This window comes from Anolis carolinensis, chromosome 6 (assembly GCF_035594765.1).
Source record: "Anolis carolinensis isolate JA03-04 chromosome 6, rAnoCar3.1.pri, whole genome shotgun sequence".
NCBI classification, from domain to species: Eukaryota; Metazoa; Chordata; class Lepidosauria; order Squamata; family Dactyloidae; genus Anolis; species Anolis carolinensis.
In genome coordinates, this window is record NC_085846.1 from 13,685,524 (window position 1) to 13,807,627 (window position 122,104).

At 43.3% G+C, this 122,104-nt stretch overlaps 7 protein-coding genes across 22 annotated transcripts; 4 read left to right on the plus strand and 3 right to left on the minus strand.

Annotated features, from left to right (window-relative positions):
• Nucleotides 1-409: 409 nt before the first annotated feature.
• Nucleotides 410-10,617, plus strand: cdipt (CDP-diacylglycerol--inositol 3-phosphatidyltransferase). Its single transcript, XM_003224994.4, has 6 exons — nucleotides 410-729; nucleotides 3,766-3,900; nucleotides 5,901-6,054; nucleotides 6,295-6,376; nucleotides 7,345-7,426; nucleotides 8,504-10,617. Exons 1-6 carry the CDS (start codon nucleotides 687-689, stop codon nucleotides 8,653-8,655), a joined length of 648 nt encoding a protein of 215 aa, XP_003225042.1. The 5' UTR covers nucleotides 410-686; the 3' UTR covers nucleotides 8,656-10,617.
• Nucleotides 10,618-12,040: 1,423 nt separating this feature from the next.
• prrt2 (proline rich transmembrane protein 2) lies at nucleotides 12,041-41,472 on the minus strand. 4 transcript variants are annotated; one of them, XM_062957140.1, is made up of 4 exons: nucleotides 41,340-41,472; nucleotides 21,973-22,599; nucleotides 19,916-20,048; nucleotides 12,041-18,227 (listed from the first exon to the last, which is right to left on the minus strand). In XM_062957140.1, exons 2-4 carry the CDS (start codon nucleotides 22,582-22,584, stop codon nucleotides 18,217-18,219), a joined length of 756 nt encoding a protein of 251 aa, XP_062813210.1. In that variant the 5' UTR covers nucleotides 22,585-22,599; nucleotides 41,340-41,472; the 3' UTR covers nucleotides 12,041-18,216. The 4 variants fall into 4 exon arrangements, with proteins under 4 accessions (XP_062813210.1, XP_062813209.1, XP_062813208.1 ...); XM_062957139.1 differs by lacking the exon at nucleotides 41,340-41,472 and adding an exon at nucleotides 41,096-41,284 and having other exon boundaries at nucleotides 21,973-22,700; XM_062957138.1 differs by lacking the exon at nucleotides 41,340-41,472 and adding an exon at nucleotides 41,096-41,283.
• Nucleotides 41,473-42,392: 920 nt separating this feature from the next.
• maz (MYC associated zinc finger protein) lies at nucleotides 42,393-59,044 on the minus strand. Of its 4 annotated transcripts, none has more exons than XM_062957954.1 (7): nucleotides 58,728-59,044; nucleotides 55,537-55,623; nucleotides 50,860-51,650; nucleotides 47,416-47,479; nucleotides 47,017-47,188; nucleotides 44,892-45,099; nucleotides 43,575-43,712 (listed from the first exon to the last, which is right to left on the minus strand). In XM_062957954.1, the coding sequence occupies exons 1-6, from the start codon at nucleotides 58,761-58,763 to the stop codon at nucleotides 44,912-44,914; spliced, it is 1,338 nt and encodes a 445-aa protein (XP_062814024.1). In that variant the 5' UTR covers nucleotides 58,764-59,044; the 3' UTR covers nucleotides 43,575-43,712; nucleotides 44,892-44,911. The 4 variants fall into 4 exon arrangements, with proteins under 4 accessions (XP_062814026.1, XP_062814025.1, XP_062814024.1 ...); XM_062957953.1 differs by having other exon boundaries at nucleotides 55,537-55,626; XM_062957956.1 differs by lacking the exon at nucleotides 44,892-45,099 and having other exon boundaries at nucleotides 42,393-43,712; nucleotides 58,728-59,036.
• mvp (major vault protein) lies at nucleotides 57,363-91,238 on the plus strand. 5 transcript variants are annotated; one of them, XM_008117135.3, is made up of 17 exons: nucleotides 57,363-57,382; nucleotides 66,369-66,498; nucleotides 68,559-68,754; nucleotides 70,465-70,588; nucleotides 71,274-71,405; nucleotides 71,490-71,584; nucleotides 72,463-72,699; nucleotides 73,859-73,984; nucleotides 75,259-75,417; nucleotides 77,081-77,319; nucleotides 79,788-79,985; nucleotides 82,207-82,342; nucleotides 83,928-84,139; nucleotides 87,566-87,682; nucleotides 87,774-87,900; nucleotides 88,887-89,075; nucleotides 90,950-91,238. In XM_008117135.3, exons 2-17 carry the CDS (start codon nucleotides 66,377-66,379, stop codon nucleotides 91,070-91,072), a joined length of 2,532 nt encoding a protein of 843 aa, XP_008115342.2. In that variant the 5' UTR covers nucleotides 57,363-57,382; nucleotides 66,369-66,376; the 3' UTR covers nucleotides 91,073-91,238. The 5 variants fall into 5 exon arrangements, with proteins under 5 accessions (XP_008115342.2, XP_062814021.1, XP_003225045.2 ...); XM_062957951.1 differs by lacking the exon at nucleotides 57,363-57,382 and adding an exon at nucleotides 61,152-61,258; XM_003224997.4 differs by lacking the exon at nucleotides 57,363-57,382 and adding an exon at nucleotides 64,395-64,942.
• Nucleotides 91,239-91,709: 471 nt separating this feature from the next.
• Nucleotides 91,710-95,467, plus strand: c6h16orf92 (chromosome 6 C16orf92 homolog). The gene is made up of 3 exons (XM_062957957.1): nucleotides 91,710-92,531; nucleotides 93,465-93,552; nucleotides 94,263-95,467. Exons 1-3 carry the CDS (start codon nucleotides 92,420-92,422, stop codon nucleotides 94,288-94,290), a joined length of 228 nt encoding a protein of 75 aa, XP_062814027.1. The 5' UTR covers nucleotides 91,710-92,419; the 3' UTR covers nucleotides 94,291-95,467.
• tlcd3b (TLC domain containing 3B) lies at nucleotides 94,805-109,466 on the minus strand. 2 transcript variants are annotated; one of them, XM_008117140.2, is made up of 7 exons: nucleotides 109,320-109,466; nucleotides 105,647-105,753; nucleotides 103,406-103,533; nucleotides 100,713-100,796; nucleotides 97,245-97,470; nucleotides 96,969-97,064; nucleotides 94,805-96,064 (listed from the first exon to the last, which is right to left on the minus strand). In XM_008117140.2, exons 2-7 carry the CDS (start codon nucleotides 105,701-105,703, stop codon nucleotides 95,753-95,755), a joined length of 903 nt encoding a protein of 300 aa, XP_008115347.1. In that variant the 5' UTR covers nucleotides 105,704-105,753; nucleotides 109,320-109,466; the 3' UTR covers nucleotides 94,805-95,752. The 2 variants fall into 2 exon arrangements, with proteins under 2 accessions (XP_008115347.1, XP_003225046.1); XM_003224998.4 differs by lacking the exons at nucleotides 103,406-103,533; nucleotides 105,647-105,753; nucleotides 109,320-109,466 and adding an exon at nucleotides 101,904-102,614.
• A 1,035-nt stretch (nucleotides 109,467-110,501) lies between these two features.
• LOC134292578 (uncharacterized) lies at nucleotides 110,502-117,700 on the plus strand. 5 transcript variants are annotated; one of them, XM_062957962.1, is made up of 5 exons: nucleotides 110,502-110,856; nucleotides 113,054-113,123; nucleotides 114,427-114,564; nucleotides 115,162-115,308; nucleotides 117,333-117,700. In XM_062957962.1, exons 2-5 carry the CDS (start codon nucleotides 113,118-113,120, stop codon nucleotides 117,453-117,455), a joined length of 414 nt encoding a protein of 137 aa, XP_062814032.1. In that variant the 5' UTR covers nucleotides 110,502-110,856; nucleotides 113,054-113,117; the 3' UTR covers nucleotides 117,456-117,700. The 5 variants fall into 5 exon arrangements, with proteins under 5 accessions (XP_062814032.1, XP_062814036.1, XP_062814033.1 ...); XM_062957966.1 differs by lacking the exon at nucleotides 110,502-110,856 and adding an exon at nucleotides 110,879-110,953; XM_062957963.1 differs by lacking the exon at nucleotides 110,502-110,856 and adding an exon at nucleotides 110,965-111,139.
• Nucleotides 117,701-122,104: the final 4,404 nt, after the last annotated feature.

Consider the following 122,104-nt stretch of genomic DNA (forward strand, 5'->3'; position numbering starts at 1 on the left):
CTTTTCCTAGCCTGAGTCCTCCACAACTCAATGAGCCGGAGGAGGAAAAGGAAACGACTCTCTAGCCCTGACCATTGTCTTATGCAGTTGGTCGGGCTAAACCAAAACCAAAAGCAGGGTGGGGGCAGCTTTATTTCCACTGGGAGGGGGAGTAAGTAAAAGCAAAGGGACGGAAATATTAATTAAACCCAGCACAGAGGTGTGTAGAAAGATAATTTCTTTCCTTTAAATAAAACTACATTACTCGGCTTCTTCTTTTTTCTCCCGGTTTGCACCTTAAGTGCTTTTGCAATAATATATCACCCCCTTCTGCGATTTGGTTGAGTCCAACCCGGTAACACGCTGTAACGGAGCGTTCTACCGGGTTGGACTAAACCAAAAATTACAGAGGGGGAGATCTATCTTTGTCAAGGCTCTTAAAGGGACCGTGTGCTTTTTTTCGCTGTTCCTAACCTAGAAAGTCTAGCGCAGGTTGCAAAAATAAAAAGGGGGGCATTTCCTGGTTTTCCCAGGAGGAGGGTGTGGGGTTAGAAAAGGGAAAGAGTGTGTTCCAGACACCTGGTTTCCTTGGGAGAAGAGCGGAGGGTGTTGCCTGACCTCTACCTGCTTGCCTTGGTCTTTGGGTCGGGCAGGGCTTGCAAGGAAGACGCCGAGAAATACCGAAAACAGCAGGAAGTGACAGCAAGATGAAGCAAGAAAACATCTTCCTCTTCGTCCCCAACCTCATTGGTACGTTCATTGATTGATTGGTTGGTTGGGGGATTGATGAAGACCTACTTAAATCTTGAACTCAGGACCTAGGGAATTGACTTGGACCTGCATTTGGATGCTTTTGGAGGAATAGCTGCCCTGCCTGCAAAGGGTGCATCTACACTGTAGAATGAATGCAGTTTGACCCCACTTTGACTGCCATGGCTCAAGGCTGTGGGCTCCTGGGAGTTGTAGTTTGGTGTCACACCAGCACTCTTTGGCAGAGAAGGCTCAAGACCTTATCAAACAACCATAGTGTTGACCCATGGCAGCCAAAGTGATGTCAAACTGCATTGATTCTACAGTGTAGATGCACCCAAGGGCTAGACTAGGAGAGTGAAAGGGCCGGAGGCTCCACTGGTGTCTTAGTCTGCCCACATACCCATGGCTCCTGGGAGGGAACCAGGGCATTGAATAAATTTGGTCTCATCAAGCAGGGCTGCCCTTGATTGCTGTGAGTTTTCCAGGCTGTCTGGCCATGTTCCAGAAGCATTCTCTCCTGATGTTTCGCCCATATTGTGAGGTCTGCTGGGAACTAGACAAGAGGGGTTTATATATCTGTGGAATGTGCAGGGTGGGAGAAAGAAAGAACTCTTGTCTGTTTGAGGCAAGTGTGAATGTTGCAATTAATCAACTTGATTACCATTGAATAGCCTTGTAGCTTCAAGAACTGGCTGCTTACTGCCTAGGGGAATCCTTTGTTAGGAGGTGTTATCTGCCCCTGACTGTTTCATGTCTGGAATTCCTCTGTTTTCTGAATGTTGCTCTTTATTCACTGCCCTGATTTTAGAGTTGTTTTAATACCGGTAGCCAGATTTTGTTCATGTTTATGGTTTCCTCCTTTCTGTTGAAATAGTCCACATGCTTGTGGATTTCAGTGGCTTCTCTGTATAGTCCAACAAAGTGGTTGTTAGAGTGGTCCAGCATTTCTGTGTTCTCAAATAATATGCTGTGGTCCAGGTTGGTTCCTCAAGTGCTCTGCTATGGCTGACTTCTCTGGTTGAATTAGTCTGCAGTGCCTTTCACGCTCCTTGATTCGTGTTTGGGCAATGCTGCATTTGGTGGCCCCTGTGTAGACTTGTCCACAACTGCATGGTATAGGGTACACTCCTGCAGGAATCTTCCCCCGGGCAGGAAGCAGCCAAGCTTTGAAACTGTAAGGCTATTCAGTGCTAATCAAGGTGGCCAATTGCAACATTCGCACCTGCCTCCAACAGGCAAGAGTTCTTTCTCCCACCAGGACATTATTCTACAGATATATAAACCCCACTTGCCTAGTTTCCAACAGCCCTCACAACCTCTGAGGATGCCTGCCATAGATATGGGTGAAACGTCAGGAGAGAATGCTTTTGAAACATGGCCATATAGCCCGGAAAACTCACAGCAGCCCAGTGATTCCGTCCGTGAAAGCCTTGGACAACACACAACACACACAGGGCTGTTCTTTGTAGTTCCTGTGAGTAACTAGCATATCAGGTTCTGTCTCCTTTTGCATTTGCAGGGCTGCTTTTCCAACTTTCAGCACCAGGCAGCCATCTCTCTATGGGACCCAGGACATGGGGGCTGAAGACCCCCCAAAACTATTCCGGGGATCTGGAATAATCTGGCAATATTCGGCCACCAAGAGGCATAGGGTACATCTACATTGTAGAATTAATGCAGCTCGACACTATTTAGATCAGTGCTGAAGAATCCCAAGAGTCGTAGATTGGTGGTGCACCAATGCTCTTAGAAAACTACAACTTCCATGATTCTATAGCATTGAGCCGTGGCAGTCAAAGTGGTATCAAACTGCCTTAATTCTACAGTGTGGATGCACCCTTCGCTAGAAGTATTGAACCTAAGTTTGCTATGTGATCAAGCACAAAGAATTGCCTTTGTGGGCTTCCAGTAATGATGAATTGACTTGCAGGCTCTCTTTGGGAGTTTAGCTCCACTGGACTCAGGAAGGATACTTCTATACTGCCATATAATCCAGATGATCAAAGCAGATAATCCACATTATCTGCTTTGAACTTGGTTATATGATTCTACACTTGGCATGGGCAAACTTTGGCCCTCCAGATTTCAACTACTGGCTATTAGGAATTGGGCTCGGGCTGTGGCGCAGGCTGGAGAGCAGCTGCAATGAATCACCGCAATGAATCACTCTGACCAGGAGGTCATGAGTTCGAGGCCCGCTCGGAGCCTATGTTTGTCTTGTCTTTGTTCTAGGTTAAAAGGCATTGAATGTTTGCCTATATGTGTAATGTGATCCGCCCTGAGTCCCCTTCGGGGTGAGAAGGGCGGAATATAAATGCTGTAAGTAAGTAAATAAATAAATAATTGTGGGAGTTGAAGTCCAAAACACCCAAAGGTCCAAAGTTTTCCCATGCCTTGTCTACACTACCATATAATCCAGTTCAAAGCAGATAATTTGGATTCATATGGCAACATAGAAGGGGCTACAGTACAGCTGACTGGCTGTATTCTGCACTTATAGTTTCCGTCGTCCATTGTTTAAATAGATATTATTTTAAAATCCAAAAAAATATTGATTTTGTTATCTTATATAAGCAACACCATTCTACAAAGCCATGGTATACAATGGGACTTGATCATGCACAGATTTGAATATCCGCAGGAGGTCCTGGAACCAAACCCTAACAGATACCAAGAGCCATCACAAGTTCATATTGTGCTTGTAAGAATATTCTTATTGAAGGACGGTGGAAAGTAATGTGTACACACACCTTCCTTAGTAGGCAAAATTTAAGAACAGCCTGCCTAGTAACAATGGATACACACACAAGGTCCCTCCAGGTGTTTTGGACTCCAACTCCCACCATTCCTAACAGCCTCGGGCCCTTTCCTTTTCCCCCTCAGCCGCTTAAGCGGCTGAGGGGGAAAAGGAAAGGGTCCGAGGCTGTTAGGAATGGTGGGAGTTGGAGTCCAAAACACCTGGAGGGCCCAAGTTTGCCCATGCCTGAACTAGAGGAATATAAAAGTACATTACATTTACTGTTCCCTTCACAGGTTATGCCCGCATTGTCTTCGCTTTCATCGCTTTCTATTTCATGCCAACTTCTCACCTGACGGCATCCTTCTTCTATCTGCTGAGTGGTTTCCTAGATGCCTTTGATGGCCATGCAGCCCGGGTCCTTAACCAAGGTAGGCTTGATCAATACTCCTTTCAATTTGCACCAAAAAGCTGTAAGAAGCAACATGTATGCGTTGTCTTGATAATTCAATTACGCTATGTAACACAATTTTTTTGTTCCTGGGTTATAAATGCCATTTCCTAATCGATTCTGTCGTAAAAATGTGGGGAAAGTTTATTAAAATACAAAAACTTTGTTTTTGCACATTTTTCTGACGCTTTTCAATGAACATCTCAACCAATTCAACGTACTGTAGTTTGTGACAGCCACAAAAACAAAGTTTCTGGAGTATAAAGCTACAATGTTCCCTCACTTATAGCTGAGGTTAGGTTCCAGGACCACCCACAATAAGTGAAAATCCGCGAAGTAGGAACACTATATTTTAATATTTATACATTATTTTAGTAGTTATACACTACTTTAAGTCTTTGTCAACCAATCGTGTGTTGATAAATCACCTCCTTGTCCTCCCGTTGCCGCTTGGGCTCTTTTTCTCTCCCTTCGGCTTCTCCTCCCTCCCTTCCTTAGGCTGTAAATTGTAATTTTTATGATTTATAATAGTCTTTTAGAGTTTATTGAAATACTGTGAAACAGCGAATCCACGAAAAGTGAACTGCGAAGTAGTGAGGGAACACTGTATCTCATAGAGTTTCAACCAATTTGACATAGTTTGCGGCAGCCACAAAAAGTTTCTGGAATATAACAGCTACAGTAGAGTCTCACTTATCCAAGCTAAACGGGCCGTCAGAAGCTTGGATAAGTGAATATCTTGGATAATAAGGAGGGATTAAGAAAAAGCCTATTAAACATCAAATTAGGTTATGATTTTACAAATTAATCACCAAAACTTCATGTTATACAACAAATTTGACAGAAAAAGTAGTTCAATGCGCAGTAATGTTATGTTGTAATTACTGTATTTATGAATTTAGCACCAAAATATCATGATATATTGAAAACATTGACTACAAAAATGGCTTGGATTATCCAGAGGCTTGGATAAGCGAGGCTTGGATAAGTGAGACTCTACTGTACTTCTAAAGTAAGTACTGCACAGTTAAACAGGAAATAACACTTTCAAGCCAGGAATAATGTTCAAATGTTGTTACACAGTGTTCTATGTTAACTTTTGTAGGTTTTTTAATGCTGTGAATATTGATCGGTTATCTATTCTAATGTGTTGTCGAAGGCTTTCATGGCCGGAATCGTTGAGTTGCTGTGAGTTTTCTGGGCTGTATGGCCATGTTCCAGAAGCATTTTCTCCTGACGTTTCGCCCACATGTATGGCAGGCATCCTCAGAGGTTGTGAGGTCTGTTGGAAACTAGGCAAGTGGGGTTTATATATCTGTGGAAAGTCCAGGTTGGGAGAAATAACCCATCTGTTTGAGGCAAGTGTGAATGTTGCAATTGATCACCCTGATTAGCATTAAATGGGCTTGCAGAATCAAGGCCTGGTGGCTTCCTGCCTAAGGGGAATCCTTTATTGAGAAGTGTTAGCTGGCCCTGATTGTTTAATGTCTGGAATTCCCTTGTTTTCTGAGTGTTGTTCTTTATTTACTGTCCTGATTTTAGAGCTTTTTTAAATACTGGTAGCCAGATTTTGTTCATTTTCATGGTTTCCTCCTTTCTGTTGAAATTGTCCACATGTTTGTGGATTTCAGTGGCTTCTGTGTGTAGTCTGACATGGTGGTTGTTTGAGTGGTCCAGCATTTCTGTGTTCTCAAATAACATGCTATGCACAGCATTCTATTCTATTCTAACTTTTGTAAGCCTTCTTGAGTCTCGGGCTTGGGGGAAAAAAGTGGAAAATAAACATCAAATAATTAAATATAGACATATGGTGATCTCTCATTTTTAATAATGCTGGCCAGTGCAATCCAAAAACATCTGGAGAGTGTACAGCCTGCATCCTTGCTGAACTGTTTCCTTCCTCCTCCTCCTTGGTTGGTGCCCTCCTCTGCTTCCACTTCATGGGACCTTTTCGTTCCTAATCCGTGACCTTCGTTCCAGGCACCCGCTTTGGCGCCATGCTGGACATGCTGACGGACCGCTGTGCCACCATGTGCTTGTTGGTGAACCTGGCCATGCTCTACCCTGAATCCGCCCTCTGGTTCCAGCTCAGCATGAGCCTGGATATTGCCTCCCATTGGCTCCATCTTCACAGGTAAGTAGCCCAAGATGCCCCACTGCAATTGACAGCAGGATTCATGTAGATCAGGCATGGGCAAACTGATAGGCTGTTAAGAATTGTGTGAGTTGAAATCCAAAACACCTTGAGGGCCAAAGTTTGTCCATGCCTGTACTAGATGGTATTAGACAAGCCACTCTCTCTTAGTCAACCCATCTGCAATGGTTGAGTGCTCCAAAACACCATTTTAAAAGGTTCTTCTTCTCGTCCCTTTAGCACAGTGGTAAAAGGTGGAGAGAGCCACAAGAGCATCGACTTGTCAGGGAACTCGATCCTGCGAGTCTATTACAGCTCCCGGGTGAGTGAAGTTTGCACCGTTTTGGAACTGTTCCCATCACATCTGTCAATATTCCCTCCTCCCTACCATCGACATCCTTCCCTTTTTGCTATCTCCAAAACCAAATGCTGTCACACCTTTCTATTTTGTGATCTTCTAGTCATAGCTGTGAAATTTCCTTCTCTCTTGTCTCTTGGTTGCATTTCAACACTATATTTAGTATTTGGAAACTATCCTGGAAATATGAGATACTGAGAGTGAATGATTAGCATCAATTCCTGGCCAACACACATTTTTGGTGCTTCAGCTGTTTCTGGGTATGTTTGAACTGCTAATTCCAAAAATGGCACTAGTTTCCCCCTACCTGCTCTAGTTTTTGAGATACAGAACATGCCCTATACCATTCTTCATCTGCTCATCCATAGAAAATCATGACAACCGTATCTAAGAATCTAGAGACAATGCGGTTATCCAATGTGATTGGGCCCCAAATAACCCTTGTCTTAAATGGTCTAAGCCAGTGGTTCTCAACCTGTGGCTCCCCAGATGTTTCGGCCTTCAACTCCCAGAAATCCCAACAGTTGGTGAACTGGCTGGGATTTCTGGGAACTGAGGCCAAAACACCTGGAGACCCACAGGTTGAGAACCACTGGTCTAAGCCCAAGAAACTAAAAGGCCACATGCTCACTGAAGATCCTGCCTATCTTTTGAGAAGCTTTGTTCAAAATCTCTCGGATTGTTACCAAACCCATAGGGTTCCCTTCCTAAGGAATTTCTCTCATCCCTTTCTTTATCTCCTGCAATTTCACCCAAAACTGGGGCTGAGAGTGCCTTAAAACTTTAAAACAATTGCATATAAAATGCACAAAGAAAAACTTCAATAAAGACACGCATAACTTAACATGAAGTTTTTTCTCTTTGCTCTTTTTTCCTGGCTTGTTTTTTTTTCCCTGATGTACTTCTTCTTCTTGTTCTCTCTCCCTCTTCAGCCCGTCCTCTTCATTATGTGTGCTGGTAATGAACTCTTTTACTGCATGCTGTATTTGCTGTGTTTTGGTGAAGGACCAGAAAGTAAGTATGCAGAACGACTCAGTTATATAGCACTATAATGCCACTATGATGCCACGGCTGCATCCTGTGGAATCCTGGGATGTGTAGTTTGGTGAGGCACTAACTAGAGCTCTCTGGCTGGGAATGATAAATGATTCTTGCTAAGTTACAAATCCCAGTATTTCATAGGATGTTGTTGAAGAAGTTTAAGTGGAAACATTGCACTGCAGTTGTGGCATTGAAAGAGAATGATATTATTATTATTATTATTATTATTATTATTATTATTATTATTATTATTATTATTTATACCCTGCTTTATCTCTCCCGAAGGAATCTCAAAGCTTCCTAACATGAAAGCATTAACATACAATTTAAAATATACAAATATGCAAACATTAAAAGAGAATTAAATATACAGTAAACAGTATTTAAAAATTCACAGTTAAAATCCATTAAAACATCTTGGTCTGGGAATTGATGGGGAATGACTTTCCATGCTCAACCCTCATTTTTGGTGGTTTGAGTCTCCTTTGGGAGAGAAAATAAATACTAGTACTTCTACTACTACTTCTATTATATTAATGGTTATTATTGTTATTAATTATTAATATTGTTGTTGTTAATAGTTATTTATTATTGCTATTAATGGTTAATATAGTATTAATTGCTATCATGGGCTATTAAGTGTTATTAATATTATTTATGATTAATTGTTATTTACATGTATTATTATTAATATGAGGGAGCCGCGTATGGGGGACAATGGGTTAAACCCTAGTGCTGGCTGAACTGCCGACCTGAAGGCTGGGTCGCTGACCTGAAGGTTGCCAGTTTGTGTCCGTGAGACAGGGTGAGCTTCTGTCTGTCAGCTCTAGCTTGTGGGGACATGAAAGAAGCCTCCCAGCAACACATTCGAGTGCCCCCAAGCAATATCTCTGTAGACGGCCAATTCTCTCACACCAGAAGCGACTTGCAGTATGTTCTCAAGTTGCTTCTGACACGATAAAAATTATTAATGTTATTGATGATATTATTATTGATAATATTATTGTTATTCATATGCTTTTTGCTTTCCTTTCCTTTTTGGCCTTCCAGTCTTTCACACCCATGTTGGTCTCTACCGCCTGGTGCTGTGGGTCTCTTTCCCTATCGCCATCATCAAGAGCCTCATCAGCCTCATCCACTTGGTCTCTGCCTCCTGCAACATGGCTGCTTTGGACGTTGCTGAACGTGCAAAAAGGATATAGCCCTTCCAGGCTGCAGTGTAGGGCTGGGAGCCAAACGCCCCTCATCCTTCCAAAGCAGGCATGGGCAAACTTCGGCCCTCCAGGTGTTTTGGGCTTAAGCTCCCACAATTCCTAACAGCCAGTAAGCTGGCTGGGATTTCTGGGAATTGAAGTCCAAAACACCCGGAGAGCCGAAGTTTTCCCATGCCTGTTCCAAAGGGACCGGCTGCCAACCTTCGCCTCGACAGGATGAGACCTCTTTCCTCCGATTAACCACTCCAGCTGTGCAGTTCGTGCTTGCTGTCATGATCCCTGTCTTCCCAAATGCTTTGTGGTCTGTCTGGGATGACGGGTTAGGTCCAGCCTCCTCCCCCTGACTTCCTCCATAAGCCTCATAATATTTTACATTGTTTTGGGGGAAAGTAGCTGCTGGCGAAAGATTTGCCGCAAGTTCGGGTTAAAAGGGAGGAATTTGGCCCATCGTTTTAAAAGGCAGCTAAATAGACACTTTTTAGGGGGATTTTGAAAACCTTGTACTGCTGATGTTATCCTTTGAGGGGAGCCAGATTCAGCCATGAGAGAAGTCCTTTGTTTCCCTAAACTGAGCAAGATTATTTCCCCAAGAGGGGCATATCATCCCCATACCTTTCCAACTATATCTGATAATTCATTAGCAGTTTTTCCTAACTATACAAATATACGTATTTAAAACAACGTCCTTATATGTCCTTATAAAGTACTGCTGCCTCTTTGGGATTCTCTCTGGCTGTGCGTCTCCCTTTGAGCTGATCATTCAAGTTGTCTTGGCAAAAATGTGTCAAACCTCTGCATGGCCAGAAGGAAACTGTTACTTGAAACAGCTTTCTCCCAATAATGCTTTACTTTTGGAATGTATATTACTTGCTTAGTCACTGTCAGCTGTCTTTGTTACACGACGCTATGTGGCATGGTGAGCCTAGGAAAAGCCATACTTGCGGCCTGGACGTTGAAGGGTTATTCTCTTGCACATCATTTTAAGATGACCATAGTTGGAATCGGATGTTCCTCTTTTGTCAATCATGTATTTGTATTTTTGGAGAAGGGTAGTAGAGTCTGACAATTGATAAATAATGACCATCTTGCTTACCCGGACTCCATTATATTTACTTCCATGGGAATCATTTGGCCTTCCAAATATTGTTGCTTTGCAAGTCCAGTGTCACTAATGGTAAGAGATGCTGGGAATTGCAGTCCAACAACATCTGGAGGGTTGAAGTGGAGCTTTGCTTGCCACAAAACTCTTTTAAGGGGAGAACGACTTTCCCCATACAAGATATCCCAATATCTTGAGATAACAGGAGCCTCATCTTCTGTACTTGTTTACTTCCCTTTTGTGGTCCAACTTTGTACAACATAGTTCCATTTCCCATGTGGTTTTTATCAAAGATGACTAGGTTTACTACTGGTATGGTGGCCATCTTAGACCTAACCCATTCCTTAAGATTTCCCTCATTCCCCTTTCCACACAAGCCAGATTATTGTATTTTCAGTAGGATCTGTGGGCTGGAGCCATAGAAGAGACGGAAAAGGGGTGATGACTGATGAGAAACAGCAGGTTTAGGATCTGGGCTGGGATATCCTGGGATTTGGGGGCTGCACTGAAGGAGAGCTGAGTTGCCATTCATGTATTCATATAATAAGCCAAATTATGTATTATCTTGCTGCAGAACCTCTTATACCAAAGTAGGGGTGAAGCACCTATGTTGAGCCACTGATTTTCCTTGCGTACCTACAATGTCCCACACTGTCTCCTGCAGGTTTGGGGCCAGAGTTACTTGCCAGTCCTTCCCTCGTGATGTCACCACCAACACCCTCACAACCCCAAAGTATGTGTAATTTATACATTGGTTTTTACCAGTTTTTGGTGCAATAAGAGCTTTCTCTCTCTCTCTTCTCTCTCTTGCAGAGTGGGATTCGCTATAATAAAGACCATCTGTATCACCATCTGATTACATGTCTTAATTTAGTTGCCTCTGAGGTAATGGTTTATATAAGGACTTTGAAGTATAGATGAGATAAGTGTGGGTTTGTTGTGCTCTCGCTCAAAATTGAAATGCATTCTGGATATTGCCAAGATTAACAATATCTTCTGCAGGGAGAGTCTGGTGCTCTGAGAACAATATTCAGGCTGTTTGGATCTGGTGGTGTTTTTGTTTTGTACCAGACCCGCTTGTTATTAGCACCCGTTAGAAGCACACACTTCGGATATCTGCACTACACATTACACATGTTTCAGGCAACTTTAATTGTCATGGGCCCATCCTGGGATTTTCCGTTTGATGAAGTACTGGGAAGTCTCTAATAAGAGAGCTCTGGGCCAGCAGTTCTTAACCTTATCTTTTAGTTCTCCATATCTTTTGAACCCTTGTTCTCAGATTCTCTGATCACTGATCACACATTGGGAGTTGCAATCCCAAACATGTATGAGGCCAAAGGTTGGGAATCTTTAATCCCATCTCCTTCCCTGAAACATAATTCTTTGTGATCATTTCTGCATGGATGGCAACTTTGGAGACATCAGCTTCTTCATCCTGGGATAAGAAAGTATTCCTCGATTGTGCCACTACAAAACACAGGTATATGATGGTATGCTGGAATTGATGCTCATTATGGTCTCTCCTTGTATTTATTTACATTTTAAATGAAACGCCTTATTTAAAATGCTCTGAGATTACTAAAGAAGAGTTCTAATGAACTGAGTGTTCCTTGTTGTCTCTTCCAACTCCGTGATTCTAATGAAGCCTTCCTCCTATCGTATGTATTTTTGTAATTGCAAATAATTCTTCTATCAAATCATTTCTGTTCACATTGCCTGTAATGAGGCCTCTAATTGGCATCACCCAGATCCCATTTTACCATTTGGTGAGCCAATGGTATCCACAGTTAAGGCTGACAGTTCAGAGCTGTAAAATATGAAAACCCTTGAGAATCACCTTTTCTCTTTCACCTGTGACTTAACTAGCCTGCATTCTCTATTTTGGGGATTTGCAGATCTCATGGCTAAAACATCGAATCCAATTATTTTATCTTCCATGTTCCTTCTGGCCTGCCAATTCCCAAATGACCACCAAGCCTGAGGAAGAGTTCTGAAAAACACTTGCACATTTTTGTGAAATTGTACTTTTTTTCTTCTCACGATACTGTCTAACTTAATTTAATGTTATTCTGAGGATCAGTGTTGACTATCTAGTTGTCCCTGGACAGCAGCTCCCATTCGCCCCAGCCAGCATTACCAGTGTTGAAGAATGCTAGGAGCGGTGATCCAATAATATTTGAAGGACCATGTGATTCCCGTTCCTGGTTCAGATCAAGCAGTAATGACTTCTACCTTCTGAGACTGAGTTCACGTGTAAAAACAGACACTGACTTCATGCACCTGAGTTTATTTACTCAATTCATGCATTGATACAAAAGTCGGTAGCAGTTTATAATTTGATCACATCCCGTTTCCCATTGCCACCCCCTCCCTCCATTTCTTTATACAAACTGGTATTAGGATTTATAATGGTCCGTCACACTATCCCACCAAATAAAATAAAATAAAAATCACACAAAAGGGTTCAATTGGTCCCTGGCTCAAAAAGACCTTGCCCTTTCCTGTTTTGAATAAATACACTTTAATTGTCAGCAACAAGCAAGATGGAAAGAACCGAGCAAGAAAATGAGCAGGAACAAATAGGTTACAAAACAAATACAGCAAATAAAAATGTTGGCTGAATGTTGCCCAATACTGCATATGTCATGAGAACCATAATGGTTAATGGACTGTGCTTTGTTTTTAGGATGGCATGGTTGAAATTTGGCTCTAAAGGGGAAATTAAGAGGGGATGAGGCATGTTGTGGAAGGACAGGAAACACGAGGCATTGGTTGCTCCGCCACACTGTCACATACGAAGCAAAATGGGAGCTCCACAAAGTGATGAACTAAACGACACCTCAACAAATGGGGGGAAAGGAAATAAAAAATAAAATCTCCCTCCTGTTCTCCCCCCTAAAAACCTACTTTCCCCCCTAAAATTGTATATTAAATCAAACTTTATTCTTGAGCGTCCAAAACTTTCCCCGCCCCCAAATATGAAAACATTTATCAGGCATCATGTCAAAGATATAGGTTATGTGGTTTTCATTCAATAGCTGATATGTGTAAATGTAAAATCCCTCTTCCCCCAGTGAACCAACTTTTCTCCTCAAAACGATCTCCACCGTTGTATTCGTAGAGGATCATCCTAAAGGTGCCTCCCAAATTCTACTTTTCACTGCTTTTAATGCCCCCTCTGCTCCTGTTCCCCAAACTCTGGCTGTTGGTTAAAGCACATTATGAGGATAAAATCGAAGGCAACAGATTGTTTTGTAGAATCAGAGGTTGGGGAGCAGAGCCAAGGCAGCTTTGAGGCAACGGCAAACAAAGGTCCCCTTTCTCCTGGCCTCTGAATTGAATCATGCACCCACATCTGATCCGGAGCTTGGAAAAGTCACCTTATGGGTTCCCATCATATTTTGAGGGTATTGGAGGAGTCTGGGAATTTTAGTCCCAAACTGATTGTTAGTTTTACTCACAGATGGTTTCAAGTGTGGAACAGATCCACAACTCCATGTTGACATTGTTAGTTTTACTCAAAGATGGTTTCAAGTGTGGAACAGATCCACCTTCCATGTTGACCAATAGAGAGGTCTTCTTCCTCCATTCACTGATTCCCATACACTGATCTCTAATGTCACATTTGTTGTCATTTCAAGTCATTTCTGACTTCTAGTGACCAAAAGGCAGTGATTCTCAACCTGTGGGTCTCCAGATGTTTTGGTCTTCAAATCCCAGAAATCCTAACAGCTGGCAAACTGGGTGGGATTTCTGGGAGTTATAGGCCAAAACACCTGGGGACCCACAGATTGAGAACCACTGCCATAAGACAAAACTATGATAGTTTTCTTGGCAAGATTTGTTCAGAGAGATAGTTGCCTTGTGACAAAGACTCAACTATCATTGTTGCTTAACGTGAGACCCAAATATCTACCTCTGAACTTCAGTTCTCTGTGAGATTTGTGAGATTTCAGAATGGATCCAGACCTGTCCCATCTTCTCCTAAGCTCCCAATCTGCGTCTTTATGCTATTGATGCATCCATTCTATCCCAACAGACTGAACCTCATTCCCATCCCCAAGTGACCCTCAATTCTCCCGTGACACGTTCAAACATCTCTTCCCTCGACTCCCAAATATTCCACCCGTTTCTGACCCTCCGTGTTGAATCTTGCACCGTCACTCGCTGTCTCAACTCTCTCTCCCATTCCATGTTTCCGATTTCCCTCCCCCCTCCCCATATACCCCTTACCTTTCCCTGCCCACCCCCAAATATAAGCATATAAAAACATGCAGATTAGAATACTTGCATTTCAACATCAAAATACAACAGGCCACCCCCGGCCATCCCCCATCCACCTCCTAGAGATTAAGCCTCCCCAGGACAGGGGATGGTGGAAATATACAAAAATTGCCCTTCCTTTTATATTGGCTTTCTCCAACCGGGCACCTTCCAGGTGAGCAACAAAACTAGAAGTCCCACTTGGAAGGTGTCCTACTGTGGGAAGCCGTTTGTGACGCCATGCATCCATCAAAGGAAAGGCAATCTTGATTTTTCCATTTTGGAGGGACGGTCGAGGGATGGTCAGAGGTTATTAATAATCCGTGCAGATGAAGAGGGAGAGGAGTTTTATGGACACCCGTCTCCCGGCATAAAGCTCTGTGTCCTCTCCCAAGCACAGAGTTTAGAGGAGTACGCCGTGAGATCGCCCCACCCACCAACCCGAACCCCAGTTGTGTTAACAGTCTGCGAAGGAAAAAGAAATAAATTAAAAGTCACATTGTGCCGGGTGAAAATTCGTGTCTGACACACACACAATTCTTTGCTGGTGCCCTTCCCCTTCCCCGCCCCAATTGTTTCTGTCCATTAGTAGCATACGTGGTTGTTCGACTGGCCCTTTGGAAATATTTTTGTCGTCGTTTGGTATGGAGTGTATGCTTTCGGGTATATTCCTCCATCCGCGACACTTCTCTCCCAGTGCCCTTTCCCATCCTGTTATCCTGTTTACAAATAGACTGGTCCCTTTGTTGCTATTTTCCATTCTTCTCTCAAAAGGAGATGCTCTTAGCTCTATGACTTGGTCCAAATTGCATTCGGAAGACCAAAGGCATGCATGTCTGTCTGACTCCATCCACCTTCTTCATCTCCTCATCAGTTCCTCTCTTGTTCTCTCACTCCTGTGGGTGTTTGTAGCCTTTGATGCCTTTCTTTTGCTCCATTCTTGTGGCTTGGCATCCCATGCCTCATTCAAAATTGGCTTCTGAATTTCAGATCACATTCAGCAGCTTTGGTGGCCCTATGCTAAGTATGGTCTTTTGTTGTGTTCTGTCAGCCCAAGGAAATGTGGCCTTATGGATCCCTGTCTAGTCTTTCCTTACTCTTGTTGTTTCCAAGGCGTTGGTGGCAACAATGATTGCAGGATTCTGGGAACTATTATCCTACAAACCCCTAATATCTTCATACATATACATGGCAGTACTCTCTTTCTGTCACACTTTCACAATGCATATTACATACACACTGTGGATGGCTTTCTAGCTTTTATGTCTTCTAATTCAGACCTTCTTTGGTCTCTGCCTTATTTTCGATTTGCTAATTCAGGGATGAAAAGCTGCAGCCATTCAACATTTCTGTTGGACTACAATTCCCATCAGTCTGAGCTTAGTATAGTCAATAGTCAAGGACAAAAGGAGTTGAAGTTCAACAACACTTGGACTGCCACAGTTGTCCACTCCGGCTCTCATTCTTAGAGATTTGAGTCAAGAGTAGTTCTATTTAAATAGATGGATGTGAATCAGGAAAAGCAAAATTGATTTTCAGTGGTTTTGTGCTACGTATGACTCCCTCCAGACGCAACACATAATTGGCACAAAGTATTCTGCTCTCCATCTGGTTGATTTCAATATATTCACTGTATTTTCTGCCTTTCAAATATGACCCTATGCTAAAAGGAACAGAGTCAGGAAATAAATTAATACATAAATGTATATATACTAAAAATTTAAAAGTTGCAGTATATCTACCAAACAGTCATGTGGTCTCTGGGTGGTGCAAGCAAGAGCCGTTTTTATTCATGGATGTGTTTGTCTGGTGGGAAGAACTAGAAGACCAAAGGAAAGTTGTGCCAATGGACCTTGTTTTATTGAAGATTTATTTTTATCTATAATGATATAAATAGATCGATCTTCCTTCAGTTAAAGGTTCATTCCCAACAGACCTTCACATCTATTGCTGGAAAATAGTATTTATAATATAGGAGATATTGACTGCTTGATAGATCTAGAATGTCTATTTAACATGTATTTAGTATATATACACACATAATTAATTACTTCCTCACTCTGTTTGCTATTTACTAGTCTTCTGGCTTCCTTCCTTCTCTGTGCTAAAACAAACCAAAGCTGTGTTTCTAAAGTTAACCAGCTAAACCAGGCATGGGCAAAATTTGGCCTTCCAGGTGTTTTGGACTCCAACTCCCACCATTCCTAACAGCCTCAGGCCCCTTCCTTTTCCCCCTCAGCCGCTTAAGCGGCTGAGGGGGAAAAGGAAGGGGCCTGAGGCTGTTAGGAATGGTGGGAGTTGGAGTCCAAAACACTGGGATGGCCAAAATTTGCCTATGCCTGAGCTAAACCAAGTAAAAGCTATAACCTGGTAATCGTGTGGCTCTCCAGATGTTGTTGGACCAAAAGCCCCAACAACGCACAATAAGAATGATGGGAATCGCAGTGTGACAACAGTGCCACATTATTCCCATTTCTCTTGGACACCATCCCAACAGCATCTACAGTGTCTTTTCACTGCTCCCTGGTTGTCCCTTTGATTCCTGAATTCCTTCCATGCCAACGTCCTATCAGCCTCAAACTTTCCATTCCCAAACATTATCCTCAGTTGAGATCCATCTTTTCTTATATTTGGAGGATTGTCAAAATACATAACTTGCATTTATAAACCCATATCAGCATCCTTTGCCCTGTCTGTTGACAAATTCAATGCAAATCAAATGGCCCTGCTTTTCCAGTTGTAGCTGCTCCCTCAATCCAGTTCCCTCTATGCACACTATCTCTTGAATAGTTTCTCAACTTTCTCTGTTTGGACTCTAGTGCATCTCTTCCATCATTTCAATGTCTTCCAGTTGTCTGTTCTTCTGTGTGAATCCCATTCTGATTTTCTCTCTCTCCTCTTTTGGCTTTTTTCTTGAGCTTCTTCCCACGCCAGCTTGCTCCCTTTTTGGCACTTGTCCCTTTGAGCTGAGAGTAATGCCACCTTTTCTCAAAACTCTTCACCACTCTACCAATAGACCTCACAACCTCTGAGGATGCCTGCCATAGATGTAGGCGAAACTTCAGGAGAGAATGCTTCTGGAACATGGCCATCCAGCACGAAAAACTCACAGCAGCCCAATAAGTTTCCTTCTTTCCTAGTCTCTCGGGTTAATTCCTTCGGTCTTCCATATTTGTTGCCTCCTATATAAGCCCACTTCCTTGCTGCAACTTCTCCCAGTTCCATTTGTTTACCTAATTTAATCCGTTGACATTGATTTCATTGCTGTCTTCAATCATATTCCTTTTAGCCTTCTTTTCAGCCAATAACATATACTTCGTGTCATTCCTTTTCTACCAATGGATTTGGCAAGAGATTTGGTAGTACAAGCCATCCCTCATGGTCCTTAAATGTATGTCACCAACTCTACTTTGGCCACACCACCTTGTTATGAACACCTCCTGCTACACAATACTTTGCTACAAACTCCCACTCCACCATATCCAGCTCACGTCCCGACCAATGGCACCGGCTCCCTCGGTCCTTTCTCATCCTATTTGGTGTCTTTTGTAAACACGACTGACGAGGGCAAGAGACGTAAGAAGTGTTTTTTCCTCTCTTCTTGCGCTGGTTCTGTTCATAATATTTCTTGCCAGCAAACATGTAAACATGCTCCCCCGCCTCCTTGGTAGAGGATTGGGGAAAAGAGCTTTTGTATTTTTCTCCGGCAGCTTCTTGTAAACATGGAATATCGAAAGAGTTTTATTTGCTGTCGAAATTTGGCAGTGGATGGAAGATGGGCGGATGGGTCATTGGTGGAATAGGCGGCGGGATGGATGGAAGAAAAAAATGAGAGAAAGAAAGAGAGAGAACGTAGAAAGATAGGGTCGATTCCCCCTCCTACCCATTCTCAAAAATCCGATCTTTCCTTTCTGCTCATTGTGGGTGTTCAAAGTTGGGAGGAGGAAATGACGAGATGTTGCCTTTCTCAGCCTGCTGACCTTGTGTCCCCATTTCTTCGTTTCTCTCTCTTTCTGCCTCTCTCTGTCCCTCTGTGGTCTCCATCCTTGTGCTCCTTTGCATGGTTGAGGGAGGGACGGGGTCATGGGATGGGATGGGATGGATGGACTGTAGTCATGCTGGCTCCCAGCTCCAAAGATGGAACATGTCGGTGGTGGGGAGGAAGCGCCAGCCAAATGCCGCATTCACTGGAACACTGGGAGGGAGGAAGAAAGGTCCAGGGTGAACGGGGTCAAGGGCGGGGAAGAAGAACATGGGGAAGGAGGGAGGACAGAAAAAGGAACATTTCAATAACCTGGAAAGAAACATGTGGAGGAACACCTTCACACATGCCCCAATTCAACGTCTCCACATCGGGCTTCCACTGGAATCTGGGGCATGTGGGAACAGGTTATTTGGGGGAAACAGCATGGAGGTTGATCAGGGAAGGGTCTGGGGAAATACCTCTTCAGCCTAATGTCGGAAAAATTAAGAATGAGAAATGCTTCTGAGAAGAAGCTGCTAGTTATGAAGATGGACTACTACACAGGTCTAGGGTCAATGATCAGGTTGGCAGCTGTAGGCCAAGCTAACCCTACAAGAAGCACGCCATAATGTTGAACTCAAAGGAACAGCTATGATGAAGGGAAGAGCATTCTAGGGCCCCTTCTACACTGCCATATAATCCAGATTATCAAAGCAGATAATCCACATTATCTAATTTGAACTGGATTATATGAGTCTACACTGCCCTAGGAGCCCCCTGTGGTACAGCGGGTTAAACCACTGAGCTGCTGAACTTGCTGACTGATAGGTCAGTGGTAGAATCCGGGGAGCGAGTTGAGCTCCCACTGTTAGCCCCAGCTTCTGCCAATCTAGTACAGTAGAGTCTCACTTATCCAACACAAATGGGCCGGCAGAATGTTGGATAAGCGAATATGTTGGATAATAAGGAGGGATTAAGGAAAAGCCTATTAAACATCAAATTAGGTTATGATTTTACAAATTAAGCACCAAAACATCATGTTATACAACAAATTTGACAGAAAAAGTAGTTCAATACACAGTAATGCTATGTAGTAATTACTGTATTTACGAATTTAGCACCAAAATATCACAATGTATTGAAAACATTGACTACAAAAATGCGTTGGATATCCAGAACGTTGGATAAGTGAGTGTTGGATAAGTGAGACTCTACTGTAATTCGAAAACATGCATGGGGAGCTGGAACTGACAGGGGGAGCTCATCCTCACTCTCCCCATTTTCGAATTGGCAACCGTCAGGTCAGTAACCCAACCTTCAAGTCAGCAGTCCTGCTGGCACAAGGGTTTAACCCATTGCGCCACGGGGGGCTCCTTCTTTGGTTTAGAAATGGAGATGAGAACCACCCTCCAGAGTCGAACACAACTAGACTTAATGTTGGGGAAAATCTTTACCTTTACTACACTGCCATATAATTCAGTTCAAAGCAGATAACCTGGATTTTATATGGTAGTGTAGAAGGGGCCTCGGTGGAAAATAACTAAAAACAAAAAGTCTAGAAAAAGAGGTAGATGTAAGCAGTTCACCTTCATGAACAGCTAGAACACCTTCATGAGAAGGTCAGGAAAAAATAGGGATGATGTTATGATGACGACAACTGTTGTGTTATTTAATGTAGGGAAAGCATAGGGTTTCCTCACTCGTTGGAATCTAGGGATTGAGATTTGATCACCCCATCTCAAAAAAAAAAAAAACCCTTTGTAAGTGTAAAAAAATATGCCAAAGGGCAAGAAAGGTATTTTTAGATTTGAATGCACGTCTCAGATTGCATTCTTCTTTTGTGCTAGTCAAGGGGTTTTTAACCGAAATGAACGTGGATCCTGGTCGTCCTGTCAAGCTTTGGTGCCCTAGATACTCACCTCCAAAGTTGATGGCACAAGAGGCCACAATGATTAGCACACCGCCGACCAGCGCAACCACACTCAGCAGCTTCGCTACCCGTCCCAGGCGCCGAGCGCCATCAATGTCTCCTTGCTGGAAGCTGTTGCGGGACTGACAGAAAGGAGGCAAAAAGAGAAAAAAAGTGGGAGCATCAGGTCATCAGGTCATTGCTTTTTAGGAGCAATAGGGAGAATACAAAGGGATAAGAAAAAAAATCTGCCTTCATCAACACAGGGAAGAAATTGGCAACAGACAGATAGAAACATTTCAATAAATATTCAAAAAGTGTTATTCAGTCAACAAAAGTTCTGGGGTTTGTTATAACCCCCGCCATATATCTATATATCTATATCTATATCTGTTTTGGACAGCATAGGGAAGTGTTAACACTCCTGTGACATCAATTTTGCTGTCTGTGCCCCTGTTCAGAAGATTTCACCTCATTTTCTGTCCCTGTGATAATTGGATTTTGAAAAATTTAGCTTGTTGTGGAAACAAAAATTGGGGATAAAGTTTCAGAGGAGACACCTTTTCCCCACAATAATAACTCTTTCCGGAGTAAATTTCCCTTCCTAGGGGAAGATTTGGCTCCCCTCTCGTTCTCTCACTCCCATTCTTAACAGTGAGTCGTTTGTAAGTCGGATGTTTGTAACTCGGGGACTGCTTGCATATACTATAAACAAATAAGCAAGACAGTTCAGGGAAGGTGTAGCTTAGCATGGAAGTTCAACAGGAAAAAGTCCAGGGTATAAACCCCTAAAGCTTGTGAAAGTTACTTTTTGGAGTTATAGTATTTGTTGTTGGTCATGTGGGTTCTGCGTCCCAAATTAGTTCCAGGTCCATTGTTGGTGGAGTTCAGAGTGCTCTTAGATTGCAGGTGAACTATACATCCCAGTCCCTACAGCTCCTATAAATCATGGTGAATTCTCCCCAAACCTCTCTGGTATGTTCAGTTGTGGATCAATTCCTCTGTTTGCTGTATGCCATAGAAAAGAATAAGAAAGGGTTATGGGAGAGGCAGTGGGCGGGGTCATGCAAATTGCACAACAATTGAGAGAGTAAGGAACACTGGGATGTCTGTGGTGGAGGAAACACAGAAAATCTAGGCAGAAATTATCCCCGTATGAAAGCCTTCACTTGGGTGTTGGGCAGTATGGTGTTTGTGGACCTCTTGGACATGTTCATAGCGCTCGCTATAACCTGCAATGTCATTGGAAGGGAGGGTCTTTGGTGTCTCCTGAGAAGAGGGAGCTATAGTTGTTTGTAAAGGAAGGAGCTTGCCTGTGTAAGTGTACACCCCAGCCACACATACATATTTTCACTTTTATTATGTGTATAGATAGATATATAGATGTGGATTTGTTTTTGGGATTTGTGGGGAGGTTGGTTATTTTGGTCTTTATTCAGCTTTTCATGGCATTGAATGTTTGCCGATATCTGTTTTAAACCGCCCTGAGTCCCCTCTGAGCAGCATAGAAATAAAGAGTTGTTGTTGTTGTTGTTGATCTCTTCCATGCCCACTGGGAGAATTTGAGAGTTGGAGTCCTGCACATTAGTAACTCCAAGCTTTACAATTTCCAGCATATATAGGCTCCTTCTACATAGCTGAATAAAATCCAGATTATCTGCTTTGAACTGGATTATGTGGCAGTGTAGACTCAGATAATCCAGTTCAAAGCACATAATGTATTTTATCTGCCTTGATATTCTGGATTATATGGCAGTGTAGAAGAGCCCTTAGTTTACAGAATCAGAGACATCAAGTGATGTGGAATTTTTAAACTTGGGTGTGCTTGTCTCTTTATTTATTATACCCCTTCTGTCTCCAAAATAAAATAAAATTTTGCTTTCAAGACCTGCAATAAACACAGCCTTGCCTTGCAAAGATCAAAGCACCAGATGATATTCACAGAAGGAAACCAGAACATGTGTAGCTAAACAGCTAAACAACATTAGCATGTGGTCAAGATGGCAAGAGTGGGTGCCTGTCCTCTCTTTCACCTGGACTCTTGTTCTCCATGTGCTTTGTACTTACCATGACAGAGTACACAAAGGCCACAATGTTGATGGGCCAGATGGGGCAGAAGCAGGAGAGGGCAGCAATGAATATGTAGTCTCTGGGTTTATCCCCGGCCTCACCGGCCGCGGATCCTGTTGCTGAAGCCTGCCGGCTCAGGCTGGCCCTCGGAGACCCAGCGTGTCCCGCTAGGTGTACTTGAGACCCAGACAAGCTGCCCCTCGCCGCAACCCTTGGACCACCGTTGAGGCTGTTCTGGGGCTTCAGGTCATTCAGCGATGCGGATTTGGAGCGGGTTGGAGGGCGGGTGGGTGTCGCCGGGGTGGTCCCCAACTCCTCGGCCGAACCAGCTCTGATGCCGGGAGGATCTCCATTCTCCTGCGGACCCTCAACCGTCTCTTCCTCGATGGTCACCGTCACCATCACAGGAGATGCAGGGATCTCTGGGGCCTTGGGGCTCTGAGGTTGGGGCTGTGGCTCATCCTGCTGTTTCGCCAGCTCTGGTTCTGGTTCTGGTTTGGGCTCCGGCTCCATCTCCTTAGCCTTGTCTTGCTCCGGCTCCTTCCCTGGCTCTTCCGGCTCCTTGGCCGTTCCAGGAGGAGCCTCACTCTTCTCAGCGTCGTCCGACATCACGGGTAGATCCACCTGGATTAAGGAGATGGAGAGGAAGCGTGTGATGAATGTCGAGAGAGCTGCCAAGCCTTCTCCCCGCTTGACTTGGAATGGAGCAAACTGTAGAAACTCTCCTAGGAAAATGGGAAGCTGTAATGAATTTCATGGTACCACCTTCCAGGAGACTCCTTCAGAAATCCTGTTTAGGTTCTAGAGCAGGGATTCAACTCCTCCAGGTGATTTTGGACTTCAGCTCCCAGAAGTCTCAATTGGCTTGGGAAATGATCAAGGATTCTGGGAGCTGTAGTCCAAAATACTGGGAAGACCAGAGTTTGGGAAACACTATTCTAGAGCAGGCATGGGCAAACTTTGGCCCTCCGGGTGTTTTGGACTTCAACTCCCACAATTCCTAACAGCCGGTAGGCTGTTAGGAATTGTGGGAGTTGAAGTCCAAAACACCCGGAGGGCCAAAGTTTGCCCATGCCCATTCTAGACTGAGAGATCTTAAACCCATCTGGGGAACCTCAGGATCCATAACTGCATCCGGACTTTGGTGGCCGATGGAGTTTCCTTTCTCATGATGGTTTAAGTGGTTTTCTTGCTTTTTGTGTCTCCTGTTCCCTGTTCTAAATTATTGAAATATCTCTAATTACTGACAGTAATTTGTATATTGCTATATTTATATACAGTAAATATTTATATAAATATTTATATAGGTAAAGGTAAAGGTTTTCCCCTGACATTAAGTCTAGCCATGTCTGACTCTGGGGGTTGGTGCTCATCTCCATTTCTAAGCCGAAGAGCCGGCATTGTCTGTAGACACCTCCAAGGTCATGTGGCCAGCATGACTGCATGGAGTGCCGTTACCTTCCCACCAGAGCGGTACCTATTGATCTACTCATATTTGCATGTTTTTTAACTACTAGGTTGGCAGAAGCTGGGTATATCTGTATTTTATTTTAAGTGAACTAGACGTATGTTGTATGTTGTGTTTGTACTGTCTGTTCTTGATAAGGCCAACTGGCTAATCAATAAATTGTTGTTGTTGTTGTTGTTGTTGATCTACTCTACTGCTACGTTGGCAGAAGCTGGGGCTAACAGCGGAAGCTCACCCCATTTCCCGGATTCGAACCACTGATCTTTTGGTCAGCAAGTTCAGCAGCTCAGTGGTTTAACTGGGGGCTCCAAATATTTATATATTTAGACAAAATATATTGGCGTCCTTAGGCACACCCACCACTAAAACACCTCTCCAGGCCTCACTTTCAGAAATTTTATGAAATTCAATCCAGCCCTTTGGTTAAAGGAGGGTCCTCATCATTACTCCGAGAGCCAACATGGTGCATTGGTTAGAGTATAGGATTAGGACTTTGGGTTCAAATTCCCACTTGGCTGTGGAAACCCACTGGGAAACCACATGCTTGAAGCCTCAGAAGAAGGCAATGAAAATCTCCTCTGAACAAATCTTGCCATGAAAACCCCATAATAGATTTGCTGTAAAACATAAACAACTCAAAGGCGCACAAGACAGACGCATCCTCAGCCTGGATTAGAAGGACAGAGGTGGAAGTGATTAGCAACGGCTGTGGAAATTGGTTTCATTTCATATTAGAGATTAGCAAATACTATTGTGATCGAGGTGACCTCCCCTCCAGGACTTTGTAAAAGATAGTTCAAAAATCAAGACTTTATGTTCTATATTCCATATATTTATAGTAGAAGGTGATTGGGACTTTTTACTGGAGTTTACTGTGGATTATCCCTGCACTCTGAGGCAAGAGATAACAACTTCATGGATTGTGAAATCATGTTGCTTGAACCCCACTTCTATGTTGAATTCCCCAGATGTTGTGAACTTCGTTCTGATCAAATGTTTCCTATTACTTATATCGATTGTTTATATCATTCATGATTCCCCTTTATGCAATGTCACCCACCTTTATGGATTCTCCTTTTCTTGAAAGCTGCCTATCTGCCTATATGTATTTATACTCTTTGGGATCCCCGGAAAATATGTGTTTTTCCCAGCTGGGTTTATATTCCAACTTTATTTTTAATTTTCATTTTATCCCATATAATTGGCAGATCATGAAATCAAATGGGAAATATTATGACCCCAACCTGAACTCTAGCCCCATGACTCAGACCTCCCTTCCCAAAAACAAAAGGATAATCTGCCACAGTTTAATCCCATCTCATTCCGATCGCATGGACAATATAGGGCGAGTCACCAAGCTCCTAAAGGTGACTCGCCCCCAAGGCAAACATTGTCACATCTCAGGCCAGGACGCCGCAGGAAGGCACCCTGTGGGGCCGTCAATGATGGCTCATCACCACCCATCACCACTTCCTGTCTGACACCCCAAAGACATATCTAAAATCTGCGAACGTGACAGGACCCCGGACATCCTTGATGGGTGTCATTAATTCCTTTAGAAATTGGCTGGGCCAGAATTAATCCGATGTTTCCTGTCCGGTCACCGCATTGTTTCTATAGCTCCCGCCTCCTCCTCTCTGATTGGCCCGAGGGGGGACAAAAAACGGCTCCCCATTGGGCCAGCAGGGCAAGGCGGGAAACGAAAGCCCGCCTCGTTCAACCTCTCAGCCTATCCGCGATCAGATGGGCAGGGAAGCGGGGCGGGAAATTCAAAGGGCTGTCAGACCGAAACATTGTATAAATATGACTTTATTTGAAACATATGTTACGCTAGTAGATTGAATGATCGCTATTAGCGTCCTTTTCAGCTGAAATTGCTAAATAAAAACTCCTTGGCGGATTTTCCTTCAACTTGGCGGACCTTCTTCATTTCAGGCTTCAGGTTGTATTGCGGCTTATATTCTTCTTTTGGCTTCGCCAAGGTCCGTTCCCTCAGGACCGGGTCGGCTCCCTCCTTAAGGGGCCCGATCCCCCAAACGCGGTCGATAACACTATTCCATCTAATTTCCTTTATATAAGACACGACTTTACGCATGGACCTTTTATATTATATATCATTGGGATAGAAAGGTTATCAGTTCCCTAATGATGGACTGCGAGTCCCATTAGCTATAACAACTGACCATTGTGGTTGACCTTGATGGGTACTTGAGTCCACTAACATTTGGAAGATCACAGGTTGTGTACCTTGAATATTGCAGCTTAAGCGGCTGAGTGGGAAAAGGAAAGGGCCTGAGGCTGTTAGGAATGGTGGGAGTTGAAGTCCAAATCACCTGAAGGACCCAAGTTCGCCCATGCCTATGTTACACTATAATTGGCCGTCTACAGCAGCATGAGGAAAAATGAGGAAGTACTCCATCAAGGATTCGGTGTCACAAGTGGATGGTGAAGCGACAGCTCCCCCTGTGGCCGGAATCGAGCATACCCTCATGAAGCCGGAAGCTGGAAAATGTTAAATTTCCTCTGTGTCTGTCTATACAGTAGAGTCTCACTTATCCAACACTCGCTTATCCAACGTTCTGGATTATCCAACGCATTTTTGTAGTCAGTTTTCAATACACCATGATATTTTGGTGCTAAATTCGTAAATACAGTAATTACTACGTAGCATTACTGCGTACTGAACTACTTTTTCTGTCAAATTTGTTGTATAACTCTACTGTATATGTCATATGTCTAATGGCATTGAATGTTTGCTGTGTACAGTAGAGTCTCACTTATCCAACATAAACGGGCCGGCAGAACGTTGGATAAGCGAATATGTTAGATAATAAGGAGAGATTAAGGAGAAGCATATTAAACACCAAATTAGGCTATGATTTTACAAATTAAGCACCAAAACATCATGTTATACAACAAATTTGACAGAAAAAGTAGTTCAATACGCAGTAATGCTACGTAGTAATTACTGTATTTACGAATTTAGCACCAAAATATCACGATGTATTGAAAACATTGACTACAAAAATGCATTGGATAATCCAGAACGTTGGATAAGCGAGCGTTGGATAAGTGAGACTCTACTGTATATGTACATTGTGATCCGCCCTGAGTCCCCTTTGGGGTAAGAAGGGTGGAATATAAATACTGTAAATAAATACATAATAATACATTAACTACATTGAACTGGATTATATGGTGGTATAGAATCATATAATACTGGTCAAGCAGTTAATCTGCAGTCTGAAACTGGATTTTATGGCAGTGTAGATTCAGCCTCAGAAAGACAATTTAAGTAACCAAAGAAAAGTCAGGCAAAGTGGATGAAGGTGAACACAGCAAATGTTAAGAGTCCCAAGTGGGAACCAGTTTCAGCGCCTCAGTCCCTGCAATGCTCAAAATTTGGAGTCAATGAAAATGTTTATTTGAAGAGACAGAGTTTTTTTAACTTGGAGGGAAAAGACCTCATAAGTTGGATCCCCCTCCCATAGTGAAATATACTCAAAAGTCTATTTTGTAGGTTTAGTTTTGTGTGTCTTCTGCAGCAAAACATGGCTCTGGGGAAACATAAAAAAGCATGATGTTCAAAGAGCACTAAATTGAAGATGGGTGTTACACATACACACACAAATGGGAGCACCTGGTATTTATACAAGTTAAACTCTTAGACCCCAAAGTAACAATTTCCCCGAAACTCACAACCGCCGTTGCCATTTTCATTCGGTGACACACGTTCTACCCAAAACAAGAGGGTAGTCCCACTCCATAAATTAATCTGACTCATCCATACATCTATTCATTGACTGCGAGATGAATAACTTGGTTCCAGGCCAGCATATTTGAGAAGGGGGGGGGACACCTAATCCCTTTGCCTTTTCTATCTCATAATTATCTACAAAACTGGCTAAGAAAACAAGCATTTTGCAAGCTTGAAACTGAGCCAAACACCAGATTTTATATGCGGATAGTATGTCCGCAAAAGCTGAATTCAAAGGAAACTTGCCAATGGGTTATAAAAGGCAATAAATAATGTTTAAGCCATTGGAGATTTCAGCTGCGGTTGCAGAAATAGGGGGAATATTCAGCATTCAGGAGACAGGTCTGAGCAATTAATGGGGATGTTCAACGTTAATGTGCAGAAATTTAAAAAAAAATTAGACAACTCCTCTTTGCCACAAACACACATTATAAGGTCACATATTAAAGCAGAAATATTTGTCTTAATGGACTGTTGACTGCCAACAAAGATGGTAATGATGGTGATGTGACTGATGTTGAAGAATAGAACGAATATACTGTACCCATTATCTGGCTGTGGATGATGGTAAAAACATGAATTACCACCCTATTAAAGCCTGCCCCACTGCAACCATAGCTATGTGTTGTCGAAGGCTTTCATGGCCAGAATCACTGGGTTGCTGTGAGTTTTCCGGGCTGTATGGCCATGTTCCAGAAGCATTCTCTCCTGACGTTTCAACAGGAAGGAGGAAACCATGAAAATGAACAAAATCTGGCTACCAGTATTTAAAAAAAACTCTAAAATTAGCACATTAAATAAAGAACAACTCAGAAAACAGAGGAATTCCAGAAAAGAAACAATCAGGGCCAGCTAATAACCTCCCAACAGGAGCCTCCGGTGGCCTAGGGGATAAAAGCCTTGTGACTTGAAGGTTGGGTTGCTGACCTGAAGGCTGCCAGGTTCGAATCCCACCCGGGGAGAGCGCAGATGAGCTCCCTCTATCAGCTCCAGCTCCATGCGGGGACATGAGAGAAGCCTCCCCTAAGGATGGTAAAACATCAAAACATCTGGGCGTCCCCTGGGCAATGTCCCTGCAGACGGCCAATTCTCTCACTCCAGAAGCAACTCAGGTTGCTCCTGACACGAAAAAAAACCTCCCAACAAAGGATTCCCTCAGGCAGGAAGCAACAAGGCTTTGAAGCTGCAAGGCAATTTAATGCTAATCAAGCTGGTCAACTGCAACATTCACACTTGCCTCCAAAAAACTTGGACATTCCACAGATATATAAACCCCACTTGCCTAATTTCCAACAGATCTCACAACCTCTGAGGATGCCTGCCATATATGTGGATGAAACGTCAGGAGAGAATGCTTCTGAAACATGGCCATACAGCCCGGAAAACTCACAGCAATCCAGTGATTCTGGCCATGAAAGCCTTCGACAACACAAAGTTAATAAAATTTACTTTTAAAAAATGATAACTTCCTGCAGTTCTTGGAATGGTATGAGGTTGTTGTGATCCAAACAAGAAACAGTTCCCGACTCTGCAGTACACTTAAAAGGTTGATATTTTTAAAAACGCAACCATCATTTGTGATTATTATGCACCTTCATCAGCAGTCATATCCATGCAAGCTAGTTGGGATGCTCTTTAGCTTTGCTTTATATGCCAATTACACCCACAACCATGGGCTCAGGCTGTTGTCAGACTTGCTCTGATTATGTCTTGTAAATCTGAAGACACTCAGAAACTTCAGAAACTAGCACCGAATGCAGCCTGCTTTATTGAAGCAAGCAAACTGATATCCTCCTGTGTCACCTGCCAAAGGCATCCATTCCAGCTGCTTTTGGGGCCAAATGGTGGCTTTCATCCTTCAAGCCGCGACCCACCAGAGTCCTAATTATCTCAGAAAACATCTGATGCTGCTGCATGAACTTTCTCCACCAATAAGGTCTTCTGATGAAGAAGCCCTACTCCAATTCCCATCCTATGGAGCTGCCAGCACAGAACAAGGACACACTACTTTTAAGGACTACAAATCCCCAAATCCCCCACCAACCCGCACATTTTGATAACAGGATTCCAAACAAGCAACTCCAGGTAATAATTACTTTTGTTAAAAGCAATGAGGTAATAGTCAATTTTGAACTGCTGGTGCTCACCTAGTGAGGCATAAAGAACACTGTACAGTGCATCTACATGCTAAAGTTGGCACAGTTTGATTCCAGTTTAGTTGCCATGGCTCAGGAGCTGGAGTTTTACAAGGCTTTTAGCCTTCTCTGACAAATAGGGATGTTGCCTCAGCCAACTACAATTCCCATGATTCCCATAGCATCAAGCCATTGCAATTAAAGGTTTTAAAGGTAGGTTTTCCCCTGACATTAAGTCCAGTCGTGTCCAACTCTGGGGGTTAATGCTCATCTCAATTTCTAAACCAAAGAGCCGGTGTTGTCCATGGACACCTCCTAGGTCATGTAGCCGGGATGACTGCATGGAGCACCGTTACCTTTCCGCCGAAGCTCACTTCACTTCCCGGATTCGAACCGCCAACCTTTCGGTCAGCAAACCCAGCAGCTCAGCAGTTTACCCCACTGCACCACTGGGAGCTCCTAATAAATTAAACTGGTGTCAAACTGTACTCAAACAGTGTAAATGCACCCTGAGGCTGGATTTACACTGCCATATGAAATCCAAATCATCTGCTTTGAACATGTGGTAGACTCGTATAATCCAGTTCAAAGCAGATAATGTGGATTATCCACTTTGATCACCTGGATTATAGGGCAGTATAGATCCAGCCCGAGTTCAAAAATTAAAGCAGGATCTCAATTTATCTCAGGTGGATTTCATCTTCACCCGGTCTTCTGATCAGCAAAGAAGTATTTATTGCTCACTCAAGATCAACCAAATTCCAAAACATTCTGCATAAAAACTGAGTCAGCTTATGAAAAACAGCCTTTTATGGGAAAATGGTTTCTTCAAGGACAGAAGCCAAGCTCAGACACAAAACAGAAGTCTCAATGGAGAAGGGAGAGGGATGATATCACAATCCTATCTAATTAAAAAGTCCAGGAGCTTCAACCCGGGTTGTTCCTAGTTCCACCGATGTAGGAGAGGGTCTTTTCCCAAAGAGCATCATCGGAAACATGTAAATGTGAGTAGATTAATAAGTACCACTCCAGCTGGAAGGTAACAGCACTCCATGTAGTCATGCCGGCCACATGACCTTGGAGGTGTCTATGGACAACGCCGGCTCTTCGGCTTAGAAATTGAGATGAGCATCAAGAGTCAGACACGACTAGACTTGTCTTTGTTCTATGTTTGTCTTGTCTTTGTTCTATGTCAATTTATGGTGAATGTTTGCCTTATATGTGTAATGTGATCTGCCCTGAGTCCCCTTCGGGGTGAGAAGGGCGGAATATAAATACTGTAAATAATAATAATAATCTCAGCCGGCATTTGGAAACAATAGACATTGACAAAATCACAATCTGCCAACTGCAAAAGGCCACCCTACTGGGATCTGCATGCATCATCCGAAAATACATCACACAGTCCTAGACACTTGGGAAGTGTTCAACTTGAGATTTTGTGATATGAAACCCAGCATATCTATCTTGTTTGCTGTGTCATAATAATAATAATAATAATAATAATAATAATAATAATAATAATAATAATAATAATAATAGATTTAACATCAGGGGAAAACTTTTATCTTTACCTATCAATGGTCTGGAACTCATTCATAGGCTCCATCTACACTGTAGAATTAATATAGTTTGACCCCATGGTTCAATGGTATGGAATTATGGTTCTTGTAGTTTTTGCAAGGTCTTTCGCCTTTTCTGCCAAGGTAGGCTGGTGCCTTACCAAATGACAACTTCTACGATTCCATAGTATTGAGCCATGGCAGTTAAAGTGGTATCAAACTGCATTAATTACAGTGTAGAGTATTTTTCCTAGCTCCCTTCCACACAGCCATATAACCCAGAATATCAAGGCTGAAAATATTGGAGAATCTAAAGCCCTTTCTGGTGTGAATCCAGCAGCACAGCCAGAAATGGAGCAGCAGCATTGACACAGAGAACTAAAAAAAAAAGCAGGTTCCCTCCCATTGATAACAGTAGGACGCAACTATCTACAGTTACACCATCTGGTGTAGTCCGGATGCTGGTTTGTAGGCATGTCCAGGATCTGTAGTCTTTCCGGACAGACCCATTCAAGTTTCCATACAGGCTAGTGCAGGCATGGGCCAACTTGGGCCCTCGAGGTGTTTTGGACTCCAACTCCCACCATTCCTAACAGCCTCAGGCCCCTTCCTTTTCCCCCTCGGCCGCTTAAGCGGCCGAGGGGGAAAAGGAAGGGGCCTGAGGCTGTTAGGAATGGTGGGAGTTGGAGTCCAAAACACCTCGAGGACCCAAATTGGCCCATACCTGATCTAAATGCATAGCTTGTGTGGGTGGAACCACCAACTCTTCGCACTTCTGTTTTACTGTTGATGCAGAGATATTTTTTTAAAAACGGCAGCTGTTTTGCCGTATTGATAAATGATGGTGTCCAAATGCTACCAATTAGTTTTTTTTAAAAGCAAAATTCCTAGCATCCCGTGGTTAGTTGAAACTCTGCCATGCCAAGTGCTGCAGTACTTCTAGCTACGCAACATTAAAACAGACCCAACGGCCCAATTCCCGTTGGTGCATCACTGCACCGGCAGGGTGTTTTCGGAAGGAGGCAAAAAAGCAATAAATATATAGTGCTTCCTTCCTGTTAAACAATGCTGGGAGCGCTAAGACTTACAGGAGGGGCAACTCACATTATTATTTTATGTATTACTAGCTTTGGGACCCGTCTATGCCCAGGTGATTTGAAAGAAGGCATTGTTTGTTTTGGGAAGTTTGGCAGTATCAGTTTGGTAATTTTTAACGCTATTTCTCAACTATATTTGGCTATTTGTAACGCTAATAATCTCAGTCTTTCCTTTTGTTTGTTATGAATGCTCCCATTAGAAAATGCATAAGGATGTGGGTGAACCGCAATTCCCAAAATCGTGGGTCAATCTCCCACATGTCACACTCAAGTGGGTGAGTCTCCCCACAAACCCCTGCAGTATGTTTTGTTGTTCCTTGGGTTTCTGTGTAGTTTGGCCCTGATTCATAATCGGTGGGCTTCAGGATTCAGGGTGAACTACAACTCCCACATGGGTGGGTCAGTTCCCCAACTCCCTCCATTGTGTTATGTTGGTCTTGGGGGGTTTGTGTGCCAAGTTTGGTTCAGGTCCATCGTTTGTGGGGTTCCGAGTACTCTTAGACTGCAGGGGAACTATACATCCCAGTCCCTAGTAAAGTTAAAGGTTTTCCCCTGACGTTAAGTCTAGTCATGTCCAACTCTGGGGGTTGGTGCTCATCTCCATTTCTAAGAGCAGGTGTTCTCCATAGACACCTCCAAGGTCATGTGGCCAGAGTGGTACCTATTGATCTACTCACATTTGATTGTTTTTAAACTGCTAGGTTGGCAGAAACTGGAGCTAACAGTTGGAGCTCACCCCACTCCCTGGATTCAAACCAATGACCTTTCCGTCAGCAAGTTCAGCAGCTCAGTGGTTTAATCTGCTGTGCCACCGGAGGCTCTTCTCAGTCCCTACAATTCCTAAAAATTCTCCCCAAACCTCTCTTCTCTAGTATGTTCAGGTGCTGTGTGCCACAGAAAATAATACAAAAGGATTAAGGGAGAGGCAGTGGGCGGGGTCATGCAAATTCAACACTAATGGAGAGAGAAAGAAACCCTGGGATGTGGCGCTCACTATAACCTGCAATGTCTTTAGCGGGAGAGCTTTGGTGACTCCTCAGCACTGTGGGTTAAAGGTGTTTGTGGAGGCTGGAGGCTGTCTGTGTAAGTGGACACCCCTGCCACATACATACATATGGATTTTCACTTTTATTATGTCTATAGATAGAAGATGTGTATAAATAGATTTATTAAATTTCTATCTTTTTCCCAGCATGGGACCTGGGGTCATTTCACCAACACTGGCTTAAAATATGTCATGCAATAAACATTTATCACCTGGAAATGACAAAGAGAATTCACACCTGAGTTCAGGGAAAGAGCCTGAAGAAGATTACTATGTTAGAGGACTTATTGGCGGTTTATATTTAGATACCTGCACATCCTCCATCTATATAGGGATAGACATCATACAGAATAGTCTATATTCCAACGGGAAAACGAAGTGCAAAAACTGTATTGCGGGGAATGAGTGAAGCAGAACGGTTAAAGCTATATGGAATAATCTCATACTCCTTGTTCCTCCCAAGATGAACTTAAAATGTTGATGACATTATTTGCTTGGCTTTGGTCTGGATTATCATGACATAGGGTGCATCTACACAAGGCTTGGACAAACGGGCCCTCCAGGTGTTTTGGACTCCAACTCCCACCATTCCTAACAGCCTCAGGCCCTTTCTTTTTCCCCCTCAGCCGCTTAAGAATAAAATTGTTGTTGTTGTTGTTGTTGTTGTTGTTGTTGTTGTTCTTGTTGTTATAAATACTGTAATTACTACATAACGTCACTGTGTATTAAACTGATTTTTCCGTAGATTTGTTGTAAAACATGATGTTTTGGTGCTTAATTTGTAAAATCATGACATCATTTGATGTTTAATAGGCTTTTCCTTAATCCCTCCTTATTATCCAACATTTTTGCTTATCCAGCGTTCTGCCAGCCTGTTTATGTTGGATAAGCAAGACTCTACTGTACATGACACGCACCACCAGCAGGTAAAAATGCAACAAAGTAAAACCCAATATACACAGTAACATGGTAAAACAGTAAAATAGTAACAATAACATAAATAAAACATAATATAAAACAAAACAGGAATTAAATGAAAGCGAACTGGGCCAAGGTGCAAGGAGTGAAAATGCTGGTTCGCCACACTGAACAGCTTGGGAAACCCTAGCCTATATCACCAGTTAACTCTCTCCAGCTTAAATGCACTTTTTCCAAAAGAGCCGTCTGTATGCACCATTGGGTGTGATGTCTTCTTGCACAAAGTGGGTAACATTTAAATCTGACAGCAGGACAGTCTGTATGACAATGCCCACAAAGAGAATCCAAAACGAGACAGCTATGTTGAACTATGATTCCTAGCAGTTTCCCTCTCCATCCATTGTACTTCGGATTACAACTGGGATCGCTCACAACTATGAAACGATGTTCAGGAGCTACAACAAGAGAGCAGCGACCGAAAGGGGATTAAATTATTCTGCAGAGGCATTAAGCAGGCTGGATGCCCATCCCTTAAGAGAGCCAGCGCATCTCTACATAAAACCTGGCTACTTCCATCCTCTGAAGGTGTTTGTTTATTCATGACCTCTCCCTCGGTGCACTTGTCTTTGCCTTTAAAAGGCAGAATGGGCTTTTTAAAATGCAGCCACAAATGAGAGAGCGCACACAGGCTGCAGCCAACACACTCCTGCTTTCACGCTGCCGTGCCGTGTGACTGACACCCAGACCCCAACATTGCAAAGTCGGCTGGCACAAGGATGTCAGAACAGATTCTCTGACTGACACAACCATTCAAAACCCATCAAGCCTCATAGTCAAGGAACGCACCTACACAAAAACAAATATAGGTTAGATTGACGGGCCGACTGTCTTCCAGGTAGCGCTATTGACACACAGGGAGCGTTAACTGACAACCCAGTACATTATCTAATATTAATTCATCAGGCGCACAGACGAGACCGACACGTGGCCTGAGCATCATTTCTTTTGTGTTTCAAACAGACACGTAATGTGTTCCTCAAATCAGCACACTTCGTGATCATGCACCACGATGAGGCTGAGTCAAGCAACAAATCTGTGGCCATCAAGCTTAAATCTTGGACTGACACTTCCAGTTATATCTGACCAATTGGTTGCAGTGGCTGACATTCCCACACAGTCCCAGCACCGTTATTCACTCTGCTTCTGACAACCAACAGCTTGACTCAAGCGGGTGACCTGCATGGCTGATTCCCCTGGCTGTTGAACACATGCGCCACTGATGTAATGCTTGGAGAGAGAGGTTGGCACAAACACGGCCCCTCTCTCAGCTCTCGGGTTCTTGCTCATTCACTCCCCTGCACCCAAAAAAAGAGGAAAAACAACACATGTGCTTGATATGCCCTTCCCTCGATGATGATGATTCAGGCTCCCCATCCTTGAAGGCGATTTGGATGTGATATCCTTTACCAATCTCTATAGCCATCCATGCGTGCTCCCTATAAAGATATTTCTGCCAGAAAAACATTGCTTACCTCAAGAGAGAATCAAAGAGTTGGAAGGCCATCTAATCCAAATCCCAGCCTTGGAGAAATACACAACCGAAGCTCTCCTGTGGGATGGCCATCTAACCTCTGTTCTTAAAAGCTGCTGGGCTCTTGCCAAGTAATTCAAATAAACCAAGGGGGAATTGTGCTGTTGAAGGCTTTCATGGCCGTAATCACTGAATTGCTGTGAGTTTTCCAGGCTGTATGGCCATGTCCCAGAAGCATTCTCTCCTGACGTTTCACACACATCTATGGCAAGGATCCTCAGAGTTTGCAAGGTCTGTTGGAAACTAGGCAAGTGGGGTTTATATATCTGTGGAAGGTCCAGGGTGGGAGAAAGAACTCTGGTCTGTTGGAGGCAACTCTGAATGTTGCAATTGGCCACTTTGATTAGCACTGAAAGGCCTTGCAGCTTCAAAGCCTGGCTGCTTCCTGCATTCTTGTTCACAAAGAATGCAATCCTATACAATACAGAGGGGGAATTGTGGTGGATTCATAAATCAATAGGTTGCTGCTTGTGGGTTTAAAATGTCCAAAACTGGCATTGAAAAATCATAAACAGCCGAGAAGCCAGACTAGATATGTCAAACAGCTACTGGAAAACAGCAAGGTGTGGGTTGACGCTGGTGGAGGATCTCTGAGAAAAGGCACAGTAACTAACACATTTTAGTACTATGCAGAAGGAAGCACAGTAAACCCCCTTTTTAATATTTTACTGTGAAAACCTCATGATGAAACAATCCAAAATGAAACAAATTATAGTGCCAGAAGATGAGACTCCATGTGTCAGAAGGCATTAGTTGAACTACTAGGATACAGCAGAGGACAATGCAACTGGACTCAAGCCAAAAGGATGTTCAGCTGTTGACAGAGATTATAGGTAAGTCTGAAGCTGGAGAACACATGTTATAGGAACATAAAATGTGGGAAGCAGGAATCCAGGAAAGTTGGACATAGTAAAACAAGGAATGGAACTTATAAACATTACAATACTTGGGGCAAGACAGCTCAATCCAGGGAAGTCATGCTACCCTTCTATTCTGCCTTGGTCAGACCACACCTGCAATACTGTGTCCAATTCTGGGCACTGTAATTCTGGGCACAAGCTGGAATGTGTCCAGGGGAGGATGACTAAAATGATCAAGGGTCTGGAGAACAAGCCCTATGAGGAGCGACTTAAAGAGCTGGGCATGTTTAGCCTGTAGAAGAGAAGGGTGAGAGGAGATATGATGAGGGCCATGTATAAATGTGTGAGGAAAGTCATAGGAAGGAGGGAGCAAGCTTGTTTTCTGATGCCCTGGAGACTAGGATGCAGGACAATGTTTTCAAACTACAGAAAAGGAGATTCCACCTGAACATGAGGAAGAACTTCCTCACTGTAAGAGCTGTTCAGCATTGGAACTCTCTGCACCAGGAATGTGCTGGAGACTCCTCCTTTGGAGGATTTTAAACAGAGGTTGGATGACCATCTGTTGGGGCTGCTTTGAATGCGATTTTCCTGCTTCTTGGCAGAACGGGGTTGCACTGGATGGCCCACAAAGTCTCTTCCGATTCTATAATTCTATGATTCTAAACTGGACAGGAATTCGACGTTTTGAGCCAGATAATGACACAGTGAATTAAAACATGGGCCGGTGAAGAGAGATGTAGCAAAAGCAGTCAAGGAATAGAATGCAAAGCCTGGCTGAATCGTATTAATGAGACTTTAGGGAAAGCACATCAATATAACCATCATTCAAGTTATGATCCGACCAGAAGAAGAAGAAATTTTAAGATCCTGCACTGGAGCGTAGGAGAAATTGGTCACACGCAAAGACAGGGCTTTTTATTAACCGTGGATGATGGAGATGCAAAAGGAAGAAACTGAGCAAATCAAAGGCCAACAACTTGGGCCCTCGAGGTGTTTTGGACTCCAACTCCCACCATTCCTAACAGCCTCAGGCCCCTTCCTTTTCCCCCTCGGCCGCTTAAGCGGCCGAGGGGGAAAAGGAAAGGGCCTGAGGCTGTTAGGAATGGTGGGAGTTGGAGTCCAAAACACCTCGAGGGCCCAAGTTGGCCCATGCCTGCAATAAAGGCCTGAACTCTTCCTCAAAGCCAAGATGACTAAACTCTTGTGCTTTGGATTTATCATGAGGACAATGGACTCACTTGGAAAGACAACAATGCTTGGCAAAGTGGAAGGCATCAAGAAAATAAAACTGTAACTGGATCGACTCAATACAGGAAACCGTCGCCCTGATTCTTCAAGACTTGAGAAATTAATGATAGGATGGGTTGCTGTGATTTTTCTGGACTGTATGGCCATGTTCCAGAAGCATTCTCTCCTGACGTTTCGCTCACATCTATGGCAGGCATCCTCAGAGATTTGTTGTAAACTAAGCAAGTGGGGTTTTACATATCTGTGGAATGTCCAGGGTGAGAGAAAGAACTCTTGTCTATTTCAGGTTGCAATTGATCACCTTGATTAGCACTGAACAGCCTAGCTTCAAAGCTTGGTTGCTTCCTGCCAGGGAAATCCTTTGTTGGGAGGTGATTAGCTGGCCCTGATTGTTTCTTGTCTGGAATTCCCCTGCTTTTGAGTGTTGTTCTAGCTTCCAACAGACCTCACAACCTCTGAGTATGCTTGTCATAGATGTGGGTGAAACGTCAGGAGAAAATGCTTCTGGAACATGGCTATACAGCCTGGAAAACTCATAGCAACCCAATCATTTCGGCCATGAAAGCCTTTGACAATACAATGACAGGATGACTTATAGATCTTTCATTCTTATGGTTGTATTCAATTTGACTTGGCAGCACAAAGCAGTGATCAAAATCCTGTTAGTGATACATGCATAATGTATGCATATGTAAGTATAGTAGAGTTGCTGTTGTTTTTTTGTTGACAATGTGCCATGGCCATATGGAGGTGTACATGTGGGACCGTTGGGCATTCAGTAGCACATTAAAGTACACAGAGTGTGGATACACATTCCCTCTATTGCCTTTGTGCCTTGTGTATTGCAATTACCTAATTAATTCTTCGCCGTGTATCTGAATCATTGATCCACATATTTTGTGCTACTTTGGTATGCAGTCTAGACGTTGCATTACACAGAACTCTGCCAGTGGAAACTGGTGCTATGTAGAAGAGATGGAGGTTCTTGGCCAGTGTGGATGGGGAGCTGAAACCTATTTATCACTGCTTCTGAATGCTGCCAGGAGAGGTAATTTCCCCCTTTTTGCCCATAAATAGAACAGTCCGTAGAGTCCAAAGGACACCCTCCACCTGTTATATAGTTTTACTAGAAGTAATCCCCATAGAATTAATTTGGACATACTCCCAAATGAGTTTTTTGTGTGTGTCAGGAGTGACTTGAGAAACTGCAAGTCGCTTCTGGTGTGAGAGAATTGGCCGTCTGCAAGGGCGTTGACCAAGGGACGCCTGGATGTTTGATGTTTTACCATCCTGTGGAAGGTTTCTCTCATGTCCCTGCATTGAGAGCTGGAGCTGACAGATGGGAGCTCTCCCTGCTCCCAGATTCGAACCGTCGAACTTTTCATCAGCACCACCGGGAGCTCCTCTCAAATAAGTGTGAACGCAGGATTTCTATCTAATCAATGCTAATTTGAGGGAAGAGCTGGAAGGAACTACAAAGTCCTTATTACTTAACCTCCTGCCATGCAGGAATAGACAGAAAAAGCATTCATGAAAGATGCCCATCCAACCTCCGGCTTCCAGACCTTTGATCATAGTAGTCAGCTTTCTATATTTTTATATTTTTCTTGAAGAGCAATGCTTAGAAAGCAGACTAGAGTGGCACCAATACTTCCCCTGATGTGGACACGATACTTCTATTGATGCTGCCCAGAATTGCTTTGGCCTTTTGAGCTGCTGCATCACACTTGACTCGTGTTTTACTTGTACAGTACTAAGGCCTCTATATCCTTTTAACGTATATGAGAAAATCATTTCATTTGGAATCTGTCTAAAGGAGGATGAATGATGACTCTTCTTGCATGGGAGCAGCTATATCAGGTATGGGCAAACTTCGGCCCTCCAGGTGTTTTGGACTTCAACTCCCACCATTCCTGGCCTCAGGACCCTTCCTTTCCCCCCTCAGCCGCTTAAGCGGCTGAGGGGGGAAAGGAAGGGTCCTGAGGCCAGGAATGGTGGGAGTTGAAGTCCAAAATACTTGGAGGGCTGAAGTTTGCCCATGCTTGTTTTCTGCTGCCCTGGAGACTAGGACGCAGAACAATGGCTTCAAACTATAGGAAAGGAGATTCCACCTGAACCATAGGAAGAACTTCCTAACTGTGGGAGCTGTTCAGCAGTGGAACTCTCTGCCCTGGAGTGTGGTGGGCTCTCCTTCTTTGAAGGCTTTTAAGCAGAGGCTGGATGGCCATCTGTGGGGGGTGCTTCTTGGACTGGATGGCCCACGAGGTCTCTTCCAACTCAAGGATTTTATGATTCTAAGCCTGAAACAGACAAGCCCGGCGGCGGCAGGAGTAGCCTCAGCCTCACTCCTTCTCCCTCTTCCCGCAAGACAAGCCCGACAGGCATCCCGGAGAAAGGGAAAGGCGAGGCGTCTTCCGCTCTCCTCCGGGACCTGAGGCGGCCGCTTCACTCTGCCTTCTTGACCCCACCCATCTCACACTCCCGAGTGGGTCGCGCCCCTTCCCTCCCTCCCTCCCTCATCTCTGGCTTTCCTCCCTTACCTGTCTGTTTCCCTTCAACGCCCCTTGAGCCTCCTCCTCTTCTTCCTCTGTCCCCACGCCCTTCGAGTTTTCCTCAATCCCACCAGGGTCTCGTCTCCCTTCCTCACCCTCTCTGGGGTCCCCTATCCTCCCCCTCCCTCCTCGGAGTCCCTTCCCTCCCATCTCTTCCCCGGAACACACACACCTCCCTCTCGACACGAGTGGGACTGACTTCTCCGAGAGAGAGGGAGGAGAAGGTGCGCCCCACCTGCCTCGGATGAAGTCGGGGAACCCCCAGCCCCCCCCCCCCCTCTCGCTTCCCACTCGTGTCTGGGAGCCACGGCGGGGTTGACTGCTTGGTTCCTCCACGCCCCTTCCCTTGGCCCTTCGCCCGTCTCCGTGCCTGCAGCCTCCCACCCACTCGGCCACCCACCCGCGAACCCTCCGACCCATTTTCCTCCTCCCGCACCCACGCAGGCGGGGCCGCCCCTTCCCTTCTCTCTGAAACACTGAATACACCCCTTTCCTCCCTCCCTATCTCCTCTTACCCTCCCTGCCCACTCCCCCTCATTTTCTCCCCAATTTGTTGCGCGTTTACCCCCACCCCCACCCAAAAAAAAACACACCGTCCGGAATAGCACAAACCAACCCACCCAAGGACTTCACCTCCCCTTCGCCTTTCCCTCCAACAATGCCCCCAACCCAACCCACCCACCGCTTTATCAGCAACCTCCCCACTCCCCCTCGGCGCACACACACTCTTCTCCATCCCGATCTGAATTCGCTCCCCTTTGGCGTTCACACACACACACGGTCCCCTCGGCCTCCCCCGCCCGCTTGCCGCAGTTCTCCTTCGCAGGGCATTCCAAGGAGGGTCTGGGGAGGGGGCGCCGAGGACCGACCCCAAGGGCTCCTACCTGGGCTTCGGGCTGGGTCCAGCTGGCAGAAAGGGGGTGGGCTGGGCAAAAGGGCTGGCAGGATGGATGGATGAAGGATGCCCTCCCCCCTTGGCTCACTCACACCTCACACCCCTCCCTCTTGCTGCTGTAGCCCTCCTCCTCCTGCTCTCTTCTTCGCTCCCTCCTTTCCCAGCACAGAGATGGAGAGATGCAGCCTCCGCCCCCCTCTTCACCTCCCTCCTTCCTTCCTTTCCCAACCCACCTCCTCTTTCAAGTTGCTCACTCGGCAGCTTTGTCTGCAAAGACGCCCCTTCCCCTCCCTTGGCACCCAGGCGTCTCAAAGCAGCATCGACCGACCCCTGCTTTGCTCCCAGGCAAGGGACTGTGTGTGGGGAAGGAAGAGATCAGCTGATTTGGAAGGAAGGAAGGGGGCAAGGGCTGGGCAGAGATGGGGCTGGGAGATGGAAAGGTCCCAGGCACCCCAGGGATGGAAGGAAACTTCCCATCAGCAAGCCACAAGTGCAAGGAGCAGCGTCATAGGGCCAAGAATGTCAGGGCCACCATGCCCATTGGCTCCACCTAAAAAGGAAGCCAATTGGGATCCCCTTTTGGTCCTGCACCCTGAAAAGTCCCTCTCGTGGGGTTCCCTCCGCCACGGAAGTGGCGGAGGGAACCCCACGAGAGGGACTTTTCAGGGTGCAGGACCAAAAGGGGATCCCAAACTGTGCCAATAGAGATTGGTGCAGCGATCCCGATAACAATTAGTGCAACACACAACCATGTTTTGGGGGAATCCTTCCTCCCCAGCCCTCGCCTCCCCACCCGGGGAGAAAATTATATAAATTCTCTCCCTTTCCAGTTTCTCATCAATTATTTATAACCTGCCTTGGCTGCTGCACACGCAAGCAGGAGGGAGGACGGAAGGAGCCCACAGATTAACCCTCCTCCTGCCGCATCTCAGCACCACCAGTGGTGCAGCATTCACCGATGCCTTTGGCAAGGCGCAAGCAATGCTCTCCCTCCCTTTCCTGATCAACTGCCACCCAGATGCCCAACCGTAAAGTAGCGCCTGGAAAGGGGGAGGGGGGCGGTCTCTCAAGTAACCACAAAAAGAAAGGCAGTGTTTTGGGAAACCCACTTAAGGGCTGCAGATTTGTGTTCTTGGTGTGAGATCCATTAGATTTTTACACCGGCATAGAAGTCTCAGAGGAGAGGCTGATGGTGTAAAAGGCAAAAGGCCAGGAAACACTACCTTTCTACTTTACTCACAATGACACACAGAGAGGACCTATCAATAAACACACACACACAAGTGTAGCTTTTTTTTTCCTTCAATGTTTTTACTAAAATCTTTTGCTGTTGAGACACAGATCCAGAAAGGGTGCACAGAAGGGGGAAGAGATGGAGGCAAACGGGAAGGAACGAGGAGAGAGGATAGATCGACACTGCTTCATTACATTTTGTTAACAAAAACAAAACAAAAAAAAACACAAAGGGGAAGAAGGGGTTATTTTAAATGTCAGGGAATCTTTTTATATATATAATACAAAAAAGCGAGAGACTCTAACCCCAACTGTAGGGGTCGCATGCAACAAGGAAGGTGTTCAGCAGATGGGGCAGCGATGCTTGGTGTGGAGGGCCGACACGCTTGGAACACGAATCACAAGAGAAGCCGAGGGGATGGAGCATTAAAACAAACACCGCGGAGGAAGAATGAGGCGCTGGGGCGAAGGAGGGAAATCCAGAGCAGCTCCTCAGCGGGAGAATGGAGGGCACGCCACCCTGCAGCCATGGAAAAAGACATCCCTTCTCTCTATTCCATCTCACTGCAGCAACTCCCAACCCCGCAAATGGGAACTCCAGGCACCTCTAATGCCTCCGAGTCCTGATGTACACCCTCCTTCTAACTTCTCTGTGGGAACCACAAGCTCCATCAACCTTAACCCATGCCCAATGATTCCCAGTTTAGCTGCAATGTCATTCCATAATTCTTTCCCACATATATCCCAGCCTTCAACCCTCAATCTGATCCCGAGAATCAAACTTGTCAGTCTTTCTGTTCCACCGTAGCCTCTTTTTTGGGAAGCCAATTTGGGGCACCAATTTGGGGCAATAGGGGGCGCTGCTGGGATAAGCAAGAGACTTATGGTGACAAAGACTTGTAGCTGTTTGGCCAGGGACAGAAGATGCCTGGATTTCTGGGACTGTCGTAGGGCAAGGAGTCAAGGGTCCTAAGAGTAGAGGAGTCAATAAAACGAGGGCGCTTTCTGAATGCACACAAAATCCTTCCATGGTTCTCTGAATGAGAGCTGCTGCCTTAACTAGGCAAGTGCTTTCCCAGCCCCATTATTTTACGAGCACAGGCAGGGGAGAAAATGAATGAGACCACCATTAAATTAGAAACCCAAATATGGCCACTGCATATCTGTTTGGGCTTGGAGGCTCCAACTGCCCATGTGGGAGAGGGACGGGACTGGGTGAGTGGGCTTCTGCCTCCTTGCTCTCCAAAATCACCAGGGCTGTGTGGGGAGGGCTTGGCTCACAACCGAAGCTCCCTCCATGGGCAGCACAGTGACGGCAGCGGCAGGAGGTTGGGCCGAGACGGCTGCAGCGAGGGGGCAGACCTCACCCGTACCTGTTGAGACAGACGCAAGAAGTCAAACATGTGTCTCACACTCAGGGGGCGCATTCCAAAATTCTCCAATTAATAAAGCAAACTCACATAACAGACATATCTGATTTTATGTGGTAAAGGAGTCAGTCATGCATGCAGCTGCCTCTGTTATCTTTATCGATATCCCAAGGTTCCCTCTCTAAAAGACTAAAAAGGAAGCACCTTCATAAATCTACAAGGCTGAAAGAAATAATATGAAACTTTAAGGCATCCTACTGAAGACAATGTAGGAATTCACTCTAAAAATATCTAGACCAGGCATGGGCAAACTTCGGCCCTCCAGGTGCATTGGACTTCAACTCTCACAATTTCTGGCCTCAGGTCCCTTCCTTTTTCCCCTCAGCCACTTAAGCGGCTGGGGGGGGGGGGGAGGGGGGAGGAAAGACCTAAGGCCAGGAATTGTGGGAGTTGGAAGTCCAACACACCTGGAGGGCCGAAGTTTGCCCATACCTGATCTAGACAGTAAATGGTCCAATTCTCACAGGCTAGCTCCCTGCAGGAGAGCCCATCACAGTTCTCTGGGATATGTGAGTCAGCCCAACACAGAGAAAGACATCCACATGAATGACTAGATCTGGAAAATGTCCCATTGCACCCACCATCTCTCAAGAGAATTCATTAATACACTCCTCCATTAAAGCACAATAGCAATGCATGATGTTCTGTCTGAGTTAAAACCTTTAAATGTAGAAAGGAACCCAAACAGCCATTAGTACACTAGATCTGTTGTTAACCTCACAAAATGCCTACTGGTCTACATCACTAGAGCTTTTCTGGTTAGGATGAAGACATCTTATGCCTAATGGTGTTTAGAAAATGGTATTTTCTCTTGGAACAATATGCGGATAAATAAAATATTCAGTGGAATGCATACATGTTTTTTACAGTGAAAATTCAACTTTTCTCCTTTTAAGATGAACCTGAAGGATATTCTGATGACATCTGTATACTAAACCTAAAGAGACTGGAACATGCAGGCCCTTACTTCCTGGCAGAGGGATTCTAATTTAGGATGCAGCCGCCCCAGGGGAGCTGGGGTTCTCCCTTCTCCCACTGAAAATGCATGGACACCTGGAAGCCTTATGGGACAAAGGGGCACCCCCCTCCCCATCCCCTAGGACAGAAGGAAGTGGCTCTTGCCTGGTGGCCCGGCCAGCGTTTCACCGCAGCGGTTGGCCCTCAGTGGCCGCAGCCCCTTCTCCTGCGTGCGTCTGCAGATGCCCGTTGAGCTGAGCCAGGGTCTTGCAGTGCACGCCACACAGCTTGCAAAGGAAACGCTCCAGCCGCGGGGCGGCCAGTCCATGGTCCTTGACCGCGTGGACCCTGAGGTAGGCCGCTGTGGTGAACCCTACGGGAGGGGGAGAAGGACAAAAACCACCCAGGTCAGTGTCCAGACTAGTGAAAGCACACCCCAGTGTCCTGCAGTACTTGGCTATGCTTCACCCTAGAGGCGGCTGCGTCTTGACATTTAATGAAGAATCCATTGCGAGAGGTCTCCCTGATGAAGAGGCAATTTTCTCCACCTCAGAGATGGCTTCATCTCACCACCAGGCAAGCTATCTCTGTATGGACAATAAACTCTTGCCCTCAGGGCAGCTGCATCTCGGCACCGAGGATGTCAATATAAGGAACTTATGTTTCTTAACACAAAAGAACAGAACCACACTCTTAGGCCAGTAACATATGGATGAGATCAGCCCACAATCTTCTTCTCTGCATCCACATAGTCATTCTGTGTTATGTCATTTATATGCTCTACAATATGTAACTCACTATGGACTACTTTAAGTGATAATAGAATTCAGGAAGTGATTAATAATTAATAGCTGCCCTATACTTTTGAGAATACAGATAATAATGTGTTAAATGTGTATTTTTTAATATATGGGTAATATATAAAGGATTATGTACATTATTCAAATACATAATCCAAGAATTAAAAAGTAAAAGAGAAAAAGCTCAACTATTTTTTTAAACCGACAGACTTGTAACAGTTTTTAACTAATCTGCACATTATTCAGTCAGGTTCAATTAGTGTCTTAAGAATATTAAATCAGTCAGAATTATGGTAGGCTGGATGTTGTAGATAGAAAATGGATAAAACTGGAGCAGACACAAGCACTTCAGACATCAGTAAGTTCTCTTTTAGTAATTTTTAAATCCTCTGAAGCACACACACTTCTACCTTTGCACTTGGTTGCCTCTATACATCTGCACGGAAGATCAACAAACCTAAAAATTTACAATGATTCATGCCATCTTTCACTTATGCTGAAATAATTTAAGACTGTGGCAAAGTGGAAGTAAGGAGATGCTTGGCCATGCAAATGGGAGAAAGAATCATTTGCTGTCTTGCCAAGCAATTTGCTTAATGGAGTCACATGAGAAGCTTGAGCAACAGCCATACACCAAATATTATGCATGAGTCTCATTTCAAGAAAGGTTTTTTAATTAAAAAAACACCTATTTGTTTTAAAGGCATACAAACTAGCAGTATTGAGACCTCACTTGTAATCTCATCTAACGCTAGTTTGGTTCAAAGTGAAAAGAATAATCGTTCCCTTTAAATGGGAACTACTTTTTCTAAAACATACTGTCAAGTACTGTTGTTGTTCAAGAAAGACTTACAATGATGGATTCAAACAGTTGTCACAGACTGTGGATTTTTGAGTGGCTAAAAAGCCCACTGCACAATGAAGTTCTGGTGGGTCCATATACCCAGATATTTGGCTGTGCTTTGCAACCTGTTGCAGGCTGTATTCAAAAGCTTGGGGAGAATTTATTGTATCTCATCCAATACATGAAGTACTTGGATAGTGGGCAAGAAAGAGACAAATCTCTTGCACCTTTTGGTCCTAAAGGGGAATTTAATTAGGTCTTATTTGAAATAAAAGTTGCACCCCTTGAATTCACCCTCCAACACACTGTTGAAGATGCAGGAACCCTGTTTGAATTACAATTACTTTCATCTCAACCAAACTTGATCCAAGTTTAGCTAAAAACAGAAGGAAGCTTGACTCTGACCGCATCTGAAACATTCTGGGCATAAAACATTACCATCAGAGTGACCTGCAGTTACCAATTATAGCAGCTCTGTGCAGATCTCTTTAAGTAAATCCTTTTGAAATCTAATAGGACTTATTTCTCAGTAAATCTGTATTGAGTAGTACAGTAAGTCTTCTAATGTTGCTCAAGGAAGAGAAACAGGTTATTTTTGACCTTCTTATTTTCAGATATTCTCCTATACATAGCCCTGTCTGCTTACCTTTGTTGCACAGTTCGCAGACATGATTCGGTCCTTGGCTGTGTACTTTCATGTGGTCCGTGATGTAAGCAGCACTCAGCATTTTCCCACATACATGGCATGGCACCTTCTCCTCATGGCGGACTGTGTGAGCACGCAGCCGATCCTTGGTGGCAAAAGCCGCCTCACATGTCTATGGAAATAGAGACAAAAAATCATGGGGAAACAACTTTTATCTTCAATGGCCCATTTCCCAAAGCAGCCACAGCTGAAGGAGGCAAACCAAGAAAGCTCCCTTTAAATGATCTTTCTTCCACTTTGTTCTAGGAAAACAGACACGACATCTTGGTGACAAAAGAAAAACAATTTTGGGGAATGCATGGAATTATGTATTGCTATACTGTCAATGGTGGAAATTACCTCACATTTGAAGGGCCTCTCTGTTGAATGGACTTGCCGCACATGGCTATTCAAATGGTCTGGCCTGCAGGGGGAACAATGTAAATTAGTGATATGGTCTCTTTTAACTTCTCACTATAAAATGCCACATTTCTTTCCAATGTTCATTACATTTGTTCTTTGAATAAAGGTAATTATAAACTAGCTGACCCACAAATCCAAACCTTCTGCAGAATTAGCAATGCGGTTTTCTAGGATTGGTTCATATTGTTGAAGGTTTCAAACATCTTTTAACACTTACAAAAGATGTAAATAGCCAGTAGCTACAGCTTCCTGTATTACTGTTTCCAGTTTAGAGCAAGAATGCTGAATAATATACTGCTGCTGGGACAATCTGTCACTGAAAAACAGCAATGCATATTGTAACCAATCCCCTACTCCATAATGCAAACATACCTTCACTCATCTTTAGCTATGTCCTCATAGAATCCTTCCTGGGGAATTCATTTCCTCACTGGTTGACTCATTGATAACAAAAACCTGCAGCATGCATTCAGTAATAGCCAGTTTGCCTAAATATGCAAACTGGCTATTGTTGTGTGCTTTCAAATCATTTCTGACATATGGTGCCCTTATAACCAGTTTTCTTGGCAAGATATGTTCAGAGGGGATTTGTCTTTGTCTGACACTTAGTGTGACTTGCTCAAGGTGAGCTAGCAGGTTTTCACAGCTGTGTGTGGATGCAAACCCTGGCCTCCATAGTCTAATGTTCAAACCAATATACCAGTTCTCTAAATTGGTTATACTTATTGCAAATCAGATCAGCCATTCCCATTTCCAAAGACCCATCAAATTTGATTTTTTTTTTCTTCCTGGTGCAAAGCAAGTATTTTCCTTTGATCAGTTTTCCCACTTAGGCATAATCAAGGGTCAACTACCAAAAAAGCTACAGAATCAGTACTTAGAATTGAGGATGTCAATCTTTTGTGAAGATCTGATGTTTCAAATGTTATTATGTATAATCAGCTTAGAGAGTCTGCATGATGTAGTGTTTTGAGCACTGGACTCTGAAGATCAAGGTTCGAATCTACACTGATATGAAACCCATTGGGTGACTTGGGTAAGCCACATTCTCTGAGCAAGGCAAAGACAAAACCCCTCTGAAAGAAACTTACCAAAAAAGCTCTGTGAATGGTCCATTTGAAGAGTTAAAGACACAATAACAACCAGCTCACTTACAGCAACTTTCTATCTCATTTCATGACAGGATTCTAATTTTCATGAGAATATTGCACATGAGCGTTTGTGTTCAGACCACACCAGGTTTCAGTTTAAAGGCTTACTTTTCAAATAGGTAAGTTCTAGGGCCCTCAACTGCATTTTCACATTCTTTACTAATTTAAAATGGAATGTTAGAAAGTTGCAATCAAAACTATGATCTCTTGTGCCTCTGAAAATGGAGAAACGAATGTCAAGTTAACCCCTCCATTGTCCCAGCAATGGCTTCATTACTTCATTTATGCAGTTGTATCAAATCAGAAACCTAAGCACTCTTCCTTGTAACAATTTTGTTTTCTTGAGAATTGCTTATTTTCAGAGATGAGGCTACACACATAGCATTCTAAAAGATATGTGCAAAACCAAATTCTTAATAAAGGATCTGCAAAATGCAGTGTACATCTATCTTAGATGCTGAGAAAGGAATTTTAAAAGGCAATTCTTGGTAAAACTGAGAAGTGGGGGAGAGAATCCTCATCAGAATACATTTTTGTTAAGTTGTTGTCTTTTTATTACTATTCTGTATCCCTCTGCTACTTTAGTTTCCAATGTATGACTGATATTTTTATGAAAAGTTCTAACATCCCTGAAAAACTAAATTGTGAAAGAAGAAAACACAGGGATTTAATACCTGCCCTACTGTGTGCTATATAAAAATAAGATTTCAGTAGTGGACTTTATCTTGGCCTCTTTGGTCTGTTTCTGCCACAAGCATTTGTCCCTGTAAAAAAAAGTTTCACCACCAAGGCTGTAGATTTATCTGGAAATTAAGAAATAGGTGGGTGGAGTGATAGTTTATGAAGACAGAGTGTGAACTCAATGAAGAATCCTTATAACTAACAGCTCTACTTGCAACTGAAATCTTAAAAGAGCAAAATGAATTTACTTAAAAATACGTGGTGTGCCCCACTTATCCCTGGGTCTTTAAATTTGCTTCTAGGACAAGCCATGGCTTTAATCTTGATCTTTATTCATTCTAGCCTTACCTCATTTTTTCCTTATATCTAGACTAAAATGCAGCCCCATTATTTTAGTCTATTGAAGACATTCTACATTCCCAATGGGTTTTGTGGTTCTCGCTTTGTTTGTGGTAATGCAGTATCTTTCAACAGGAAATGTTTTACAACAATCAAAACATTATCTCAGCCAGCAGTGTCCCAATGGGTTTACTTAATAATTCTCCAAGAGTTTTGTTTTTGATATTGGTGTTTTTCCACTAAACATGTCACGCTGACTGTTGTTTGATCCAAGGAACTATTTAAATGTATAGAAACTGTGCATGGTTTGGTGCCTTCTCATACTGCACACTTCAGACTTTCCAGGTTTGAGATTCCATATTTGACCGCAATTACATGTTAAAAAGCCATATCTGTATATGAAAACTAGCATACCGTGTGTACTACTTTAAAACACACACAAAAGAACATTAAAACAGAGTCTCACTTGGCTATTGCTTACACAGTATGCCTTGGAATTAGTTATCTAGATTATCTTGTTGCTTTCCCAATACCTTCTGAAATTCACCTTTTCCATTGTGCAGGTTTTCTGAGGGTTTAAACTTCTCTCCTAACATGTGCTTAGATGCTTCCGTCTCAGCAAGAATCCTCTCCAAACAGGAATAAGGTGTCATTTAAAGATGGTCAAGAAAATATTGAACAATATCTTTGGAATTAGAATCCCAAAAACTAGTGTCAGGTATGTGAAGATGTTCTGATTTGAGTTGTGTTGCCAACCTAAAGTCAGTCAGCATGACACACCTCTAAAATTTGTGCTTTCACCTGCTCTCACACACCCTTATTTGTTCACCCACAAAATATACAGAACTTCAAGGGGGAAGTGCTGCTAATAACAGAAATGGGGAGAAGTGGAGATTTCCCACACCTATTGCTGTTCTTGAAACCTCTTTTAATAGTTATTAAAGTTCTTGACTCTTAAGTGGCCAAAGTGATGGGATGGAGGAAGCTGTATCAAAGTTATGGGGAAGTAGTAAGGAAGGCAGCCTGATAGGCTTATTATCAACCAATGATAATATTTTGTACTAATGCAACAACCTTCTAACTCAAATCAATTTGTTTGCTCAAGCTCAGTCATTATTAGAAGGGGGAAGTTCTCAACCTGCTCTTTGTGTAGGCCCTGCAACAACTCTCATTTGAACTACCTCCTCCCTATACCCTTGACTTTTCGTACCGGGAGAAACTCTTCCCACAGTGGCTGCAGATGTACGGCTTGTGTACAGCACCATCATGTGAACGAACGTGGTAGCTCATGCGATCCTTCCTCTTGAATCGCTGCTGGCAAACAGGACACTGGTAGGGCTTCTCATCTGAATGCGACAACTTATGCCGATTGAGATGGTAGACGTCCCGGAAGGCTTTCCCACACATCTCGCATGCGTGATTCTTCCGGATGCGTTTGCCTGATGCTGTAGTGGTTACCAGCCCAACTCCTGACCCTGCCGTGTTTCCTCCGCCATCAGCGGGGGAAGGGGTTGCTGGGGTTGTACCACCAATGGCAGAAACACTAAGCAAGCTGAGGGGAACCATGGTGGGCATTTTCATACTGGTGGGCCCAGCACGAGACGCTTTGGCTCCTGTGTGAATGGCTTCATGGCGCCGCAGGTTGTAGCCGTTTTTGAATTCTTTTGCACACAGAGAACAGATGTAGGGCCCTTTGCTCTTCTGCTTCTTCTGGGCGTCTCCTGCCTGTTGTGCGGTAGGAGCTGCCTGTTGTGTGGAAGCTTGGTTGCTTTGAGAAGAGGGTGCTCCCTGGCCACCCCCACCCTCAGAGGCAGAAGGCTGCTGCTGTTTCAAGGCAGCCGTGTCTACCGTGGAAGCAGCTGATGCAGAACCAGTGGCAGCAGCAACCACAGCAGCAGCTGCAGCTGTCTCCTGAGCTGCAGCCAAGACAGGCAAGAGGTCCACTTGAAGGGATTCAGCAGGGGTGGCTGTCTGCTGGGGAGGAGCTGTGGTGGTGCCAGTCTGGAAAGAAAAAGATATCACGTAACTGAGAAGCAGTGCGATGAACAACCAAACCTGAATGCTTGTCATACTCTAGCAACACAGCGGCGGGAGAATTGTATGTTTCCACTTCAAAAACAAACATCAATTATTCAATAAATTATCTTGAACACATTCTTGGGGAAAAATAAGAAGGGCTGGTATATGCAAGGAGTAGGACTCAAATCAAATTTGGAAAGTTTAGCGAATTACAGAACTTACCTGTGTGTGAGGTATATGCTTTCAATGCATCACTTCATTTTAAATTCTTCACCACTTAAAACAATGCTGGTGATTTATTTCACAAGGTCATATGACTAGTATATTTTACAAATGCAGACCAATGGAGTATGAGGAACAAATTCTGCTAGTGTATAATACAAACGGAATAAGGGCAGTAAGTCCTTTTACTGTCACAGGGCAAAAAAAAAAAAAAAAGAGTGGGCAAAAAGAATGAACGAAGAATGAATTCAAGGAGTATCCCTGCTATCCCAGAAACCTGTGTTCTCCCAACTCCAATAAACTTTCTATATACAAAATGACATTGTCATTACAGCATGTAAATAAAGTGGTGGAATATAAGGGAAGAACTTCTCCCTATATTAGCTGAAGTGGCTTGGTTTAAACTTCTGTTGAAATGATTACACAAAATGAACATATATGTGCCAAGATGACATGTCGTATTGCACTGCACGGAGGACAGAATTCCTAACATGCCTGGATGCTGGAACATGGATACATTATTATGTATTGGGAGATGCAGTGCAGGTGGAAGGGCTGGCTAAAAACACTTATCTCGTTTGAATTTTTTAATAGCTGAGCTTCAAAGTGTTAAGAGAAATTTGCTTTTCCAAAGAGGGTGGAATAGTTGCCAGTACACTATCAAGTGAAGATTCGGGCATCCTTTATTGAATCTTGAAACTTCACTCTAATCCTAGCACAATTTTCAAATTGTTGCATAAACATTCATTTATATCTAATGGAATTTATTCAAAGTTCTTTTTTCTGTTCCTGAATCAAATCTATTTATTTGTTAGCCTATCAATGCATTAATCAAGCATGAGTGTAAAACAGTTGTTCTTTTTCACTGGCAATAAAGAGAATGGGCCAGCATTACAAATTAACTAGTTTACTTCTTGATATAAACTACAATTAATTTCACTTAGATCTGTGCGGTTCTTTAAAAACTTTCTTAAACCAAGTCAGTCCATATAAAATACAAACCCATTTAATCACACTATTTGCAGTTATTTTGAAATTTACATGCAGGATAAGGTCAACTTGTTCAAGTTTAGAAGTACCTGTCCACTTCACCTGTTATGGGCAACCAAATGACCGGCTATTTACCAGTCTGGATTAAGTGATTTTATCTGGGAAAATTTTGTACATGACTTTAACAAGTTCTCTATCATGCAATATATATGGGTGGTGGGAAGGGATGGCCCCTGAGTCTCTTCCAAGTATTGTATGCAAGTATTTAAAATTGTCACCTAAGAGTATAAATGGTGTAAGAGACCCTACAGTTATAGCAATACTAGAACTCTAAACACTTATGGATTTCTTCAGAATATAAATTATTTACAAATAATTGGCAACTTATAGAAACAAGAAATTCAAAGAATCAGGACAAGAATCTCTTAGATATTCATTTGTTCTTATTTCTTGCCCCCAAATACGTACAACAAATTATGAAAACAAAATATAAGGTTGAAGGACAGTATATTTAGAAATGTTAATTTTAAAAGCTCCAGCAATTCAGAAATTTTGCTATGTATTAGCTATACTCCTGAAGTAAAGCAAAATTTCAAACAAAAAATAAAAAAAACTAAACCAAGAAATAAAAGACATGGAGTGCCTATTTAGAAGATAAAGCCTTATTATTCCAATGCTTATTCCCAATAATTAGTAGGGAAGAGGAACTACCACACTGATGTGACAAACTTATTTTAAGTCATATACTATCTAGTTAGACAATAAATAACTCGACATGTAGTCATTGTAGAGTAAAAACCAAGAAAGAGGTAGTCCTTAAATTAGGAACACTTGAGAAATTCAAAATAAAACTCCTGTTTAGCTATTGGTGTTTGATCTTGGACAAAATGGTGTGCAGCGCCAGATGCTAACTAATTTGGGAAGTAAGTTCCACTAGGTCCTACAAGACATCCCAGAAATGTAAACATATGCCTGCAGACTTATGTCTCAGTACACTTGTCAGTAAATTTGACAACCCTATTTACCCTCTAACAAGAGGTCAGGAAGGCCAGGCTTCCTCCAAAACTGGAGCTCCGGAGAAAGATGAATGACAACGTCATCACTTTGCCAAAATCTGGGTGGAAACCTCCTATTTGCTTCAGGATTGTGCTTTCTGGGTGCAGACAGACTTCTGCCTCCGTTTTCCAGCTCTGAGCTTGAAGGCATAGCATGGAGTAGACTTTATTTTTTCCTTGTCAAAGACAATTGTGCAAAAAGCAGGAAAAGAATCCTTCTACTGCCCCCTTGCTCCTTTAAACAAGAAATATAGAGTAGGAATACAAAGGTTTGCTTTATCTTGGATGAGCCTTGCTTGGGAAGATGGCATAAAATAGCTTAAGTAAATAAACAATCTCTGCACCTGTCAGGCACTTAAATCCTTGCAGCAATGAAGAACAAAAAGCAAAGACTGGTAGAGATGTAGAGAGAAACTTGGGCACCTTCTACATGGCCATATAATCCAGATTATCAAAGCAGGCCACAGTTTTACACCACTTTAAATGCTATGATTCAATGCTATGGGAGTTTTACAAAGCCTTCTCTGTCACACCAACTCCCAGAATTCGATAGTACTGAGTCATGGCAGTTAAAGTGGTGTCAAACTGCAATAAGTTTCTCGAATCTATGTAGGCATGGGCAAATTTTGGACCTTCGGGTATTTTGAGCAGTAGGCTGTTAGGAATTATGGGAGTTGAAGCCCAAAACACCTGGAGGGCCAAAGTCTGTCCATGCCTGGTGTAGATGCACCTAAAATCACAGAGTGTTGGGAAAGATATTATTCTCAAAAACAAGAATAAGAATAAAGTCATATTTTCTTCTTTTTTTAAAAAATTCTATACTTTGTCTCTTCTCTGACAAAGAACAGCCACACATATCAACCTTCCCAAATTTGTCAAAATCTGAACAGTAAGAAAATGAAGAATCCTGTTTCCAGTGACTGATCCAAATACTGAAGCTTCCTTCCTCTGGTGGTAGATTCTCTGTATCCAAAACCAGAGGAAAATTTAGACTGGTTTTTTAAAATGTAGAGTTGGTCAAACACAAGAATAATGAAGGCCACACTTCTATGCTTCCTAACAATGTATGTGGCTGGACTGACTTGTAAGTAAATATACATAGGATAATAGTTCATTTTTAACAAATGAGTTTTAAATGGTTAGCTTCTCAGAATAGGTCTTAAAATGAAGTAATAAATCTGTGTACAACCAAAAGTACACAAACATGCAGCTGTCTTGAGCACACTTCATTTTTTTAAAAGGTGACATAAACAGATTAATTTCTTCAGTTAGATTACAGAGGCGTGGGAGTAGATTTCTTAGAACAGTACAGACCAAGTACATGCTTCAAAACTTTGCTACAGACTTAACAGGATGGGATGGGTTTTCATAAGTTATTTCTGTATCGGTCGCCAATGCACTAGAATTATATGACTTCTAATATTTTAGAGCTCTGAAATAATGTTAAAAAACATTAGTAGGTACAGAAAATGTAAAAGAATGTGCACAATAGACAACCCCTTACAGGCAGAAATTATTTATTTACACAAATTTGGTCTTCAACAATGAGATGGTTGTTTTCAAAGGAGTCCACAGCTTTCCATTTGTTGTTCAAAGCTCACCTGGAAGGGGTTTTGACCGCAGCCCTGAGCAGCAAAAAACCTGGACTGGATTTCGGCCCCAACCTGTAGAGGGTTCTGAGTATGACTCTGCTAAAAAGACAAAAGAAAGAGATCAGGGAATGCTTACAGAAAAACCACCCTCTATCAAGCCTCTAATGATCTGGGAGAAGGCGCCTACTGATGTCCTCAAGGAAATGAAGTCAAAGAAAAGAAAACAGTGGCAACAGGAAGTCAACTCCACAAGGAGTTTAATCTGTGAGAAAAGGGCTCAATGTAGGAAATACAGTGCATTAAGTAAAGTAGCATAATTTTGGTAGAGTGTGGAGGACTGCAATGACTTATGGTTCAGGTATAGTATGAACCCTGAATCCCTGAGGGATACATTCCAAGCCCTATTGTGGATTCTTGAAATTATAGATAATAGTGAACCCTACATTTTGACTATATTTCAGATGGTGGTATAACAAAGACTAGAGGACCATACATGGGCATCTCTGAATCCCCAGCACTATTCTACAGAACAATTGGCTAGAAATACTTTCAGGGAGAATATTTTTTTGGAGTGAAACTGGGGATATTGAGTCTGTGGATAAGGGGTCATACTATACTTCTGCAGATTCCTTTAAGTATAATTTAGAATTTGAAAAAAAAATGTAGCATGTTACAGCAGGGAACAATTATTTTAGAAGAAAATAGTAGGAAACAAAATTAACTTGGGTAAAATGGGCTGAAATGAACAGAATACTCAGATTTAAAAAATATCATTATACTGGGAAGGAGGGAAAGGGAGCAGGCAAGAGATTCCAGGAGATATGGGCAGGCGCTGTGTGAGGTGGGGGTCTGGTCCAAGGAGTAGAGCTACACTAACCAGAATTGATTTTTGACACAGATGAAGAGTTGGGATCTAAGACAGGGGTATCTGGGACTTGATGTGCATTTATCCTGGGAAAAGAAGGGCACTTAGGGGTGGCAGTACACTGCAAAGAGGAAATCCTGGGCAGGTGTAAGCACTGGGAGAAGGAAGCGCCAAGGCAGGAAGCAGTGCTGGCACTAAGCAAGAGACCAATAGACAGGTTATTTTTTAGACAGATACCAGGAAGGGAGAGCAAAGGGTTGTGTGTTTAAAGAGGACTTGGTCTTAACTAGCAAGTGTAAGGTCATGAGAAGAGGCTCTATGGGATGTGGACGGTTAAAAAGCATAAGGCAGTTAAAGAACAAATATGAGGTAAAAGGTAAGCGGGGAGAGGCCCTTGAAAGAGCTACGTCAAATTGGGCCACCCACAGTAAAAGATTCAACCCAAGGTAACTTACTACTTTTTAATTGCCAGCAAATAATGTTTCTATCGTAACTATCAGCAGGTGTAGATGACAAGGGAAGAAAGATCAAGCCAGTGAGAGATGGGGGCTTCCCTCACCTCCTGACTACAAGAAACCAACCACTCCTTAAGTGTTCATAAACGGAAATAGGTGGGGGAATGAACACCACATGTGTTGATGCTATAATATAGTGTGGAAATGACCTCCTACACTGAGTAAGTAAATCCTGGGTTGGTGTCAGGAAATAACAAGGAAGTGTCTTTTGGGCAAGCAAAACCTCTGGGGTTTTAGAAGCCAAATTTTTTCACAGTAAACCTAAGTATAACCCAAGGTAATTTACTATTTTAATTGCAGGCAACACATGTTTCTATCATAATCTTCATCAGCTGTGAGCGACAGGGAAGAAAGATCCTTCCTGACTTTCCTTACTCGCAAGAAACCAGAGGTTAGCACACAGAAATAGGTGGGTTGACACCGGAATAGTGTGTGGTAATGACCTCCCACGCTGTGTGTGTACATGCACTTGATGGTAAGCAAACCCTGGGGGCCAGGAAATAAGTTTGGTTGTTGGGTAAGGTGGGGTAGGCAATAAAATTTTATTATTATTACTACTACTACTATTAGTATTATCAGTATTTGTATTAAATTCTAGGGCCCAGGAAATAAGTCAGGTTGTTGGATAAGGTGGGTAGGCAATACAAGTTATTATTATTGTATTATTACTACTACTATTATCAGTATTAGTATTAAATTCTGGGGTCGAGGAAATAAATCAGGCTGTTGGGTAAAATGGGTAGGCAATACAATTTATTATTAGTATTAAATTCTGGGGCTCAGGAAATAAGTCAGGCTGTTGGGTAAGGTGGGTAGGCAATACAATTTATTATTAGTATTAGTATTAAATTTGGGGACCAGAAAATAAGTCAGGCTGTTGGGTATGATTGGTAGGCAATACAATTTAGTATTATTAGTATTATTAAATAACAAGGGCGGGCAAGAGAGATCCTTCTTGCCTGTCCTTACCCCCAAGGAACACACAGAAACAGGTGGGGAAATCCACCAACCTGTTGCCACCCAGAGTGTGGTTGTGGCCTCCTACCCTGTGTGTGCACCTGCTCCTAAAGGTAAGTAAACCCTAAGGTGGGCAGGAAACAACCAGGCAGGGCAAGCATGGCCGAGCGGGGCTGGATCCTCTGGGGGGTTAGGAGAGCAGGACGGCAGGGGCCATCTTTGCCATTTGGGTAGAAGGGGGCACGACGGAAAGAAAGCAGGAGGCACAGCCTGCTTGTGGTTTATCTATCTATGTCTCAGGAGGGAGACATTTTTGGGGGGCGGGTAAGGGGATCCCTGGGTGTCAAGGGAAACTGCGAAAGGGGGGAAAGAAAAGGCAGGGAGGGGAGGGGCAGAGCGAGGGGGAGGTGACCGTTGGCGCGCGCGGAGGGGAAGGGAGGGGGGCCAGGCCTGGCGAGGCGGGGGGAGAAGGCGCGAGGCGCAGGGAGGGGAGGGGCGGGGCAGGGCAGCGCGAGGCGCGAGGAGGCAGCAGCAGCAGCATTGCTGGGCGGAGGGGAGGTGACCGTTGGGGCAGCAGCAGCGCGAGGAGGGGAGGGCGGAGGGGGGCGGGGGCGTCAGGGAGAGAGGGAGGGAGCGCGTGCCGAGTGCGCCCTGCTGGCCCGCGCGCGCAAGAGGCCCCCCGCCCGCTGGGATTCCCGAGGGGAGGGGCGGGGCAGGGAGGGTGTGAGTGGGGAAACTTCGAAGCTCTCTTGTCCTTCCCCGCGCTCTCTCTCTCCTTTCTACCGCTCTCTTCCCCCCCCCCCTTTTTTTTTGGCGGAGAAGGGAGGGGGGAAGGTTGAGGAGGGAGAAAGGGAGGGGGTTACCTGGAAGATGAAGCTGCTCCAGTTGCTCGGGTCCATGGCGGCGGCAACAACGAGGGGGGGGGCTCGTCTCGGCGAAAAGGGGGGGGGTCGGGAAGGGAGGGGGAGCGAGCGGGGAGCAGCGACGACGCCGCGCGGGCGGGGGGAGTGAGGTGGGAGGGGGGAGGGAGCGAGCGAGCGAGGAGGAGGAGGCAGCGGCGCGAGGAGAGCTCGGCGCGCGCGCTGATTGGCCCTTTTTTCCCCCTGCGCGCGCGCGCCTGCCTATGCCCCCCCTCCCACAGGTTTTTCCCAGAGAGGGAGGGGTGTAAAGAAGGCTGCAGGTAGCGATTGGGTGGGGCGGCGGGGCGCGCTCCCGGCACGTGCGGGGGCGCGCAAAGGCCTCCGCCGTGTGGGGCTCTCTGATTGGGCGGCGCGGCAGAGCGCTGCCACCGCAGGGCTCTTTCCTTTTAGAGGCGAAAGCGGATTGGCTGGGGATAACGGCGGCCGCGCGCGCGAGTAACGGTCGCCTGTTTTCCCCTCCCCGTTAGTTTTCTCATTTGAGTGACAAGCCTCTCCTTTCACAAAATGGCCGCCAGGGTTCACAGACAGGCATGGGCAAATATCAGCCTTTCAGGTGTTTTGGACTTTAGCTGTTAGGAATTGTGGGAGTTGAAGTCCAAAACACCTGGAGGGCCCAGGTTTGCCCATTCCTGCAATAACCGATTTCGTGCTTTTTTCCAAATAATTTTATTGTAACACTAAGATAGTGTTAATAAAAATAGCTAACACCTCCCAAGAAAGGATTTCCCCCAGGCAGGAAACAGCCAGGCTTTGAAGCTGAAAGGCCATTCAGTGCTAATCAAAGTGCCACTTGCAACATTTTCACTTTCCTCAAACAGGTAAAGGTTTTCCCCTGGCATTAAATCTAGTTGTGTCTGCAGGTTGGTGCTCATCTCTATTTCTAGGCCAAAGAGCGGGTGTTGTCCATAGACACCCTCAAGGTCATGTGGCCAGCATGACTGCATGGAGCACCGTTACCTTCCCGCCTGAGCAATGCCTATTAATCTACTTGCATTTGCATGTTTTTGAACTGCTAGGTTGGCAGAAGCCGAGGCTAACAGCAGGAGCTCACTCTGCTCCCTGGATTCAAACTGCTGACCTTTTGGACATAAAGTTCAGCAGCTCAGTGGTTTAAGCCGCTGCGCCATCAGGGGCTCCTTAGCTGTAGATTGCACCTTCCTTTTATCTCTCTTTTTATTATAGGCTCTGCTTACTTTTGAATGCATGATTCTGATTGTCAATTTAATCCATAAGGACTTCATCACACTAGAGCTTAGATCCACTTTAAGTCAACTTTAGGGAGGGAACTTTAAGCAGCTCAGCCAGACAGGTCCTGGGCCTCACCAAACTACAAACCCAAGAATTCTGCAGAAGGCAGAAACCGGATTTAAAGTGGATTTATGCTCTTGTGTGATGAGGCAGTAAAATAGGTTAGAGCTGATGGTAAATAGACCACAGTCAGCCAGAGAGCTTTATGACTCAGACCTCTTCTGCACAGGATCGTGTAGATGTTTTAGGTAAGTGCAGACATGGGCAAACTTTGGCCCTCTAGGTGTTTTGGACTTCCAACTCCCACAGCTTAGGCGGCTGAGGGGGAAAAGGAAGGGGCCTGAGGCCAGGAATTGTGGGAGTTGGGAGTCCAAACCATCTGGAGGGCCAAAGTTTGCCCAGTCTACGTTAGTGTGTTTAAATTAGGTTTTTAAGACGCAGGGTATGTTTTTGTTCAAAGGGAGAAATGTTAAACTACTAGGTTCAACAGGATTTCCTCAATGGGTAATTGTATCTATACATCACAGCCCTTTGGTCTTCTGAGAAAAACACCCAGGACTGCACCACACTTCAGGTTTGCGCACGATAGCGATGACGTAACTGATCTGAGCAAGGAGGCAAAAGAAAATGGCGGGCGGCTTAGCGCTATCGGAAACGCTGCGACAGCAAAAAGGCCGCCTCCTCGCGTAGCCAACGCTACCTCTCAGTTGGCCCTTCTGTGAATTAAGGACCCTTTTTAGAATATTTCGTTTTTTGAGAAAAAAAATAGCGGAGCGAAATAAAAAGTAGAAAACCCGCAATTTTTGAAAGCCGATTTCTTCAACGCGCATGCGGGACGCAAAAGCGCGGTACTACGATTGGTGGGGGGGGCGGTTTAAAGTGCGCGTGCGCCCTGTAAAAAAGCGGGTGCTCAGAAAACAATGCGCTCGTGCGCAGAACGGCTGCTTGACCGACGGGTCGCGCGCCCGGGCAGGTTCTTGTAAATAACATTAAGGCGCATGCGCGGCCAAAATGGTTGGCCGTTCCAAGACCAATGGGCCCCCAGCGCGCATCCGCGGCAAGATGCCCGAAGCCAGGAAAGCGCCGCTCTACGCATGCGCGTCCTCCAAGTCGGGAGACTGCGGGATAAAGTCAGCGCATGCGTGTTGGTAGCATCTGGCAGCTTGCTTATACCTCTTTGGCTGTGTTGTGTGATGGATGACCTCGCGTTTTCGTGCAATTAAATGGTGCGTGAAACGATTGCTTTCAGTTGGCCGCTGACCCGACTTTGGGAAAGCGCGGTGAGGCGGTAATTTTAATGAACCAAGGGAGTATTTCTATAGGAATATTTGGAAATCCTATACTTTGTGGGGTAAAAGAGCCCGCTATATCAATTGCGCCTAAATACATACTTTAAGCTGTCTTCCCTCCTAGTTGTTTGCATTCTTGCCCCATCTGTGATAAAATAGATGGAAGCAGCTAGGCTTTGAAGCTGCAAGGTTATTCAATGCTAATCAAGGTGGCCAATTGCTACATTCACACTTGCTTCCCACAGACAAGAGTTCTGTCTTCCACCTTGAGCCTTCCACAGATAAATAAACCCCACTTGCCTAGTTTACAACAGACCTCATAACCTCTGAGGATGCCTGCTATAAATGTGGGCGAAATGTCAGGAGAGAATGCTTCTGGAACATGGCCAGTCAGCCTCAGCAATCCAGTGATTTTGGCCATGAAACCCTTCAACAACACTATGATAAAATACTTTGCATCCAAACCTCAAGTCCCAATCCTTTTTGGAAATTAGTCAAGGATTTATCCTTGCTCAACGATATCAGTGTGTCCATCTCAGCTAGTTCACACATTCTTGGAATATGATTTGAACCGCCAACCTTTCTGTCAGTAAGTTCAGCAGCTCAGCAGTTTAATTTGCTGTGCCACCGTACAGTACAGTAATAATCTATGTTTCATTTGTAGTTGATTATCCATCATCCCCAACAAATAAAACTCTGGTTTCATCCTGATATTAACTTTATCTAATTATTTTTGCAATCCCTGATGTTCCCATTCTTTGAGATTAGACAGGCATGGGCAAACTTGGGCCCTCCAGGTGTTTTGGACTTCAACTCCCACAATTCCTACTGGCTGTTAGGAATTGCGGGAGTTGAAGTCCAAAACACCTGGAGGGCCCAAGTTTGCCCATGCCTGGATTAGAACATATGTGCAGTCTGTGGGCCATTTCAGTCTTCTATGAATATCAATGTGGCCTGTTTTGGTGTATGATCTGTTTGTTCCTGTTTGTTTGAGTCTCTTAATTTATTCCTTTTCTGCCCTCTCACTGGAGCAGGAACTTGGATTGTGAGTATATTAATAGGTTTTCTGTGAAGTTCTATTGATATTATCCAGTCAGACTTTGTGATATATCCGCTGACTGCTTTTATTACATCTCGCTATTAATGCCGCTTCATTTCTTCTACATTATCATTTCCAGATGAAATACTGTGTAATTATCTCTTTAAATTTTATAATGTGTTTTAATAGTGTTTTATTAATTGATTTGTATGTATTGTTTTGCTTTTAATGACTGTATTTTGGGCACTGAATTTTGCTGATCTTTGTAAGCCGCCCTGAGTCCCCCTCGGGTGAGAGGGGCAGGATAAAAATGCTGGAAATAAATAAATAATAAATACTTGAAGATAATTGTAGACCATAAATGATTTTCCTATAACAAATAGGAAAAAATAAATAATAAAGTGCCGCAATGTGGTTGTTATTTTTATATCTCACAACTGCAGCTATCATATACTTTTAAAACAATTTTATTGCCTTTGCTTTCTCCAAATCTCAGGTGACCTTTTTGTGTGAGTTTCATTAGCAACAATTCCTAGGATTTCTTAATGGCTGGAATCATAATAGTTAAACTACTTTATGTTCATAGTGTAGAGCTGACCTATGATATTAAAGTCTAGATACAGATCTTGGATGGCCATCTGTTGGGTGTGCTTTGATTGTGCTTTTCCTGTATGACAGGGGATTGGACTAGATGGCACATGTGGTCACTCCCAACTCTATTCTCCTATGTAATGGTCTGGTACATTGTAAAATATGAAATACTCCCCAAAGAAAAGCATTATGCATACTATCCTATCTACATTGGGATATGAATAATCTATATTCTTCTAGAGGGCAAATAAACAGACATCACACTCATGCAATTCATTGGTGAACAAAGAAAATGTGTATGTATTTGCTGGGAAACAACTCCAGGCCATATATATTACATGTTCTTTACATTAACATGTAAGAAGGTAGAGTATATTTGGGAAACTGCTTATGATTGTGTCTTTAAGAACTGCCCTACATTCTCTGCATGGGAGCAAAATGACACAAATGCACACAGAAAGGCACACCTGCCACATTGCCTCTTTTCATCAAGTTGTTAAAGGCACAGGAGCCCTGCCCCTTAGCGGTTGTTGGTCGACTGCCCAAATCCTTTTCTCAGATAAGCTTGAGTGCCTTTGAAAACAGGAAACTAAACAGATTTTAAACAAGTTTGATCAGAGATTGCCTTACCCTTCACAGTACTTTCTACATGGATCATGGTAAAGAATTGTGCAAAGAAATTTTGCCATTCAAATTACTAGTTCAATGCAGGAATTATCTCAGCTTTCCTTGACGCTAACCTGCGATATCAAGCAATAGTAGAACTTGAAAGTCTTGTCATCGCCTCATATATTTGCTAGTGTGAGGAAGGCCCATTGATTATCCTGGCACTTCAGCAGATTATGTCGTCATTCCTGTTTGGGATTGGCGAGGGATCCAGCTATAGAACTGCCCCCTATGTGTCTCCCCCTCCAGGACATTTCCATCATGTTGCAATACTGTGATTACATATGTCTCCAGTCATGCCGTATTGTTGCTGTTGTAATAAAAATAATATAATAAAACTTTATTTATATACTGCCCTATTGTATGCCTTCGACACATTGTATGCCTGGGTGATAGGGTCACTGTAAGTCGGAAACTTCTAGAGTTGGTAGAGACCACAAGGGCCATCCAGTCCAAACCCCTGCCATGCATGAAAACACAAAGCACTCCTCACAGATGGCCATCCAGCCTCTGCTTAAAAACCTCCAGAGAAGGAGATTCCACCACCTTGCAAAGCATCAATCTTGACACTGTACTCCTATTGATGCATCCAAAAGGCATTGACCTTTTTAGCTGCTGCATCACACTGTTGACTCAGGTTCATGTGGTCTGCTGGGGGCTCTCCTAGACAGGCCCTATATGCCATAACCTGATCCCAGGTTTTCCGCTTTAAACTGGATTATATGAGTCTGCACTGCCAGATAATCTGGGATAAACAAAAAACCTGGGATCAGATCCTGGGATAAAGGGCCTGTGTGGAAGGGCTCTGAGACTCCTAGATCCCTTTCACATGGAGGGTCACCATAGGTTTCTGACCCCATCACCCAATGGGTTTTAGTGGCCAAGCAGTGTGTCAAACCCTGGTCTCCCAAGTTGTAGTCCAATGTTCACACCACAAACACAGTGTCTCCATCGTGCAGCATAGAGACCCCATTGCCCCATACACACATACACATGCCATCTTTTGCAGTCAAGTCATCTTCATGCAGACCCGAATGAAGAGGAGTTGGCTGCACTTCAGAATGTACTGCAACTATCCCTCCTTGCCATTCTGCCCCAGTTGTTAGGTAGATTCCCTTATGTTTGCTTTGCCACTGATTTGCCTATGTTCTCCAATGAGTCATGTGTAAAGGAGAATCTTTCACAATCCGCTTGCCCTTTAACAGGCTCTCTTCCACAACGAGTTTGCTCCTCCTCTACCAGGAAATAAATCTTTAGGGAGGGGGGGATTTTTGCCTAACCCACAAAAGGATATACCAGAAAGAGAAAACAAGCTCTCTTGCACGGTAAGGTTTCCTTCCTTCCTTTCTCTTTTCATTTCTCTCTGTGTCTTGCTCCTTCAAGTGAGAAATGGGAGTCGCCCACTTTTTTCCACGTCTCAGACCCATGCAATTTCTTTTAGCGACTATATTTCTGTCTAGGGTTAGAAAGTTGGTTGATGGATTGTCTGAGATCTCAGGGCTATAATGATTGCTCAGAAAAATGGGTGGAGAACTTCTCTGCCATAAAACAGTCCATGTAACTCCTTGAGCAATGTGGACTCTGATTCTTCCTGTTGGTTTTAATACATAGACACCTGAATTTGTCACCTTCCCCCCTGTTCTAGTTCAAGTTGCTGTAGCCCTGTCCAGGAGTTAAGCCTGAAGTTTACATTTTCTTCAGGGTTTAGGTCTGGTAAGCTCATTCCTTGGCTTTTTTGTGATCATAGAAACATGAGATGCTACAACGCAAGGCTCTTTTTTTAATGGCCGTGGGGAGGGTTATTCTAGTTACTGGAAGTAGGTGTGACCCTGTAATAGGACCGCAAGGGTTTTCTGCATCATACCTTCACGATACAGGCTGGGCTGGTTTCCTCAGTTTGTTGAAAGATTAAGCACACAAATGTGTTGTGTTATTATTGCGGGCATTGGGTGTTTCTGGATTCCTGAAAGCCCTGCCTGTTAGTGGTTGGAGGAGAGATGAGCCAGAGGACAGGGTGTGTCTGCTCCACAGCTTCTTACCCCACTAGGTACATTGTAGGTTTGCTGGACTTCAGTTCACATCATCCCAAGTCAGTAGACACCACACCATGTAAGGGAGATGGGAGTCCAACACACTTGGAAGGCAATAGTTTAAAGGCCATTGCCATAATGGCATCATCTCTCAAACCACACGCGTCAAACTCAAGGCCCATGGGCCGAATCCAACCCACCATGTCGTATGTGGCCCTCCAGATGCTGGACTACAATTCCTGCATTCCTCCTCAGTAGACATAATACCTAGAGCTGATGGGAGTTGTGATATAGTAATATAGTTGCTCCTAGAAGGCTACAGTTTGTTCTGTTTAGTCAGGAACGTGTGGTTCAAATTTAGATGTAAGGCTTATGGATATGAGGCCTGACTTTAAAACCTGTAACCTTTCCCCAACCTCAGAACCACAAATGCTAATGGTTTGCAATTCCTATTATCCCCATTATGCATGGCAGATAATAAAAAAAGTGATGGGAGTTGTGGTTCAGTAACATCTGGGGACCCAAATTGGCTGAAAACAAAAGAGCACCAACCACTATGTAAATATATATATATAGTTGGACCTCTGTATCCACAAATTGTCCATCCATGGAGTCAGTGGCCCAAATACAAGGCTGATGTGGCTTTCGATGAAAATGAGTTTGACATCCCTGTCTCAGAGGGTTCTAATGTAATGCTTCATTCTTCTGTGGTTTTCTTTAGAAGACAAAATGGCTGCTGAATCCATCATCCGGATCCCACCATACCATTATACTCATGTCTTGGACCAGAACTCGAACGTGACTCGGGTGGAGGTGGGGCCCAAGACTTACATCCGTCAGGACAATGAGAGGTAAGGAGGGGCCAGGATCCAGGGGGCTGTGGAGGACAACAGGTACATCTTTGGCTTATTTAGCCAAATTTGGTCCTGCATCACTTGCGTCGCATAACGGAATAAAAATCTCAATTTCTCTTGTCTGCTAGAGAGACTTCAGAGAAGATGACTACTGTTTCTTGCTTAATCCAGCTGTTAATTTCTGCTGGAATAGACCCACCAAATCCATAAAGTTTGTACAAACATTGGTTTCTCAAGTTGACATTGTTTATATTCAGGAGTGGTAAAAGTATGGCCCATGGGCTCTAGTATTCCTTTTTCCCATTTTATATATACTGATGATGCCTTAATGTAATTTTATTGGTACAGTAGAGTCTCACTTATCCAAGCTAAATGGGCCGGCAGAAGCTTGGATAAGCGAATATGTTGGATAATAAGGAGGGATTAAGGAAAAGCCTATTAAACATCAAATTAGGTTATGATTTTACAAATTAAGCACCAAAACTTCATGTTATACAACAAATTGGACAGAAAAAGTAGTTCAATACGCAGTAATGCTATGTTGTAATTACTGTATTTATGGATTTAGCACCAAAATATCACGATATATTGAAAACATTGACTACAAAAATGGCTTGGATAATCCAGAAGCTTGGATAAGCGAGGCTTGGATAAGTGAGACTCTACTGTATCTATTTTTATTTTTGAAATTTGCCAGTAGCTGCTGCATTTCCCATCCTCAGCTTATACTCAAGTCAATAAGTTTTCCCAGTTGTTGCGATAAAATTTTTTGCCTCAACATATTCGAGTCGGCTTATACTTGGGTATATACAATGTGTGTGTGTGTATGTGTATATATGTATATACGTGCGCGCGCACACACACACACACACATTTCAGTCTCATTGCATTTAGGATTCCTCCAGGCTCTTTTTAGCAGGAAGTGAAACGTAAATAGGTTCACTTCCAGTTCACTTTCTGGTTAAATGAAAGCATCTCTCGGTCCTAATACAAGCCAGGAAGAATCAAGATTGTAGGATATTTTTCCTACATGCCAGAAAGAGATAGATACTCTGCAAATTTAATATATATATTAAATGTTGAGGGTTAATACGTGGCACAACAAAGAAATGCTGTGAAGGGAGGAAAGATCTCCCAGGCCTAGCAGTTACCCTATTTGGAATTTCTGAGTCATTCACAGACTTTGGTGATTGTTGTTTCTGTTTGCAATTATCTCTTCCTCTCACAAAGATTTTTCCTTCCTAGGTTTTTAATGAGTTTTGTTTGTGTCTCATATCTGAGTAGTTTCACATCTGCAAAAGCTGCCTATGAAATAGTTTTGACCTTTTCCAGTAACATCTGCTAGCCTGCATTTGCTAATTGGGACAAAGCCTTTTGCAAAGCTATTATGATAGCTTTCTAAAACCATATAACTTTGCTACACCTGAGCTTTTTTTTTGCAGGAGCGACTTGAGAAACTGCAAGTCACTTCTGGTGTGAGAGAATTGGCTGTCTGCAAGGACGTTGCCCAGATGTTTGACGTTTTTACCATCTTTGTGGGAGTCTTCTCTCATGTCCCTGAATGGGGAGCTGGAGCTGACAGGGGGAGCTCATCAGCAACCCAACCTTCCAGTCAGGAGTCCTGCCGGTACTGGTGGCTCCTTACACTTGAGCTGCTAAAACTAGAATCCCAATGTTGACATATGCCAACATAAGTAGCCTCATGCACATGGCCATACTGTTTTAGGATGATGCACAAGAGTTGTATCTTGATGGGAGCAGAGTTGTGCCCTGTAAATGTTGCAAAAGCAGTTGTGCTTTTAAAGTCATTAGAAATAACTGCATCCACAAGCCCACTTTAACAGTGGTTTTATTGATTGTTGAGCAACAGTACCACACAGCACTCTGACACACTTTATGTGGTTGGTTGTTCAAGCCATTATTTTGCACACATGCCATAGCTCCAGTGACATAATTTTAAACTGCCTGTACACAACATGACAATTCGATTTTGACTCAAATGGGTCCAAATCCCTCAATGTCCCTTTCTTCTGAACCCACCCTTTTTCTCAACCTAGAATCATATTTCCCCCAGTTAAGATGGTCATGGTCCCCCCACGCCATTACTGTATCATCCTTAACCCTGTCATCCGTGGAGCAGACGGTGCCATCCAGCTTGATCCAGTGGGGCAAGTGCGACTCAGACATGCTGATCTAGAGATCCGACTAGCTCAGGATCCCTTCCCTTTGTATCCTGGGGAGGAGCTGAAGCAGGTAAGGACAGGTTAATCTCTTCCTTTCACAGAGCGCAATATTTGGAGCCCCAATCTGATGGGGCTATTAAATCTTGCACCCCTATGAGTGTCCCGTATACTCATGTATAAGTCGACCTCATATATAAGTCGAGGGCATGCTTTGAGGTCAAAGTTATGGATCTTCAAGCATCCACTAGTAATTTGTTTGTATATGATTCTGTTTGCTTCCTGTATTGTATATGTATGTTTTGGTATGCAGCTTTCCCTTTACTCTATGTTTCTTGAGGTTGTGGGAGGGGCTGCAGACCACATGATCAGATCTGGGATTGCTCAGACCTCAGACTCCATTTTGGAACACAGACACTATTAGACTTTGGACTGTTAAGAGCAAACTCATGTTCCTGTTAATTATAAGAAAGATGCCCTGTGTTATCTGCACAGAGAAACTACTTCAAACCTATCTGTAACTGGATTGACAAGTTATGTACCTATATGCTGAATACAGGAAGGTTGTGAGTAAGCTAAATGTGTTACTTTTAACTAAGTCTACTTTAGTTTTGTCTCTTGAGAGCATGACATCGAAACCAGATGTTTTATGAGAGAGTAGATGTTTGGGGGCACTGAAAAGAACACTTCTGAAGAACTGCTATATTTTGTGCATTGGCATAATCTGTGTTCCTAACAGATCAGAGACAACTAGGTTATCAGTCTAGCAACTGAAAGCCAAATTCCCTTGCATAAGTACATGTGGATATATACCACTGAAGAGAAGATTTTACTCAAATTAGTTTTTTCTTCTTCTCTGGAAGGTAATACTTTTACAAAAGGTTATGATTTTCAAATGGTTGTAAATGCCATTTTTCCCCCAAAGGTTATGGAGATTCTGGTTTTCCAAGAGGTTATGATCTCTAAAAGGTCATGCCTTTCCAAAAGTAGAAGAGTTAACATGCAGTATTTTGACCTGTGGATGGGTCAACCCAGTTTTTGGGATTAATTTTTGCTTTTAATAATTGATACAGTATCTCCAATACAGTGGGCTTCTGGCATTGCCTTTATTCCTTCGTTGCTAAATCAGAAACTTCCAAATTTCCACTCAGTCCACTATTTCTACTAAATGTGAGGGCACCACAGCTATGGTACCAAATCTAGGACCTTCTAAATGCCCTCATGGTTGCCCATGTTAGACTTTATTTCTATAATCTCACCTGTGGACACCACCATTCTTGAACCACCAACCGCCTTGAATCCCTATTTGGGAGAAAGATGGGATATAAATCCTAATGAATAAAAATAATAAACCATGACTGTCACCACAGATATCCTGCATTTGAAGTCATGCACCACAATAAATAGTGTATCTTTCTATGAGGCACAAATTTATAATAAAGAAAAAAATTATGAAACATAAGTTTGATGCACAGTTAAAAATAACTTATCAAAATCCTGGCTGACCCTAACTAATTAATTCACATCTTTCATTCATATTCCTGTCTTTGACAGTCACATTTCTCACACTGATTAACGGATCCTTACATTATTACATACACTATACCTCACATACCTAATTTCTCTAAGAAACGTGACAAACTTTTCTGCAGCCATCAACATCCTCAGAGACCTTATATAGGTAACAGTTTGGCCAGTCTGGGATTAGGATGCTGGACTAACCAGGCCTGTGGTCTAGTCCAGCATAGTTGTTCTTATATTCTATTCCTTCCTTTCTCTTCAGGGTGTTACCCCACTGCAGGTTGTGTTAGCTAACACTGCCCTCCACCTGAAAGCCCTCTTGGACTTTGAGACTGACCAGGGAGACAAGTATGTCGCTGGAGACGAATGGCTGTTTGAAGGACCTGGTAAGTGGCAACTGCAGGCAAGAATGAACCACATTTCTGTGGCAGAACACAGAGGCAGAACATTTTGACTTCAGTCCCTGGCATTGTCTGTTGAAAGACGGGGAAATATCATCCTGAGACTGTGAAGACCCATTGTTGGTTAAAGTAGATTGGGTTTTCCTCACCATGTCATCCTCCAGACATGTTCTATTACTAGTCCCATTATTATAGGTTGGTAATAGAAGTTATTATCATGGGGTGATTAGTACATCATGCCTGGAAAGTGGTAAACTGAAGTGTCCGATATTAGGTTAAATGGGCAAATAATGTGATCAGGAACATTTTATGGATTGCTGGAATTTGTAGTTTGATCAGCTGCTTTAGAATCCGCTGCTAGAGAACACTCCCACTTTCATTCAGGATGTTCACTAGAGCTCTGGAGCAGAGGGTTCTGTTAAACTACAGATTCCAGAAATCTGCAGGATGGAACCATAGCTATGAAAGTGGTGTCAAACCACTATAATTTTGCAACCCCCCAAACTCCTCGTAAAATGCTAGTTTTGATTTGCAACTTCCCTCTAGCAGACTCTAGCAGACTCCAGTTACCATTCTGGAAGTTTTAGAAGAGTGATACCTTTTTCTAGATTTCCTGAGGAAGCCAAATTGTTTATGTAGCAAGGACTAACCAGTTGTTTTGTTTTTGTAGGCACTTACATCCCACGAAAGGAGGTAGAAGTGGTGGAGACCATCCAGGCCACCATCATTCGGCCCAACCAAGCCATAAGACTGCAGGCACGGAAAGAATACAAGGACAGAGAAGGGAATAAACGTGTGACAGGTAACCCTGCTGCTTTTCCCACAGCCTTCTAGAGCTTTCTTTCTTTTCAGTCTGACATATGTGGTGTTTCCTATTCCTCCTCAGGTGAGGAGTGGTTGGTGAAGCGAGTTGGTGCTTACCTGCCTGGAGTGTTTGAAGAAGTTGTTGATACTGTGGATGCCTTCATCCTGACTGAAAAGGTGAGTAGTTTCTTTGTTGACCCTAGTGGTTGGTGAAATGCATTTCCTAAGGTTGTTTCACACTACAGAATTCTATCAACTGCATTCTGTGGCAGACTGACATTCTGAATACAACCTAAGTCTTAATCAATAGTTTTGCAAAATCCATACTCACCTTGAAATTGCTATAGCAGGCATGAGCAAACTTCAGTTCTCCAGGTGTTTTGGACTTTGGACCTTTTTCTAGGGAAAAGGAAGGGGCCTGAAGCTGTTACCAATTGTGGGAGTTGGTCTCCGAAACACCTGGAGGGCCCAAGTTTGCCCATGCCTGCTATAGATTCTAAAAAGCCAAGTCATAAAAATTGCCTTTAAGCTGCTTAGAAGACTATTGGTTCTTGGGGAAAAAACTTGCATTGTTTCTTCATATTTCAAGCACAAAATGGATAGGATATTTAAAATGTGTCTGTTAAATTTCATTTGGAGATATGTATTAGAAAATACAAATGTGTGCTTATCTGTGTGTGCATGTATGTCATAAACATTATAGTTTGCTCATTCACCAAAATTCTCTCTGCAGAGAGAATATTAAAAATATTAAAAATATGAGAAATATTAAAAATATGAAACATTAATAGCAACACAGGATTTTCTTGACGAGATTTGTTCACAAGAGGCTTGTCATTGCCTTCTTATATTTCAGAGGCAAAACCATATCTGGGTATTCCTTGCCTAAGAAAATCCCTTTGAAATTTAACACACACACAGACCAAAGCTAGTCGCAATAGACAGATCCCCGCAGACCTGCTAAGTTTCCAATACAAGTCATATTGTATGAATAGTGGGCTAATCAAGTTGAGGTGGTCTTCTCCATGTGTGCCTATCTCTCTTCCCTCTTGAAGAAAGCACTCCATCTCCGGGCCACAAAGACCTTCCAGGACTCCCAAAACGTTCTCAGGAAAACTGGAGAAGAATGGCTGGTCACCATGGCTGATACCGAGGCCCACATCCCAGACGTTTATGAGGAAGTGGTGGGAGTGGTTGACATCACCACCCTGAACAGCCGCCAGTACTGTGTCGTTTTTGATCCTGTGGATGATGATGGCAAGCCCCAACTTGGGCAGAAGAAGGTGATCAAGGTATGTGCCCACTTCCAAGTACCGTGTACTTCTTCAGTTGCAGACGACATAATACCATTTTTGGGCTAGTGGTTGCGATGGGTCTACTATTGGTTTGCTTTTCATTTACTTTTAACTTTATTGAGACTTAAAACGGGTGAAATGCCATGGAAGACTTTGACTATGCATTAGGGACAATTTCATGGTGGTCAGAGCTATTTAACTCAGTGGAACAAACTCCCTTTCGAGGAGCTGGACTCCTCTTTGACTAAGGTACTTACACAGAGTTTGATTGCCTTTCTGCCGGGATTGCTCCTCACAGATGTGCCTTGAGCAATAGATGGATTCCTTCTAGCACTTGGGATCTTATGGCCAACATGTCATGTCCAGGGATTCTGTGGTGTGCAAAGGATTCCAGGGCACATTTTACAGTGACCAGTCACAGTCAGCCCTCCAGATTTGTGGATATGACGTTCATGGATGTGACTCCTAAAATGTTTTCTTTATAAATCTCTTGAGTCCTCCGGTGTGATGCTACGGTCAACTTCTTGTGAAAATTGATCAGAGTCATGCTGGAGGACCTTCAGATTCCTAAAGTGAATACATCTTTAGGATTCTACAGTCAATTTCTGACAGACATTTATCATAGAGTTGAGCTAGAGGTTTTTAGACAGGTGGTGAAAAATAGTATCTTTTTGTTTGCAGTTTTACCACTTTCATGTGTACATCCTGTGCTCCTAATCCCAGCGAATATGGAGGGCTGACTGTAATTCGACAGAGAGATTAGGAAGGTTGGACTGCAGTGTAGACTTGTCCTACAACATACCGTGCTGTCAGGAAATCTCCTTCACTGTTACCAGTCTTCTCATTCAGGTGGCCTTGATCAAATTGTACCACATTTGTATCCCATTCCTAGACTATCATCTGAATTTTTCTCTTATTTCTCAGCCTCTGTGCTGGAATGCAAATTCTCTACAAGTTTCTATAACTCTGTCTCATTTCCCCCCATGTATGAGGCCCACTGGGGTAAAAGTAGAACACAGGCATATTTCTCTACTTCTGTACATGTTGTCAGGATGGTTTCCCATTTGACATAGGCGCAGTATGCCACTGTATTTCCCAAGCTAACTACAGATCATCACCTTTGCTATTCCTCAACCTTTTCTTGTCATTTCTCCAGGGAGAGGTTTCCTTTTTCCTGAGACCCGGAGAGTGCCTGGAACAAGGCATCCAAGACGTGTACATCCTTTCAGAAGAGGAGGGCCTTCTGCTGCGGGCTCTTTGCCTTATGGAAGACATTGATGAGGTAGGAGGCTTCGTTGAATGGGGAAGTAACTAATTACAAACAAGTACCTTCTTCCTTCTTCCAATAATAAAGGTATAACTAACATGCATTACCTTTTAAATTTAATCTGGGGTCAATGCCTCTGCTTTTACAGTGTAACTAACTTTTTAGATACTTTAATAATTATGGTATATGGCCTCATTAAATGGAGAAGAAAGAATGTCACATGGTTCAAGTGCTGGCTTGTCTTTTGCTTCACACTACTGTTGAGTTAGCCTTGAGGAGAACAACCTTTTTATTTAAAAACCTTTTTATTCAGACAGGCTTTTAAAGGAGAAGGTTTTTAAGATCCAGCTGTTGTTCTAGCTATGAATAGGTTTTAAAGTGGTTTTAAGGGTTTTAACTGTTATTAATACTGTTCATGCTTTTCATCCATTACATATAATAATTATAATATGTTTTCTAATTGTTCATTCACAATCTTTCTTGGATGTTTGATGGTTTAAATTTGCCATTGAGTTTACATATAAAGACAAAACGTGGCTTCTCATATGTTATCAAAAAGATCTTTTGTTTCTCCTTTTGCTACTCTTAATTTATGTTAACTGTTTCTATAGAGCTTTCGTCCATTTCCTGTTTAACCAATTATTTATTGATAAGTTATCTAGCTTTTTCCTATTTTGAGTTTTGTGGCACATAACAAGAGCAATAAAAGGTTTTTCGTTGACAAATTCTCATTCTTTTAGATACTGAAATCATTAGTAAACCACCCCTAAAAGGTATTGTTACACTTACTATTTGGCTAAATATAGAAGTTAGCCTGAAAGTTGTGCTGGAAGACCAAGAGATTCCTAAAGGGAATGCCTTTCTATGAATCTCTAGGCCAGGCAGCTGTTTGGGCCTCCAATTCCCAGAAACCCTAGCCAGCTTGTTCAATGGTCAGGAATTCTGGGATTTGGAGGCCCAAACAGCTGGAGGGCCACTGTTTGAGGCTGCCTGTCCTAGGTCTTCCAGAACAATTATATAAACAACCTCTGATGGAGTTTGACAACAGAGTCACACTGAAATACCAAGAAATTCCTAGATGATTCTATTAAAAATAGCATTTTTATTAACACATTTTCTACTTTCATGGGGCCCTGGTCCCTAATTTCACCTAAGGTAATGTATAGAATCGTTGAGTTGGAAGAAATCGCAAGGGCCACCTGGTCTGAAATCCTGTCATGCAGGAACACACAGTTGAAACAGACACTGGAACCCATTCACCGCTCTGTCTCTGTCTTGTGCTCGTCCAGGATGGCGAGAAGGTTCTCCGCAAACCAGGTGACCGTTGGTTGATCCGGGGCCCCTTGGAGTATGTTCCGCCGGTGGAGGTGGAAGTCATGGAGCAGCGTCACTCCATCCCTTTAGCGGAGAACGAGGGCATCTATGTGCGGGATATCAAGACTGGGAAGGTGAGCAAAGCAGGCGGAATGGCACTTGGGGGATATAATAATAATAATAATAATAATAATAATAATAATAATAATAATAATAATAATAATTTTATTCTTATATCCCGCCCCATCTCCCCGGAGGGACTCGGGGCGGCTTACATGGGGCCATGCCCAGACACGACAGCACAAATCAGACACGACAGCACAAATCAGATAAAACATTAAACTGAGCAGTAAAACTTCAACATGATTAAAAACAGTCATAAAAGTCAATATAGACAATAATATTAAAATCCCGATTTGGGATATTGGCTCCTCTCTGGATCGGCTCCTCCAGTGCAGACTAGATGGGCTTATTAGCAGCGCCCTTGGCATACGCACCTTCAGAGGTCACTGCTGACAAAAGTATTGCTCCTCTCTGCCAGGGTTGGCATCCATTATTTATTAACCACTCTTTAATCTAAGCTCTCGGAGTGGCTTTGTTTAAGAAATACACTGTTAGTGATGGGTGTGAAGGATATCCTATGTTCTTTGCTTAGGTTCTTTGGTTTAGGCCCTTTGGGAGTATTAAAATGAGGACTCCATTCACACTTGAGACCTTGGGCTCTCCTTCATTTAATGCTGACATTCCTCCCATATCAATTCAACTGCAAGGATAAAAGCATTGATTGTGTAGTCTGTGGAAGATGATGATGATGATTAGAAGAAGAAGAAAAAGCATGTATTACCTGCCTCTCCTTGTGTCTGTATGGGAGGTATCCCCATGTTAATATGCTGTAGCAAAAACAACGAGTCCTTTGGGATCCTAAAACCTCACATGCTTATTATAGCATGAGTTTTCATAAATTTCTGCCCATTATATCAGATCTATGGAGTACTATGCAGAAATTCAAATCCAATTGTGGGAAGTTAAGTGTCAGAAAAAATGAAATGCAAGAAAGTAATGGCAGTGACAATTGGATTATTAACACACAACCATCACACAAGTGTGTAAAATGGCATGCCTTTGAGGAAATGGGCTATTGTCCACAAAAGGCCATGTTATTATCAATGTATTGGTCTTTGGGGTGCCACGGGACCTTTTTGTTTTGCTGAATAAGATTTCGTTTATGTTTCTGGGATCTGAGCCAGAACTTGCAAGCAGGAAGGTTCTAAATAAAACTGAGTGTAGTAACTTAATATGCTAAAGAGAAGGGTGGGGGTCTTGACTGTGTGGAAGGTTATCACCAAATAATATAGTCCTATTGCAATTTGACTGTCTTCCCAATTGCAGAAAATATGTGCTACTCCTTTGTGGTTACTATGCAGTCAAGTTGAAGGGATTGGCACTGTGAAAACAATTAACTCTTCCAGAATTAAATTCAGTGAAGCCTTGGGAAGATTCCTTTTTTTGGATCACAATTCCCAGAATCCCCCAGCCAGCATATGCTGGCTGGGGGATTCTAGGAATTATAGTCCAAAAAGGGAGAAACTCCCTAATCTCTGGTTTCAGTATTGTAAAACAAATTTACATTGCACCTGGAACAGTTCTTAGGCTTAAGAGTAAATATATGACATCAGCTAGGTTATTTTGGTAACTCTCAAGCAAAGATATTACTATGTATTTTCCATTCTACTAGTACTAGAGCTTAACGTTGTACCCTTGACCCACCTCTCCCCTTGGTCTGGTCTTTCTCCACAGGTCCGGGCTGTTATCGGCCACACTTACATGCTGTCCCAGGATGAGGAGCTGTGGGAGAAGGACCTGCCGTCCCATGTGGAGGCCTTGTTGACCTCAGAAAGGAATCCGGTGGTTGATCGTTCCCGGGACGCATCCGATGGAAGTGGCCCTGTTTACCGCGACAGGACTCGGGCCGTGTCCTACCGAGTTCCCCACAACGCAGCTGTTCAGGTGTATGACTACAAAGAGCGTAAATCCAGGTGAGAGAAGCAGGGTGTGTGGTGTGTGTTTTCATGACTGATTTGAAACAACAGATAAAGTATTTCTCAGTTCAGAATGGTCAAGATCTATATGTTATGGAAGGAAAGGCAGCGGATTTCGGAGATGAGGCGAAATGAAGCAATGGAGTCACACTATAGTTTGCCCATGCCTGTTCTACAACTTCAAGATTCAAGGTGCAATCGTTCAAAAAGTAATTTCCCCAGTCTTTGTCTGAAACAGTACAGTGCCAGCCTCCTATACTGAAGACAAAATGCCCCCCTTCCTTGGGGGAATACTCTAGTTGAGTGAATTACATTTAGGAGAAGGCACCCCAGGGATTCTGACTCACCTTGCGCAAACCCTCCTGTGAGGATGCTTGCCCAGTTTATCTTCCTCACAGTAGCAGTGCCAAACTCAACTGGCCAATGCTTCCCTCTTTCTCTCTGAGCCTGAAGCCAGTGAGCTGACATTGTGCTTATTCTGCATGATGAAGAAAAGATTCCAATTCCAAGAATGAGACTTGGCACCAAAAATGGATTGTATGACTAAGACTATTTCCCTTAAGCAATCTTTTTCCCCCTCTCTTCTCGTGCTAGCTCTTTTTCCCCCACTCATAGTTTACTGTCCTGTGTCATACCCTGCTTTTTTATGCCTTTTCCTCCAAGAAACCTAAGGAAGAATACATAGTCATCCTGCAGAACCTGGGAATGTTGCCTTTCGGTTTCAGATCCCAGAATCTCCCAGTTTGCATGTCATTGGATGTAGAGCTGTTGCACCATCCGTTTCCTTTGCTAAGCTCTGAGCTCTGGTTATCTTTTCCACGTTGTGTTCTTCAAACATAATTTATTATCACATATGTTGTTGAAGGCTTTCATGGCTGGAATCACTGGGTTGCTGTGAATTTTCTGGGCTGTATGGCCATGTTCTAGAAGCATTCTCTCCTAACATTTCACCCACATCTATGTCAGGCATTCTCGGAGGTTGTGAGGTCTGTTGGAGACAAGGCAATTTGGGTTTATATATCTGTGGAAGATCCAGGGTGGGAGAAAGAACTCTTGTCTATTTGAAGCAAGTGTGAATATTACAATTGGTCACCTTGATTAGCATAGAATAGCCTTGCAGCTTCAAACCCTGTCTGCTTCCTGTCTGGGGGGATCCTTTGTTGGGAGGTGTTAGCTGGCCCTATTGTTTCATGTCTGGAATTTCCCTGTTTGTAGAGTGTTGCTCTTTATTTACTTAAGAGTTTTTTTTTAATACTGGTAGATAGATTTGGTTCATGTCCATAGTTTCTTCTTTCTGTTGAAATTGTCCACATTCTTGTGGATTTCAGTGGCTTCTCTGTCATGTGACATGGTGGTTGTGAGAGTGGTCCAGCATTTCTGTGTTCTCAAATAATATTCTGTGTCCAGGTTAATGTATATTATTACATACTTAGAACCACCCTGCAAAATATGTTAGACTGGGTGGGGAGTTTGTGTTTGTGTGTCTAGGGATCACCCAGCAAATAGGGATAATCTCATTTCCAAACAGTTGTATTTAGTGTTCTCCCATTTTGCCCATTAATATTTGTAATTGCATTTTGCAGTAAAATGAAAATTTATGTCAGTTTATGTCAACTTCTGGTCTAAGTCCAAAGTTCTATTAAGTTTTTTGTAAGCCACTGTATATCTAATTAAACCTTTTCTCCTTACAGATTCGTCTTGTTTCTTTCTATGCGGCGTGACTGTAATGAATTGCTTTCTGACTAGTCAGCTTCTTTTCTTTGTGGGGAAAGAAGGTGTAGTTGCTTCTTCTGATTTTTACATTCATGACATTTTGCTCTAAAGGATTTTTAAAAATGACAGCCTACTCCCATTACAAATCCTAACTGAACGAGAGGCAGTTTACTAATACTTTAAACATTCTGAATCAGAAGCAGTAAGATAAGAGGAAACATGCAATTAACATTACAGGAGGTCTTAACCAAGCCTGAAATTAGTACGTATTATAAAACTTTCCAGACATTTTAGCTGTTTAATCTGCTGCAGCAAGACAGTTGGCTGTTAGTACCTGGAAAAAGGTTAAATATATTACAATATGAGTTTTGATGGTCTGTAGCAGGCATGGGACATCTGGAGGACCCAAGTTTGCCCATGCCTGGTCTATAGTCACATTCAGTCATGTGTAATTGTAATATTTCAGTACCTAAAACACCTTTATGCATCTGATGAAGCGGGCCAATAAAGTGCCATGCTATTACAATTGTGTTAGATAGGATCTTAACAGTTCATCCCAACTAGTGGTGACCCACTGAATCAATGAGGAACATGATCAGTCAACACTTATGTAACTTGCATTGAATTATTGAATCTACTTTAGCTTAGTGCTGGCTTGATTGTTTTATAAAGGTCTTGGGCTTAAGAAAAGACATCGAAGCCAATACTACACTGGCCCATGCAGTGATTTTAATTATTTCTCTTCCTTTCAGGGTGGTTTTTGGACCAGAGCTGGTTCTTTTGGGGCCCGATGAGCAGTTCACGGTGCTGAGCCTGTCGGGGGGCCGCCCCAAGCGCCCTCACGCCCGCCGTGCCCTCTGCCTCCTCCTGGGGCCCGACTTCTGCACTGACATTATCACCATCGAAACTGCCGATCATGCCCGCCTGCAGCTCCAGCTGGCCTACAACTGGTGAGTCAGGCTACATGTGTTGGAGGACCTCCAACATGGAATATATAATGATGGGAGTATGGACAGGGTATGTGTGACTCTCATTGTGGAGGGCTGAGAATACACACAGAATGACAGCAGTTCCATTGCCTTTTTTGAGGGGAGCAGGAGGCTTGATTTTGTGTTCATTATACACTATTAATGTACCGTATATACTTGAGTATAAGCCGACCCGAATATAAGCCGAGGCACCTAATTTTACCACAAAAAAACTGGGAAAACATTGACTCCAGTGTAAGCCGAGATACCAATAAAATTACATTAATGGAGGCATCAGTAGTTTAAATGTTTTTGAATCTTTACATCAAACTGTAATTTAAGATATGACTGTTCAACTCTGATTAAATCATTTTCATCTTCTTCAATGTAAATGTGCTTATGTATCCTTTTAATGCTAATAGAGGAAAATAATAAATGTAATAATAATAATAAATGTATTTATTTATTTATTTACAGCATTTATATTCCTCCCTTCTCACCCCGAAGGGGACTCAGGGCGGATCACATTACACATATAGGCAAACATTCAATGCCTTTTAACATAGAACAAAGACAAACAAACATAGGCTCTGAGCGGGCCTCGAACTCATGACCTCCTGGTCAGAGTGATTCATTGCAGTGATTCATTGCAGCTGCTCTCCAGCCTGCGCCACAGCCCAAGCTTTTTAAAAGCAGTAAAATAATAAATGTAATAATAGAGTAAAATAATTAATGTATGAATAATAATAAAAATAGAGTAAAATAAATGTAAAAGTAACAACAATAATAGAGTAAAATAATAAATGTAATCATAATAATAGAGTAAAATAATAAATGTAACAATACCAATAATAATAGAGAAAAATAATAAATATACCATATATATTTGAGTATAAGCCGACCTGAATATAAGCCCACCAGGACTCTCACCCGAGAATAAGCCAAGGAGGTTTTTTTTTTCAGTCCTAAAAAAGGGCTGAAAAGCTAGGCTTATACTCCAGTATATACAGTAGTTACTTTTGCATGTCTTGCATCCTTTGGGCCCCAGGGAAACATGAGGAACAGCCAGGTTTCTTGGCTTCTAGTGACTGTTCTGTTCACACATAAAAGCAAGTGTGTGGATAGTGTGGTCCCCTTCAAAAAAAGATTCCATTATTATTCCCTCTTTGATGTTGTTAATATTTTATTATATATTGGTAGTTAACCATATTTTTCCCTATTTTTACAAGAACAAACAAAGGGACAAAGTTACTCTCTCTCTCTCTCTCTCTCTCTCTCTCTCTATCTATCTATCTATCTATATATATATATGTATGTATATCACATAAAATCCATCTGCTGATATGAGAACAAAATTATTATAATTAGTGTGCTGTCAAAGGCTGAAATCACTGGGTTGCTGTGAGTTTTCCTGACTGTATGGCCATGTTCCAGAAGCATTATCTCCTGACGTTTCGCCCACATCTATGGCAGGCATCCTTAGAGATTGTGAGGCATATTGGAAACTTGATCAGTGAAGTTTATATATCTATGGAAGGTCCAGGGTGGGAAGAAAGAACTCTTGTCTGCTTGAGGCAGGTGTGAATGTTGCAATTAATCACCATGATTAGCATTGAAAAGCCTTGCAGCTTCAAAGCCTGGCCAATTCCTGCCTGGGAGAATCTTTTGTTTAAAAACTCTAAAAACCGGACAGTAAATAAAGAACAATGCTCTGAAAACAAGGGTGTTCCAGACAGGAAACAATTAGGGCCAGCTAACACCACCCAACAAAGGATTCCCTCAGGCAGGAGTCAGCCAAGCTTTGAAGCTGCCAGGCTGTTCAGGTGAATAATTGTAACATTTAAACTTGCCTCTAACAGACAGGAGTTCTTTTCCCACCCTGGACCTTCCACAGATATATAAACCCCACTTGCATAGTTTCCAACAAGACCTCACAACCTCTGAAGATGCCTGCCATAGATGTAGGCAAAACATCAGGAGAGAATGCTTCTTTCTGGAACATGACCATACAGCCCAGAAAACTCACAGCAACCCAGTAATTCTGGCCATGGAAGCTTAAGTGGCTGAGGGGGGAAAGGAAGGGGCCTGAGGCTGTCAGGAATGGTGGGAGTTGAAGTCCAAAACACCCGGAGGGCCCGAGTTTGCTTATGCCTAGACTAAACACTGCTGTCATGTTCTTTTCATGACCATGTTTCCCCATCAGGCACTTTGAGATCCCTGCTGCGGCTGAGGCATCCCGCCTGTTTTGTGTCCCAGATTTTGTGGGTGACGCCTGCAAGACATTGGCTTCGCGCATCAGGGGAGCGGTGGCTGCCGTCACATTTGATGACTTCCATAAGGTGAGCTGTGGGTTTCTCACTCATTCCCTTGCCTTTTCCCCCCTTTAAATCTCTGTCACTCAGAGAACTAGACACAAGTTCCTCTCTCTGTCTCTCTCTCATTGATCTTTTTCTTCCTTGGGTTTATGTTTCTTTGTGACCATGTTGAAGATTGTTGGTGAGTGGACATGGGCAGTCCTATCCACCCCACTGGTTTGGTCAGCTTCCCTGAAACCTACACATTGTAGCCTATAGTCCACTATGTGTTGCTTTTATCCAAAATATTAAAAATTAACTAGGTGTTTTTAATTACAAAAATGTGAGTCAAGCACTGAAAGGGTTAAATGGATGCAATGACTCAGAAAAAGCTGCAGTTCAATATAAGCAGGTGTGCCTGTAGCTTGTTAGGCCTCAGTGTGAGAAGCTTTGGTGGGAGAAGCCCCTGGTTGAAGGCCTCGTGTGTAGAGCTACTGTGTGAAGCTTGGTGTGAGAGGAGGCTCTGTGAGAGCGAAGCTAGAAACTATTTATGTGCATGAGAAAGAAGCCTAGCATGGAAGGAAAGCAGGAAGTATAAAGAACTTTGTGCTACGGAAATCTTATTTTTGTAAATAGGGCAACAACCATATTATTTTGCTATAAAGAAAAGCCTCTGAAGGAAGATATAACATTGGTCTGTGTGTTTTTGTTCCTTTTTTCACTTTTGGCTACTGGTGCTGGGTCATGCTGCTGCTAATAATTTACTCTGCTATACTTTTAGGGGGAAGGTCTTTTGTTAACAAGCCCACTCGCCCAACAATTTTGGACCACATGAATTGAGCAAACAACTTATCTTTCAGAAGTTGTGAGGTTTGTTAGAAACTAGGAAAGTGGGGTTTATATATCTGTGAAATGTCCAGGGTGGGAGAAAGAACTGTTTGAAGCAATTCTGAATTGTGCAGTTGATCAACTTGATTAGCATTGAATAGCCTTGCAGCTTCAAAGCTTGGCTGATTCCTACCTAGGGAAATCCTTTGTTGGGAGATGTTAGCTGGCCTTGATTGTTTCTTGTCTGGAATTCTCCTGTTTTCTGAGTCTTGTTCTTTATTTACAGTCTTGATTTTAGAGTTTTTTAATACTGGTAGCTAGATTTTGTTCATTTTCATGGTTTCCTCCTTTCTGTTGAAATTGTCCACCAGAAGCCTCTTCCTTTTTGCCTGTAGATAGGATTATAAGATAACCAACCTTTTGAATGTAGCAATATTTTATGTATTACATTTAAAACATATATAGGTTCCATTTTCGGCATTTTATCTGACAATCACCCTGTGAGGTAGGTTAGGCAGAAATGGTTGGCATGAGATCCGCTAGCGAGTTTAACAGCTGAGTGGAGATTTGAACTTGGTTCTCTCCAGTCCTGATCTAACCTCTGCATTGCACTGGCTTCCTCAACACTGTTTAATGCTTGAAGAGGAAATTGGTTGGCAGTGCTCTCTCCTGGCGTCGGCGACTAATGCACTAGCTGGCATTAAAACTGTTTTTGGCTTCAGGGTGTATTTGACCGTGTGATTGTGCTTGCTTAGGGGAAACAGAATCTGTGCTATTCTTTTACTGCAATTAATGTCCCTAGAACTCAAACCGCCTGATCTGTGCCGCCGTGTTTGGCTTCGATGGGGAAGGGACCCTGCGCACTTCCTTGCGCTTTGCCCCCAACGGCCTTGTCATCAGCAGCATCGATATCCAGAGCGTGGAGCCCGTGGACCAGAGGACCCGAGATTCCCTCCAGCGTAGTGTGCAGCTTGCCATTGAAATCACCACCAATTCCCAGGAGGCAGCGGCCCGGTATGGAATAGTTTGGGAGGGACGTGGTGGACAGGTTCATGACATGGACCAGCCAAACTCTCAGCTGGATTTCATATATTTGTTTCCCAGATTGCGCCCCCTTCTTCTCTCTCTTCCTCTCCTATCCTCTCTCAGAAACACACATACAAAATATCTGGTTTGTCCTATTACCAAAGAAATACAATGAAAATTAAGACAGTTTTCAAAAAAGGAGTCAATACACCACCCATGTTAGAGTCTGAAGCGAGTCACAATATAAAACCGGTTAACACCAATGGCAAAAAGGAGTATTGGTGCAAAACCTACTGTCCAGAAACTGCAAAGATACAAAATGGGGGACACCTGGCTTGACAGCAGTACTTGTGAAAAAGACCTTGGAGTCCTCGTGAACAACAAGTTAAACATTAGCCTACAATGTGATGCGGCTGCTAAAAAAGCCAACGGGATTCTGGCCTGCATCAATAGGAGTATAGCAACTAGATCCAGGGAAGTCATGCTACCCCTCTATTCTGCCTTGGTCAGGCCACACCTGGAATACTGTGTCCAATTCTGGGCACCGCAGTTTAAGCGAGATGTTGACAAGCTAGAAAGCGCCCAGAGGAGGGCAACTAAAATGATCAAGGGTCTGGAGAACAAGCCCTATGAGGAGTGGCTTAAGAACTGGGCATGTTTAGCCTGCAGAAGAGAAGGCTGAGAGGAGACATGATAGCCATGTACAAATATGTGAGGGGAAGTCATAGGGAGGAGGGAGCAAGCTTGTTTTCTGCTGCCCTGCAGACTAGGACGCGGAACAACAGCTTCAAACTACAGGAAAGGAGATTCCACCTGAACATTAGGAAGAACTTCCTCACTGTGAGAGCTGTTCGGCAATGGAACTCTCTGCCCCAAACTGTGGTGGAGGCTCCTTCTTTGGAGGCTTTTAAGCAGAGGCTGGATGGCCATCTGTTGGGGGTGCTTTGAACGCGATTTCCTGCTACTTGGCAGGGGGTTGGACTGGATGGCCCTTGATGTCTCTTCCAACTCTACTATTCTATGATTCTTTGCTCTTGTTCATGCAAAAGTCCTAAGAAAATCAGTTTCTTTGTAAAGGTTTACTTGTGTGTGGGAAAGTTAGGGACTGTTTGGATGGTAGTTCTTTCAGTCATTATTCTGGCCAGGAGATTCTGGGAGCCAGAGTCGAAAAAAGTAACTTTCCTAATACCTAGACTTGGCTTCATCTTGGAGGAGCCTTGTGAAATGCTGAGTCCTTGACATGATGAATCCCTAGTGCTGAGTTGGCACTTGCTGAAAGAGCCAAAAGCAGTGCCAAAGACAAGCAGACCTTCCAGCCTACAGAAATGGAGCTGCATATTATCTACTATTGCTACACCACTTTCTCAGCCAACCGTGGTTCCAAAGCATCGTATGATTAAAATTCATCCTGAAAGAATTTCCTAAAGTGATGCACCAGGTTATCCAATTTGGACCAGTTGCTGGACTCTCAATCAATTTATGCAAAACAAAAATATTATCCACTAAATAACAAAGAAAAATAATAACTAAGATAAAAAACAGGAATTGAAACAACCCCCCAAACTAAATATTTAGGAATAAACATGATGATGATGATGATGATGATGATGATGATTTGTATAAAAATAACTATGAAAAAACTGGAATGAAATTTAAAAAGACTAAAAAATGGATGAATTTGGAGTTCTCTATTCTGGGACATATTAGCTCCAATAAAAATGAATATCCTACCCAAACTCTGCTTCTTTTTCCAAAATATCCCAATTGATATTAAGGGAAAAGGATATAAGAAAAGGAATACCAAACTTACAAAATTTATTTGGAGAAGGGGAAAAAAAACTAGAATAAAGATGAAAATTTTACAGGATGTTAAACAAAGAGGAAGACTTACCCTCTCAAATGTAAAAACTATACTGTGAGAAGCAGTTAAACTGAATTGGTTAAAAGAATGGTTCCATCTTGATAACCAAAGCCTCATAGTTTTTGAAGGAGCAGAGTTAAAATTTGACTTGCATGCATACCTTATTTATGGAAAAAGTGGAACTGATATTAATTTCAATTTTAAAAATTCACCCTGAAGGACAATAAGATAAAGGAATAGGATAAAGCAAAGAAGAGTTACTTCTTTGGACTACGAGTCTCAGAATCCCTGAGCCAGTATAGTCAATTGCATTATTGTAGCCATTCTGGTTGAGGGATTTTGGAACCTAGAGTACAAAAAAAGCAACTTTTCCAAATTCTGCTGCAGTTTAGATTCCAGGCTTTTCCCTCTCAAAGCAGAAGGAGCTGCGGATGGACTCAGGCGCTGTGATGACAAATGTGCTGGCTCCTCATTTGATCTGCAGGATCTGCTGGCAGCTGGCAGCATAGTCCAGGTTACCTCCTTCGGGGAGAGGGAGCAGAAGGAGCTGTAGATGGACTTGAGAGGGTACACGGCATAGGAAATGCTGACTGGTGATAAAGATATTGGGAGTGTCTTTTTCTATCAATCACGAAATAGTACAAAAAGTCCCATGCTCTTTGATCTCCTTTTTGCTAACCATGGGATGAAATAAGGCAGAGCTTTGCAAACATTTCCTGTTGGTGACACATTTTTAGGCATGCATCATTTTGCAACACAGTAATTTAATTTTACTAACTAAGCAAACGAGGTTAAACCAACTATTAAGAGATACACACATATAATTTGTAATAATGAAATACGTGGAGACACAACGTATCTCACAAAAAGCTGTCATATATATATATATACACACGCACACATACATACACACACAAATATGATTTGTAAGATAGAAACATATATTTCCAAGATTGATGTCATTTCTGAGTGTGCTCATGTGACACACCTGCACACTGCAGCTGACATACAGTTTGGAAAGTTGTGAAATGAGTTATAGAGGGCTATGCAAAAATCTTGGAAATCTGACTTGCCCATCTCTGCAGCTTCTACGCTGTCATATAAAATCCAGATTATCTGCTATGAGCTGGATTATATGGCAGTGTAGACTCATATAAACAAGTTCAAAGCAGATAATGTGGATTATTTGCTTTGATAATCTGGATTATATGCCAGTGTAGAAGGAGCCAGAGACTTTCCCAAATGCATTTCCTCCACAGCTCTTAAGGCCAATTAAAGACCTCCTGCATACTCCTGTCTTAAAGGGTGCTTTCAAAACATCCAAAGCACCTTGGAGTCATTCTCCTCATTTGTCCTTCTCAAGCAGGAATTGCTTGCCATCTCCACTACCACACATATACGTTTGTCTCCTTGGTTTTGCAGTTCTTCCTGGGGAATGCTTTTTAACAAACCCCTGGAAAGGATCCACTTTGCTTGACTTTCTTGTTCTGACCTTTGTTTCTCCCTTCTCTGGTTCCACTGCCTCCCTGCTCCCCCTGCCCTCCTCAACTTAGGCATGAGGCAGAGAGGTTGGAACAAGAGGCCCGAGGACGCCTTGAGCGGCAGAAAATCCTGGACCAGGCTGAGGCCGAGCGGGCCAGGAAGGAGCTGCTGGAACTGGAAGCTCTCAGGTGAGGTGGTGGTGCATGGCTGTGCATCGTCTACTCAATGGCAAACAATTTCCCAATGGTTCAATTGTCCTATGCTCCTCTTCTTCCTCAGCACGGCAGTGGAGAGCACCGGATCCGCTAAAGCCGAGGCCCAATCACGAGCAGAAGCAGCGCGGATTGAAGGGGAAGGGGCCGTCCTGCAGGCCAAGCTGAAGGCAGAGGCAACGGCCATAGAGACTGTGAGTCCCTCCATTCCTTCCATGAACGTCTTCTAGTCTGGCTTCCTCTTGGCACCAAAACTCCTAGTTGCCATTTCTGCTCAGAGGGAGCACTTCTGCACTATATTGTCGAAGGCTTTCACTTCTGCACTGGCAAAACATAAACTCCCATCTCAGGAATGTGCCACTCCTCTCCTTCCATTCCCTATCTATGAACCGGCCTTGTTTCCTCTCCTTGATTCTCAAGAGCTTGGGAACATAACTTTCTTGGACTCTAGCTTCCAGAATTACCTTGTGAGCATGGTCACTTTGGGATTCTGGGAGTTTGAGTATAAAAAAGGTAATTGCTCTCAGCTTTAACTGTTAATAGCTGTCGTTTTTTTAAATATATATATATAAATATCAATCTCTGCAGCAGGGTTTTGTAGCCCCAGGGCATTTGTAGTAATGGAGAAGCATTGCAGTTTGAATGTAATTTTGTATTAATTAAGATCATAATGTATCCTATGCAAGACCTGCTGTCAGAAGGAGCTTGACAGCTTTAAAGTCCAGTGGTTGGAGAAATCCAGCCATGCTAAGAGACTGAGAATGGGAAACATGCCTGATCTTGTGGGAGGAGAGATCCCAGAATCCTAATAGTCTTGTTGGCTGCGGGATTTGGGGAGCTGCCATCTAAAATTGTAAACTTTCTGAACTCTGCTAAGATAGTTTCAATCTTAGAGATGGCAGGCCAGATCCAGATGTCTTTCCTTACATGGGAAGTATCTTGTGGGTTGTGAAGTGGAAAAGGTAGAGGATGGATAGGTTCTTCCAGAGCTGAAAGTGTGCAAATCATAGCAGAATGTTCACATGACTCATGGCAGTGTTGTTTGGAGGAACATCAGGAGAGAGTGTTTTCCTTTCATTCACATATCTTTAGATCGAAGTACAGTGTTGCCCCAAAATGGGGGCTTTCCCCTCCAGCAGTCCCTTTACTCCCATAATTATGCAAACACAATCCTTTGCAGGAATCTGAGCTGCAGCGCCTGGCACAGGCACGGGAACAGGAGTTGCGCTTCTCCAAGGCTCAGGCTGACCTGGATGTTGCCCGGGCTGAGGCTTTGGCTACTGTCGAAGTGAAGAAATTTGAAGCTGTGATTAAGTCACTGGGAGCCAACACGATCCGGGACATTGCAGTGGCCGGGCCTGAGATGCAGGTGAGAAACACAATCAGGGTGACCTAGAAAATAGGGCTGTCGTTTTATCCGGCAAAGTGTATGTTTTGCACCCAGAACCTCCCAAATACAGTTTCTATCTGACATCTCTTTTAGGAAAGGATCAGGTAGCAGGAGCTGAATATGATTGTCGCTTGAGACCCTAGAGAGCCCTTTCTACCCAAAATAGATAATGCTGAGCCAGATGGACAAATTGTTTGAGCCTCCAGAAGGCAACTTATTGCCTTCCTAAGGACCTGAGGGATGTTTGGGGGAAAACAGACCTTGAGAGTCCAGTCAGCCTTCCACATTTGCTGGGGTTAGTGACACAAAACCCCCATGAACATGAAAAACAGTGAATAAAGACGTTGCTATTGTTTTTACCGGAGAGAACCCCTCTCTAGGAATGCCTGGGTGGAAACTGACCAGAGAATCACATGGGAGAACCTGGAGCAAAGCTTTTCAAACTATGTGTCACAATGTATTTGTATGTCTGCTGCAGTTTGTAGGTGTGTCATGCAAAATGTAAAAAGAAACCTCTTATACATTAAAAAGTAAAGGTAAAGGTTTTCCCCTGATATTGTCTAGTTGTGTTCAATTCTGCGGGTTGGTGCTCATCTCCATTTCTAAGCCGAAGAGCCAGCATTATCCGTAGACACCGCCAAGGTCATGTGGCCGGCATGACTGCATGGAGTGCCATTATCTTCCCGCCAGAGTGGTACTTGTTGATCTACTCACATTCGCATGTTTTTGAACTGCTAGGTTGGCAGAAGCTGGCGCTAATAGCGGGAGCTCACTCTGCTCCCCGGATTCGAACTGCAGATCAGCAAATTCAGCAGCTCAGTGGTTTAACCCACTGCATCACCAGGGGCTCCCTCTTATGTTAAATAAGCAATAAATCATTTATTTTTTAAAATAGAAAGGGAAGATTTTCATGAGATGTCTCTCCAATCCCCATACACTTCATTAATACAATTTATGTATGTGTCCATATTTCTTGTAAGTGGTTAGTTAAATCTCCGGTTTGCTAGTAAAACTGAATTAATGTGTCGTGAAATGATGCATGTCTAAAAAGTATGTCACCAAAATGAAATGTTTGGAAAGCTCCGACTTAGAGATTCCTAGGGAGGTGTTCTTTCTAGAAACCTCTAGGTTCTCCAGCATGACCAGAGGAAGTTGACCGTAGAATCTTCATCAAATCCACAAATGTGGAGGGACAATTGTATTTACAGCATTTACAGAATTTCTATTCCGTCCTTCTCCCCCTGAAGGGGACTCAGGGCGGCTCACAGAGCATACATATGCGGCAAATGTTCAATGCCATTTATAGACAGACAATTGTACATAGATAGAGGCATATAGGCTTTTCCCATCGTCGGCATCTTAGAGGCTTGTGCTTCGTTCCAGCTACTGGGGGTGGGGAGGGGGTGCTGTTGCTCTATCTCCCTACTGAAGAGCTTTGTTTGTAAACTTCCTCCTTTGATTGAATTTTCCTGGCATTTCCTTATGGATGCCTTTAAAATACCTCCCTGCTTTTAAGCGGTACCTATTTATCTACTTACATTTTACTTTCAAACCGCTAGGTAGGCAGAAGCTGGGCTAAAGGATAGGAGCTCACCCTGACCCAGGCTTCAACTGTCAAACCTCTTGATAGACAAGATTTTACTGCAGCTGGTGGTTTAATCTGCTGTGCTAAAGTATTGGCAACCAAACTGGGGTATGTTCCTGTTTTGGACTAAAATTACGAGAAACCCGTAGCCCAAAGCAAGAACGATCTCAAACTTAGATTTAGCAATGGAGAATTAGAAGTCTTATAATCTGGCTTTATTAACAAAGGAGCCCTGGAGATGAAATGTCCGCTTCTTCTTTTCCCACAGGCGAAACTGCTCCAGGGTCTGGGCATCAAGTCCACGCTGATCACAGATGGATCCTCCCCTATCAACCTCTTCACAGCCGCAGGGGGGCTGCTGGGCATCCTCCCCAAACCTTCAGAGTCCTGATAGAGACCAAAGATGGGGGAACGCTTTTCGGCCAGACCTTCTTCCAAGTGCCTTAGGGATGAGAAGGGGCCAAGCCAAGCCTTTCCTTCTTGTCTGGACCCCGCTCGACAATGTGTGCCTTTCTGACATAGGGAGAGAAAGTCTACAATAAACCTGATTCACTGCAGTTCCAGATTCTTCTTTTGGGTCCTGAGTGGTTTGGAGTGGTCTCCCTTAGATTTCTAGCAAGGTTTGGGGGAATAATCTTGACGATCAAGGAGAAAAGGTCAGAAGGGATGGGCTAAGATGGTGATGTCATAAAGGAGGTGGGTGTGAATGATGTTATGAGTATTTCTGCTTACTCCAGCTTCTTCATCCTTAAGTCTTGCTAAGATTAGGCTGGCTTTATCCTATTTTGTGATAGGTGAGCACAGGGACAAACCGCTAGATCTATGAATAAGGCACTTAAAACAGCAAAGCTATGGAACCAGCAAAGAAAATATTAGAAATAATAATTCTACATTGAAACTAGCTGACATACTATACAAGGCATAGGCAAACTTGGGCCCTCCAGGAGTTTTGGACTTCAACTCCACCATTCCTAACAGCCTCAGGCCCTTTCCTTTTCCCCCTCAGCCGCTTAAGCGGCTGAGGGGGAAAAGGAAGGGGCCTGAGGCTGTTAGGAATGGTGGGAGTTGAAGTCCAAAACACCTGGATGGCCCAAATTTACCCATGCCTGTACTACACTATAGAACAATCTTCTCTTATTCCACCCCACTCAGGATGTATTGGACTTCAAGATTAGAAATATTAAGGCTACATTGAAACTAGCTGACAAATTATGCTATATAATAATCTTATGCTGTTATTCCACCCCATTCAGGATGTCTTGGACTTCAATTCCACTACATTTAGCTACTATGAGCCCACTGGCTTGGGTTGATGGAAATTTTAGTCCAACACATCTGGAGTAAAGTGGCAGATTGAGGAAAGGCTATTATGCAAGCAGCTGCAGCGAGGTCATGGAATTAACTTCTTTCACAGCAGCAGCAGCTGTACGTTGGTTTGACGAATGTTAAGATTGCCCATCATTCCTTCATAGGAATCAAGAAAGACTTTTCAGTTTTATCAATAGAAAGAAAGGTGGGACAAGTGTTTGGGACCATGACTTGATGGAGTATGGAGGAAATAATGCCTCAATATGGCTGATGGGAAGGTCAATCCAACAACAGTTGAAGGGGGAAGAGCAGGGATTACCCTGCTTCTGGTGTATAATTTTAAAATGGGCTCTGGGAATTCAGAAACACTCACTTTTAGCACATTTTTGACTTCTTGGACCCACAGCTCCTGTGGAAAATCTGGGAGACAATGGACTCTACACCCTCTGGACGACTCTGGTTTGATTATCCTGATTCAAACAAAAAGAAGATCCTGGCCATTTATAAGTACATTGGAGAAGAGCCGGAATTTGTTGCCCCGAGTGAGATTCTCTTCCTGCCTCATAAAAGCCCATTGATTTCCCTCAACTTGGGGAGGGAAAAAAGTCTTATGGGAGGGACTGGAGTTTAAAGGTAGAGTGCATGGTTTGTCTGTCGTCCCTCCTGAGTTCAAACTCTGCCATCTTCAGGTAAGGAAAATACCCTCCTTGAAACTCTTGCTGTTGAGCATGGCAGATGAGAGAGACTAAAGGCACAGGGTTATTGCAGTTTGATACCACTTTAACTGCCATGGCTCAGTACTGTGGAATCAAGGGATCTGTAGTTTGGTGATGCAACAGCACTGTGTTGTCGCCGGAATCGCAGAGTTGTGTGTTTTCTGGACTGTATGGCCATGTTCCAGAAACATTGTCTCTTGACGTTTCACCCACATCTATGGCAGGCATCCTCAGAGATTGCCTGCCATAGATGTGGGCAAAACGTCAGGAGACAATGCTTCTGGAACATGGCCATACAGCCTGGAAAACTCACAACAATCCTACAACTATTTGTCAGTGAAAGCTAAAGGCCTTGTAAAACTACAGCTCAGTGGTACCAAACTACATTAAATCTACAGTGTAGATCACTGGTTCTCAACCTTTGGGTCCCCAGATGTTTGGGCCTTCATCTCCCAGAAATTCTAACAGCTGGTAAACTGGCTGGGATTTCTGGGAGTTGTAGGCCAAAACACCTGGGGACCCACAGGTTGAGAACCACTGGTGTAACTGCACTTTAAACTAAATGGACCCGTGGCCTGACTATAGGAGGCAACTTTTTTGCAGAGCTTTTAAGAACATTCCCCTTTCAGATAATATTTCAAGAGCTGTTTCAGTTCTTCTGAGCTTTTTTGCTCCAGTCTTTTTGGTGTCCTGTGTTTACAAGGGTCATGCTGTGGCAGGAAAGGAATCTATGAGATGGCTTTTCTTCTGCTCTTACAGGTAACTTCCCCAACCTGCTGCGTACTATCCTAGTAGGATCTGTCATCATTATCCTGGCCTTCTTCGTCTATCAGATCATCTCAAAAGTGTATGTGTCTTCTTGCCCCTTGCCCAATGCATTCCAATTCCCCCCCCCCCCTTCCTGTTCACTTTGGAAGGTAGTCAGTGACACAGTTTGTGTCTTATACCAGATTGAGAGGTCTGAAGGGAATTGGGGCCCTCTTTTAGAAGAAAGCAATGTATGCTCCTTCAAAAACAGTAAGCCAGACCTATGAGTTTGGCAGTCCTGTTTGTTCTGCTGTGTGAGGTTCCATCCCTGAATCAAACTCCTATCCTAAAGTCACTATTGTTGCGAGCTTTTATAGAACCATATATTCCCAGCATTGGAAGAGACCCCAAGGGCCATCCAGTTCAACCCCCTGCAATGCAGGAAAATACAATCACAGCACTCCTAATAGATGGACATCCAGCCTCTGCTTAAAAGTTTCCAGAGAAGGAGATTCAATTGGAGTCACAGGCAGCATATTCCAGAGGGATAAATTTCAAATTGTTTCTGACTCACGGTGATCTTACACAAAACTATGACTGGGTTTTATGGGGCTGGGAGTAAGGTGACTTGCCCAGGGTTACCAGGTGGCTTTTCATGGCCAAGTGGGGATTTAAACTCTGGTCTCCAGAGTTGTAGTCCAACGTTCAAATTACTACACCACATGGCTCTTGGTGACATGGTAAGAGGTAATGATATATTCTCACCCTTGGAGTTTTTTTAAAAAAATCTTCTTCCTGGCTTTCTTTCAGGCTCTTTAAGAAGTCAAACACAGGTTAAACAGTGGGGAAGTCCAATGCTGCTCCAACCAACCACCTACCAATATTGTTCTGTTTCCATAAAAGGCTCTACAGATGCAAGTATTTGTGTACAAGTATGAGCGACTGTGACAAACAAAGAAAACCTGAAAAGGAGGTAGATCTGAGGGGTGTAGTTACGGGACGCTCAAGGATTTTAACAACAAGCAAATCTAGTTGAGGCATCTTGCAGAGAATTGGAAAGTTTAGCTGACAGAGCAATAAAGACGCACAGTGGCCCTTGTCTGGCATTGGATAACGGCTCCTTTAATACTTTGCAGAGTTTGGGTTATTATAAATGCACCCTACCCAGCCCCTATTTACAGCTGGATCCCTGCCCCTACGGAGTGGGGATTTCTAGGGGGAGAGGAGCAAGGGGATTATGTGCTGAACGGGGGAAGGGGTGGCAAGAGCAGAGGGAGGGACGTTTCCCTGCTTGGTTATTGCTAAGTGGGGGGAGCCATACATATGTCAGAAAAGCATTCTTCTGGTCAAACTTCTCAATGCAAAGGAATAATATTTTAATACACTTTGCGGATGTGCTGAGAGGGTAACATTTCAGTAATACTGATGATCCCTTTGTATTGAGCGGCATCCAAAAGTTCTGGGGGTATTTCCCTTATTGGGCAAGCCTATGAGAATGAATGATACTACCAATAAAAAAACCTAAGAATTCCAATAATAAGAGCATGGGGGGGTATTCAAACCCCTCTCTATTTCCCCTATACTGCAGCTTGATAGATAATACTGTAGGGAGAGGGGAGGAAACAAGCCAGCCTTTATCTGATTTCCCCCGCCACCCTATCATTTGCAGTTCCTTCTTTCTCCAGGTAATGGAATCACCTTTTACCATATTGGCAGGCTTTTCCCCTTGCTCGGTATATATTTGGATTATTCTGGGTCATTACTGTAACTGCGTGGCAAGAAATAGCAGTTTGGCAAAGCCCATGACACTCTTGGGACACCCTTGTTTAATCTTATAACTCTTCTCATAGCCCTGGCCAAAAATAATAACTTCAACCATATTCTGTTCTAGGTGTTTAGGTCTCCTGTACCTGACTGGCCAGTGTGTGTCTCCAAAAAACCAAAAAGATATTCCCTATATTTTCTTTTGGCTTGAGACTTTACTCTCCCCCCCCCCCCCCCCCCCAACCAACCCTGCAACCTTAACAAAAAATACTGACAAGTGATGCAAAATCAGAGGGTTGCCTTTGGCAGACGGATCCCACACTAAACCCTAGAGATTGATTTTGGTTTTCTGTGCCCTCCAAATACTGTTGTGGGAGACCCCCCCCTTCCCTTTCCAGCCCCTCCCAAATCTCCCTTTGGCCTTAGGAGCCTACTCCTCCCCATCCCCAATCAATCCAGTCCCTCCCGTACCCCAATAAATAAATAAGTTAAGGGGAAATGTGGTCTGTCCATTTGCGGCGGAGGGAAAGAAGTCATCAGTCAAGCGCCTGTGTCTCTGGTCTGTGCCCATTCCGCAACACCTGTTCCTTGGTGGCACCCCGAGCACGGAATACGCGGAAAGCTCCCCGGCAGATGAGGCCAAACCAATAAACCTGGGGAGCCATGAGGATGGCAGACCCCAAGTTGTACTCGGCTGGGATGGAGAAGGGCACGCGATACAAGGGCAAGCCGGCGTACTGCCCATAGACCCAGTACATGTACGGAAAAAGCAGGATTCGACAGCAGAAGAACGTAATCAACATGATAATCCCATTCACCTTATGGAGAAGAGTGTGTTGTTGTTTATACTGCAGTAAAGAAAAAGAAGGGGGGAGAGAAAAATCAAATCACCTTTTGCATCTATAACATATCCCCTTCCCTTCGCCATTTTTAAGCAGTGCTTCTTCCAGCTCCCAATAATAATAATAATAATAATAATAATAATAATAATTATTATTATTATTATTATTATTATTATTATTTGTAGACCGCCCAATCTCCCCGGAGGGACCCAGGGCAGTTTCCAACACATATGGCAAACATTCAATATTACATATTGAATATTATATTCTAACACATACGGCAAACATTCAATATTACAAAAACGTATTAACAAATTACATCAAAACAAGATAAATCCAAAAAATAAAACAGCCATTACTATAAATTCATACCAAATAACAATTAATCAAAAATAAAACTAGACCACCCTAACAAACATACGGTAATCACATATTATAAATTAAAACAGGATAAGACTGCTAGTATGAAGTTTCCCTCTCAACATGAGATTCTAAGAGTTGGATAATTTTTACTGGGACTTTTCCATTATTATCACTTCTTTCAGGCAGGATGACCTGCTCAGTCCTGTGAACTTTGCTCTTCAGACTGTTCCCAACCCCAGAAACCCAAACTGTGTGTCATGACACATTAGTATATCGGCTGCAGTGTGTAGGTGTGTCACACAAACATAACAAGAAGCCTCTAATTCTATATGAAATAATAAATTATATATTTCTAAAAAATATACATAAGTGTAATGCTTTTGTGTCCCCATACATTTCGTTATTACAATGTATGTATGGCTAATTTAACCTCCGGTTTGCTACTGAAACTGAATTACTGTGTTGCAAAATAGTGCTTGTCTAGAAACTGTGTCACCAACATGAAATGTTTGGAAAGCTCTGCCATCGAGAATCAGGTCCTACTTACCAGGATGAGGACTTTGCCGAGGCAGACGAAAGGGGTGCTGACTTCAGCCATCAACATACAACCCAGGAAGAAATCGCCTTTGCCCTGGCGCCACAGCTGAAGTCGGGAAATATGAGAAGTGGGAGAAAGATTATCCTGGGGGTAGAATCTCCAAAAGGCACAATGTCCCTCTCAGCCCTCTCACTTATAAGAGATATGGGCCCACCCCGTTATTCCTCCTACTCTTCCTCTTCCCAGTTGGGTCCTGTCGTCCCACCCACCCCCAATCCCACTCACCATGGAAACAGGGAAGCAAACCAGCACCATAAAAAGATGGTGGACGACCATGAGGAACTCTTTGTGCAGGTAGGTACGGATGACGGTGCGCAGCGTCCGTGTCCCTCCCGAGCTGGTCTCGTGCCCTTTGACTCGGTACTTGTGCCAGTGGCACAGGAACATGGCGTAGATGTCGTAGATGAAGTAGGGAATGGCAAACTGGGTATAGCTGGAGGTCAGCCAGTGCCTGCAGAGGCGTGGAAAAAAAAGGAACAGATCTTGGATTAGTTACAATTTAGGATTTCAATGCCCAGAATCCTCCAATGCCCAGAAAAAAAATACTTTTGTTTTAGACTACAACTTGGAGAGGGGAGTGGTGCTTTTTTGTTGGCTGCAGGGGTGAAAGGATCTGGTAATTGTAGTCTAAAAAGTTGTTTTTCTAGCCTAATAATAATAATAATAATAATAATAATAATAATAATAATAATAATAATAATAATAATAATAATAATAATAATAATAAAAAATCACACAGTCCTAGACACTTGGGACATGTTCGACTTGTGATTTTGTGATACGAAATCCAGCATATCTATCTTGTTGAGATTCCTAAAGAAGTGACCTTTCAGGTAAAAGAAAAGAGTTTTTTATTTGTGTTTTTACTGCATTCCTAATGCAGTAATTGTGAATGTGGAGTACTAACTGTACTATTTCTTACCCCTCTCTCACAATACATTGAGCCAGGGAATAACAACATATTAAAATACAACATATACAGTAGAGTCTCACTTATCCAACACTCGCTTATCCAACATTCTGGATTATCCAACGCATTTTGTAGTCAATGTTTTCAATACATAGTGATATTTTGGTGCTAAATTTGTAAATACAGTAATTACTATATAGCATTACTGCGTAGTGAACTACTTTTTCTGTCAAATTTGTTGTATAACATGATGTTTTGGTGCTTAATTTTTAAAATCATAACCTAATTTGATGTTTAATAGGCTTTTCCTTAATCCCTCATTATTCAACATATTCGCTTATCCAATGTTCTGCTGGCCTGTTTATATTGGATAAGTGAGACTCTACTGTACTACCAATTAAAAACTCATAACACATAAACCAGTTAAAACATCAATTTAAAATAACATTATGGAACAGTTACAGCAATCACTGGAGGGGATCTGAACTATAAAAGTGAGGGGATTTTATGAGAAGGTGAGGATGAGAGGGGGTTTGCCCCACCACCCACACCCCTTTGGAAGAGGCTCAAGGCCAGAATCAATATTGACAAACTCCTGGTGCAGTCAGTCTGCCTCGGTTATGTTCCCTGCCAACACCACTGTTGTCTCCCCCCACCCCCAATCTGCCACCTCCCTGATATTGAAGCTTTGGGTCCAATTCAGTTCCTCATTTCCACACCTCAGAAGCACAATGGCCATCCCTGCCTCCGAGACCTTGCATCACTTCCGTGTCCTTCCGCCACCTTTCAATCCCAAGTACAGCATGGCTGGCACATACTGCCGTGTCCCCCACCCTCCTGGGCAGGAGAACCCCTCAATTTCCTTAACGCTTAGGATGTTTTAACTTATTACTAGCTATGCACCATGTCTTTGACCTGATAGCTATTTAGCTGCCCATCAAGTCCTATAAAAAGGCAATAGGATTAATGTAAATAAGTTCAGGAAGTTGGACTTAATCCCATTCCGTGGCAGGTCATAGAGGATGAATTCTGAGATATTTTTAAAGGTGCTTCTGGCTTCAATCCATTTTTTAAAAGTTCTGTAAGTAGCAAGCTGGGATGGAGGCAAACGACATGTGAAGTGTGGGCCGTAGCCTACTACCTGCCACTGTCTGGGCTCATTTCTCTTCTCCCTTTCTCTGCCCCATACACAAATTTCTGCAGCCTGCCTGGGTATTTTGTGCTGACAGCACTCCCTGCAAGGTGATTAGGCCAAATGCCAGACAAAGAACTTGGATGCTGCAGTGCTATGCAGGATTCATGACATATGGGGTGTTATTGGGTGCCCAAGCAAATGGGGCATGTGGGCTTTCAACAGAAGTTAGGGAAGAACTCTCTACATTTCAGATTACAACTCCCATAATTCCTCCCTCCATAATGAACATGCACAAAGGGACGCTGGGAGCTGTAATCTCCCAAGGGTCACTTTTCGAACCTGCCATTGCCATGGTGCAGGAACATCAAGGTGGGGTGGAGGGCTCAGATAACTGAGGTCAATTTCAGAAAGGCTGACATGTCAGCAGGGAAACTTGACATCACTTCCCAGCAAGAGACTTCCGGCGCAGTGTACATGGTGATTTTTTAAAAGAACACGGTCTGAACAGCCAGCCAGAAATCCAGCCTCTATCAGATTTAACCCACTAGGACACCAACTTCGTAACAGGGATCCCTAGAATTCATCATCACAAGTTGTCCAATAAAGCTAATTCTGAGCCCAAAGCATGCAAATCAGCAAGCAAAACAGCTGTCGCGGGAGCCTAATCCTCTCCATTCCTCCTTGCTATAGGGGAATTAGCACTCATGCCCCATCTAGTGACTCATGGTTGGGGAACTAATCCCAGCTCAGTTCATTAGCCTGAAACAGAACTATCTGATGAGAAAGAGAGGAAGGGCCAGCAAATGGACAGGGGCAGACCTCTCACTCCAGGCTGGGCCCCGTCTCTCTCCTCAAGCTTTTAGGGAATCCTGCTGCGTTGAGGCTCGGGATTGTCCTGCAGAGTCGCCCTCTTGCCAGATTGCATCCTGCAGAAACCGAGGCCTGGCAACTCTCCCAGAATCCAACGGGACTGGCAAATCCTCCCTGTCCCACGCCTCTGCCAGCAATTTCCATCTCAGGAACAGGGAAGCCCTGTGTGGGACCTTGAGGCTGTTGAGGGAACTGTCCATGGTGCTGAAAAAGGAGCCGCCAAAGCAGCCTCTGGTTTGTACAGCACCATGGATAGCTCTCAGCTTCCAATAGGCACCTCAGGTTCAGCCGTTGCCTTCACTTTCTACCTATCCCCCCCCCCCCCCCCGCGCCCCCCAGTTGCTGGCTTGGCAGCCTGCTTGAAGCCCCTGTTTTTATATTCTTGTATCTCTCCCAATATTTCTGCATGAGACAAAAAAGTGATTTTCTTCCTTCTTTATTTTAACAAGCTACTGACTCCTTTCACAACTTTCTTGGCTGTAGTGCCTCCTGCTGGAGAATCCCCCCCCCCCAATCCCATACTGTAGCTTCCCATCCCTGGCACAGAGTGGGCCTACCCTTGGCCACACATCTGCCCACAACGTGTCACTGTCATCCTGTTTCTAAATTTGGTGCCCGTCCCAGTGCGGGTTTCAGGTTTCTCACGAGTGTGACCTTGCCAAGATGCTGGCCGGAAAGTGAGCCTGGGAAAGGGGTGGAGGTTGGGGAGAGAGATTTGTGACCGCACTGCAGCCCTTGCCCCCAGTCCCCCCCGCGCAATATGCAAAAGCTTACTTACTGGTCGTTGATAATGTGCTTGCAGGATGAGGAGACGATGTAGCCGACCGTGGAGGCCATGATGGCTTGGACTGAAGAAACAAGTCTGTTGTGGGAGGGTAGGGAAGGGTTAGTGGGGCTGTACAACAAGGGTTAGTGGGGTTGCAGTTGCCCTATTTATCCCTCAAACCCCTAATCACTCAATAATTTCTGAAGGACCTCAAACTCACCAAGGGTTGTTTGGAGTTTGGCTCAGGTCTCTTTGGGTCAACTGGGGCCATCCTTCAAACTGGTCAAACCCCTTGGTGCCCAATCTGCACTCCTTTTGGCATTTCCTAACCAGGGGTTCCCTACTGATCTTTTTAGGGGATCCCCAACAAGAAGTCCGAGTTGCTCCTTGATTTCCATAGAATTGCTGTCCCTTTATCCCCATATATACAGCAAAGGAGGCCTGCTCACTCCACGGTAAGTGTTGTAAGTGAAGAAAGGCAACTCAACCCCGTCTGACCTCTGAATGCACCCTTGAGACCCTTTGCGGTTCCTCAACACTCAAGCAGACACCCTCCAGAAGCAATTCCAAGCACCTTCCCAAGGAATCCCATTGGCAGCCTGTGTGGGCTGCAGGCCCCTAACCTCACAGTTTCCAGGTTGTATCCCCAAGCTCATTGATACCTTTTCGGCCAGGCTCCAACCTGCCCACTAAGTAAGAGGAAGCCTTCGGCTTGGATGGATTGTTTCCGCTACTACTAACTGTGGTTTGTTAATGCCACATGCCGCCTGGATTTACTCTCCTTCTTCAGTCTTAAACCAATGAGCCACAGTCTCTTCCCCCTGGACCAGGAAGTTCCCTTTTCCACGGGGTCCCAGGTGGGCTCATTTGGGCAGTATGATTCTCCTGAGGAATCTCACCAAGAAAAGGTGGCAGTTTGCAACTGGGGAGCCTCCTTTTCCTTCCAAGGGACCTCCGTATTGGCTCCTAGACCCACTTCTTTTTTGGACTCGGGGCAGAGAGATAAAACAAACAAACAACAGACCCAGCAAGCTCTACCTACCACTCCCCTTTCAAGAGAAATCTCTGGTCTTGGTAGACCCTTTCCCCTCTTTGAAGCCCCAAACCCTGGGCCCTTCACCCCAAGGCCTGGGAATGATGGGTGGGCCAATCCCGCATCCCACCTCAGGGCCTCTCCTCCTGCCTTCCCCTCCTGGGCCTTACCTGGCGGAGACGATGACGGCGTCGGCCTCCTCCCATCTTAGCCCCGGCAGCCACTTGAGGCCGTGCTTGGAGAGCAAGAAGAGGCCTGGGAAGACAATGCCTCCCGCTATCAAGGCCCGGAACATTGCGGGCAGGGAAGGAAGGGATGGAAGGAAGGGATGGAGGGGAGGGATGGATGGAGGGGAGGGAGGGAGGAAGGGAGGGAGGGAGGGAGGGAAGAGGGGGCAGCAGGAGAGGGGCAGCGAGGAGGAGGGGGGTCAGCGGGGCTGGGGGGGACCCTCCGGTCGGTCCCCAGGAGGCAGGCTCATGGTGGTCCCCAAGGGTTGGGCCAGGATGGGGAGGATGGAGAGAGAGAGGAGGGACCCGGGTTGGTCCCAAGCAGAGCTGCTGTGACAGACAGACAGACAGAGAGGGAGGGAGGGAGGGAGGGAGAGGGAGCCCAGGGAAACAGGGAGGGAGGGTGAGCAGCTGTCAGACAGGAGCCCTTAAAGAGACAGCAGCAGGGGAAGGGAAGAGAGCCTCTGCTTGTGCTGCTGCTGTTGCTGCTGCCGGGCAGAGAAGATCTCTGCAGGTGCCACGGAAGCAGAGGAGCCAGGCTGCAAGCTGGGAGGGGAAAGGGGGGTCAGGTTGGCATCCGATGGATGGGGGTGCTTAAGGGGGGAGGAGCCAGGGAGAGGGAGGGAGGCTCAGAGCGAAGAAGCAGCTCAGTCAAGCCAGTGGGCTCAGGGGTTGTGAGCCAGATTTTTATGGCCCTTTGTTTTATCTGTACCTTTTAACTTGTAACTATAAGGAGAGGCAGGTAACAAATACAAAGTATCCATGTTATATTATTATTGTTATTATTGTTATCCCTGTCTTTAACTCCCTGCCCTCTCACTCCTTGGCTTGGCAGGGAAGTCAGGCTCCCAGGACAGTCCGGCTAATCCCATAATCCTGGCCTGGTTTGCGGGATCAGGTCTGCAGCTGCGGGGGAGGGAGGGAGGGAAGAGGGAGGGAGGGAGGAGAGGAGGTAAAATAGTCCAGGGTGAGAGGGCAGGAAGGAAGGAGTTAGAGGCTCTCTTTAACCCCTTTTCTCCTCCCAAGGTATTAAAGGCTGATCCTCCACCTGCTGAGCAGGTGACCCTGGTGTGACCTTTGAGAGGTGGGTGGAAAGGAGCCTAGATGTGGGGAAGGGAGAGGTGGCTGGAGGTAACTGGCACCACACTGACACCTCACGGCAGACACACACATTGCATTTCATAGCATGCATCTACACTGTAGAATGAACACGGTTTGACACCACTTTAACTGCCATGGCTCAGTGCGACTGTGGGAATTGGAGTTTGGTGAGGCACCTGCACTCTTTGAAGGTTAAAGACCTAAAAAACTACAGTTCCCAGCACTGGCAGTTAAAAGTGGTGTCAAACTGCATTTATTCTACATTGTAGATGCACCCCCAGAATCTGGTTTTAAGAACTCTCTCACACATTCACACAATATTTTGGAGAACCCAAGCCTCTCACCTGGATGACAAATAGACTGCATTCAGGTCCTCCATTTTCCCGACGTGAAGAAAGAACCACCGAAGCAGGCAGAAGAATGCAGGATAGGTGACTAGACCCAAAAAAAAGTTGTAGGGGAACTGCAAAAGCTAGAGGAGGAAGGTTCTAAATATTAGACTGGTGTTATTGATGATGACAGTAACAGCCTTGTCACACTCCTAGGCAAAGGAGAACTTCTTCATCTCTTAGGGTGAATCTACACTGTAGAATTAATGCAGATTCACACCACTTCAACTGTCGTGGCTCAATGCAATGGAGTCAGTGTGATGGAATCATGTGAGCTGTAGTGTTACGAAGTCTTTGGTCTTCTCTGACAAAGAATAGTGGCTCCTCACCAAACTACAACTCTTGGAATTCTCTAGCATTGAGTCATGGTAGTTAAAGTGGTTTCAAACTGCATTAATGCTACAGTGTGGAGCCACCTTTCATCAATGTGGGTTTATGAGGACTATAACAACCCCTAGCTACTGAGGTCAATGACAAGGCGTGCTATGCTCTGTCCTTCAACAATATCTGGAGGGCCATGTTTCCAGTCCTTATTTTATTTCTTCAACATACCACCTTTGTAAGCATACTTCGGCAATTTGGTTGTGCTTCCTTAAGTGTCTGTCAATGGAGAACAGACCCATCTACTAGTGGCTTAGCCATGATAGTTAATAAAAGGAAACTTCCACTGACAAAGGCAATAGACTTCTGTAAGTACAACTGGGGGAAAACAATGAACGGGTAACCATGATTGTGCTCTGAGTCCACAATATGGAAACATTACTATTTGGTAACATGTTGGCTGGGTGGCTCTAGCAGTTGTAGTCCAAGAAAATCCAAAATACACATTGGTGATACTCCTATTAGGCTACCCGAAAGGCACAAAAACATTAAACTTTAGAGTCATAAAAACTTGCATCTTGTGATTTTGGATGTTTCCAGGAGAGTGTTTTCATACAAGCAAAAAGGTTAGGACTTAGCACTTCGGCCCAGATAGGCTGAAGAGCAACAGGAAGCAAGTTGTAAAGAAAGTCATATATTTTCAGTATTTCATTGTACCATAAAGTCTCTTCTCTTTAGATCTATTCTCATCATGTCCACTGAAACCAAAAAGCCCTTATTTTGCAAATGGTTGTTCAGATCTCTTCTACACCACACAATTATAACACTTTGATATTACTTTAATATCAAAGAATCTGAGTGTTGGGATTATTTTAAGAACTAGAGCTTTCTTGCAGAGAAAACTAAATCATCAAAGAAAGCCATGTACTCCAGAATTTCATAGGATGGAGACTGTTAAAATGCAATAAAAGTGGTATAGCTGTGTTGTGTGAAAGTAAAGTTCAGAGGTATCATAGCAAAACAAAGGCTGCTAATCTATTTAGGTGCCGTGTGGGGTTGATCTGACACGGCAGTTTGCTTATTAGGCCTTTAACTAGTCCACTGTAAGCAATGTTTGCTCTTGATTAAATGGATTCAAATGCTTCCCTTGCAAAGTCTATTAATAGTACATGAATTGCTCTGCTGAATCAGGCCAAACGGTGCATCTAGAGCTCTTTAAAGGCTAGAACTTTTGAGGCAGCTCTCTTCTGGGAACTGTTTTGAGGGAAATGACAAAACACGGTGGTGAAGCCCTACTCCCAGGAGGAATAGTTGAAGGAGCATGGTATGTTTACCCTGGAGAGTAGACAATTAAAGGGCAATCCCTACTGTATTCATCGATAGGGTAGAAATACTAAACTCATCACAATCATTTTTGCTATAGGATAACCTAAATATGCTGAAGGCACCAGGTATCATCTCATATGGGAAGTTAAGCAGGTTCTTCTCTGTTGACCAGGCATGAGCCAACGTCAGCCCTCCAGGTGTTTTGGACTTCCACAATTCCTGGCCTCAGGCTCCTTCCTTTCCCCCCTCAGCCGCTTAAGTGGCTGAGGGGGAAAAGGAAGGGGCCTGAGGCCAGGAATTGTGGGAGTTGAAGTCCAAAACACTTGGAGGGCTGATGTTTGCCCATGAAGCCGGATATTAGAAATGCTGTCACAGTAGATGTTAAACTTAATGACCTTTGAGGTTACTCCCAACACTTATATGTCTCTTTCTTGGACTTTGTTTCCCTCCCAACACCATACTGAAGTCTCCTTTCCTTCAATTGATAAAGCTTCTCTTCTCTGCCGTATTATAAATGGATTTCCATATATGAGAAACCCACTGACTCACCTGTTTTTCTGCCATCCTAACTAACAGGGCAATTGTGATCAATGATAGTACTGACATCGTGCGTCTTCCTCTATGGAGGGTTCCTCATAGTCGCAAGAGATCCTTCCCTAAAGAGACAATTCAAATGTCATTTAAATCTCATCATGTACAAGAATTCGACTTCCGTAGTACTGAAGCAACCAAATTCCCAGTGCGGACGTAATTAAGCCAACAAAAGAAATTAATGAGGCAACATCATGATGGACTACTTAACAACTGAAAGTGTATTTAATGCAGTTTGATACCACTTTAACTGTCATGAATCCTAGGAGTTGTAGTTTGGGGGGAAACTGACATTTTTGGGCAGAGAAGGCTAAGGACTTTGTAAAATTACAACCTCTATGATTCAGTAGCTTTGAATCATGGCAATGTCAAACTGCATTTATTCTACGATGTAGATGAATCCTGAAGATTAGTGTTGGAGCAGAAAGTTCAAATGTCTCCTTATGGGCAAGGATGACTTGGGAATGGCAATTTCTACCTAATCTACGTTATGATGATGACTGAGTGACCCAGGTAAAGATGAATGGAATAATTTGATGGTTTAAATATCAGACTAGGATGGAATTTCCGCTCAGATATAAAAATCCATTGTCTAATCTGGGACAAGTCTCTCTCTTTCTCATTCATAAAGGCAATGGCAATTGCACTCTGAATACATGGTGAGCAAAACAATCCGGAACAAAACTAGTACAAGCAGTCCCCAAGCTTTGGTTAGCATAGGGAAGGCTTAACACCCCTGTGGTGTTTGTTTTGCTGTCTGTGCCCACTCAGAAGATTTCCCCTCACTTTCTGTCCCTGTGATAATTGGAAATTTACAAATTTGGCTTGTTGTGGAAACAAGGATTGGTGAGAAAGCTCCAGTAGAGACATGTTTTCCCCATAATAATAAGTCTTCCAGGAGTAAATTTCTCTTCCTGTTGTCTCACCTCTGTTCTAATTTATGAGTTGTTTGTAAGTTGGATGTTTGTAACTCAGTGACTGCCTGCATTTTTAAAAAAATCTATTACACGACTAACATAAACTGGAATCTGCTTTGTCACTGATGATAAGATATATCTGCCACCTTGAACTCCTTAGTACAAGGATAGGGAATCTCTCTCAGCTCAGGTATCAAATACATTTTAAAATAAATAAAGGGGGACATTTTAGTGGTGGAAAGGGTCCAAAGCAATAGTGAGGAATTATGTTAGAATAGGGATGGACAAATTTTGGCCCTCCAGGTGTTCTGGACTTCAACGCCCACAATTCCTAACAGCCTACCGGCTGTTAGGAATTGTGGGAGTTGAAGTCCAAAACACTTGGAGGGCACAAGTTTGCTCATGCCTGTGTTAGAAGCTGCAGCTCAACACTTTCAAGCTTTAGTCCCAAGTAGAGTGGACAGACCAAATCAATGGCTGAACGGGAAGTCAGCACTTATATAAACACCATTGATTCAAACTAGTTTCAGCTCAGGCCTTTCAGGCTACCTTTCAGTGTCCGGTTGCCAAGCGGTAATCGGGAGGACATCGCACCTTTACCATTAACAATGCATAAGCACTGAGATCAGGGTTTCTAGCATGGAACTAAAAGCCACTATTGACCCAGAGTGGCATCCAATTCTCCCCTGGGATTAGTAGTTTCACAAGGCCTTCTCTGCCAAAGAGTGCCAGGAGCCATGGCAATTAAAAGTGGACTGAAACTGCATAAATTCTACAATGTAAATCAAGCATGGGCAAACTTTGGCCCTCCAGGTGTTTTGGACTCCAACCTCCATAATTCCTAACAGCCGACTGGTTAGACTACCACCTCACCTGCTTCAAAGGACTATCACCGCACCCGCTTCATAGAAAATCTGCTACAAAACAGGAGCTTTTTTGTTTAGTTCCAGGACCAGAGAAGCTGATGACAAAAACAGAACAGCTTGCCCCAGGGGAATGTGCATGCTCTATCAGTGTTCAACATTTACACAAATTTATTTATTTATTTATTTATTATATCATTTCTACCCCGCCCTTCTCACCCCTCAGGGGACTCAGGGCGGCTTACAACATGAACATATATATCAAAACAATTTATATCATGTTTAAAAATCCATTTAAATTAAAAACTTACATTAAAATTGAGAGCTTACATTTAAAAACCTACATAGTTATACATATAAATATACAAATGATCAGCTACTGCCAGAAGGGACAGAGAGTTTCATCTATGCTGATGATGGCGCCATCACCACTCAAGCAGGGAGCTTTGAAATGGTTAAACAGAAGCTCTCTGAAGCTTTAGGTGCTCTTACTACCTATTACAGGGAAAACCAGCTGATTCCTAATCCATCAAAAAACACAGATGTGTGCTTTTCACTTTAAGAACAGACAAGCATCCCATTGGAGCATTGCAAAACAGCAAAATACTTGGGAGTTATCCTGGACCGTGCTCTGACTTATAAGAAGCATTGCTTAAATATTAAGCAAAACGTGGTTGCTATAAATAACATCCCACGAAAGCTGACTGACACAACCTGGGGATCGCAACCAGATACACTGAAGACATCTGCCATTGTGCTTTGCTACTCTGCTGCTGAATATGCATGCCCAGTATGGAATACATCTCATCATGTTAAAACAGTGGATGTGGCTCTAAATGAGACATGCCACATTATCACAGGTTGTCTATGCCCTACACCATTGTCTATGCCCTACACCATATACTGTTTAGCCCAGGCATAGGCAAACTCCGGCTGTTAGGAATTGTGAGAGTTGTAGTCCAAAACACCTGGAGGGCTGGAGTTTGCCCATTCCTGGTCTAGCCGGTATTGCACCACTTGATATCCGTCAGGAAGCAGCAGCCTGTAATGAAAGGACCAAGACCCATCTTCTGTCTGGATATCAACCAGCACGCCAATTTCTTAAATCAAGAAACAGCTTCCTAAGATCTACAGAGAAACCCACAGAAATGCCTAAGCAAGCAAGAGTCCAAAAGTGGCAGGCTAATACCCAAAACCTCAATCAGTGGCTGATGCCGGACCGTAAGAAATGGGGCCACAAAGTGGAGTCCACGACATGCGAGTGTGGAGAAGAGCAAACCACAGACCACTTACTACAATGCACCCTGAGCCCTGCAACCTGCACAATGGAGGATCTTCTTAAAGCAACACTACAGGCACTTCAAGTGGCCAGCTTCTGGTCAAACAAAACTTAGTATAATGCCAAGTTTTAAACTTTGTGTTTTTAAATACATGACAACTATACCCTCAATTCACTTCTGATACAATAAACCAGCTGTTAGGAATTGTGGGAGTTAAAGTCCAAAACAGCTGGAGGGCCAAAGTTTGCCCATATAATGTAACAGGACAAGGTATTTCAGCTCATGGTATCTGCTAGAATTTGGTTGGAGGTCACAAAATTGCAAGTCCCATTATATAGAATGGAGTAGTAAAATGATGTCCCTTACACACACATTTATGTGGATTTTTAGAAAATATTTGCAGCCAAATGAATTATATTTCCCTTCAGCGTCTATATCTGACTCTCCTTCGGGTAATTTGAATAAATTTGCCTGTCCCCGCCCCTCCAACGGGCCAATTAGGCAGCTGTGAAAGAAACCTCTTCCCTTTGTTTCGAAACCATTAACACAAGGTAAACAATGAAACGCTCGCCTTGCCCTCCTGGTTTTTATCTGCGACCACAGCGCCCTCTAATGGTCACGCTAGCCTGTCGCCATCCGGGCCGGAGTTTGGGGCTACCATAGCAACGGCGAATTACCCGCAGTGGCGCGGGAGACCGGCGGGCGCCTTTTGCGCATGCGCGGCAACCACTACAGCCTGCTTAGAACCTTAGAGATAGGAAAGGGTAAGAGAAGGATTGTGGGAGATTTTCCTACTCAGAAATGGTTTTGCCATTTACTCTCCTCGGAAATAATGTTGTGGTTGTGGGCCTTCAAGTCCTTGCTAACATAAGTGACCCTATCATGGGGTTTGCTTCGCAAGACTTCCTCCTCTGAGGCTGAGTGAGTGTGACTAGGCCCAAATCACCCACTGGGTTTCCAAATCTAGCCTAGTCTTTTCCCCACAACAATTCAATTGAATTGGATTGCAAGGCGCATCAACCTCAAGACAGCCAGCAAAGTCATTGTCCCTTAAGGTCTGGTGGTCATTATTATTGCTGCAGGTCAACAGACTGGAGCGAAAGCAACAGAGAGTTTGGGCCACCTTAAAAGACTACAGTTTTCCAAAATCAGTAGCTAAACTCATCAAATGCAAACTACGTTGCTGTGAGTTTTCCGAGCTGTATGGCCATGTCCCAGAAGCATTATCTCCTGACGTTTTGCCCACGTCCATGGCAGGCATCCCCGGAGGTTGTGAGGTCTGCTGGAAACTAGACAAGTGGTGTTTATACATCTGTGGAATGTCCAGGGAATGACCAGGTTTATATATCTGTGGAATGTCTGAACAAAAAAAAACCCCGGGAATTCCAGACAGGAAACAAGCAGGGCCAGCTAACATCTCCCAACAAAGGATTCCCCCAGGCAGGAAGCAGCTAGGCTTTGAAGCTGCAAGGCCACTCAATGCTAATCAAGATGGCCAATTGCAACATTTACACTTGCCTCCAATAGACAAGAGTTCATTCTTGATGACTTTACTGATTCGCGTGACAAATTATTAACATAATATTTTAACGATTAATACAGTTCAGTTCCAAAACGCAACCCAAAAGTCATAGTCTACGTGTCAGTCTTCAAAGTTTTCTGCTCCATGGTCTCCTTTCCAAACGATGGGACGCATGCGCTGACTTGCAGACTTGTGACCGCAATGGGTAAAGTACGCATGCGTGGATCAGGCGGACTTGACTCGTGTCACCCTTCACAACTCGGACTATGACTGGTTGGCGCAGTCTAGTTGCCAGGCAGATTTGTTACATTAATTGATTCCGATTTATTTCCGATTCAGGGGAGAAAGAAGGGGGAAAACTTATTCAGATCTACGGCCTAAAGAAAGGAGGCTTTCGCACTCAAGTAGAGTTAAGAGTGCCTTAATTCCTGTAGTCTATATTGGCTCATTCCTCCTCCCCCCCCCCCATATTATACAGATGGACCAGTCCAATCTCGTCTAGTGACGTTGTTTCCGATGTAAGCGCCGCATTTCCGGCGGAAATGGAGTGGAAGATTTGGGAATCCGAACGCATTGCGACGTCGAGGTAGTATAAGCGAGCGCTTCCGGTTGTACACCACCCGCCCTTTTTCTGTGCCCTAGCGTCATTTCCGTGAAGTGGCCTGAAGAATGTTGACTCCAACGTGAGCCCGTAGAAGCGAAGTAGTTTGCCTTCCTCCCCTCCCTCGCGATGTAATGGGCTGGTTTCCGAGGCAACCGCTGGCTTTGTTTACCTCAAGTTGAAAGCGGTGTCTATATGTTTCCTTCCCCTTGTTTTATTCTCCCAACACAGAAAGACCGAGAAAGAAAGGGAGCGGGCCGAGGAGACGGTAATCCGAGGCCTCTCCATGATATGACGAGACATTCTGGAATATGATTAGATGCTTTTAATATTCAGAACGGAAGAGGAAAGCGGCCAGAAAGAGAGAGCGCAGATTCGCGCCTCTCATGAATATTCATAGCGACGTGCTGAATATTCATGAGAGGATCAATAGCAGGCAATGGGAAACGGGCCCTCCAGGTGTTTTGGATTCCTACTCCCACCATTCCTAACAGCCTCAGCCCCCTTCCTTTTCTCCCTCAGCGGCTTAAGCTGGTCAATAGTGACACAAAAGGACTGGATACTTATTAAAGGATTCTGAGGGAAAACCCTCTTTTTAAAAGAGGGAATTTCGCGGATGGATGGAAGATTAAGAATCTTGTTAATATTCATAATGGAGAGCAGAATTATTATTAAATACAATTATATCCTACTTTTGGGTTGCTGTGAGTTTTCCAGGCTGTATGGCCATGTACCAGAAGCATTCTCTCCTGACGTTTCGTCCCCATCTATGCAGATATTCTCAGAGATTGTGCTGTATATTGGAAACTTAGGCCAGTGAGGTTTATATATCTGTGGAAGGTCCAGGGTGGGTGAAAGAACTCTTGCCTGTTTGAGGTAATTGTGAATGTTGCAGTTAATTAACTTGATTAGCATTTAAAAGCCTTGCAGCTTCAAAGCCTGGTTGCTGCCTGCCTGGCGAAATCCTTTGTTGGGAGGTATTAGCTGGCCCTGATTGTTTCTTGTCTTGAATCCGCCTGTTTTCAGAATGTTGTTCTTTATTTACTGTCCTGATTTTAGAGTTTTTTAAAAATACTGGTAACCAGATTTTGTTCATTTTCATGGTTTCCTCCTTTCTGTTAAAATTGTCCACATGCTTGTGGATTTCAGTGGCTTCTCTGTGTCGTCTGACATAGTTGTTAGAATGGTCCAGCATTTCTGTGTTTTCAAATAATATGCCGTGTCCAGGTTGGTTCATTTAGTGCTTTGATATGGGTGACTTCTCTGGTTGAATTAGTCTTCAGTGCCTTTCATGTTCTTTGATTCGTGTTTGGGTGATGCAGCATTTGCTGGTCCCTATGTAGACTTGTCCACAGCTACGTGGTATACGGTAGACTTCTACAGAGGTGAGGTGATCCCTCTTGTCCTTTGCTGAATGTAGCATTTGTTGGGTTTTCTTAGTGGGTCTGTAGTTTGTAGGTTGTGTTTCTTCATCAGCTTCCCTATGCGGTCTGTGGTTCTCTTGATGTATGGTAAGAACACTTTTCCTCTGGGTGGATCTTTGTCTTTATGCTCATGATTTGTTCTTGGCCTTGCAGCTCTTTTGATGTCTGTGGTGGATGTCATTGGCCTGTAGAGTCCAGCTTGGGTGATTCAGTTCACCTTGGAGGAGGCAGGGTTCACAGATTGTTTTTGCAGTCTGCCAGGGCTTTAATTATGCTTCTTTTTTTTTAACTTAACTTTTCCCCAACCTAAAAAACGATACAATTACAAGACATACAAACCGTAAATATGGCAATCGAATTAGATTAGTTAGGCTTAGAGTCTGCGAGGAAGAACTAGCAGAGGGAAATACATTTGCTGTGTTGAAAATGAATACTAAACTTCAATAACAGCTGAAATATTCCCTGTTATTAAAGATCATAGAAGATTGAGGCACATGTTGACACGTTTAATATCTATGTATTTAAAGCGTTAACCAAAAAGTCTCGGAGCCTTGTTTTTTGGCCAGAGTATGGTTGAGGGTGCTTTAACATCTTAGTAGAGTGTCCACACACGAAGAAAGTGTGTTAATAAGTAAATCAGAATTTTGTTTGTTTAATTTATCAGACAATTATTATTTGGGACAGGTTGATGTGTTCACAGCAGGAAAAGGTAGAATTGTGGCCAGTGATTGTTTGAAATCATTTCTGTATTCCTCCAGGTTTTTTCTTTCGACATCCATGGGTCCTCCGTGGGCTGAAGCCTTGTTCCTCCTTTACTAAGGAATGGCAGTAAGTAGATTCAATTTAAAACAGTGAAGGGAGCATATTGCAACAACTCTTCTTGATCTTTAAAAGACTTTGTGGGAGCACTATTGTCTATAGGGATGTGAACATGAGTAAGAAGGAGTGAGGCCTGGCTAAAATAGCCCTGGGGGGCTGTTATGTGGCCCCTGAGCCACAGCTTCTCTACCAGTAAAGTAGGACACTTTTTATTCCTTCAGAGACTCTCTGGAGACAAACTGACCCCAGTGCTCTTCTCACCAAGCTATAAGGAGTAAACTGGATTGATTACTTGTGATTCATGATATTTAAATACAGACAGTCCCCAAGTTACAAACATTTGATTTATAAATGACTCATAGTAAGTAAGTAAAATTTTATTTATATACCGCTCTATCTCCTCGACGGGACTCAGAGTGGTTTCCAACAATAAATTAAAAACAATATACAGTACATAGACAGCATAAAAACACATTATTAAACAGGATAAAACCAATTACAAGTAAAATAACAATAAGCAACAGTCACAACAATCTCATAGTTAAGAACAGTGGTGAGATGACAGGAAGTGAGAGAAATCTACCCATAGGAAGGAAAATTCACTCATGGAAGCGTTGTGTGGAAAGTGGGTCTCCACTGAAGCTTTATCACTAATCCTTGTTTCCACAATGACCCAAAATACTGAAAATCCAATTCATAACTTGGGGACTGCCTGTACATTAATATTGATAGTTGTGAACTCTCCTTCTTATATATTTGATTACTGTGAAGCATTGTCGATCAGGCATTTCATTTCATTAATCAGCAAGACTTGGGAAGTGATTAGGATCTGTGAAATTATGGGATCCACATCTTTGAGGCACGTCATTTCATCTAGAAAGATTAACAGTATAAAAGAAATACAAAATAATTTAAGACCATATTTATAGTTTGGTAAAGTTGTCTTTTAAAAATGGACATCTCCAGTATTTCCCTGCAACTATTATGCAGTAAAAAAAAAATCTGGCTACTGGGTGTCACTTGGCTGCCAGCTGAGTGAAGCCCCATATCTCTAAGAGAGCAAGTGCAGGTGAGTGAACTAATGATGCAACTATTATGTGAGGAATACTAAAATGCCAATTTGGGCACAAAAAATGGGGGTTTGACTATTGAGTTATGGCAACTATTATGCAATGACGTATGGTAATTGTTGTTTCCATGTAACATTAGAAACTGGATTTCAAAACTCATTCATGCAGTTCCTCTTATACCCTTTCCTGATACTCTTCACTCTGAAGTATCCCATTCCTCTTTGGCTTTGTTTGCCTTACAGACGCCATCGTTGAACCCTCCACCAGACCTCCCTTTTGCTGCCACCTTGTTCCTGCCCCTCCCTGCCATCATTTTCTTGGTTGTTGGCTCCTACCTACTACTCCTTGTCCTGGTTCTGGTCCTTCGTCAGTGTCTGCTGGTAACTAGGGGATCAAATGGAAAAAGCTGGGGAAGAAAGCATAGTATTTCAGAAACTGAAGATATATTTTTGGGACTGCAGCTCCCAGAACTCCCTAACCATCCTTGGTGGCCGGCTGTGGGATTCTAGGAGATGTGCCAGTACTACAAGATAACACATCCAGGCTTAGGGGAATTTAGATGAGGAATGATTAATGAGGTTAGTTTTGATTCCCTTGGTATATTACAACATAGCAGTATGTTATGGTACTCTAGTGAGCAAGCACAATGGGTTGCTAAATTTAAATTGCCGATATTCAGGACAGGGCCCCTTTTTGCAGAACTTGACAATAGTATATGACAGCCCCCAAAATATGTATGTAGAAGAAAACACATTGTCTCCTTCCAATTTTCTATTATCAGATTGACTTTTCTTCAAATTGCATTAGCCAACATCCATTGTTGCTGACCTGGTAAATCTGGATTACCTGCAGCATGTAAATCCAAGAGATAAAGCATTGATGCTCAAATCATTAAGAGAGTGTTAAGATGCAGACGTTTTTCCTTTCAAATACCTGGTGAACCAAACTGGGTGTTCCGTTTCTTGTCTTTTCCCCAGGCTAGAGGTCTTTGTGCCAATTGCTGTTCCTGTGAAAAGCGGACTTGGCCAAACATGTGTGAATGTTGTATGGCTTGTGCAGAGACATGTAACTGTGTACTCCCCTCCCCAACCCGCTGTCTGGATCACTGCTGTTCCTGCACTAATGTGAGTCTTCTCCTTCTATGTGTCCCCACCTCGACCCCAAATAACTGACTAATTGTTTAGGAATATCAGTGGTCACAGCTTTTTCTAGGCCTTGCCATCATCAAAGGTGCAGTTAGTGAGGACACGGGAAAGGGCCTTTTTAGTGATTGCTACTGGAGTGTGACAAGAGGTTTGATTCACCTCCTTTCTGCTCTCTGCAGATTGAGAACTGTTTATGCAGGCAGGCCTTCAACTGATTTCAGCCATGTGGCAGAGAGGTGTGCAATTGTTTTTGTGTTGTTTGACCTAATCATGTTTTTAACTGCTTTTAATAGAATCTATGTTTAATGTTTTTAAAAGCTTTTGAAATCATACATTTTGGCTAAAAATTTTATTTAAATTTTGTAAGCTGACTTGGGTCCCTTGTCAGAAGACAATCAAGATATAAGCTGTAACAAAAGATAATACAACTATGTTAGATTTAGCTTTGGAACAAGTTTTATTTTCCTTGTTGCTAAGAGTTACATACTTGATTATAGATCTTCACTATCTGAAAAGCAATTAGGTGGTATAGTAATGGTTGCTTCCAGGCTTCTTCCTTGGGAATAGATTCCCTACCCAATTTAATTCAGAAAGTGGCCTTGGGAAAAATCAGAGGTTGCAGATTTTCATGGCTATTTCTAGAGCTGCAGTGTAGCATTGAGTAACCAATTAAAATCTTTTTGCTGCACTTAAATTGTTTCCAATTAATGGTACTGCATATTTTTTAAAAGTTGTCTATTTTATAACACAATGTAACAAAATTTGAAAAGTTCTGTCCTGGTTTGAAAGTGTTATTTCCTGTTCAATTGTGCGGTACCTACTTTGAAAGTAACTTTGTTTTTGTGTGTGAGGGTAGTACTGTTATTTCCTTCAGTGTAGTTACTTTGTTTGTAATTTTCCTTGATGAAAATATGCCATTTTTAACATTTGTGCAACCGCAAAAACAAAGTTTTTGCAGTGAAATAATTTCCCCCCCATATTTTATGCTAGAACCAATTAGGAAATGACATTTATAACAACAAAAAACATGTTACATAGTGTAATATAAGTGCAGGTAAACAATCGCTAGAGACCCAGGGCCCTCTACACAGCCATAAAACCCAGAATATCAAGACAGATAATCCCAAATTATCTATCTTTGAACTGGATTATCTGAGTCCACACTGCCATATATTCCATATGATTTCAAATGATAATGTGGGGTTTTATTGAGCTGTCTGGAAGGGCCCCAGCTTGGTTTAGTGGTTTGAGCATTTGGACCACAACTCTGGAGGCCAGAGTTTGATTCCCCTCTCAGCTGTTTTAAGAAGCAATGTCCTTCCTCAAAAGAAAATACATTCCCTACAGTAAGTGCTTTTAAAATAAGCAAACGTAATCAACCCATTGATAGAACAATTGTATGGGTCTTAATTGATAAACTGAAGCTGCAATATTATATGCAACTTTGCCAGGAAGGAGCTGGGCTGCAAAATGTCTTGAAATGGATGGCAGTCCTGGGACAGTAGAAAGTGACTGACTGAGAAATCAGAGTCAGGTTCTGGCCAGGAGAGCAGCTGGCCAAGCATGAAGAAAATGCATTAAAAAAACAGAGGAGAGCGAGCTTTCTTCAGAGCAGACAATGGGAACTGATTGCCCCCCCTCCTGGGAGGCTCAAATTCTTTTTGCATGAGGTAATGAAAGCCAGCATGTTGTGCAATAGCAATTATGAGGTCCAAGTGATCAGATAACAAGCCACCTGGGTCATTTCAAGCAAAGAGACTAAAAAATAAGCAGCGCTTATTGCTTAACAAAAAGGTTGAATCTAAAATCCTATCTTAATCAAAATAATCTACAGCAGGAAAAGAGGTGGAAGGAATCAAATTGTATTTAAAAGATTTATTGACCATATTTTAATTTTAATAGTCTTGCATTACTGAAATATCATTCCCAATTTTTCGAAGGTTGGGATATCGATACAGGTGGTACTGCAGGTTAACCAAGTATGATTTCTCTCTTGCTGCCAGGGCTGGGAGACAGGGACGTGCTCCATTCCCCGTCTGTGTCCTCTCTGTGATTGTGCCTGCACCTACCAGCCCCCAGACTGTCAGAACATCAACTGCATTTGTTTTGAGATCAAATTGCGTTAAGGTAGCCCATGTCTTTAATGAACAAAAATTTGACTGTGCCTCAGAGGCAGTATTTGTCCTGGGGAGGATCTCTTCATGCAAATGGTGACATTTAAAATGGGCATTTGCTCAAGTTGGCAAAGTTAACTATCCCAAAGCAAAAGGGAGATTTCTTTCTTCTGTTGATTTTTTACAGCTTTTATTTTTGTAATGTATTTGATATTTTTATAATAATTGTTGCATTTTATAATAAAGCAAATTGTTTAGCCCCTGTGTCTGTCATTAATAGAGAAGTAAATGGAGGCCATTTGCAGCAGTGAGGTATTTCGTTGCTAAATTTTGGCAAAAGTTCAGGCATTCTCAGGCACTTTTCTTGGACAGCAAGATCAAAGTTGGATATTTGATGGGCTGAGGTGGATTGGAATAGTACCATTGCTAGTACCTGCAATGTTTTTGAAAAAATATCATTCACCAGTCTTCCAGTGAATAAAGGCTTTCTTCCCTGGTCATGTACTGGAGCATTTTTTCACTGGCATAGGAGATCATGCTACCTGCTGCCTGAAAGTCTGATGTAAGTGATAACTAAAAGTATATGTGATAAGTGTTTAATACTATAAGTAAACACTATACTCCCCTGAAGAACTAGAAGCTAAAGCAGAAAATAATTTAGAATGTAATTGCCATGCTTATCTACACATTTTAAAGTTTAAATGAATCCCAGATATAACATTACTACTTAGGAGAGGGGGGAAAGACATATCCACTTTTAAAATGACATGTATGTTCCATCTTATAGGAGGGAAGATGGAACATACATGTCATTTTAAAAGTCATGGTAATGAGCCACAGCTTTCAACTTTCATTCATGTAAAAAAAACAAACCTAGAAGAGTATACTTTGCATGTTTCTGATAAGATGTAGTCCTTTATATAGTTCAAGTGGCCAGATCAAGGAGAGAGCCATGTTTGTCACAATCCTATTATCACAACTAGGACTCCTTGAAAGGTCAAAACTAGGGATATCTATATATATATAAAAGAGTGATGGCATCACGGCGCCCCACAAAACAACAAAACTACAGGCCCCCCAACCTTGAAATTTGACAACACAACCCATCATCCACGCCTCTAGGTTGATACAACAAAAAGAAAAGAAAAAGTCCTAATTAGAGAGAGAGGAATAATTGCTTTTATCCAATTGCTGCCAGTTAGAAGGCTAAGCTCCTTCAACTTGGTCTCCTAGCAACCCAATAAAAATAATAAAATACACTAAAAATTAATACAATAAAATACTATAATAACAGAAAATAACTAAAAATAATACAAGAAAATAATAAAATATAATAAATAAAAATATAACTTACAATAAAATTAATTAAAAATTGCAAATAACGTCAAATAACAATTACACAACAATTTTTAACCAATACCACCACCACTTTGCCACAGCAACGCGTGGCCGGGCACAGCTAGTGTATATTAAAATTTATTTTCTCACCTCAATGTTTGGTTCTGTTGAGTGGCTTTGCATAGTTTTACTGCATGTGATCCATCTTTTTGCTTTTGTACTCAACTGTGAATGCAAAAACTGTACTCTCCTTTCTCAAGATGATTTATAACCTTTGTTTTATCTGATCATTTTTAACTGCATACTCTTAAAGTAACAACATGCTAAAGTAATAACAAAGGGACAGAGATCCCCTTCTCCTTGACAATGGTTGAAGAAAAAGCTGCACAATATTGGTGTGAGGATAAGTCACAAATCATTCTGAATTGACCATGGAAAGCAAGGAACAAGTGCAAAGAGGTAATGCAGAGAATGGGGGATAAAGACACTATTGAATCTGTGCTGTTAGTTGGATTATAGGATCATCTTCCAAGCAGCTAATCTAACTGAGCCTAGATATTTCTGCTTACAGCATGCATTAACACCCAGGAAAAGAAACAGGTTAATCGGCTTTCGTACTGGCACCAGCCCAGATAGGTGACACTAATTTATCAAGGTAGGCAAAGTTTGCAGTTTTGCTGGCATTATGTTTATATTCCTGTTTAAAAATAACTTCATAGATTTGGTTGTAGGTATATAGAGATGCCCCATTCTACTATTTCTTCCATCCACTCTCCTATTGTATGCATTGGCCAATTATTGGACACTTATATGGTTTCAGCAAGAGATTCAATCTCATGGTTCAACTTCTGGCTTTACTGGCCTTGAAATTATGAAACAGCAGATTTCTAACTTTTTTTCCTATTTATAATTTATTGCTTTAATATCCTCCCTTTTCTCTGAGGAACTCAAAATAGTATGCATTTCAATGTGTTGTCGAAGGCTTTCATGGCCGGAGTCACTGGGTTGCTGTGAGTTTATGCGTTTCCTATCTTATTCCTACAACAGATAGATAGGCTGAGAGAGCCATTGACAGAAGGTTATTGAGTTTAATGGCTCAGTGGAGATTCCAGCCTGGATCTTGGTCATCTCAGCCCAAGATAAATGACCACTACACCAACCTGGCTTTGATGAATTTCATGGTGATGTTGTTCACCATCAAGTCAAAGTCAACTTTTGGCAATCGTATGAATGAGAGGCCTCCAAGGCAACTCTCATCAACTGACTCACTTAGATTCTTCAAACTGTGTTCTTGATTGAATTAATCCACATATAGAGCAGTCTCTTTGTTACTCACACCTTCTACTTTTTCAAGCATTCTCTTTTCCAAAGTCATGTAGTCTCGTAACTTCAGTTGGGTCATCTTTATTTCTAGTGAGAGTTTAGGCTTTAATAGCTCTTAGACACATCAGTTGTCTTTTTCGCGGTCTATGATATATGTAGAACTCAGCTGCCTCAAACTCAAGACTTCAAATGAGCTGAGCCTCTATCAGGTTCCTTCACTAAATAGCTTTCACACCATACCTGAAAATCATACTATCACAGAGTTGGAAGGAGCCTCCTGGTATGTGAGGTGCAACCCTGTGGTCAATAAGGATTTTCAATCCTAGCGTCCTCAATAGGGAGCTGCCCAGCCTCTGCTTTAACACATCCAAAGAAGGAGACCTCATCTCTCCAGACAATTGGCTCCATTGCCAACATGCTTTTACTGCCAAGAGGCTCCTTCCAATATGCAATCGAAATTGACTCTCCTGCAATCAAGCCAGCTTCTTTTAGTGCTTTTGAGTATTAGACTACGAACAGTTTGAATTACCATTCATCTATGAACGCCCTTCGGTTGACTTTGGGCAAGTCACACTCTTTCAGCTTCAGAGGACGGCAATGGCAAACCTCTCCTGAACAAATCTTGCCAAGAAAATCATGGGATACGTTTGCCTTAGGTCGGAAACAACTTGAAGGCACACAACATAGCATTTTAACTTTAGTTTAAACTTAGTTATACATATATATTTGTATATATCTTGTTCTTCTATCTCTTTTTCTTTGAATTCTTTGTGTTGTGAAGTGTGTATTTGTATATATTTAGGTATATGTAGATATATGGTTTAATTTTCTCTCTGTATATATGTGTTTATATCGTGTGTGTGTATATATACATATATACACACACACATATATATGAAGTTGACTTTTATGGGGCTTAAAAAGGCGTTAGAGTACAGGGATGTACATTGGTGTAATTCTATTTTTTTAGATTTGTGTATATATAGAGAGAGAGAGCTCGTCATTGCTTTATATAGCATTTTAATGGTTTATGTAGTATTTTAATTATGTATTTCACATTGTATTTAATCTGGTTTTTATGTATTTGTTTGTCCTGTATGTGAAAGGCCTAAGCATTCAATAAACTAGTCCTATATATATATATAGAGAGAGAGGGCGGGAGGGAGGGAGAAAGAATACACACACACATATACATACATGTATATATGAATACTTTGGCTTTTGTGGGGGCTTAACCCCAATGGCGAAGTATGTTAAAGCGCTGAGCTGCTGAACTTACAGACCGAAAGGTCCCAGGTTCAAATCCCAGGAGCAGAGTGAGTGCCCGCTATTAGCTCCAGCTTCTGTCAACCAGCAGTTCGAAAACATGCCAATGTGAGTAGATCAATAGGTACCGCTCTGGCGGGAAAGTAACGGCGCTCCATGCAGTCATGCTGGCCACATGACCTTGGAGGTGTCTATGGACAGCGCCGGCTCTTTGGCTTAGAAATGGAGATGAGCACCAACCCCCAGAGTCAGACATGACTGGAGTTAACGTCAGGGGAAACCTTTATCTTTACTTAAGAGTACAGCAATGTGTATCCTATCCTATCCAATTTGTTGTAGATCCACTCCTTTGGGCTTCACGCAAATCTATAATTTGCCAAAATATACCACCCTGTGCTTTTCTTTTCCATTTGGTTCTCAACCTGGGGTTCCCAGATATTTTTGGCCTACAACTCCCAGAAATCCCAACTAGTTTACCAGCTGTTTTTCGGGCTGTATGGCCATGTTCTAGAAGTATTCTCTCCTGATGTTTCGCCCACATCTCCACACGTCAGGAGAGAATACTTCTAGAACATGGCCATACAGCCTGAAAAACATACAATAACCCTGTGATCCTGGCCATGAAAGCCTTCGACAACACAGTTTACCAGCTGTTAGGATTTCTGGGAGTTGAAGGCCCCAAACATCTGGGAACCACTGGACTGTAATCATTAGTTAAGCTGAGGGGGGAATGG

Excerpts from the sequence above, each read along its gene's own strand:
- cdipt (XM_003224994.4), top strand. The coding sequence starts at position 687 with ATGAAGCAAGAAAACATCTTCCTCTTCGTCCCCAACCTCATTG. Across the intron at positions 6,055-6,294 it reads CATTGGCTCCATCTTCACAG|CACAGTGGTAAAAGGTGGAG; the intron begins GTAAGTAGCCCA and ends TCGTCCCTTTAG. Across the intron at positions 6,377-7,344 it reads GAGTCTATTACAGCTCCCGG|CCCGTCCTCTTCATTATGTG; the intron begins GTGAGTGAAGTT and ends CTCCCTCTTCAG.
- prrt2 (XM_062957137.1), bottom strand. The coding sequence starts at position 40,361 with ATGGGAGGGAAGGGACTCCGAGGAGGGAGGGGGAGGATAGGGGACCCC. Across the intron at positions 22,600-40,199 it reads CGTTGAAGGGAAACAGACAG|GTGGATCTACCCGTGATGTC; the intron begins GTAAGGGAGGAA and ends TCCTTAATCCAG. Across the intron at positions 20,049-21,972 it reads CCTTTGTGTACTCTGTCATG|TCCCGCAACAGCTTCCAGCA; the intron begins GTAAGTACAAAG and ends CCTTTCTGTCAG.
- maz (XM_062957953.1), bottom strand. The coding sequence starts at position 58,763 with ATGGACCCGAGCAACTGGAGCAGCTTCATCTTCCAG. Across the intron at positions 51,651-55,536 it reads GCGGTCAAAACCCCTTCCAG|ACTGGCACCACCACAGCTCC; the intron begins GTGAGCTTTGAA and ends TTTTCTTTCCAG. Across the intron at positions 47,189-47,415 it reads AGAGGCCCTTCAAATGTGAG|ACATGTGAGGCGGCTTTTGC; the intron begins GTAATTTCCACC and ends CTATTTCCATAG.
- mvp (XM_008117135.3), top strand. The coding sequence starts at position 66,377 with ATGGCTGCTGAATCCATCATCCGGATCCCACCATACCATTATACTCAT. Across the intron at positions 71,406-71,489 it reads AGGGAATAAACGTGTGACAG|GTGAGGAGTGGTTGGTGAAG; the intron begins GTAACCCTGCTG and ends ATTCCTCCTCAG. Across the intron at positions 82,343-83,927 it reads CATTTGATGACTTCCATAAG|AACTCAAACCGCCTGATCTG; the intron begins GTGAGCTGTGGG and ends TAATGTCCCTAG.
- c6h16orf92 (XM_062957957.1), top strand. The coding sequence starts at position 92,420 with ATGGACTCTACACCCTCTGGACGACTCTGGTTTGATTATCCTGATTCA. Across the intron at positions 92,532-93,464 it reads GCCGGAATTTGTTGCCCCGA|GTAACTTCCCCAACCTGCTG; the intron begins GTGAGATTCTCT and ends CTGCTCTTACAG. Across the intron at positions 93,553-94,262 it reads TATCAGATCATCTCAAAAGT|GCTCTTTAAGAAGTCAAACA; the intron begins GTATGTGTCTTC and ends GCTTTCTTTCAG.
- tlcd3b (XM_008117140.2), bottom strand. The coding sequence starts at position 105,703 with ATGTCAGTACTATCATTGATCACAATTGCCCTGTTAGTTAGGATGGCA. Across the intron at positions 97,065-97,244 it reads TTTGCTTCCCTGTTTCCATG|CTGTGGCGCCAGGGCAAAGG; the intron begins GTGAGTGGGATT and ends TCCCGACTTCAG. Across the intron at positions 96,065-96,968 it reads TCGGCAAAGTCCTCATCCTG|TATAAACAACAACACACTCT; the intron begins GTAAGTAGGACC and ends TCTTTACTGCAG.
- LOC134292578 (XM_062957962.1), top strand. Across the intron at positions 114,565-115,161 it reads TCCTTCGTCAGTGTCTGCTG|GCTAGAGGTCTTTGTGCCAA; the intron begins GTAACTAGGGGA and ends TCTTTTCCCCAG. Across the intron at positions 115,309-117,332 it reads ACTGCTGTTCCTGCACTAAT|GGCTGGGAGACAGGGACGTG; the intron begins GTGAGTCTTCTC and ends TCTTGCTGCCAG.